Source organism: Camarhynchus parvulus, chromosome 7 (genome assembly GCF_901933205.1).
Source record: "Camarhynchus parvulus chromosome 7, STF_HiC, whole genome shotgun sequence".
Classification (NCBI taxonomy): domain Eukaryota; kingdom Metazoa; phylum Chordata; class Aves; order Passeriformes; family Thraupidae; genus Camarhynchus; species Camarhynchus parvulus.
Window position 1 is genome coordinate 6414722 of NC_044577.1, and position 144179 is coordinate 6558900.

General features: G+C 40.3%; 2 protein-coding genes across 3 annotated transcripts; both read left to right on the top strand.

The window, feature by feature from the left end:
* The first annotated feature begins 7773 nt into the window (after positions 1-7773).
* ITGAV (integrin subunit alpha V) lies at positions 7774-55702 on the top strand. Of its 2 annotated transcripts, XM_030952198.1 has the most exons (31): positions 7774-8038; positions 12052-12179; positions 24298-24389; positions 24920-25034; positions 26281-26342; positions 27891-27936; positions 29401-29526; positions 30345-30389; positions 30573-30616; positions 30705-30761; positions 31154-31206; positions 31602-31804; positions 35166-35357; positions 35469-35514; positions 36069-36170; positions 36878-36936; positions 37930-38084; positions 39480-39617; positions 40107-40174; positions 41342-41489; positions 41815-41907; positions 42924-43003; positions 44819-44899; positions 45776-45881; positions 46491-46649; positions 47649-47762; positions 48079-48192; positions 48286-48393; positions 49402-49524; positions 50063-50172; positions 50945-55702. In XM_030952198.1, the coding sequence occupies exons 1-30, from the start codon at positions 7878-7880 to the stop codon at positions 50156-50158; spliced, it is 3114 nt and encodes a 1037-aa protein (XP_030808058.1). In that variant the 5' UTR covers positions 7774-7877; the 3' UTR covers positions 50159-50172; positions 50945-55702. The 2 variants fall into 2 exon arrangements, with proteins under 2 accessions (XP_030808058.1, XP_030808057.1); XM_030952197.1 differs by having other exon boundaries at positions 50063-55702.
* Positions 55703-59870: 4168 nt separating this feature from the next.
* Positions 59871-98093, top strand: FAM171B (family with sequence similarity 171 member B). Its single transcript, XM_030952343.1, is given in 9 exon segments — positions 59871-60156; positions 81770-82003; positions 82738-82830; positions 83120-83275; positions 85046-85213; positions 88717-88833; positions 89334-89457; positions 89730-90342; positions 90344-98093. Coding segments are annotated over 9 exon segments (2412 nt in total). The 5' UTR covers positions 59871-59972; the 3' UTR covers positions 91067-98093.
* Positions 98094-144179: the final 46086 nt, after the last annotated feature.

Sequence of the window (144179 nt, forward strand, 5' to 3'; positions counted from 1 at the left end):
TATTTCTCAGGCCTCTACAAGACATTTTGACAGGATTGCTCTTCTAGGAGAATTTTTGTCTTCTTGGTGTTCCATCTCCACTTCTGTTTCATTCCCTTGGTTTCTCTTCTTGTGCTCTGAACACAAGAAATGGGATCAAAGAGAATGTGGTAGTTTGGTCACTGTTTTCTATCAGTGATCTCTGACATGACAGGTACTTTAGTTCTTTCATTTGGCAGCAGTAGACTGCTTCAGAAAAAAAATTGACTTCCACTTCAAAAATTCCATAGTTGCAACTTAATGCCTCCTTAAAATCAGATGACAGCCAACTTTATAGGTAAGAAACCTTTAATCTTCATTCTTCATCACTTTCTTTTGCTGTCTTCTCCCTCTGCTGAGTATAAACACAGGGGAAGAGAGGCTCTTCTGATTGGCCTTTCTAATCCATACCAGCTAGCCCAGCAGTCCTGTGGAGGCAACTGCTGCCTTCTCCCTCTGGCTCCCTGCACAGGCCTGGAGCAAGGCATGGTGTCCTCAGCACTGTGTTTCCCTAAGGTGACTCCAAACACTCCAGGGGTTTGTTTATCAGATGGAGACAAGGAGGATTAGGAAAGCTGGTCAGAAGGAATAGAGCAAAAATTATTTCTTCAAATGCCTGACCAACTGAAGTGAAAATTAGAGGGAGCTATAAACTGTAAGGGTCTCACTGTTGTGAGCTATTTCCTTGAATAAGCACCTGGGAGGTGGCAGAGCTGCACTTGGTCAGCACAATCAGCCCTACACCAGGAGCTCTTCAGTCATTTCCTTGTCAATGGAAGTCTGTATTCTGTACATGGCAGTTCCCACACAGTGCCTTCCACACACAAATACCAAGTTCCAGTTCTGCACAGAAGTTGCTGTACATGAATAATTGCCCATTCTTTGTATGTATGGGCAGCCAGGACCAGTGGAATGAGGAATGTTCCCCCAAGAGGGCAAAAAGGGAAAAGCCTAAATGTGCTCTTTATTCAGGGCATGGAAGTGTCTGTAGTTTCCACCACTGATAACTGTTGTCAGCATTAACTTCTGTTTGATAGATGCAAAAATAGTTCTTTGACCAGCAGTGCCCAGCTGGGACTCTACTGGAGTGACCCCTGGCAGGCTGATGGCTTAGAAGCAAATTAGAAAACAAACCAAACACCCCCAGCCCTCACTGCCCTGGCCAAACCCTCTTTTAGAATGGATAAAGGTCTGATTATGTCTTGGTCTATATTTAGTTTTGTTCCTTGAGGGAAGTTTTTGTTATGTTACTCAGCAATGGCATGGTCACCAATGTACAGTGTTATAGATAAGGACCTGCTTTGGTTTAATATTAATGGCAGACAGGACAGTATTCCTTGGACACAGTGGATCAAAATACCATGGCTTCAAGGTGAGGGGGAGTTGGGGTTCTTTGGGGAGAAAGGGGCATTTCTGCTTAGGGAAGAGGGAGGAAGTTTGGGCCATGCTGTAAGGTGGTAAGGCATCTTCTGAAGGCAAGAGGCTGGAGCTGATGGCTGAGCTGGTGTATCAATGTGGAGAATGCCTGGGCTCAAACATTTGAAATGCTTCTTGAGAGACAAGGGGAAGGAAACATCTCTTTCAGTGTCAGTTCATGTTATTACCATCTTTTAGTGCTTTTGTGTTTGAATAAAATAATACTCAGAGTATTGGATACAAAGGAATTTGTCTCTACTTTATTCCTCCACTGCCTTTCAATCCTACTTGCTCTGCATCCTGTTATTATTTTGTTATCTAAGTCTTCTACACGTTTAAAGTCTGAGCTTGTTACTAAGCACAGAGCAGCCTGAAGAATTATTCCTTTCCCAGGGAATTTGAAAGGTTTAAACTTGTTTTTGTTCCAAATCCTTCAGCAGGAATGTGGAAGCATTACTGTAATACAGGAGCACTGGAGGACAGATGCTTCATGGCAGATGTAGCATTATGTGGTTGGAGTGATCAGTTAAAAAACCAACACAACTGCTCTGTGAGTCTGAGCCTTGTTAGATTCCTTTGAAAATGCATGATGAAAAACACCACAGAAAAAATCAGAAAGTTAATAGGAAAAAAATAGCAAAAACGAGAAAGTTTGGGGGAAAGATTCCAAAGTTGTACATAAGAAGCTGTCATTTGTACTAAATAGGAGATGATTTGCACTAAAGACAGGAATAACAATATCTCAGGGATACAACAGGAAGCAGTAGTCTCTGGTATTTCTTCTGGTAACCAGAAGCAGTCAAGAATGTAAGAAACCTAGGAAATGCCTCTTGTCATCTGGAAATTTTCCATAAATGGAAATAAACTAGAAAGTGACCCATCTTCTGTGCCTATAGAGCCTGTGTGAGGGGAAGTGCTCTGTTTCACTCTGTCCCAGCAGAATAGTGCTCCACAAGAATTTCTGCCAGACATAGGCACTTCCACTTTCTAAATAAAACCTGGGTGCACATTTGCCATGGATGATGGACTCAGCAGAAATGACAGCACTTAAAATAGTATGAAAACAGTGGCAGGCAAAAGAAGAAAAAGGTTCTTAGGAAGATACTAAGATGAAAATAGAATAAATAAATCTCTTCTTCACCTTCAGGGAACTGCATAAAAGCAGCATGTTCTAGAGGATCCTTGTGAATGTAAAAAGTTAGAATTAAAATTCATGGCATCCAGCAAGCAATGGACCTTCCTTCATGGAAAGGCACAAAGAAATGGAGGAGAGAGTGATGAAGAGATGGGAGGGATGGTTCTTTGTTAGCACTCCAGTATTCATTGTGACTGTTGTGTGTTTCCAAGCTTTGCTGGATACAGGCAGAAGGGTGGATTAGGAAGAAGTGCAGCTCCAGGTGCAGTTCTCTGTGATGGAATTCACCTGTAAAGGAACAATCACTGCAGGAGTAACTCACATGGGAGCTGGAGCTTTCCATCTCATGGGCTGCACAGCTGCTGTGCCAGGTGAGGCATTTCAATGGGAATGGAGAAGCAGAAGTACAGAATTTCATTCACAATGCACATATTCCATGGGAGACAAGTGCACAGCCTGTTGATCTCAATGCTTCATCTCTTTTCCCACTCTAGGGGCACAAAGCCAGTTCTGTCACACTTTCTAGATTAGCAAATTCTCCCCATCCCCTTCTAAGAAGCTTTCCTGTGACCTTTCCCACCAGAAGACCCAAGAGCTCCATGGCTCTCTCCTGAGAGCTCCATCACTGTGATTACCCAAGTGCACTGCTCTCCTTCTGGGGAATAGGTGTGGTGACTTCCCTCTGGGCTGGTGTGTTCCCACACCCTCTTCCTTAACAGAGCAGGGCTGTATTTAGCTTTTGTCTCTGTTACATCTTCTATATGCGCACGTATTAAGAAAACATTTTCAGAGACATGGTGCCGAGAATATTGTGGAGCTTGTTGTTTGGGTTTTTCCTGATCCATTTCTCCCTTATTGCATTATTTCCTGTCAAAGTGTTTTTTTTTTTTTCCTAGGGGGGAAGTACTCTTTAAAAAGATCTTTTAAAAATATCTGAGTCTTTGGGGGTGTTACTGAGCAGCATCTGGATTTATTTGTTTGGTAATCTGCTGAAGTGCTTTGTGAAGCAAAAACTGAGTCACATGTGATTTATAATGACCAACTTTTTCAGACTGAAGAAATATGAATCCTTGGGTAAATCAAGCAGTGCTGTCTCTGAATTTGGTGCTATGAAATCCTAATGCTACAAAAAAAGGCCTGGTGAGTAATGAGCACTCCATAAAACACAAAAAGGGTATTGCAGAAAGACTTTGACTAACACTGGAGTAATACAGCTATCAGTATTGAGCAAATCAGACAAAAGCCTGGTACAGCTCACTTCCTTTTGATCTGGGAGATCTCAGACTCCGTGCTAGGAGCTGGTTCAACAAATGTAGCCATACCCTTGTTGTGAAAACATTGCCCCATAGCCCCGGGCTAAGGACAGCTTTTGCTAAGAACCGAATGAGATTTGGCTGATGTGAATTGCTCATACAGCAAATCAAGCCTAAACATCTCTAGTGGTTTCCTCGTGTTTCACCACTTAATGCGTCTTCAGTTTTCATATGTAATGTTTGATTTTTCCCAATGGATATCAAAGATAATATTAAACAAAATAGAAATAAAAAGGGACAAACTGACCAAAGCAAACAAATATGTGAAGTCTATCTTTTACTTTGTTTTCTACTCCCTTGTTAGAAACTGAGTTACTTCTTAAAAGGTCTGTACAGAGCAGCTAAGCCTCTTGGAAAGTCCAAATGTCTGGATGGCAGGAGAGCAAAATATTCCTGAAACTCTCACATCAATGAAGGCTTTTCTGGGACACTAATAGTCATCTCCATGAACAAATGAGTGGTGATCCTTTGTTTGCTCCAGATATTCATTCTGTGGGTACTGTAAAGCACTGAATCCACTTAGAGGCCGAAGTTAATTGCTTACGTACAGGACCCCTTGCTGACCCTTTGAAATAGGAGCACAGTGGTTTGCATGTTTGCAGTTTCTACTGAATTGTGGTACTTCGTCCATTTCTTGCTGCTGCCTTTCATGTCATGAGGTGGAGACTCAAAGGAGAAACATTTTGAAATACTCTATTACAGGCTGGAAACTCAGGAGTAAAAAAAAATAATGTCTGCCTACCAAAATTGCTTTGCATCTTGTAAAGTTTATTTCAGCTGTGTTACCAGCTCGGTGTCTGAATGAAAATGAACAAGACCTGTAACTTGTAAGAGAAATATGAGTTTGATCTGTTGGAGTCTTTAGACTCCAATCAATTCCAAAATAATTGCATTCTGTTTTGAATACAGGCAGAAAGTTTGGTGGCTTAGAAGGAATCCGGGTCCTGCCCACATCTCAGTTGTTGGTTTTCACCACTGGATTATCTTAGCCTGAGAACTGAAAGCTACAGGTAACAAGTAAATATGGAAACACATAATTAACTTGTTTACATTCTGCACTATGATCTCATTGGCTGCTCCTTATCTATTTGTTAGTCATGCTGAGAACTGAACCAACTAGGAAAGAAAATCACATCCTCACTGGAAGGGTGTTTGCTGCTCTACATAAAGAGCAAAGTCTGGGTTTGACTTTCACTTTTCTGTCCAGGATTCTGTCAGATAGATACCTCAATGGCTCTGTCAGATACCCTGTCAGCCAGGATAGCTTTATGCAAACAATGGAATCAATCCCTCAGCCTCTCCTGCAACAGAAAGCACTTTCCTTCATTTCCAGTAAGATTGACTTTGATTAGAAGTGCATCCCAAGCCCGTACACTTCATTTTGTTTTCCCACGTGGAGGCTGGGGGCTGTGATGCCTTATAGGGAGCTGTGGCTCGCCTCTGGGGCTGTCTAGACTGCTTGACTCCGATCGTGTTGGGAATTAGGGCCAGACAGCAGCGCCGCCGCCGCTTCCGCCGGCAGCCGTGACTCAGTGCCTGGGAGCGGAGCTGTGCTGGGTCAGGGCAGGGGAGGAGACCTCACCTTGGACAGCCCAAAGGGGCACGGAACAGGCACGGAACAGCTGAGAAACAACAACCCTAATAAAGGGAGGAAAGCCTTTGGGATCAGGGACGAGTGCCCCTGAGTCGCTCCTATGGATTGACTTTGCAATTTCTGACAACAAGAAGTGCTGCACAGCCAGTCCCTAGGAATCCAAAATTGATCATTTGCTTAAAAAAAATTCTGATATCTTAAAGATAACTTATTCTTGACGTTGGGAGATTATACAGTCCATAAAAAAAAAATTGATCATTTGGTAAAAAAAAAATTAGTTTCTTAAAGATAACTTATCCTTGTGAGGTTATACAATCCCTAGGAATTTTTTTGGTAAAAAAATTTTAGTATCTTAAAGATAACTTATCCTTCGCTGCTTGTGTGACGTTATGAGGTTATACAATCCCTAGGAAGCCAAAATACATCACATGGAAAAAAAATTCTAGTATCTTAAAGATAACTTATCCTTCACTACTTGTGTGATGCTGTGAGGTTATACAGTCAGTCCCTAGGAAGCCAAAATTGATCATTTGGTTAAAAAAATTCTAGTATCTTAAAGATAACTTATTCTTCACTGATTGTGTGACGTTGTGAGGTTATACAATCCATAAGAAAAAAAATTGATCATTTGGTAAAAAGAAATTAGTATCTTAAAGATAACTTATGCTTCGCTGCTTGTGTGATGTTTTGAGGTTATACAGTCCCTAGGAAGCCCAAACTGATCATTTGGTTAAAAAAAAAAATCTAGTGTCTTAAAGATAACTTATGCTTCACTGCTTGTGTGATGTTGTGAGGTTATGCAATCAAGTAGAGAAAATCAATCCTCCTTTTCCCTTAGTTAATTACTGATCAAAGTACTCATAAACCACTCTTTTAGTTTATTGCCCTATTTACTAGAGTTTGGAAACTTATTAACTCATCTGCAGTTTTGCTTTGATCAGGTCTGTAGTACAAAAGCTCTGAGATAAGTCAGTAAATAACAATAAAAGTAATGTGGAGTTTGTGTTTGCTTGGTTGGGTGGATTTTTTTTAACCTGTTGAGGAAGCAGCAAAGTTAGAAAAATTAGCAACAAGTATCAATTTTATGTATTGGAACTCCCCTTCTTGATAGAATTTTTAAGAGGCTTCCTGAAGAAATGATAATTAATAGCAAGAACAAGTGCATGGAACAGAGGAGTAGCTGGTGGTTCTTTGGATTTTCCTCTGCTTGTTGTGGAAATGTTTTTCTTTTGGGATTCCTGTTAAACTCAATCAGCTTCTTGATAAATATGTATGGGGTATTTTTAACTTTTATTTAGGGCTTGAAACACCATTATTTGTTCTGTTGCTTTTTATCATGCTCACAATGAGGAAAGCAAAACGTTTAGACTTTTGGTGCTCCAGTCCTGTTATGTTGTACAAATTAATACAAATTATTTGCTCTTTGTAGGTGTTCAGCATGTTTTCTTTTACCTGAGACACTGCTGTACTCCGCAGATATTGAACTCTCATAGAGGCTGAGGAGGACGAGGCAGCAGCTGACTGAGCCAGGATGATAGTGCTAAAGTGTTATTAGTGAGAGATGATACAAGAGCTACAAAGTGCAACTGATGAGATTGGAGCTGCACCGGATGGTTCTTCCTTAAGTGGGCAGTGCAGGGGTGCAACAGTAACAGAGACAGGGAGGATTGGCCGGTTCTCTCTTCCCAGCCTTGCGCCTGCTGCTGGGACCCTGGAATTTAAAATTACTTCATTTCATAGCCTATGTGTTTGAAAATCAGGGTGCTTTATTTTCCTCCATGGCTGTGTCCACATTGACACTCCCTTCACTCTTTGCTTAGCAGCTTTCCTCGAAGACTGGTTCAGAAAGGCTTCACTAAACAGACTTGGTAAGACCAGGCATGGATATGGTTTGGGTTGGAAAGGACCTTAAAGACCATCTCATCCCACCCTCTGCCATGGGCAGGGACACCTTCTACTATCCCAGGTTGCTCCAAGCCCCATCCAACCTGGCCCTGAACACTTCCAGGGAAGGGGCAGCTTCTCCGGGCAACCTGTGCCAGGGCTTCACCACCGTCACAAGAAAGAATTTCCTTGACTTTCCTCCAGCCTCCGGCTCGGGCAGAGATAAGAGCGGGATGCTCGGAGCGAGGGCAGCTCCGGGCCGCAGTTCCGCGGGTGCCGGTGCCGGGCTGTGCCGGGCTGTGCCGGCCGCTGCCGGCGGAAGAGAGCGGCGGCCCGGGCTCGGAGCGGCCAGGGCCCGCCCCCGGCACCACATGATGCCGCCTCTCCTTCCTGCCGCCCCCGTCCCGGCCCGAAAGGGGAAGTGGCTGCGCTCCGCTCCCCGCCCCGCCCCGCCGCGGGAAACGCGGGGCCGGCGCGTCCCGGCAGAGCCGCGCCCGCGGAGCAGCGCGGCCGGGCCATGGCTCGCCTGGCCACGATGCTGCTGCTGCTGCTGCTGGGCGCCGCGCTGGCCCCGGGCAGCGCCTTCAACCTGGACGTGGAGCGCCCGGCCGTCTACTCGGGCCCGGCGGGCAGCTACTTCGGCTTCGCCGTGGACTTCTTCGCTCCCGACCCGCTCTCGTAAGTGCGCGTCCCGTCCTGCCCCGTCCTGCCCCGCCGAGCCCGAGCCCGGATCGGCGCTGTCCCGGCCGGGAGCCGAGAGCCGGGCGGAGGATGCGGAGCTGCCCCCGCTCCCTCGGCAGCCGCTGCCGGGCGGGCCGGGGCGGCTCTCGGAGGGGACGCGGCTCTGCTCAGGCCCCGGAGCGGGGATGGAGCCGGTGCCGGTGCCCAGCAGGGACCGCTCCGCATCCCTGCCCTGCTGGGGCGGCTCTCGGAGGGGACGCGGCTCTGCTCAGGCCCCGGAGCGGGAATGGAGCCGGTGCCGGTACCCGGCAGGGACCGCTCCGTATCCCTGCCCCGCTGCGGCGGCTCTCGGAGGGGACACGGCTCTGCTGAGGCCCCGGAGCGGGATGGAGCCGGTGCCGGTGCCCAGCAGGGACCGCTCCGCATCCCTGCCCTGCTGGGGCGGCTCTGGCGGCCGGGACGCCCCGGCCGGGGAGGCAAAACCGATCCCCCGCTCCGGTGGGACGTGAACCTTGTGCTGCGGGATTCTCTGCATAGCCTGGTCTCATACAAAATGATGGTGGTGATAAATACGGTGTAGAAAGATGTAGTTATGGTATTTTGGTTCCTGAAGCTGCGTCCCGTGGCGTTTCAGAGGATCTGCTGTTCTCTCCTTGAGTGTGCTTTGCGGGAGTGCTGTGTTTGAATTGCGGTGAGTCTGTGCGAGTCACCGAGCTGCTGAGGAGTCTGGAGAAGGAAAAGTTCCATGTAAGCACTCTCCACGTCTGCTTCCTGAATATGTTCCCGTTTCATGTTAAAGATTAGGCAGTGTGTAGTCGCTGTGGCGTTTCAGACCTTTGAATCCTCGCCTCGCTAACTCGGTGTTGCCAGAATGAATCAGGCTCTGGCTCTGAAATGCGGGCTTACAGTAACATCCAGCTTTTGTCACTTTTCCCCCACTCCTCTCCCACCTTAAGGTCTGTAAGACTGGAAAAGCTGCTGGCTTTCATCCTGCTGAAGGGATTTTCTCTCTCCCCCCTTAATCTCTAGCTTGTGAAACTTTATAAGCAAATTGTACAGCTATTGAGCAAGTCTTTCTGCAGTACATCATCTAGCTTTGTTGGCATTTTTTTTATTACCTACATATATTAGAAGCCATCCTGTCTTAACTTGCACATGTTGCACCATCTTTCTCTGCTATCTTAAGTCTTGGTACTAAAAGGAAAAATCTTCTATTTTTGTCCTGCCCTTTATTTTTAAGTCCACGTGTGGCTGCAGAGTTATCAAGAGACTGGTAAATGGATGTAATAAACTTTCTTCCTTGCTTTCTGATAAGGAATTATGTGACACAGCTCTCCATGAAATCACTATTTGGAACCTTTCCATTATTTTTATAAGAACTATTGACCTCCAAGTGCACTGCTGTTAAAGAAAACAGTGTGGTTGTCAGGCAGCATGAAAAGCTTCTGTATATTTCAAAGGGAATACTCTCCTTGTTTGGTTGGGGTTTGTTTTTTGGTTTTTTTTTTTTTTTTGTCAACACTAAAATTATGTTTGTACCTGCTAAGCTAAACACTTTATTTTACACTGAAGTTCGTAATTAACCCAAGTAACTCTGCAACTTTCACAGGAACAGGCTCTCGTGGTGTTCAGTTTTCAGTTTATGCCTATGGACACTGATATTTTGCCTGCTGAAATAGCCAGAAATACTTGTATGCAGCGTCCAGGCATATGGGGTGTCATGTGGTTTCTGTGCCTTTCTTTTTGCTTTAGTGAGCTCTTATTCATCACCTGTTTTATACATCAGTACCAGCGATTAAGTCAGTTTCCTTGGGCTAAAGCTATTTGGACTGCCTAGCCTGACAACAAAGGCATGCTGTTAGTTCCTGAATGCTCAAGCTGCTGTTTCACCGTCTATTTTGACCTGCTGGATGCCAAACTGAAGCATATTTAGAAGTCCAGGATGAAAGTCCCGTTCCAGGAGTGGAAGTGGTGGTGTTGTGTCGGGGCGCCTGACAGTAGGCACAGCGTTCATAGGAGCACAGCTCCTTAACAAATGAAACAGGTTTCTCACCCACCCTCTGCTTCAGAGGAGCTGCACTTGATAGTCCAGGATGCACCTCCAGGGAAGGGCCAGTTTCTTTGTTGCCCATGGAAATCCCTGGAAAGGCAACCAGAGGTGCCAGAACACTCCTAGCGTTGCCCCAGCATTGGGATGGGGTGGATGTTGCAGGATCGTGATTCAGGAAATTGGCAGTATCAAAGCATAGCTGGTGTATTCCCATGGAAATACAATTGTCCCTCTATTCCCTCTTTCCCAAAGTATGTGGATTAGAGACTTCTAAGAATTTGGGTAATTTGCATATTATTATAAGAGCTGTGATGAAATCTGCTTGCTTGGTCTCTGATCATGAAAATGCTTTTTTTTATTTAGGGAAAAGACCTTTGTTGAGCCACATAATGGTTCCTTTATTTGCAATCTTTAATAAACTTCATCACAAATATTAGCTTAAGAAAAATAAAAATATATCATAAATATGGGAATGCATAAATCTTTTGAACAAGTGTGTCATTTGGGGGACTTCTCAAAAGTCAGTGGTACAGCAGTAAAATGGGAGGTAAGCTACCACTTTTTTAATAGATTGTAATGATAATAATTGATATGTTTCTTTACTTGGCATTATAATTTTCATTTTTAAGCATTTCTGTTCTGCCCAGAGAGCTGATTTTAAGTGATTAAAGTGTTTCAAATCCCTGCTCTAAAAATCTAGACAGTCTAAGAATGGCAACTAAGGAAAATAAATGGATTGCCAGCTAGCCTGGATTTTCTATCAGGGTCCATGCCAGGACATTTTTAAGGTTCTGAAAATTCACACAGGTTGAAAACTGGTAGGTCTTCATGCAAACTGAGCTTTGATGAGGTGCTCCATGTTTATACCCATGCTTATCTCTTTACTGAAAAGGAGCCTGGAGATGACTCTGAAAACCAGAGCAAGTTTGATAAGCCTGGGTTTGCCTGCCTGTAGACATTCTCTCCAACCAGTCCTGCAGCTGGTTCAGCTAAGCCAGTTTCCAAAACAGAGAACTGTAGTGCCTGACAAGACTTGCTCCTGCAAGCTGCATTCCCTCTTCAGCAGCGCAAAGGGAAGAGGCAGAGCAGACTCACTCATGAAAGAGAGCACTTGATTTTGTCTCCTGAGCATGACTTCATGCTTCACACTGACTCTCTCAGTCAAGTGCTGATGTGTCAAGTGGGTCTCAGAGGTGCTGGGGCTCCTGGAAGGCACCAAGAGCCTTGTTCAGTCTGTTTGTTCCTTTGGCACTTCTGAATTTTGCCACCTGGGCAGGAACAGTCTGCAGGCAGTTCTGCTCGGGGGGCACCGAGCAAGTGTCTGTAGAGGCAGAGGGGCAGAAAAGCACAGCAGATGCTGATAAGAAAGTGATGAGTGTGCAGTGAGTGTGGGTGAGGATTCATTAACATGCAGATCTGTGGCTCGGAGTGCCTGGCACTTGGAGGCTGTTTTTGCAAGAGCCCTTGCTCAGGCAGGGCTGACTCATCACGTTCAGTACATGCTGAGCTCCCAGCCCTCTGCTGCTTTGTTTATACATTGTTTCCATTTTTGACTGACTTCCCTGAATTACCCTTACAAAATTAACAGAAATTATGCCACCTGATGGCTTTCATAATGTACAGAAGTGTACAATTTCCTCTTCTGCTGTACACGTACATATTTTTGAAAGGAAAAAAGAATAATATGAAAGGTGTTTCTTGCACTTAAAATGCAATCCTAAGGAAGCCTGGATACTTTAAATTTGTCATGTCTTTTTTTCTGTCTTCTTTTGGTATTTATTTTTTTGCATGCAGAAAAGAGAACCTCATATGAATTTCTCTGTAACTGAGAGTAGTTGGAGTTGGATTTAGATTACAGTAGGCAAGACTTCTGCTTTATTAACTCTTCAGATGTCATAAAATTATAACAGCTGTGCCTTAGGTGTTGAAACCTTTGTTCTGCTTCTTCTTTTTCCTGCAGGACATATCTTCTGGTGGGAGCTCCAAAAGCCAACACTAGCCAGCACAACATCATAGAGGGAGGGCAGGTGCTCAAGTGTAACTGGAACTCAAACAGGAACTGCCAGCCCATTGTGTTTGATGCCACAGGTAATGTGTGGGTCACTGTGGGGGAGAGGGGATGCCTCTGCTCTGATGTGGGGAAGCAGAAAGGTTTCAGGTCCCTGTGGGGTTTTTGTCATGCTCAGTGTGAATGTGGCTGGTTTTTGACTGGCAGCTAGTCAAGGCTTGCTTGTGCTCTCCTTTTCCTCTCCTCTCTTTAAAAATGGTTGTCCCTGGTATGTGCTGGAAGCCTGAGTGAGCAAACATTATTCTTCTTGTGTTTTAACCTATTTATATTTCTCCTCTGTACTTTTCAGCAATGCTAAAACATTTGGCAACCTAATTCCCAATGAACCCCGAGGGGTTTTCTTCCTATTAAGAATGTGTCATATGAGGAAAGATGCTTTTCAGTATCAGCAAAGGTGGTTTAGGCAGAAATACCCAGAAACTTCGTCTGAAAACAGGAATATGGCCTAAAAACTGTGGAAAAATGTCTTTTTAATTTTTTTTTCCTTCAGATATAGCTCCACAGTGTTTGTGGCTTCTGTGATAGCAGCACTCAGGTCATAGGCACTCCTTACCCATTGCTGAAGCACAGAGGAGCCGAGCAGCAGCAGTGTGGACATGAAACATTTCAGTCCTTCTCCATGCTCTGGTGCACACAGTGATTTCCACAGGCTGTGGCAGGTCATGAGAAAGCACTGCGTGTGCTTTTCTGCTCCAGCCACTCTGTGCTGAATCCTGTTTTCCACAGCGTGTTTCAGGGCAGCGGAAAAACCTCCCCATGGCACAGGAGGGGATTAGCAAGACCCATGTGGTAAGGCAGAGGAAACACCTGTGCCCTGAAGGTCTGGTTGGTTGTAATTCATTCTTGCCTCTGCCAGTATTTTGACTTGGCAGCCTAAAAGTTGCTAGATTGATGCAGCCTTTTTAAATAGTGTGCAGTAGAGTGGAGAAGCCCTTCTTCCAATTTCACTGTCAAGGTATGCCACAAAAGGTTGTTGCTGTTCGGATTTCTGAAATCTTCATATCTTTTTGTGAAAGCCACTGTGTCACCAGCTTCCTTGCAAAAAAAAAAAGGAAAAAAGTATGAAATGGCACCCACAAACCCCAAGTCATTATCATTCCTTCACTCATTTATCATTCTCTCATATCATTCTATGGGAGCATATCTGTCAGATTACTAAAAATTTCTAATAAGATGCAAAGTCTGACATTTTTTTCTGCATCAGTGTCAAGGCAGCAAAATCAGATTATAACTATCTTCTTTTTGTTGTTGTTCTCTGGGCTTATTGTTTACTAGAATACAAGTGTGCTTTTTGTTACTTTGGGTGCTTTTAAGAAAGAATCTTGATGTCCCTAGCTAATAGTTATCATTAATATCATAGCATGTAGGTTCTAAACACATCTTCTAATGGGAATTACAGTGTATTTATGAGTTTGTACTGTGAACATTTGCAGTAGGCTTTTCCATGTGCCAGGTGGAGTTGATAGAGGCTGCACTGCTTTCCTGCATGTCTGTGCTTAAGGGACATGCTCCTGGACAAACAGACAGTGTTTTGCTTGTCATTTTCCTTTAAGGTACAGCCATGTTAATTGCTTGAAATTTAACAGTAAAAATAGCAGGTCATAAAGGCTTAAGAAGATTTCTTTCAGGCAGGCTTTAACTCACTCCAGCTTTGAGGCAATGAATGGGGGAATAATGGATTTGTCAATTATTATCCTGGTGAAAAGGAGCTTTGTATTTCAGCTTGATAAAATAATGAATGCCCTGAGACAAAAAAAAAGAAAATGTCTTTTTCTTTGTGCATAGCACAATGCTCGATTCCCTGTGTTCTGGTGACAAAGTCAGTGCCAGCACTGGGAGCTGCTGCTCCTGCCTGCCCTGCCTGTTAGGGAACAGGGATTAGGGAAGGTTCCTGGCCCACTTTGGGAAACAGGAAGATCTGACCACTAACTTGTGGTGCTGATGCAAAGAGGCTTTTTGTACATGACTAAATGCAGCCTCTGCAGGAATCCAGGCTCATCCATCTCTGCTTATCACTTGTGCAATACCATCTGTAACTCCAGAGGTGTTGCTTAGCCCTGCCACATGAGGCAGATTTTTCATTCCCTCCCAGATTCACTGGAAAAACCCAGTTCTGCATCATTACTTAGATGTGTTTCTTCAGAATTATTTTCTAATTGCTTACAACCAGTGTGAAATCTGACCTGGGAAAATAATGAGAATGCTTGTCCTTGTGGCTTTCCTCTGTTTGCCTGACGATGCCAAACTCTGCGTGTGGAGCTGGATGCCCTGTAATTAACAGGAGTCATGACCCTATTCCTGCTCCTGCTCCTTCTGCCAGGTAGCACAGCTGGAAATGCCAGAGCTGGCCAGAGGGAATGTGGCAAGGGAAAGGAGGAAAGAGCAAGCCTTGTTCTGACTGTGTAAGGTTGTGTTTTCCCTTTTTTTATCACAAATAAATATGAGAGTAGGAGTTTACAGAGGTCCAGCAAGCAGAGTTTCTTCCTCTAGATGTTGTTCTATTACTATTAATTAGGACAATTTCTTCTTAAACATTCCTTGTTTTTTTATATAAGTTTTTCTACAGCTTTATGGGTCCATTTCTCTTCCCCATCTGTACAAAGGCCATGCTGAGCTCACTGGCTGCACAGGGCTGGGTTTTATTTTCTTGCTCTTGCTTTTGGCTTTAGCATCGTGTTTGTACAGCAGTGTGGTCGTTTATGTGATCAAATGCCACAGCTCTTCTGTAGCCCAGCAGGGAAGGTGCCAGCTGCTGGAGGATAACCTTTGGAAGAGCTGCTCCAGCCCTCAAATTCAGCAGCATTGCTTGCTCACTTGCACTTACCCCAGCTGCTCTGGAGGAAGGTGATAAGTCACTGAGCTGATAGCTCCTGTACTATAGAATTTACTGCTTTGTGTATTCCTTCCTGTGGGTGACCACTCAGCTCTGTCAGGAGCAGGAGTCCATTTGTGCAATGTCATTTATGTAGCTCTCATGCTGATATGACATGTATTTCCCTCTTTTTCATCATTTCTTTTTCACCCTTCCCATCAGCCAGTAACGTAAAAACCAAACTCAAACAAAAGCAGTTGTTATAACTTTTAAACCTCTGGCTAAAAAAGCAAAGTTCTTTCACAGCATATTTTCCCATTTAAAACAGCAATATATTTCATGGAATCACAGAATGGTTTGGGTTGAAAGGGACTTTAAACATGATTTAGTTCCCACCCCTTGCCATGGGCAGGGAGAATTTGTGGAAGGGAATCTCCCCTTGTCCTGGATCTCTCAGCACAGTGGTTTTACTCACTGAAAATTCACTGGAGAATATTCTGTCCCTGTGTGTTCTGTGTGTTTCTGTGCACATGACACTAATTGCTTTTGACATTCTGGTATATATGGTGGCTTTGGAAGGCAAAATGTTTATATGGCACATTAACACTTCCCAAATGCAAAGATGCTTTGCTGTGGGGCTGCTCAGCCTTTCAGCAGTGACATCAGTTGGCTTTGATTTAACACAGTTGTGACTGTGTGAAAGTGGCATAGCAGACGTGTGTGGTGGAGCCTGCCCTGAAGTTCAGGGTGCACGTGGCTGTGCTGCATGTGCTTGTGTCACTGGGCTAGAAATTGAATACTTTTTGTAAAAAAAGACTTTCTAATGTCATCAGGCAAGTGTTTCAGGCTGGCTTCTGCTCTTAGCAGCACATCAGCGTAGTAGGTTAAGAAGGACCCAAGCCCCACAGCAAGCTTCCTCACCTGCACACCCTGTTGGTCCTGTTGCAAAACTGAAATGTGAAGCAGTGCTGCTGTTACTTTAACAGGTTATCCTGCAAGTCTAGATAGAAACAGGTCTGATTTAAATACTTTTTTAACCCTATTCCTGTTTACCTTGTTAATTCAGCAGTGAAGGTGCCTCTGTCACAAAACTAAAATTTCTGGCGTTGGTTTTCTTCTGCATCTTGACTTCTTTCTACAAGTGACAAAGCATGACTACAATTTCAATTCAATTGCTATGTAAAATACTTGGAATTTTTCCCCTCTGTCCCAGTTAACTTTCAGACTTTTAGAATGGGTAGGAGGCCCCATTTTTTCAGGACAAACACTGAAAGGAAATTTATATTCTCAAGATAGCATATTCTTCAAAATTTTCATAAACACAAGCAATGATAATAAATCCTTTCCCCTATGCAAGATGTTTTACATTCAAATTAACCAAAATCACAGGTTGCAGTTCAAGGTAAATATTGATTTTCATTGATTCTTATCTGTTCTCCACACTGGATAATGTTGTGACTGAAAATTTAGTTAATTTTTTGTTTAAATCCATCAAAATAGGGGAATGCTCTGAAGTTTGTGAAGAAGAAAGTATCTGGGAAAGCAAATAGTGGAAAAACTGCTTTTACACCTGGCTGAGCCCTTTCCACCAGACTGACCAGAGACGTGGTTCCTCCCTTAGAAAGTTTAACACTTGGCTTTCTCTGCCAGCTGCTTAGCAGCTTTTTCCAGGAAAAACAAATTTCTTGCGGGTAAACTCTGAAGGGAATGCACTTAATAAGCAGCCCATTTTCTGTTTCTGATCAGTTCTGAGGCCAAGGTCCAAACCCATTTGTTTTAAAGATGTATCAGTCTCCATCTTCTTTTTTCATCTCCACAGCCTTCACAGACTGGCACAGCAAATTTTTTGTGGATAGTACCAGATATTGCCAACAGTGTTTCCATAATCTTCCTCAGGAAAAAGATTCCTGGAAAGTTAAAGGGTATTGCACAAGTTAAATTTACTTTGTGTAGTTGTCCATTTTCTGTGTCTAAAAGTAAACATATTTTTTTCTGTGCAGCAGGAGGCTCACAAGTTCACTGAGCCAGACAACAAAACCAGTGAGCAGAGGGGTGGCCAAATGTGCTTTTTGGGAAAATCAACACATCATCTTCATGTTTTTACTTCTGTGTTTTACAGTTAGGCATGCATGGAATGGCAGGGCTGATACACTTAGCTAACTGTCTAGATAAATACCTCCATTATTTGCCCCTGGAATTTTAGAGGATCATTCTGAGTTTTCATTTCAGCAAACAAAAAATTATTCAGAGACCCATGTAACCAGCTGGAGTTAATCAGGCTACACATGTAGCAAATTAATAGAAGTCAAAAGTTTTCTATGTGCTTGCTTTCCAAAAAGAAACAATCTTCATAATTATTTATATAATTTTATTTTTCTTATTAGGGTTGTAGCTTGCTATCAGTCAAGAATAGTGGGAAATGGTTAGGTAGAAATAGCATTTCCTCATGTGTCTATGGCTTTTCGTAAAAGTTTAACCAAATTATTTTATTACCTGCTGCTATTTTAAAAATTAAAATTAAAAAATATTAATTGAGAATGTATCTGCTGCAGTACAAGATGTTTGAAACTGTAGCTCTTTGTCAGCACCAGAAAGTGCAGTCCTGAGACTGCCCCAAGAGCTGCTGCATTTAGAATCATCTCATGAAATGCAGACAGCTCTACGAACTGCTGCAAAGGAAAATATGCTCATAAAAACCAATTTGAACTTCTATGCTAATGAATTGCAGATTTCTTGAGCAGATTTTGTGTTTAGCCCAGGAAGATTTGCTTGTTCAGACAATGGATTGTTTTGCTTTTCTGAGACCTGTGGTAAACCAGGGATGCGTGGCTGAGTGGTCATTCCTTCTCCTGGGGAAAGCTTTTCCTGCTGCTTTCATTCTCTGCAGCAGAGCTCAAAATTCAAGACTGGGGAGACTTGCAGAAGCTACTGAATACTAGAAACTGGGAGCATCTCAAATGTTTTCAGCTCAGTGTGGTGTGGTTTTGCTGCTTTGGGAAAAGAATTCAGTGTGGCCTCTGCCTTTTATCACAGACCCTCCTACTGTCCCTCCTCTTCCCCCTTCCCGTGTTTTGATGCAACAAAGTAATTTTAGAGAAATTGTTCGTTCTTAAATGCTTCTGGATACAATTCTTTGGAGACTGGATATTTTGTTTTGTTGTTTTGTGCTAAAAGAGGAGAAGGAGACTTTTCAAGGAAATGCCCCTGTAAAGAGCTCTCCTGAGTACTCCTTACGTTTGCAGATTTGTTGTTTTTTTTCTATCCCCCGAGTGGGTGATCCTAGACAATAGGAGGCTTTGTTTGGAAGCCTAAACCACCAGTTTGGCATGGCTGGATCTATCTGTGACCTATTTAGCTTGAAGTGGGTATTTTAACTGCCTCGGGCAGCTTTGAGCTGTAGCACTGCCCCGGTAAGACCTGCTGATGAAGTTATGGCTGCAGTGGGTGCCATGAGGTTACATTTCCCTTCTGCAGATTTTGATCATTTGTGCAAAACAGTCAATTGTTCAAAACTCCATCATTTCCACTTACAAAATAAGGAAGTGTGGGATAGGTCAGTGTTCTTTGAAAATAGCTTGTTCTAACAAAGTGTTGCTTTATTTTTGGCTGATTGCTTTATTGGTATCACCACGGAATCCACAGGGGAATTTCAGTCTCAGAAGCCATTGATTTCATCAGCAATAAAGCAATAAATCTTGTGAAAACCATGCATTGATTGGGAGTGAAATTGATTGATTTTTATCTGGCTAAATCTCTGGTTAGCTCAGTCCCCCTGAAGTTTGGTTGTTATCCTTTTGCTTGTGCTGGATGACTGGGGCGTGCCTTGGGATCCGGGTGCTGCTCTGAATGCAGAAGAGAGAGAGCAGCAGAACCTATGGAAACTCCTCCCCATGCTGTTAGAGCTGACAGCAGAGAGCTGCTCATGCTTTAGTGATTAGGTAGAGTCCTGCCTGAACACTGTTGGCTCTGTCTGGATGTGGCTGGCTCGCAGGGGGATGATGGGTTGGAAAAAAAAAGGCGGCTTACTTCTGTTAGACGAGGGAAAGGATGCTTTTGTTCCAGCACTGCCCGGGGGAAAACGTGGGATTCATACCTCAGGAGAGGGAAGGGGACTAGTGGGAAGGTCTGTATTCCCCTCTGCCTGAGTCACTCCAAAACACTGTGGATCAACCAAGGTTGCTAAACATCAGCTGCCTCCCAGCATGGGGAGTTTCAAGGGAAGATGAGTTGGTGTTCACTTGCTCCTGCTGCCTCAGCTGAGGTTGAAATCGCTCACATTTTGGTTGTAATGATAGGAGAAAGATAATTGACACTGCATAGATTTCCCCTCTTTATGAAAAGAAGACTCTTGCATATTTTATAGCTTTGTCTTTCTTTTGGCTAGCTGCAGTTTCCTTTCACCTAGAAGGGCAACTTCATTTCCATGCAATCAGCGTAGTTACAAAGAGGTTTATTTTAATGAGAGGTCTGTGAATTGGATGGCTATTTACATTTTACAACTTCTTAAGTGTTTTTAGTGTGATGACACTGAACCAGGTTGCATCAGTTCAGTGCCTCCTGACTCATGATCATCTCTGTTAAGTGTGTCTGAAGATGGGGGGAGATGTTTTAGTTCAGTTTGTTCATTACCATAAAAACAGACGGGCTGCAAGTTACAACTGGATCCACTTACTCAACAGCAGGACTTTCCCAGTAACTCCTTTGTTCCTGTAACTGATAATATTCACCTTGGGAAAAGAAGGTGCCAACTATCCAAAGGTGGTAGTTAAAAGAAATCCATCACTAAAAAAAAAAAGTGATCTTTTTATTATATTTGGAAGATGGATTTCTTTTCTTTTTCTGCAATTTCTGCCCAGCATCTCTCCACATTAATTTTCATTTTTCAGTTCAAATCCTATGGAATGTGGTAAAGAGTCAGTGCTCCATTGGTCCACCAGCAACACACCTTTTATTTCTGCTTTTGTTTTAATTTTAATTCTGTTCTTTTTGTTTTAATTTTAATTCTGTTCTTGCCCTGACTACCCCATCCCTCCACCTTGTGAGACACAGCACTGTTGACTTGACATGTCAGCCCTTTTTCCCTATGGAAAGAATCATGTAAAATCATCATGTGATGCCTGCTACAATCAGAAGGAGCAAAGGAAAGACCAGGGCAGAAGCTGCCTTTACAAATAGGAAATAATACCCCATGGCCATATGACATAATCCTGGAATTAGTGACCCATCAAGTACAAGTGCCTGTAGCAGTTGCGTTTTAGTCTGACAAATGGCATTGCATAAAAACTCTGAATGTTTTCTGGAATAAATCTAGTCAGAATATAGTTTGTCCTGCCTAGATATATTTGTTTGAATGGCTTTTTAAAGGCTTTTTCAAGGCAAGGTTGGATGGAGCTCTGAGCAACCTGGTCTAGTTGCCCATGTTGTCCCTGCCCGTGGCAGAGAGGTTGGAATGAGATGACCTTTAAGGTCCCTTCAAACCCAAACCATTCTGTGATTCTTTGATTAAAATGTACATCATTGGCTTAAAGACGTGTGTAGGGTGTTTTTGGAATACTCTGAAATTTCAGAAATGCAAGAAAAGGCTGTAAGAAATACAATAAGGCTACAAGAACCCTTATAGTACTAAGGCTGATTATAATACATCAAAGCATTGGGCTGGATTTATAAATCCCTGGATGCTTAAATCTAACCTGTAATACAGTTTGGTTCCTTTAAGGTAGGTACTGTTTTTTAAAGGGTGGGGGGGAAGGTTTGTTCTTAAAAAAAAAATCAATATATGTATATATAACTACCACTAAAAATTATACAAAGATAAAATAATAATCAAGTCAGGCTCTTTGCAATAAAACACAGAAATGCTGAAGTCAGTCCTGTACCTTCCCATGACACATCTACTTTATGGTATAGCTCAATATTTAACTGTGGTTAAAGCTGCTTCAGTGAGGGCTCACATTTAAGTGTTTTAATGTTTGTTTTTCCCAGTCATGAAGAAAAAACTCAAATGGTTTCTTGTTTAAAGTCAGGGGATTTTTGGTGAGTGGGTGTTTTCCAGAATTCCTCATAAAATTAATTTCTCTTTGGATCTGAGAGAAAGGCTTATAATCTATTTGCACAGTTTTTCCTGGGGAGAATTCTGAGTGAGTATAGGTAAACAAAGGTTTTCTTCTCTAATGGACAGTTAACATCAGATTTGGCCTGTATCAGTTTTTTAGCTGAGACTTCTTTCTGTGTTTCCAATGTACAAATTTTCCACTTGATCTAGATCTTCTGTCCTCACACACTATCCGGTGTTGCAGCCATTGTCAAGCTGAACTCAAGGCCCTCTCCCTAAGAGCCCCTCACTTAAAGCTTTAAAGAACCTAAAGAAGCTTTGAATACAAGAGAAACTCAATCTAAGGCATCTTAGCCTTGTAGCACATCTTGCTTTGTTATGTTTGCACTGACACGGGCAACTTGACTGAGATGTTTGCAGCATGTTTCTGCAATAGAGGTGCTATAAATAACTAAAATCCAGCTTGCCAAATTGCCTCATGGAACACATTTTTCTGTGGGGTGGTGGGGTTTTGTAAGAATTCTTCATTTGTTGTTCAGGCCTTCAGAAATGACGATGCTGGCTTCTGAAGTCATGACATCTGGCACATAAACTCCGTTTGGCACACAATTGTCTTTGTGGTCATGTTCGTTTGCTTTCCGCTTTGGGGATTTGGGGTTTTTATGTGCCAGCTTCTGGTTGTATCTGAAAGATTCATAGAGGTTTCTAATATTAGCCTCAATTTAAAGCTGAATCAGGGCTTTTTAATACTGTAGAAAAATATTTTTGTCCCCTAAACACCAAGGGAGATGAGGTGATAGTGATCCTTCTTGGCAGCTGAAGGGTGAAAAGGCAGAGAGGAGCTCTTTTGGCAACCTGTGCTGGTTGTTCTGCTGGCTCCCCTCTTCTCCAGAGCAGTCAGCATAGACCATGGGCAGGTGGCACCAGTAACCAGTACTTGGCTTTCTTTTTATTCTACTTTTTATTCTTATTATTCAGCCCAGACTTCAAGGAATTAATTTCCTTAACAGCTGAGATAAAATCAGGTTGATAATGCAGAATGGCTGCTCAATCCCTATTACAACACAGCCTTTCCTTCTACTTCTTGCCTGTTGTTCTAAACTTAAGTGGGAGGTTTGCATCCTAGACACCTTTATAGTACCTAGGACAATAGGATTCTGCTTTACACTAGGGAACTGCTATACCAGCTTTCGTTTTTGCCATGCATACCTAGTGCTGTATAAGTATCCAACAGAAAAGTATAAAATGCCACTCTGCAACTATCCCCAAGTTTGCCACTGTTTAAAGCTGTGTTTGGCAAGTAGAGCTGAGACATTTCTTTGTATTCAAGAGTAGCTGGACAAGTAGAGGGCAGAAGCCAAATCTGTCTTTCCAGGCTACGTAACCCTGGGTGTGGTTAAAAGATGAATTAACCACTTTTAAATCCCTGTTGGTGTCACAAAGGATATAGTTCCCAGCCTTGTGTTGCTGTCCTCTCCCCAGCAGCTTAGCACTGCCCCCCTCCCCATGCAGCCAGCTGGGTTGGAACCTCATCCTGCTGAATGCTTTTTTAGGAGGGTTCATTCTTAGGTGGATCATGATGTGAGCAAGGGAGTAGTGCCAAGGGAGACACGGGCAGCAGGAATGAACCTGGGACAGGATAAAATGGGAACTGCTGCCTCTTTGGGTGGCAGCTTCATCTGAAACTCACCCAGTCATGCCTTTGAGCAAAACTATCTGTGGGTGGATATCCATAGTTAAAGACAAGGAACAGAAAAAATGAGTGTGCCAGAGATAGTTGCCAATTTGGAAAACACCCTGATTTGGTTTTGTTTTTCTCTACCATTAAAAGGTGATATGGAGGCCTCCAAACTACATTTTAGCCTGTGCAAGGGTGAGAGTATAAAGGTTCAATGTACATAAATCTGTGGAGATGTGCTGGCCATCAGCAATGATTTATGTTCAATGTACCTAAATCTGTGCAGATGTGCTGACCCTCCAAGCCTTTAGCACCAGCCCAGTAAGAGATGGAGGGGAGGTGACAGAGGGAGGTGGGGATTTGAGTCCCCTTTGATGACATTAGAAAAAACCACAATAGTTCTCTGTGTTGCAATGTGCTTGGCATTGGTTTCTGTGTAGTTCTAATCTGAGAGCAAAAAGAGTCCAGATACTTGCTTGTTTTGGCTGAGTCGGCAGATTAAAATCTCTTTTGTCTTTTCCATGGGACTTTCCTAAAGGAAGTAACACAATCTCTGCAGGCAAAGCATTCTTTACAAGGTGTAAAACAAGCAGGGAAATTGTGGTTCAAGTGGCCACAGTCGCTGATTCATAGCAGGGCTGGGTTTGGGGATCCCCTGGCACTCTGCAAAGTGATGTGTGGCTGCTGCCTCACCCATTCCTGTAGTTTTAGGCTCTCTAAACCAGCCAGTTAGGGAACTTTTAGCAAAGGTATGTTTTTCAAAGTGTTACATAGATTTTCTCATTATGCTGGCAAAGTTTCCCTCATTTTGCCAATGAAAGTACACAAGAAACACCAAATAATTCTATTATTTGCTATAAATATAGTATGTATATATATTTATATATATTACTATATATATATTATATTGTTGTAGTAACTGCTAAATATATATTTGCTATATATTTTCTATCATTATTATTATTATTTTAGCACTCATATCGGCAGAAGTACTGCTTGTTTCTACCAGCCAGCATCATGGAACAGACACCAGTGCAAATTACTCAGTCTTTACCTTGCTCTCTTTCCCCATATCTTTTAAGCTTGCAGATTTCCTGCTTTGTGCATTGCAGTGACACTCAGAATAGAGATGTTACCACTTGGTGGAATTAGGAGAAGGATCTCATTCCTGATTCTAGCCAAAGCTCACATGATTTCATGGAGGCAATATTTCTTTTAGAGGCATCAGTCCTGACAGGGCTTTGGCTCTGCTCCTTGAGCAGTGCTGTAATCTGCTTGGAAGTCAAATATCTCAGCTATGAGGTATTTACTGTGTGGCTGTCAAACATGCTATAAACTTTGAGCTCCTACAACTCATCAGCATTGTACCAATGCTCTGTGTGCAAAAATAGCTGGTTTGGGCCCTTGATATAAAAAAATACTAATAAATAATTTTTAAAGCCTGGTTTCATCCAAGTGTGATATTCTCCAATGTTGCTGTTCCTGGTTTTCTCTGTATGCATCAAAACCAATAGCTTTGTGTGGTTTTTGGGGTTTTTTTTATTTTTACTGTACAAGTTCCTGTGAAATTATACTGCTTTTTTCTTTTCTTTGTAGGTAACAGAGACTTTGCTCCTGATGATCCACTGGAATTTAAGTCTCATCAGTGGTTTGGAGCCTCTGTGAGATCCCAAAATGATAAAATCCTGGTAGGTCTTTGATGCCCTTCAGGTGCGTCAGTGCTGAGATATTGCAGTGGAAGAAAATGTGAAGAGATCCAGAAAACTTAGAATTTAAACATTTTAAATTTAAATCCCACATTTTAAATTTAAAATCCCGCTAATTAGCATGAAATGTCTTTTCTTCAGAATTTCTTAGCTAGGCTTTGCTTAACTCCTTATAAACAAAGCTAGGAGCACTTTTTTCTAGTTTTAAGGAAAGTAGTAAAATTAGTTTAGTTAGAATGTACTATAAATTCTTGATAAACACTTCACAGCTGTTGCTTTAAGAAAATATTATTTCTCAAATTCTTGATATAAATTAGCTATTTATAAAATACAAACTGATGGTAATTCTGCCCCACTGCTGATAGCATAAATCTCCTCTAATAACACAAGATACATCTGCTAGGTTTTTTTGTTGCTTTTCTGTAGAAAATTGGAATTTCATTGTATTATTTGATACCCACCAGTATTTTGAAGAGGAGTTTGTTTCCTCACTGTTGTGTGCTCTTCCCTAGGCCTGTGCCCCGCTGTACCACTGGAGAACTGAAACAAAACAAGAGAGAGAGCCTGTAGGAACTTGTTACCTGCTTGCTGGGTCAAAATTTGTGGAATATGCTCCCTGCAGGTCAAGTAAGTATAGGGCTCTTATGTTGCTTTTCCCTTTGGAATTCCTCTTGTGTCACATTTTGTGTACATTTTGGAGCAGGATGTTTTGCAGCTGTTTCTCTCTTCCATGTATAGCAATTAGAACAAAACTTAAAAACTAGATCCAGACATCTGAACTCTCTTCCAGCTGAGGTCCATGATGCAGACCTTGTTTTCTCTGCTGTAGGCCAGAGGAAAATCTTAAGTCCAAGAATCATTGGGCTTGAGGACTTCTGTTGTTGAAGGGACCAATTCTGTAGTAATCACTCAAGCAAAATTATGTAGCAAGTGCTTTTTCAAAGACCAACTCTGGAATTCTTATGAATCCTCAAGTATTTTATCATTATTCAAGTACATTAAGGTGCAAGCTCATTTTAGAAGACAGGGTTTTGCAAAAATAGATTCTGACGTTCCTGTGTGTATACAGGTGTAGTGATGCATTGTTTAAATTATATTAACTGTTGAACATTTGGAGTCTTATTTTCCAAATGCTTTGCATTCATTTCCTCTAGTTGGGCTCATAGATTATTTAGAAGTTTATAACCTAAAACTTGAAATTAGGATTGACTTTTTATTTGCTGAAAATCATTTGTGAGCAGCAGGAATAAAATCCAGCCTGGTCCAGCATAACAAGAAGTTAAATAATAAGTATTAAATTAAACCATGCTAGTTAAGCAGTCACACTTTCAGATAAGGAGCTCTCAGCATTTCTATTCTGAAGCTGTATAATCCTCAAATTGATTCAGCCATAACATTCTTGCTGGGACGAGTCTCAGTATGGAGATATTTTTTCAGTCGTGTATGTTCTTTTTGTTTTAAGCCAATTCAGCTTTCTTTTCCATACCAAAAGAAAAACTCATCCCCTCTTTTCCAAATGTCTTATTTCCTGAATAGAAATTGCAAATACATTTTCCCCAAGAGTTTTGAAGATTAAACACAAAGGAACATGGGGTTGCTGTTTGCTTTGACTGTGCTAGGCTAGAACATGTGCTAATGTTACATGTCTATTAGGCCAGCCCTAAAATTGTTACAGTATTTGGCTGGGAGTTGTTGATAAAGAGAAAATACTGATTAAGGAGAAAAGTATTCCAAGGTTCAAGTTTAGGAGTGCAAGTTTACATAGGGAGATGCACTAAAAAGTATCTGCAGTACTGTAACAGATGGAGTACTGATAATAACTTATTTATTTATTTTTCTCCTCTTTCTTTTCTATCCTTTTTCCCTTTGGTAGCAACTATTGATGCAGATGGACAGGGATTTTGTCAAGGTGGATTTAGCATTGACTTCACAAAGGTATGTGAGTTTTTTTGTCATTTCTGTGGGTCAGCAGGCAGCTACAAGTTAGCAAATCCCCCTGATACAGAGCACTTAGAATCACAGCCATTATAAAATCAAATGTTACTGTTCCTGGTGGGGAGCTAACCCACAACCTAACAAAATCTATAAATAAAGCAAAAAATAACTTGAAGCCACTCAAAGAGCTTTTATAAACCTGTTTCTCCCTACATCTTCAGAGCAGCACACTTTTACCTCTCGTAGGAACCATGTCCTGAACAAATGATCTGCTTTCCCAGATTCCTGCCATGCCCTCTGCTGCAGCTGGTCCTCAAGTGGATTCAGTGTGATAGTCAGGATTTTTGAGACATGGGATTGGTGTTATAGCTATTGTTTTAGCTATTGTTACTTCTTGAGGAATAACAACCCAGGGAGCTGGTAAACAATGTGTTTGTGAATCATGTTTGATTTTCTCATCAGCCAGCAGTACAGGAGTGTTTTACTGACTTGCGTCTCCTCTGTGCTCTCCCTGCCTGTTCTAGTTCTTTTTATTTTTCTCAAATTCACAATTACTTTTGAAATCCAAGCACAGTAAAACTGTGCACAGATCTGAGAGGGTACTATGGTGTTTTATGTTGTACAGTGAAATGGCTGAGCAGAGTCAGGACGTGTTAAGACCATGCAAGCCCTGTTTGTGATGTGGCTCATTTTTGGGTTCTCACATCTCAGGATGAGGTCATATCCCATCTCTCTTTGCCCAGGGCCACTCTTGGTTTTCCTCCAGAGGAAAGTGCCGAGTGCAGGAGAGGGCTGTGAGTGTTTGGGTTATTTTGCACACACCCTCAGGGTCACTGTGCAGCCTGCAGGCCCAGTTAAAACCAACTTTGGGCTCTAATCCAAAACCTTAGAGTGGGCAAGCCAGGGTGTATCTCCAAATGTCTGACCTAGATTTTTCTGAGTGGTGAATACAGGACTTTTTAGGATTAAAACCTGAATAAGTGGCTTAATTATGCAGCAAAGCCTATGGCCTAATTCAATACTTACAGAGCAAATTCCCAATCCTGGGATAGCTAATGTGGCTAAAGTTTCATAAAATGGTTTTGTGAATTGCAGTTGTGCCAAGAAATACGGAGTGGGGGAATTACATCACAGTTATTCTGAATTAAGCTTTTCTAGTGCTAAGTTACAGAAAATGGCAGAGGCAGAAGATGGCACTATTTTGTGTACTGACCCCAAAATATGATGAAACACTGAGTTTTCTCCTAATTGTGTTCCTGTTGCCATACATTTATGGGGGAAGAAGGGTCTATTGAAATAAAAACAGAATTCTGCCTAGAATTCTAAATGGGTGGAACAGTCACTGAAGGTTTTTGTTAGCATTTTACAAGATGCATTTCTAAATAATCGCTCCTTCAAAAAGGGAAATATGTGGTGGCCAGCAGAGCTACAGCGATGTACATACATGGGATTTCTTCCCACAAACATAGGATGGGCTGTTTGGCTTTAGATGTGCTTCGTGTGTTTTTAATTTTTCTTTCTGTCTTCCTTTTCTTTTTCCCTTCCAAGGGAGACAGGGTGCTGCTGGGAGGACCTGGAAGTTTTTACTGGCAAGGTGAGAGTATCATTTAAGTCACAGAGAAGATGATCTTTATGATTTTTCTCTTTATCCTCTTAATCATTTTGTTCCACAGTCTTCCAGCTGCTGTCAGAGTCTTTGTCAGTAAGGAAACTGGCAGAAATGGTTTTTTGTCCTTTAGAATATCTCCTGAATAATCAAGGCAACCACAGATAATGGTTGTAGTAATAATAGCATAGATGTCCTTTCTGTTTTAAATAATTCCATGATCTTTATAAAGGCATTTTCCTGGGACCTGGGATTTGTTTTCATCAGCAGGAAAAGTTTCCTTTAGCATATATTGTTTTGCTATGTACATGTTTCATAATTTGACACACAAAGAGTGCATTTTCAATGAGAAATATCCCCTCTAAAGAGAATTCCATTGTTTTCCTCTGATGGCAAAGATGTTTTGCATTTGTCTTAATTGGTTTGTGCTGTGGGGCACGTTTTACCTCTACCTGGCATTACCTGTGTACTTTGCTCCTGTGGGATTCAGGATTATTCAGCCTTTAACTGCAGCTCTCTGTTCAAAGGAGGCTGCTGCTGTAATGAGGACACAGCTGCCAAACTCTGCTGCCTGCTTTTTAATGGAGCTTCTAACATTTATTAATAGATTTTCTGTATCATGCCAGCCTACATGTAGGTGCAGCAGCACAGGAGGCTTGCTCCAGTCCTGTATTTTCAATTACAAACAAAATTGAGTTATTAAAGCTAAACTGCAGATGCAGTATCATATAAACCAGGTTTCTGCATTTATTTTATAGCTTTTTTGGCAAAAGTGACACTTCATCTGCCAAAACAACCTCATCCTCTCCTACTACTACCAAAAAAAGCCCACTTGGCTCTGAATAGATGACAATAGTATGCTCTGAAAACAATAATTTTCATCCTAAACTTTTATTCCACGTGTTCTGAGTAGCTGGAGGAGGATTTTTCCCTTCACTTTACACATGTATGAATATGTATGTGAAGTGCCATTCTGAATGGGGTTTTTTGGTGATTCAAGCTTTAGTTTAGACTAGAGAAAAGAATGTAGAGGAGTCACCACCTAGTGGCTGATGCAGTGAAAATGGAGAACATGGCAATACACCATGCTCATCTCATTTTTGTCCATTTTATTTGCTTGTTGTCTGCCAAGATAGGCTCTCCTGTTGTGGTATTTGAGCAAGGAGCACCTAAAGGGCTCAGTTCTGCACAACCATGAGCGTGTGATATCTCAGCCCTGCCTTAGATTGGCCTCTGTTTTCAGTGAGAACTCTGTGTGTGCCTTTGATTCAATATGTGAACAGGTTTTTGCTGGAGTGGGATCCATATTTTCACTTGTGTCCTTCCTGGTGCTGCTGCAGTTGGCTCCTCTCTGGTGGGTGTTGTGGAAGAGCCGCTGCTTTTGAGGGCAGCCTTCTGTGAATGAGCTCACCAATTCTGGTTGTGGTTTTCAGCTCTTTTCTCTCCCTTTAGGCCAGCTGATTTCTGACAGAGTGACAGAGATTGTGGCAAAGTATGACTCCAAGGTCTACAGCACCAAGTATGATGACCAGTTAGCCACCAGGCCTGCCAGCGCTGCTTTTGATGACAGCTACTTGGGTACGTGGTGGGAAACCAGAAACCTCCACCTGCAACACTCCCTGCCTACATCTAAATCACACAACTAACAATTCCACATCTAACAGACAACAAGGCAGTGGATTCCTGAAAATGCACTCTTTTATGTATGGTGGAATTGTAGTTATTTATTGTTTACTCCCTGCCACTGCTGATGCATACATCTAAATTGCACAACTAGCAATTCCACATCTAACAGATAACAAGGGAGTGACATTCCTGAAAATACACTCATTTATGTATGATGTAGTTATTTATTGTAGTTATTTTGCCATGGGCTTGACTCAAAAAGCACCCAATGACAAAATAAGGGGAAGTATTTTCATGATTTTACATGCTCTGTGATTCAGGCTGAATATGGGAATGGCAAATGTATGATGTTTATATGAGAAGTTAGTAACATAGGTGGTTGCTTGTTTGTTTGTTATTTAAAAGCAGCTGTTTCTAAATAACCTACCAAAGCAAAATAAAATGATGTTTTGGAAGAAAAACAATGAGGAGTGAGAATTCATTATTTTGCCTCATGTATGTCTGACCAGGCTCAGGAAAAAAGCAAGGATGTACCAGGACAATTCCCAGGATAATAATTTTTAAATTTTCATCTTCTTATCTCAAATTCCTGGATTCTGATGAGTTACAGCCACTCCTGGAGCTCTTCATAGTCTAAGCTGCTTCAAGGCAATATTTACACCAGTGCATTTTAAGGTGAAGAGAGGACTGTGCACAGAGACACTTGTGAAAAGTGTAAAGAGAGGTGAAACTTTCAATAAGGTTTTTAAAGCCTCGTCTTGTCTCTGCAGGTTATTCAGTGGCTGTTGGAGACTTCAATGGCGATGGCATCGAAGGTAAGCCCCTTGCTTCAGTAAGAACATCATGGTAATAGGCTGGGCAGAGTTTTCAAACCTATGCTACAGTGCACAGGGAAATGCTAGGAAGTGAATGTTCAAGTGCTAGGAATGAGCTGTTCTGTTCAGCAGTCACTGTGCCTTGGGACCTGACTGTTATCTGTTTCTTGCTTTATGTTTCAGACTTTGTGTCAGGAGTCCCACGGGCAGCAAGAACTCTGGGCATGGTAAAAAATTTGAAACATTAAACTTTACAATAAATAAAAAAAGGTGACTATTGCTGGTTTGCTGTAATGTGTATTTCTTCACGTGCAGGTGTCCATTTACAATGGGAAAAACATGTCCTCCATGCACAACTTCACTGGAGAGCAGGTGGGTGGCTCTGCTGACTGTGGTGGGGGGCCAGGAAGCCTTTCCTATGCTGCAGCACTATTTAGAGTACTAGATAATAGTCTGTATATTACTGGCTTGATTGCCAAAGCAACATTTTATGAAGTCTGAGGAAATTCTAATCCTATTTAAATGAAGGAAATGCTGCCTGTTTTGAGAGCTGGGAAAGAGACTGGATCATGAAAGGGGAAATGAGAAAAGTAACCAACAGGTTTACTTTCTAAGAGTATGGAAAAAGAACAAAAAAGAAAGGAAAAAATAAAATTTGTGGCTTATGTTATCATCTCCCTGATGTATTTTGTGTACAGATTTGTGTAAAGTTGTTTGTTTGTATCACTACAACTCATGGGTTTGGTTTGAATTCTGTTTTCCAGATGGCTGCCTATTTTGGGTATTCGGTGGCTGCCACAGATATCAATGGGGACAAGTAAGTGTCCTCTTCTCCCTCTTCTCACCAATGCCACCCAACTTGTTTCTGGAAAGAAAAAATTTATTAAAAGGTCTTTCCCACAATCTAGATTTCTCTCTTCATTGCTGGTTTAACACATCTGCATGACTCTTTTGATAGCACCACACATTTGTTTTAACATTTGTAGGTTTGTTTTTGCATTTATCTGCATAAATACATGTGTATATTCACATGCTTAAGGCCCATTAAATTTTTATGTATTTGTGCTTACTTGGTCAATAAATATTTGCTTTCAGTTGAATTTAAAGATAGTTAGCTTTCATCTGAGTGTTGACTTCAGGGCTGAGCTAACAGTGCTGAAGAGAATGAATTTTCCTGCTGCTGCTGAAGAGCTCTGTCCTGTTTTGGTCCAGTTACACAGATCTGTTTATTGGAGCCCCTCTTTTTATGGATCGAAGCTCAGATGGGAAGCTTCAGGAGGTTGGCCAAGTAACCATCTGCCTTCAGCAAGCCTCGGGAGGGTTTCAGACAGCAAAGCTGAACGGCTTTGAGATCTTTGCGCGGTTCGGCAGCTCCATCGCACCCCTGGGGGACCTGGATCAGGATGGCTTCAACGGTAGGATGCTGATTTGTGGTATTCACATTCTCTGAAAAAAATTCTTTACTAAGGATTTTTCTTCTGGGAAGCTGAGAAGCTTCAGAGGAAAGGAAAACAATTTTTATCTTATTTGCTTCTCCTGCATTTTTCTCATGTGGGATGTGTTTGGAGATTGTTTACCCAAAGGTGGTTGCCTGATTGGATGCTGGTCTGAGCTGTTTTAACTCTTTGGTCAACTGAGGCCAAACTGTGTCAAGATTTTGGAAAGAGTCATGAGTTTTCATTATTATTTTTTTAGCATTCAGTAAGTACCTCTTCTGTATTCTTTAGTATAGTTAGTACAGTATTCTTTAATATACTATAGTATTATAAAGTAATAAATTAGCCTTCTGAGAACATGGAATCAGATGTGTCATTCCTGCCTTCGTCAAGACATTCCCTGCAAATACAATATTGATTCCTGATCAAGATCTCCTGGTTGTGGAGGGTGATGCCTCAGGTTTTAGCTTTTATATTTTTCAGATTCTGTACTGCTTTAGTGTGTAATTCTGAGCTCCATATTAGGGCATGGTAACGATTCCTTCTCTAGCTGGGGACCAAGGACAAATTTCAGGCCCAAGAGCATAAACAATGTGGACTGAAGAGAGAAAAGCAAGAAGGATGGGACTTCATGGGCTAAAGCTATAACTGGACAATTAACTCCAATATGCAAATGGACCAGAACTTATAAATGTGAGAGACCCTGTGACCAGGTGTCCATTTTGTGACCATTTTGAGTTCACCTTGGGTCTAGCCCTGACTGGGCTCTTCTGCAGCCTAAGGTGCATCCATTGAGGCCTTTTAATAAATCCCTGCTTTATTCTTTAGCCCAGTCTAGTCTCTGTTCTAGGTCAGCCTGCACAGGGCACCAGGGGAGCCCAGCCAGCACAGAGAATGTGGATCCTGCACACAAACCCTCAGTGCTGTAGCCATGAGTGAGTGAGGGATGCTGAGATTTAGACTCCCTTCGATGCTTGTGTGCTACTCCCAGGAATGCCAGCAGGAGTTCCACGGATGCATCGAGCAGAGGCTATACCACTGACACAACATGGACTGCTCTAGCTCTTACCCTGACCACCTGATTGCTTCCTAAGCCATGACCACAATAGAAACTTCAGTAAAATACCTGACTCTCCACTGTGACCTGTTACACATCTTCAATATAATTTCTGTTGTTTAAAGATCATTTTCCTCTCTAGAAACACAATGATGACAGAAAAGAAGGTTTGATTTCAGATTGCTGCTTAAAAATGTTCATATAAAAAAGTTCTTCCTGAGAAAAGAGTAGGGTTTGGGTTTTTTTAATTTACTATTCAATATGGAAGAGTTTGGTGGAAATACTGCATAGCAGATGTACCAAGAGCTGAGTGTCTTAAGTAACTGGAAGAGAAGTTTGAATCTGACACAACTGGAGCTGAGACTCTCAAGCCCCTTCCCCCAGCTTCTTGTTAGTTTCTGATAGGAATGAAAAACAATAAAGCAGACAAGAATCACATAGTGTTGGGATGGAGGTTTCCAGGAATCCTAGGGAGAACAATTTTTAATGCCCATTATACTCCAGTGTTGCCTAAAGAGTAGTGAGAATTTGAGTTCCACCAAAAAATCTTCATTTTTTCCCATTGTGCTTGCAAGCTAAGTATTTTCTGTTAGATCAAAAATTACAATAGATCATTACTTCAAATTCCCAGGTAGCTCTAATTTATTTTTGATGAAGTCATAACTTCACAGTGTAGTTGAAATTGGAAGGGACCTTTTTAGTTCCTAACTGGATGTGGAATCAGTGTGAAGATGCACTATCACTGCAGCTATTTACAGAAGCCATTGGAGAACTGACAGCCAAAATTCCAGTCACTTAATGAGATTACCCCAAACATTTTTTGATTCCACCATACTTACATTTGAAATACATTGCAGGAAAGAGAATCATAGCAAAAGCTGCCTCTTTCAAATGGCTTTGCTGTTACTTAGTCTGTTTGTTTTGGGTTTTATTGCTCTGCCTCATTTTGGGTGTGTTAATTAAAATGCCTTCCATCACAGGATGGTGCAAGATAGGAATTTTTGCTGTCTTCATGAAGTTTGTAAATAGGAGTCAAAAATACAAAACTGTAAACTTTTGAGTCCTTATTCTTTTCATCAAACTTTCCCAAATTTCAGAGAAGAGGAAGGAGAAACATAACTATTCCAAGTAGTGCTTTGTGTTTGGTCCTCAAACTGTCTGTGGAAATGTTGAAATTAGATCATAGGTGCACTTCTAAAGCTGTCCTTACAGATAGTCTAATTAGCATTTTGTTTCGTACTATTTATTAATCATTTACAGTGAGTACTTTTAAATTTAAGAGATAGAATAGCTGCACTAACTGTAAATTCTCCATAAAGCATGCTGCCAAGCTATGGGATAGGCTGGATTTTAATATTTACCATTGGTTTAGGATAATTTAAAATTTCCAGAATTATTAATATGTCCCACCCTTTGGAGGAGCATGAGCATGTAATGGAAATGGAAAGAGTCACACTTAGTTTTGTGGTTTGGCGCCCACAGTGACTAACTCTGCTTGTTTTAATAATCTCAAAAGCATTCCAAATCCTTATGATTTTACTGCAAAAAAAGTCACCAAAGTGGAGAAGGTTTTGTAGAACTATTTCTCCCCTTCCTCTCCCCATACACATGTTAACATGTTCTTATTAAACATTTTTACTTTGTAAAAAAACCAGCATCCAATAATATAAGGAAAAACAGAACAAATGAAAAGAGTAATAAACAAACAAATGTTGATGAGCATTTTAAAGGCTGGTTGCACTTCCTCCCTACTGACAAGTAATAGTTGCCTCTTTGAGCTATGTCTTATATGCTTTTGGAAGTCTATTGCTTACTCAAGGTAGCTCAGCTACTTTTGGAGGCATAAAATTAGCAAGATGGCTTCTGTTCCAGGGCTAGAAACAAAAAAGTTTAATAGAAGGCAAAATAACAAATAGAGAAAAACTGAGTTAGGTGCAAGAAGTTTTTGCTCTTGGTAAAACACTTCACAAAAGCAATTAGTTTCTTTGTTCTCTTCTTTTAATAGTGAATTGTTTAGGCAGACTTCTTGGCTTCTGTCTAATTAGCTATCTTCAAGTTTGAGGTGAAGTCCTCAAAGTCTTATGAGGTGTCTTAGAGAGAAACTTCTAAGCTTCTTTCCTTTTTGAGAGGGCAAAAGATAGTTTTGTCACTCCATCAACAAAGAGCACATTCCTATCCTGACACACATTGAAACTGTAATATTAGGAGTTATTGATTGATGTAAGCACAAATATGTTCTAATTTGTGTCTGGAGACATTGATGATTCTTCTTTTGGTTTTCAGACATTGCAGTTGCTGCACCATATGGTGGAGAGGACAAGAGAGGACTGGTGTACATCTACAATGGAGGAGCAAGTGGTTTGAATGTCATCCCATCCCAGGTCCTGGAAGGGCAGTGGGCTGCTCGCACTATGCCCCCCAGCTTTGGGTACTCCCTGAAAGGAGCCACAGATGTGGACAAAAATGGATATCCAGGTCCTCTGCTCCAAATGGCACTTTGCAATAACTCAGTACAGCCCCACCCTTGAGCAACAGCATATTTCACAAAGCAAGGTGTAATGTGTGGGGTGTTTCCTTTCTTTCCAGACTTGATTGTTGGAGCCTTTGGTGTTGACACAGCTGTTCTGTACAGGTAAGGGTCCCTCTGTGCTTGTACCTGAGTGAAAGCTCAGTAGAGTTCTGGAGCTACCAAAGAAAGCAGGATCAGGGAAGTCTGAAAATCTGGCACCCCACCATCCAAACCTCTGGAGGTGAAAAAACACTATACTGCTTTTTTTACTGAGTAAACCTGTCTGCTGCCTAAAATTCATCTTTCTCAATAATATGTGGTCAGGAGAAAACATAAATAAGCTGTCTTCAAGGCTTTCTGAGTGACAGTTTTCTAGATTCTGGTGCAGCAGCTGCAAGCTGTTACACTGGAATCCCAATATTCTCATCCCAGCTTGCTCATTTTGGGAGAACATGTTGGTCTGTGCTATAAGTAGATAGGACTTCCTCTTTACACAGTTGTCCATGTTGTGGCTGATGGAAATGAAAGGGCACAGAAAAGCTTCATCTAGTCAATGGTTGCTTGTTTTTCTTGTGGTTTCAATAAATACTGTGTGTTTGTGTACATTGCACAATTTGATGGGGGGGCAATGTCAAACATGGTGTTGAGTGCTCTTCAAGAGGATGTTTTCTTTGCAGGGCAAGACCAGTTATTAGAGTAAATGCTGCCCTGGAAGTTAATCCAACCATTCTAAACCCAGAAAACAAAGCCTGTTCACTGGAAGATGTAAAAGTGTCTTGGTAAGCAGAGTATCTATGTTTTCATTTGAGGGGAGGGATTTCTTGGGTTCTAATTTTGTAAGTTTCCAATTTTGAAAGGTCTCAGGAAGTCTAGTCAGCTAATTAAAAAAAAAAAAGGACAAACACAGATTTTTCTGAAAGAGCAAGCATTACAAAATAAGAACTCTCTGACAGCAGTTGGAGGAGCAGCACTGTCTTTAGATGCCAGACTGAGTCCCAAAAACTGCAGAGACTGCCAGGGGTCCCTGTTGAGCAGAGTAGGGTCTTCCCAAGACATCAGCACATCCCATGGTATTTGCAGTGTTTTACCCACTAACACACACTGGGGCAATGATCTGCTCTGTAAACTGATTTTGCTTCTGGTTCCCAGGCTATTATCCCAACCCACTTTCCCCTCCTACTGCTAACTTTCTTTTCAGGGTCAGTATGATAGGTTTATAAATCAGACCCATCTGATTACAGAAATAAACATTCCAGTCCACAGGTGATTGTCCCTAGATGAATCAAGACTCCAAAGCTTTGCACTGCCTGCAGTTCTGCCTACTTATTAATAGATTATTGTTTCTCTTCCATCAATAGAAAATAGCTTTTGGGAATAAGCTAGAGTCTCAAAAAGAGGATACATCAGAAAAGAAATAAATAGTGAGGAGTTTTAGAAGAAAATGAGAGAAAAGTGTGGGAAATTATTTTTTTTTCCTCCCAAACAGCTTCAAAGTGAAGTTCTGCTTAAAGGCGGATGGCAAAGGAAAGCTCCCCAACTCACTCAGTAAGTTCTGCTCATTCAAAAATTGGAAGTTGTGTTGCATTGTTTGCAGACAGGAGCACTGGTGGTGTTGTTGTCATGACAAACAGCTGGGTGCCCTTTGCAGCCACTGCTGCCACTTGGGTGGCATGTACATCCATGGGACTCTTCAGCAGGCGTTTTTGGCTGCACTGGTGTAGAAGTCATTTGACCAGATCTGAGACTTTAAACATATGTTCAACTATGTGGTTAACCAGTCTTGGAAAGCCCTTTGTGTTTTACAGAATTTACAGTAACTCTCATTGAGGGGATTTTCAGACAAGAATATTCAAGTATGTGCATTGCTGGGCCTGAGAGATACAAACAAGCCACAGGGAACTTGTCGCATCCTGTTGAGGTCATGACTTTCTGATTGATATCACTGACCTTTTTCATCAGATTCTCAGATCACAATCAGGAAAAGATTAACTTAACAAGTGTTTAAGTTCTCTCCAGGAGATTTTGTAGTGTGGCAAGCAGGTAGTGTCTACTCATTGCAAAATCTTTTCCTTTATTTTCTGTGGCACGTACAGAGGAGGTGTGATCTTGGGAGGCTCATATGAATATCTGTTTTGTATTACAAGTTTTATTATCTATATCAAGTATTTCAAGTAATTAGATTAGCAATAGCATTTAAAAATACAAAGGTTATGTGCAACATTGCTTTAAATTTTTTAGTGGAAAAAATTCTAACTCTAGTTCTTGCTGTTCTACAGCAATTACAAATTATAAATGTATCTGTGTTCTTGGATATTTCCAGTGTTTAAAGAGAAAGCAGAATCCAATTTAGGACAGCAGCAGTGCTTGAGAACTAATGTAGTGACAGATTTTACATGGAAAGAACTGGAGGTTTTAAGAGGGGCAAGCACTAGGTTTGTGTTGTATTTGAAATCAGTGTTCAGCTCAGTTTCTGAGGGAATTCTGCACTGTGTTCAATGGAATGAAACATCCCTAACCCAAACCCTTTGGCTTGGCCAGATTTCCAGGTGGAGCTGCTGCTGGACAAGCTGAAGCAGAAAGGAGCCATCAGGAGAGCTCTGTTTCTGCACAGCAAACAGCCCAGCCACTCTAAGAACATGACAATTACAAAGGGGGGCAAAATGAACTGCGAGGAACTCGATGCCTTCTTGAGGGTAAGCAGCCATTCATGTTCTAAGCAAATAGTTTTTGGTGCTTTGTCTGTTATAAGTTCATTGTGTTAGGTGTTTGAAAAAAAAAAAAAACAAAGCAACAAGAAAAAACTTTGTTTTCAGTGGATGGACCTGAAATTACTAAAGGCATACATCTGTCCTGAATTACTGCTGCTGTCACAGCATGAATGATGAATCTTCTTGTGTCTAAGGTCCTGGTCCCTAAATGCATTGGAAATTCAATTCAGGACTTTGTTCTGGACTTCTTGGATAAGCCATCCAGGCACCAAATTAGCTATAATTTCCAAGAAACATGAAAGTCAATAAGCAGAGGTGTCCCCTCTACTTTGGAGGTTAAAAATGGAAGAAAAATATGAACCTGCAACTGACAAGCCAAAATAAGCAAGTAGCAGAGGAGATGGAGAAAGTTGAAGTACTAAGTTTGTTTTTCTCTTTCTGTTTTCATCCCCACAAATGTGAACAGATGCTAAGACAATTAAAAAGTTTTAATCAGTAGAAGAAACACTGTGTGTAGCTATGTAAGTTCTATGCAGCTCAGATTTATCTCTGAGCACTTATAAATCAAACACAAACAATACTTGCTTCCCACTAAAAAAAACAAATAAAAATGCTGGCAATCATTAAGATTCATGGAGGGTGGGTAATACTTTCTTTGACCTTACTTTTGTCAGTGGGTTTTATATGGAATTAGACATCTCAGATCTCTGGATTAGTAAAGATTTAGCACATTTCCACCTGATATTTTCATAAAGAAAGTAATGACACATCACCTGTGTGAAATGATCATAAATGGGGTGCAAAACTGGTTTAAAACTGTAGGTAATCAATAAGTTTCTGCCCACAGAAGGCATCTTCTGAAATAAGATCCTGAAGTAAGCTGTGCTAGAGTCAGTAGTTTTCATTACTCTCAGAAAGGAAGCAGAGTTTACACTGAGCAGATCTGTGGCTGATGTAAAGCTAAGAGATGTAGGTTTGTAAGTTCTCTGAAAGGCAGGATCAACATTTGATAAGCAGAATGATTTCAAATGAACAGCATGAAAGTCAGCAACTTCCAAGTGCCAAGTAATAATTTTAGGAAGGAAAAATTGGAAGTCCAAAGATGAGTATCTCTGAGGGATCTTAGAAGCAGGCTGAGGTTGGTCTGACAGGAAAGAGCAGAGTTGTGTAGCCTTTAGGCTCCTTGTTACTGGATTTCCATGACTTAATATTGATGTATGCTCCAGTTTTCCATGTTTTAAACAGGCATGTTACTGCTAAAATTGTGCAGGTTTTCTGACAAGAGATTTTCTGCTTTGAAAAGAGCTCAGAAGTTTTCATGTTTTGGCCTCTCCATTTCTACTCCATTTGAATTGTGATTGAAACCTTTGGTTTCCTCAGGATGAATCTGAGTTCAGAGACAAGCTGACTCCCATCACTATTTTCATGGAATATCGTCTGGATTACAGAACAGCTGCAGATGCCACAGGATTGCACCCTATCCTCAACCAGTTCACTCCTGCCAACATGAGCAGACAGGTACCCTGCTCACACAGCCTGGGATCAGAGAACTCAGAGCATTGCTTCATCTTAGGGAGAAAATCAGTTAGAATAGTCCTGCAAGAGTTAATAGTCAAGGCTTTCATCCATTCTCATACCATGCTGCTCTATGTACATTATGTTTTCCCCTGTAGTTCTATTAAGGTAATATAAATAGTTTTTCTGCCCTTTTTTACAAATTTTTTACACTTGTTTGTAAAGAGCATTAATCCCTTAATATGAAGGGATTGTTCAAAGTATGGAGAGATGGTTAAGGTTAAATCCTAGAATTGCAGTAGGGCAGGATGAGGCACAGTGTCCCCCACATATAAAAACTTATTTGTTCTCTTCTGAGATTAATGGCATGAAAACACTTCATAACCAGCTATGTGGAATTTTTTAATGTGCTGGTGAAACAGTATTATTGAAGATGTATGTTAGAACAGATGAAGGAATTACTACAACAGTGTGTGTTGGATTTTTCCATAGGCCCATATCCTGCTGGATTGTGGGGATGATAACATCTGCAAACCAAAGCTGGAGGTGTCAGTAGAAAGGTAAATACATGACAAAAATACAAGGAAAAACAATTTCCCTACCTGAAGTCTAAAATTCAGTAACTGGTAATACTTTTGTTTAAGAGATGTGTTGAACTAAGTAGGACTCCTGATTGCATGCAATCCAAACTCAGGTTTATATGCTTTAAAGAAAACCCATTTTCTGCTTTGGAACCTAATGCCTTTAGCATGTAATGCACCACTCCCACTCCCACCCTAGCCTCCACTCTAAGTAGGCCATATTTATTTATTTATTTGCTAAGCTGGACATATGTAGTGAGAATAAACCACTGCTAGCTGCCATTGTATCTCTGTTGTGTTGTTTAATGTTAGATAGACACATGAAGATGTGATTTTATCCAGCAAGGAGAGGAGTAGGGTTCTCTTCTCATATGTATGAAAAACAAATTGTTGTTATTGGTAGTATCTTTTATCAAACCTGAAACAAAGAAACAATTTGTCAGTGGTAATTCATTCATGAGTCAGCTTTTTTTTTTACTTTGTGTGGCCTAAACCCTCTCTTGCTGGATTATCTCATAATCTGTTTTTTAATGCATTATAGCATATGGATATTGTAGATAGGACACTTCACAAGCACTAATTCATGCAAACACCTCAGTATCACTTGACATCAGTGCAGATACCCTGATGTATGCTTGTAGTTGGTGAAATGAAAACACTTTGTTTGCTAAGATAGTCTCTTTGTGTCTGAACCAAAGGTGTTGCAGAGATCTTGGCTCTATTCTGTGTAGCTGAGCCTTCCCTTGAGTTTTGTTATAAATATGTGCTTGTACCTCTGCAAAGTGGGCCTGCAATTCAAAATGTGCACAGGGATTTAGCTGCCCATAATGGTTTGTTCCTCGTGAGAAAAAGGTCCTTGTGGTTTTTTGTTTTGTGGTACATTTTACAGGCAAGATTCTTACAAAAGAACATGTAATACTTGCTCCATTTGTACTTACTTGATCCATGTAATACTTAATCTATTTGATTGTAGACTTAGGGTTTTTTAAAAATACCTTAGAGCTCTCCTGAAGCAAAGGCACTGCCTCCAGATTTCTCTGGTATTTTCCTGAAATTTCAGAATGTCTCCTATTTCTCTAAGTTCAGCCACTTCCATGCAATCTAAAACCCTAATGCAGAGCTGATTTTCACACTGTTTTCTTGCAGTGACCAGAAGCAGATCTACATTGGTGATGACAACCCCCTGACCCTGATTGTCAGTGCCCAGAACCAGGGGGAGGGAGCCTATGAAGCCGAGCTCTTCGTCGTGGTTCCACCCCAGGCGGATTTCATCGGCGTCGTTCGCAACAACGAGGTGAAATCCCAGCTGCTTCTCAGGAGTCATGCTTCACCTGCTGCTGGGGAAATCTCTAGTGGCTTCTATTATTTCAAAGCACTGAAAAATGATCCATTTTTTCAAAGCCCCTCTCTTTTATAACCTTGAGAACACGTCTGTCTTGTATCAGAAACATTTGTCTCCTTGGAGTCTTCCATACTCAGATTTTATTTCATTTTATTACTTGGCTGAGACATGATATTAAAATTAATACAGCATATCTAGGACTTCTCTCCAGACTTTCATCCAGGTGCTCAAATGTAAAGAATGGCATTCCTTAGTGTTTCTTTCTGGTTTATTGCAGGCTTTGGCCAGACTGTCATGTGCTTTTAAAACAGAGAATCAGACTCGCATGGTCGTTTGTGACCTGGGCAATCCCATGAAAGCAGGAACTAAGGTAAGGCTTGGTCCAACAGGTGTCTGATAGTCACCCAGGGGGCAGGTGGCAGTTTCCTTAATCACAGCAGTGTTTGGGCAGGAAGTTTTCTCCCAGGAATTTAAGATTACACCTGACATTTAGCCGCCCACATTTGGTTAGTACAGCAGTAGTTGGTTTTAACTTTTCAGCTAAATTAAAGGCTGGAAGGAGTGTTCATGAGTTTTGTGATGCAACTCAAAATGAGTCATTCATTAAATAGTGGAATTAATGGACTTTGGTCCCTCATGAATTTTTTATATTTATCTGACATGTATTTTTTAGGATATAATCAAGAGCTAGCTCACAACACTTCTTTCCCGTAGTTCATCTCTTTTCTGCCTACTTTCATGAGGAAGGAGCGAGTTTTGTTTCACTGAAAGCTCTACAATTCTACCAAATGTAGCTGAAACTGGAAGAATTAAAAAAACTGTTAGTGAGACAGATTTTAAGGTGATATGACATAGTAAGTCTTATTTTATGAGGAAATGAAGTGAAAATCAGTCACAGTTATAACAATTTCATGATGCTTTTTTTCTAAGAGCCATCTTGTACAGATAAATAAATGCTATTTCCAAAGTCTTTTGAAGTGTATCAAGCTGAACTTCACAGACATTAAAGCAAATATGAATTCACTTAGACCAAAGCTTGGGAATTAACTTTGAATCATTAATGTGTTCCCTGCTCTTTAGATTACAAAATTTTTTGCAGTACCTGGGAAGGCTCAGGTATGTGTAGAAATGGCTGAAGTAAGTGTGGGGAGCAAGATACAATCCTTATTTTGTATTTTATGGCAGTGATGCTGCCTTGGCTGGACATACAAGAAGGCAGTACATTTCCAGCCTGGATGAACTGGACAACTTGAATTTACCAGTTCTGTGTGTTCTCTCATCACCAGGAGTCTCAAGCCATTTCACTGCAGTCTAATAGCACTGAGAAGCTTTTATGGTGTGTTTTATTGTGCTTCCAACTGAACCACAGTGCTTTTGTTTCCCCAGCTCCTGGCTGGCCTGCGTTTCAGCGTGCACCAGCAGTCTGAGATGGACACCTCTGTCAAGTTTGACTTGCAGATCCGGAGGTATGGAAATCTCTGCGGGTGAACCTCCCCTGGGAGAGGACACACACAGCAAATAGACTGCAAACCAGTACCACTCTGACCTAATTCTCTTGTCTTTGCCTTGTAATGACTTGAAAAATAGCCACATTGAGTTAGGTTTCCTAAAATACAGGAAAAAGTAAGAATATTTGTATGTGCGTATCACTGTGCTCTGCTGACGCTTGTGGTGTCACAGAATGACTTTGGGTTTACATCCCTCTTTTAAAACTGATGCTTGAACTCTGAATTCCTTCTGATGTAAAACCAGAATTTGATGTATTTAGAGGAGGAGAGTCTTTCAGGGCAGGCAGTGTATGGGGCAGTCAGAGCAGAAGCAACCTGCAGTGAACCATCACATCTGGGGTGTCTGCCACCTTCCTTAGGCTGACCGGGGTTTCATCTGAAAACCCCTGACACCAAAGTTGAAGATTCTATGGAATTTAAGTTTGCAATATGTGAACCATCACAGGAGCCAGCCTAAGAGTCTGAAAACTAAATGGAACAAAGCAGTAGTGTTCCTGTTAACTATCAGATGAGCACTGTCATATTAATCTGATATAAAAATCAGAATTTGTAACTTCTGGAGATGATATTTAAGGCTGGAGATGTGATCATTAGGACTATCTTTAGCCAATGCAGTTTTATGTTGTTTTTAATGGACAGTATGAATACACCTGTTTTGTTTCTTCTCCATGGTGGACCAAAAGCACTTTTTTTCCTATTTAGGGGCTTCATTTTTTTAATTTAGTGAATAAATTAATCTCATCCACATATGCATGTGTCATATATGGGAGTTGGGAAAGATTAAAGCTACCATTCTATCTTAATGATGGAGTGTTTTGCCATACCAACCAAAGGCCTTGGCACATGAAATATTTCTTTAATCTCCCACTGCTGTCTGTTGAATTTTCCCTTCTCCATCAGCTGGCAAGGTGTGCCAGTGGCATGGGACTGTTCTTTGCAGAAGTGATCTGCTCTGGGGTGCCTGTCACCTTCCTTAGGCTGCCAGCAGTCACATGCTGCTGTCCCAGGGTCAGGAACAGTCAGGGAGGCTGCTCAAGCCATGCTTGTCTCCTGATGGAAGAGGAGGGAGGTTCCTGTGGTGTTTCAGGCCTTTTGTGGAGGGAAATTCCTTCTGTGACTGGTGGGTGCAGAAGGGTGAGCAGAGGTGCCATGGAACTGAGTAATCACAGTTCACAGTGACAGGCATCACCAGGGATTATGTGGGACAGCTTTTAGGGATCACACTGCTTGTCTTAAACTCACAAAGCTGGATCTGCAGTGCTGGCTCAGTTCCTAGCAGAGCAGGTCTGGTTTCTAAAAGAGTTGAGGTATTTACAGGTCAGGAGGAGAGCACTGCTGCAGGTGTTTGCTGATTACAGCAGCACTGAAGAATGATCAGAAGATTCAGGATTCTTTGTAAAGGAAAGTGTTTGGTTGGGGGGACAGAATAACCAGATGTGTCAAAGGAGATCAAAATTCTGCTCCCAGCACCACTTTGAGGGGGAGTGTCCCCTGTATTTTCTTACATGAGAGTTGTAGGACAGAGTCAGCATTAACTCTGTGTCCTTCACCATCCTCTCCCTGCTGGGGCTCCCCCACACTCTGCAGAGGCTGGGGCTCCATGCATTTAGGTGAGAACTTGCTGGAATCTGGCCCTTACTTTTTAGCAACTGTGCTTTCCTACAGGGGCTCAGGAGTCATTCTATGTTACATACAATTACTTTCAAGTGTGGAGGGGTTTTTTTTAATTATTGCTTATTTCATTTAAGAATTTACCTTTTATTTTCCTTGCAGTTCCAACCTGTATGACAACCTGAGCCCAGTAGCATATTATCAGGCTGACCTTGCTATTTCAGCAGCTGTTGAAATTAGAGGGTAAGCAATACTATTTTAATAAACACTTTTAAGGAACTTTGCACATCTGCTTCTTTATATTCACTGAACTTCCTTTCAGGTCTCAATAAGTTTTCCAGGATGGCTTAGGGAATTTTGAATCATAAAGACAATATGGTTTTCTCTAGCCAGCCTTTGGATTTTTGGATCTTAAATAATTCTAAATAATGACAAAATTTATTCCAAAAAGGAATATTGTGCCTCCATTACTAGAGATATTTTTAGAAGAAGAAAAAATCACCCCTCTTGTTTGTAGTTTTACATTTCTGAAGGTCACTTTTGTCCTGCACAAACTGACTGGGGTTTCATCTGAAAACCTCAGAAACCAAAGTTGAAGTTTCTATGGAATTTAAGTTTGTAATATCCTTCAGTCTTAAGCATAGTATTAATATTGTAATGACTTGGTGACTCCATCACCTCTACTTCCCACCTGAAAGTCCTCTTGCCTAACCAGTTACCTTGGATTCCTGAGTCATAATTCTTTAAATTTTCCACTACATTCATTATTGTGACAAATCTGTTCAGTATCTGAGAGGTGGGGGATGGCACACTGGAAGAGCATGATTGGTACCTTCATTGCTTTCAGGGCTATGCCGCTAAGGCTTTACCAATATTTCTCATTATGACAATATTTCACACTGGTTTTGTTTGGATGATGTGTGTGTCTTTTTTTTTAACATAGAGAACAGAACTGAACATTTAATACTCAAAGCACTTCTGTTCTTTCAGGTTTTATATAGAAGATGAAGGAGTGGATATTGTATTTTAAGCATGTTGATTTTTTCCTTTAGATGTCCTATAGAACCCCATTTATTTTTTCATGCTTGCTAATGACACCTCCTTTGCTCTGCTGTTTAGTGTGTCGTCCCCTGACCACATATTCCTTCCCATTGCAAACTGGCAGCCCAAGGAGAACCCTGAAACAGAGGATGACATTGGGCCTCTAGTTCAGCACATCTATGAGGTGTGGAATTACTGCTAATTTCTGTGACATGGTTCTGTGATAAATGAAAATAAATCTTTTAGTGTAGCTTTTCTCTGGAGTAAATTATGATTTCTTTTCTTTTTTTATTTTACTTTTTTAATGCCAGGCCAATAACTGGCATATCCAGGAAGGGGTGGAATGCCTGAAAATAGTGTAACAGGGCTTGATTACCTGCCTAACTACACATATTTTATTTTCTTGCCCTTTGAAATCTAGATAAAACATTCCAAGTAATGTGAGCACAGGAAATGGCTCATGGCTGTAAATTATTGTACTTATCTGTTCTGAATCACTACTCTGAAGTATTTTGCTGTGAAAAAATTTAAGTATTGAAAATATCCTTTTAAGAATTATAACAGATTTAATCTAGATTGTTTAGTTAAGCAAACTTACCAAGAGAACTGTGTGAATAATAATAGTTAAAAGCACTTTTAGGTAAAGTTTTGATGCTGCTGCCATAAGTGGTTGGGGGTGGGAGTGGTGGCAGCATCAGATTTGTGGTTCAAATATAAAGTAACAATTACATGCACATTAACAGAGAGAATAGCATTATTTATTTACATCTGTAAATTTTATTTTCATAATCAGCTGAGAAACAATGGTCCAAGTGCATTCAGCAAGGTGATGATGACTCTGCAGTGGCCTTACAAATACAAAAACAACACGCTGTTGTACATTGTGCAGTATGAAATTGATGGTCCCATGAACTGCACTTCTGACATGGAAATCAACCCACTGAAAATTAAGGTAAGCAAGACTTTCCCTTTGAGTGGACTGAAGTATGCTTGGTTGTTTTGTGAGTTCTCAAAATAGCCAAATCCCTGAAAATATGACAAACTGAGATAGTTTTTCATCTGTGGCTGATGAATAAGTCTACACTTTTCCACACTACTTGCCAATGTATGTAGCAGGTGAAATAAAATGTGGACAGCAGCTCAAAATTATCGACTCAAAGATCAATTTGTCTTGTTTCTTTTATTATGGGGTTTTCTTCCTTTTTTTTTTTTTTTTATTTTTTAACTTCAAGGCTGTTCTATATGAGTTCTAAGTCCAAAGCAATAGAGTTATAATGAATGTGGTCATGAACTGAAACCTAAAACAAACCAGGTGCTTCTGGACTGTTTGTCTAAATTGTCTGTTGTTCTTTTTTTTTTTTCTTGAAGAGAATAGTATTATTTTTTATATTGCATTTATCTATTCATCCAAAGGTCACAAAGGACAATAGAGTTTACCTACCACCGCCAGCAAAACGTGGGACTTACAGAGCAGAAGAAACTTCTTTTTCCTGGGCTGGGCTGGGCAAAGAAACACCAGATAGAGCCCAGCAAGTTTAACTGAGTGTACGAGATTTGATTTCTAGGGTAGTTTAGAAGAAGCAATAAAAGTCAGAGTGTTAGTTCAAGAAGAAGTCAGAGTGTTAGTTCAAGAAGAAGTCAGTGTGTTAGTTAAGGAAAATGTCAGGATGTTAGTTCAAGTGCAAAAAAAGGACTGAGGGAAGATATTCAGTGTATAGAACAACAAAGAATGCTTGTGAACCTTTGATAACCAAACAGAAACTTCAGTGAATATATAAATACAACGTTCCTGTGCTTCTGCTCTACGATTTGCAGTGATTTATTTTTAGCTAGGGTCTGAAGAATGGCTAGGATAGAAAGAGAGAAAACTGCAGTTTGGTATTTTCTTGGCCTTCAGCTTGAAGTCTGCAGTGTACTGAGTCATTGTTTGTGTTCCCTTGGTGTGTGCTAGATTTCTGCTTCCAAGGAAGATGAGAGGAATGACACCCTTGGCAGGGAGGAGCAGCGCGGGCACCGCGTCAGCCGGAGGGACGTGGCTGCTGTGGAGGGGGACGTGCACACCCTGGTGAGCTCTCAGCACGGGGCTGCTGGCAACACACCTGCACTCCTGGGCTGCCAGGAGTCCTTAAAAACAAATCTAAGGAAGATTTTTCCCTCCCTAAACATGATTGGAAAAAAATCTCTAATAGGAAATTAATATATTACCTTATCACTGCCTTTGTAACTGCAAGCTATGAGTAATTATCCAATACTGGAGGTTATTTAATGTATTTTAATAGTTTATGGTGCTTTGCCAATGTAGATATGTGGGTAAAGTAGTACCATTAAGGAATTTTCAAATATTTTCACACTTGGAACATCCTTCCTATTTTTATACACAGGGCTGTGGAACTGCTGACTGTTTAAAGATTGTCTGCCAAGTTGGCCACCTGGAGAGGGGAAAAAGTGCAATATTGTATTTAAAATCACGCCTTTGGACCCAAACTTTCATGAATGTGAGTGATTGGGAATATTCTGTCGCTGTTTCTGAAACATTTAAAGTTGTTTTTGTACCCACATGCAATACTAATTTTGTTTTTTTTACACAGAAAGAAAATCAGAATCATTCCTACTCTCTCAAATCGTCTGCTTCCTTCAGTGTTATAGAGTTCCCTTATAAGAACCTTTCCTTTGAAGATATTCATAATTCTACAGTTGTAAGTCATTTGCATCCCTATACAATCACTTCAAAATTAGTGCAAAGACATTTATTGTTGAGTAACACTGTTATGACTTGGTATAATTTTAATTTAATCAGCTATTTGTTTCATGTATTTATTTCAGTTGTACACATACAGCTGAAGGTAAAACAGACTGGAGTTGACAATATGTGTGGCTTGAAAGACTTAATTGAAAATGAAAAAAATGATGGTGAACAGTCCTCCTGTTCCTGTTAATGCCAGTGTTGTTAGAGAAATGTTTTACCTGAAATTTGTTTTCAACTGTAGTAGCACTTGCAGCTTGAATAATGAACTTTCATTATATTATATGAAGCACTATATATGAGCTTTATATGTGAGGGTGGAAGTGCCATGGGGGGTTTCAAAGGGAAAGGAGACAGGGTGCAAACAGAAAGGAAGATATATTTGGGCTGGCAAATTGAAAGTTTTTGGTAAGCATTATAGGATTAAGAGATCTTAAGGAAAAGGTAGAAAAAAATTATGATTAACTTATTTTTAAATATGGTTTCTAATGTCTGTTATTAGCTGGGTTTTTTTTGTCTCAAGCCTTGTGGACTTGATTTTTTTGTTTCAAAATATACTGCCTTTTAAGAAAAAAAAAAAAAAAAAAAAAAATGAAAAGCCCTTAATTATCTTTCTCTAATTCCAAAATATTTCCAGATTCCTAAGTTTTACTGAAAATCATCAAGAGTTACAGAAGACATGTTGCCATGTTACCACTGATTGCAAGAAAGCAAACCCAGGCAAAACAACCCCCAACCCCCTACTATAATTTAACTTTAAAATCCTATTAAATTTGGGTCAGTGAAGTCTTTATGTCACCAAGAATCTATGGCTTTTCATTCATTCTGGAGGAAAAAAGTAATTTATACTGGCTTGAGATTATAATCACGATAGGATAAAGGTATACAAGATTGAAAATGCATGGATGAACTGAGCATGTCACTGTGATGCAAAATGTGATTTATTGTGTTTTTCTGTCAGGTTGCTACAAATATTACATGGGGCATTCAGCCCCAGCCCATGCCTGTGCCAGTGTGGGTTATCATTTTGGCTGTGCTAGCAGGGTTACTGCTCCTGGCTGTTCTAGTGTTTGTCATGTACAGGGTAAGTTCTGTGTCTGGGGGGTTTTGGTATCATTTGCTTTTCCCTACTAGTGATGTATTATTTCATATAGTACAGGCACTTTGCAGAAATGCCTTGCTCCCCATATCATCTGAATCAGTTAAGTTTTTGGAATAACTGTAAAAGCTTTTCAGCTTTGTCAGGAAGAAGCTGAATAAAAGAGCATGTCTGTGATGGTGCTGAACTCAGTTTAAGTTTTTAATATATTAAAAATATTTACTGTGGACATTACCACATTTACTCAGGACATTACCCAGTCCAACACCCCTGCCAGGACAGGGTCACCTGCAGCAGGTGACACAGGGACACATCCAGGTGGGTTAGGAATGTGTCAGAGAGACAGACTCCGTGCCCTCCCTGGGCAGCTGTTCCAGTGACCTCACTGTGTGAGGTCAAAAATGAGGGAAGAGAGTGAAAACACAGCTTAATCAGTTAAGATCTGACCATGAAGGAAAGAGAAAGGATGTGTGTGTGTTCTGCAAGTCACAATGTAATTTCTTCCTTGTTCTCTGAATCACAGATGGGCTTTTTCAAACGTGTGAGGCCACCTCAGGAAGAGCAAGAAAGAGAGCAGCTGCAACCGCATGAGAACGGGGAGGGAACATCAGAAGCTTAAGCAGAGTTTTATCTGTAAGACATTCTGAAGTGTACACTTGCCTACATCTTGGTTACAAATATTGGCTTCCCCCTCCATGAGCAAACACTCACCGCTGCAGAGTTGCTGGTCTCAGAAGGCATCAGCACTGTGTGCAAAACAAGGGCAAAACACTTAAAGCCCCCTCCTGCATTAATGCTGTTCCTGCCTGCCACTAACACACCTGCACTGACCCCAGGGGCAAACTCCAGTGACAGCAGTGCTGGGATTCTGCTTGCTGGGACACAGGACACGTCATCTTTTCTGGTTCATGCACTGACTCTCCATGAATTGCTACCCAGATTCTGCATTTGCCTTGGAGCCAACAGCCTCCAGAGGTGCTGGCTGGATTCCGTGGCTGGATTTGGTTGGTTTTGGTTGGAGTACACTACATTTCATGGCCTAGCTCTTGAAAGTCAGTTGCACAAAAAAAAAAAAAAAAAGATGAATGTAGCTTGTTTTAACAGTACTGAAGAATGTTCTTTACCCATTAGCTCTGATGATGATTTTTTTTCTCCTGCTCAAGAAATAGGAAATATTCAGTGGAATCATTCACAACTGATACCTGTTCTGCACACCAGTCATCTGTCTTGGGGTTTCCCTCTAGACCTTACAAATACTGTTCTCCAGGTCCTGGGTCTCCTAATGTAGGGATTGAGCCTGCAAGCATCAAGTGAGGGATAGAAATCTGGGGCTGATGTACTTTCTGTGGGACTTGGGGAAAAGATTCAGGGCAAGATCCCAAGACTCTGCTCTGTATTTCCACAGTGCAGGATCCACGTGTTCCACAGAGTTCTTGGCTCCATGGATGCATTCATGCCCTGCCAGGGACCAAATGCTGGGCTGTGGCTGCCAACAGATGTGTCTGAGAAAACCCTTGATGTCCACAAGTCACACCTGTGCAGGGTTTGAGGTGAAGGCTGTAAATTACTTGGATGGTATTTTGGTTTCTGGCAGAGCACTGGGGGGACACTGTGGCACAGGTTACCTGGTGCACTGCAGGGAAGCTGTCAATCCTCACTTTCCCTGCTTGACCATGCCCAGGGTGCAGGATGGAGTGACACAGGGGCTGTTCCCACCAGGCTCCCTGCCAGCCACGTCCATGGATCCAGATTACACCTGCACTTCAGCCACTCCCACACCTCCCTCACCTCCTGCCCTCAGAGAACAGTGAGTCCAATGAAGCAGGGAAGAGCTGGCAGTGCACAAGGGTTCAAAATGAAAAGCTGATTTGGCTTGTTTCATTTCACTCATTCATTGTTTCATGGGCTTGTTTCATTGGATTCATTCATTGTTTCAGTCCCTGCATGTTTCATTGCACAAGACATTTCATTGCACAAGACATTTCATTATGTTCAATGCATTTCATTACCAGAAAAGACACTAAATATTCTGATTCATTGATGGTTTTTTAAACATACCAAAAGGTCAGTGGTTAAAAGCCATGGGTTTGCATCACTCTCAGCTTATTTCCCTCACCACTGGTGTAGTAAAAGGTAACTTTTTACACTGATTGACACTAGAACATTGTCCATGCATTTCAGTAGACAAGGAACTGCAGAGCAGGAGGTTGTTCAGCTTACAACCACAAGTTGCACACATCCTACAGTGGACATACCTGAACCATTACTAAGATGCCTTCTATGAGATGTGTTTATTCTCTTTCCCAAAAAGAGAATAAATTACACTATAAACTCCCTGTGTGCAGCCAGGCACACAAAGGAAGACTTCTACTGTTCTTACACCAGTGAGATTTCTATGCAGACAAGCTCTTGAAAGGGCAAAAACTCTGGTTTGGTTTTGTACCTTGGGGTTTTTGTTCACAGCTGCATCTCTCCCATAAATACAGCAGTGCCCACTAAACCCAGAATTTTCTGAAATAAGCAGTTTGTTTCAACTCTGATTTCTGCATCCTTTCAGGGATTTAAAATCCACCAGTGGCTTTTGTTGTGAAGTCCATTCTTAGTTGCTGATCCATGATGGCATCTGAATCCTTAAGGGAAAGAGCACGGAGTCTGGGGGGGCCAGTATGTTCACCAGGTATAGGCTTGCATATTTATCCATGTACATGGGTTGGGTTTAGACAGTTTGTTTAGATAAAATTAGTTTACATGAAAGGGTGTAGGGCATGATTCTGCTTTCACTGAACTTTCAAGGTCTTCAGTGTGGCCAACGTCTTATTTTTGTCTTTATTTTTAGTATTGTTACTAGTAATGTAGTAGAGAACCAGGAGTCAGGCTTTGATCCTGGCCTCAAAATGTGACTTTGGTAGAGCAGCATTTTCAGTTTCTTACATGGGCTTGTGGTTCTCATGCTTTGTCAGCTGATTATCTGTGTGCAAGGAGCTTGGTTTTACTCAGCCTTAATCTCAGTAGGGTAAGAGGTTTAAGAGACTGCCAGACAGATTATAGCTCTAATTCCTCCATGTGTGCTTTCATTACATGTACACTCCATGGTGACTTGAAATTTATTAGACTACTTGCATGTGTAGGCTTTATTAGGAGGTGAAAAAGAGTATTTAAAGAAAAATCATGGTCAAGATCCCTCCTGCTCACATGGATGGGATACCATAGCATTGCTAATATCAGTGCTAATTGCATCCTAATTTTACTGGAAAATCTCTTTTTGCTGATTTTCAGGATAAGAAGGTACATTTTATTGGTACAACTACTGTAGCTATAGAAAGTATCTTCCATTTTTGAAGTTACATAAAGTAAGACTTATTTAAGTGATTTTTATTTCTTGCCTTCTGCTGAAGGATGAAAACAAATAGTTGCTTCTTTCATGTCCATCGATTTCCAGTTAGGTTAAAAAGACCACAGTCGCATATGTAAATGGAGTATACAGGTTATTTAGTGAGCATAGATGTAACACCTCAAATTCAATTTAAAGTAGCATTTGTGTTTCAGGGAGATTCCAAACTGGAAATTTTCCTGAATGGGGGTGCAGGAAACTTCTACTAGTGTGTTCTAGATTCAGCAATAAGAGTCCAGGTTATGTTTGTACTTGTGTCAATATAAATTCTATACTGACTTACAGGCATTGATGTATTCTTACAGCAAGTACTGTAGAAGGATGTTAAAGCTTTTAAAGAAACGCTAGAAAAGGTATTTTAGAATGAAATTAATGCCTTTGAGTCAAAATTGGTATGCACATGGCGCATACTGGAAGCATTTAAAAATACAGTAACAGAGAATTAGCCTTCTTTTGAGAGCTATGTTTCAGGAGCAGATTTTTTATGAATATAAAATCAACAGCTATGTAATTATTTAGACAATAAAAACATTTTAAAAGAGCTATATCTTTTATAATGAAATATGAAATTATGTAAGTACGCCAGTTTGCAATTAATGCAGCATCTCATGATCAATACTGAAAAGTGATTTATATTACAGAATGCATATTATCTATTACTATATTTGACAATATTTAGAAAATGTAAAACAAGGAACCTAATTTATAGGTTTACATTTCTTTCAAGAAACTATGAAATTGTGGAAATAGCTTTTGTTTAAGCATGGCTGTAAAGTCAAATATGGGCTACATTTATCAACGTAATTTGAAATCTTTGAATAGTTTGCCAACATTGTTTGCCAAGTTATCAGAGGTTTTTTTCTGTTTTAAATCTTCATCTACACATTGATCTCCAATTCAGATAATGCTTGTGGAAACTTTCTAAAGTTTACTATGTGTGCTCTTTCTTTATAAAACATTTATTCCAAGCAAAGGTATTAAATATTTAGTTACTTCTAAACTTGAGTCCATGCTTAAATAGTCTTAAAGGATATTTTGAAAATACTTCAGCTATAGACAGCATGCTCTTGGTGATTTGAAGGAATCATGCTGCAGTTAGATTTTTGCAGCATTTGGGTTTGTTGTTGGTTACCCTGACAGAACCCTGCAGTATTTTTTCCTCCACCCACCCAAACAGTCTCAGAGCAGCACTACACTGGTGAAAACCAGTTTTGATCTTTGGTCCAGCCTAACATGACCCTTTGAATGTGATTCTTTGTGTCCAGGGCTGCTGGCTGTTAATGAGCTGGGGAGAAAAAAAAGTATTTTATTACAGAAAAACAGGACTCTAAAAAATAAAAAGGGTAATGGCAGGGCCCAGAGGAGATGATTTTGGTTTGTTCCTGAGGTGTGCAGAGCTCTGTTGGCAGTGGCCCTGTCGCAGCCAGGTGTCACATCTGGGATCATGGCTGGTGCTGAGCTCTGTAGGATCTGAACTCTTTGGATGGGATCATGGCTGCTGCTGAGCTCTGTGACTCCTGGGGGATCTGAGCTCCTTGGGTGGGATCATGGCTGCTGCTGAGCTCTGTGACTCCTGGGGGATCTGAGCTCCTTGGGTGGGATCATGGCTGTTGCTGAGCTCTGTGACTCCTGGGGGATCTGAGCTCCTTGGTACTGAGTTTTCAGCCCCCAGCCCCCAGGTGCAATATGCCATGGTCTGGCCTGGTTCACTGCCAATCCTCTGCCCACTTTTGCTGGCCTCAGAAGGGCCGTGGTGTTTCCTTTTTTTGTGAGGACCTTGCAGAGGCAGCGTGCTCACTGGAGGTGATGGATTAATTAATTAATTAATAATGCTATTGGAAGTCTTTGATCACCCACATTGGGTGAAGCTTGGTGTATATTCTAAAGTGTGTCCACTACTAACTCGTGAGTGCTTCAGAACTGGGACCACCTTCTTTAAGGCCATGGTGGAAAATTTGAGTAGAGGCTATAGGATAATGGGGTTGAGTCTGTAGTACTACTGCTACTAGATGTGGTTGTGGTATTTAGGTCTGTTTTTTTCCCAATGGGTAGAATTTTAACAGGAAATCTAACTTTTCATGCAATGACTTTCTCCAGATATACTGCATTAAAGGTGAATAACCTGACCCTTGGCTTTTGCAAAATAATGGAAGATTTCATGTAGCATTTGCATCTTAAAAAATCCTTGTACAGGTTTTGCTTTTCTAGTCCATGAAGGAAACCTGTATTTCCTATGATACAAATATGCTGAAAATGTAACATTTTATTTCTTCATAATGGATTTTTTTCCTTTCTTTTGTGTTTGCTCATGCATTAAATCAGTGGAGCATTATTTGCACAAGCAGAAAATTAACATACTAACGAGAGTGCTGCATTTTATGTTTCTTTGTCATGCAGTAAATACTTGCAGCATAAATGGGAATATTTTCAGTTACTATGAACCTGTTTCAAAGGTCTTCGGTACATTTAAGGAGAGCAATATACATTTGAAGTCACCTTATTTTGTATTAAATTATAAATTGTGCAAAGGAGTGGGTGTTGTGGCACAGTAATTTTGTACTGATATGAAATATATAGCTATTAAAGCTATGGTTTGCTTTTTAACTCATTCTTTTCATCCTAATGCAAATTTGAGTGTTTTTATTAGGTTGTATTTTTCTATGTATATATACAATTTCAAAATCCTATGATTGGGTAAACTGAAAAATGTAATTATTGATTTGATTCTGATATTTAGAATTTTGGAATAAAATACCTCTTAATCAACAGAAATTCTGCTGTAGGCTTGTTTTTGTTTGGGTCTTCTTAGGTGTATTTTTTAAATGCATTTAATTCACCAGAAATATTTCATAATATATGTTTGTACTCCACAATTATGTGCTAAATTCAAAACTTACACTTTTAGGTTCGCACCTCAAGTGGCACCTTGAGTCAAAAAATCTTGTAATCACAAGCAAGAAAAATGATCTAGTCACAGACAATATTCTATCACCATAAAACTGATTTCCAACAGAAATTCCTACACACTAGAAATAAATATTTTAGACTTTATAGGTGCCAAATTGCTGTAGAAAATGGTAACATCTTGTCCTCAGGTTAGGAAAATTCTCAGAGAGCTGGAGTTTCTTTCTTTGTTGTATTTTTACTCTCATTTTATCTCAGTGTTACATTTTTTTCTGAGTACCAGCCTTACTCACCTGTGAGAGTGGGGTGACAGCAATATTTTGTGTCACAATAAAGGCACACATGAGTGTGTTTTATTGATAAAACAAACAGTGAGAAGTAAATGTGATTGTGAACACTTCACAAAAACTCCAAACTAGTGAGTTCCCTGCTTGCTAGTAGGGAATTTGTTAACCTAAAAAGAGTAATAAAGGAGACAGAAAAGATGAAAATCTGATATTTGTGGTTTAATTAACAACTTCCACCGATGTCACAGTATCTGCACCTGATGTAAGAAACACAACAGCAGCAAATGTGTTTGTTAAAAGCCAAACACGGCTTTTAGCCTTTGTTCAACACACCCTGCAGCCAACACAGGACTGGTTCCTGTTAAATAAGATACCTGCACTTGGGTAGCAGCACAGGGATCACTGCATCTGCCTAGCAGCTCCAAATTAATACATTATTATTGAGAAATTGGTGACAACAGCCGTGTCATTACAGGAACAAGGCAACAGAGTGGTTTTGCAAATTCCCACCTTATGGTGTAGGTAAGATGGTGGCCCATGTCTAGAGATAATTTGGATTTGCACCACTCCACTGGAGCTCTGCTGCTGTGCTTCCACTCTTTGCACGCCTGAATGATGCTTCACTGCGTGCTTTGATCATTAGTTGGTTTGTAAATTAATTGCTAATACATTAATTCTTTACTGCATATCAGTACATTAATATTTCTAAATCCCTGGTTCAGGCATTCTCAAGAACATTGTGAACAATTGGAAATATTTTGAAAAAATATTTATAGGAACTTCTCATCAATAGATTGTCTGATCTGGATAAAAAAATTAAGGTTAGTGCTGTCAGCTGCCCATCTTCTCACCAGGTATTCCACTAGAATCAATCTGTTCTACTGCATCTTGCTGATAAACCTCCTGAAAGTCTGGTGCTGAATTACTACCCCTCGTGACAAACCCACAGGATGTGCCAAGACGAGGTTTGCAGAACACGAAAGCACAGAACAGACCTTGAAAATGTGAGAAGAATATTGACACTAAAATACCCCACTGTAATTGACATTATTTGTAATTTTACGTGCAGACCAGGCCTGTGTGGTACTGCTTTTGAGAGTTTTGCAGAGTTCACATAGATTGACATTTCTGTGTAATTTCTGCACACATTTTCAGCCCGGCAGAAGAGCAGATGCCAAGTTCAGTGGTTGATGGCAATGGTTGTAATTTGTTTGCAGTTTAAGGAGTGTGTAGCAACCTTTAAAGACTGCAGGAGTTACTGCTGGACACAATTCCTCAAGAGAATACTCAGGTAGTTGAAATAAATTACTACAAACCTTCATTTCTTCAAAGAAAATTTATTTTAGAAGAAAATTTTGATTGTGATTGTATTTTTGCCTAAATGAATGTTATTGTGTACCCTAATTTTTCCTAGTAATTTTTCTAAATGTAGTACAGACAATTAATTTCCACATGTTATGCCCCATTTGGAGCCATTTTCAAGAAAGCTTTTATCACACACTTAACAGATTTCTTTCCCCCCAGAACTTTATAAATGAATAATTGTGCATATTCATACCATCACCATTAATTTAAAATGTTCCAGCTGCCAAGTTGGTTCAACTATTCCTCTGCAAATAATTTATATCTCGTTAAAAGCTCACGTCTGCAAACATTTGGGAATGAATTTGTGATCTGCCACACCCTCAATCACCAGACAAATTCCCGAACAAAGGAAGCTCAGAGCAGCAGCAGCAAGTTTTCTGCAGGTCCCTTTCCTCCACCTGGGACCTCACAAGTTGCAGAGAATCCAAAATTAATTCAGCTCTAAGAGTGGCTGTGCAGGAACAGCGACTTTTCCTTCACAGTGCCCACATAAAAGGTTGAAATAGGAAGCTGGGAGAGAGCATGTTAATTAAGCAAATAGGCACTGAACATGTGTGCTAAACTAAAAAAAGATTTTTTTTTTCTTTATGAGCTCCTGGAGGAGTTTCCCATCAAATAAATGATTATTTGTCTGGTTTTTGTGGTTCTTTGCTTTTTTTTTTCAAGAAAGGTCCTACAAAATGAAATCAGGTTTTCATGGCAAAGGTCTTTTTTGGTGCTGATTAAGAAAAAGAGATTGACAGATTGACAACAAAGAATAGTATTGAGAAGTACCTGCTGAGGAGGATGTGCATTTCCCACCACCTGCAAGCAGTGACTGCTCCAAAATGGTGCCAATGGACTACCAGCAACTGCAATAAAAGCAAATTGTATTTTCTATGTTAATCCCAAATCTATTTCAAGTCATTGTTAATGGCAGTGAAATAATTACATTGTACTGTACAGAATGACATGGGGGCGTAAGGAAGTTTTTTTTTCAGATTTTATAAGAGATATGTTGAAAATATGCACAGCAACCTATCAGTTCTTCCTTTCAGTATGGGCAAATTTATACCCTGCTATAGTTTGTTACTTTATTCCTCTGTTTCTCTTTCAATGAAGAAATTTTCTGCAATCTGAAAATGACAGGATTTGGCCTAGTATGTTATAGTGTCTAAAACAAACTTTTTATTTGACTGATCTTTGTTTTGTTAAAAGGCAATTTGAGTAATCTTATACTTTCCAAAGAAGTTTCTATTCACCATTTCAACATCCACTGAGGATTTAGTGTTAGCCTGTTCTGTAAGTGCTTACAGAGAATGGGATGTTGGATCCCTGCAATCCTGGCACGGGCTCGCTCATCCCCACCAGTGTGAGACCCTTGTGGGGTGATCCCAGTGTGTGCTCAGCTCCCAGGCATGCGGGTTGGGGTTGCCCCTCTGCTCTGGGGCACTTTGGTTTGTCTGGATGTGCTCCCTTTCCTCGGGTTTGGGTTTTTTTCCAGCTTTATCTGCTGTGACTGCAGTGGTTTTCCATTACTGCACCCTTGGCTGTGTGGATACACCCAGCTGGATGCACCCAGCTCCCTCACCAGGTGTGTGTTCCAGTCACTGTGACAGCCTTGGAAATGACATCACACCTCCTAAAGCCCCGATCCCGCACACAGCCATCGCTCTGCCTCGTGTGCATGCTTATTCCTATCAGCAGTTCCTGATATCCAGCATTGCACCGATCAGCAGTATAGGGAATAAACACTTTTAGCTCTCCTGAATGCATTTTTTGCAATTAAGGATGCACATAAGTAAAATTGGAACGTGTGTACACGTGTTTGTGAGGCCAGAGAAGGGAAAGGCTCTGGAGCACAAGTGAGATGAGGAGAAGCTGAGGGAGCCGGCCGTGTTTATTCTGGAGAAACGCGGCCCAGGGGAGACCTCGCCGCTCCTAGAGCTCCCTGAAAGCAGCAGCAGCAGCCAGATGGGCTCAGGAGGAGAAGACACAGCCTTAAGCTGTGCCAGGGCAGCTTTAGGCCGGACATTAGGCGGAGTTCTTCACAGAAAGGGTGATCAGACATCGGAACGGGCTGCCCGGAGTGGTGGCCGAGTCACCATCCCTGCGGGTGTTTCAGGACAGCCTGGAGGTGACACTCAGCGCTTGTCACGGTACTTCTGGGTCACAGGGTGGACTCGGTGACCTCGAAGGCCTTTCCCAGCCCAGTGGATTGTGTGGTTCTGTGGGTCACTGACATCGCGGCTGCCCCCGGCAACAAGTGCGGGGGGCGATGCGAGCGGGGCCGCCTCGGAGCGGCGACATCCCGGGCACCTGGGCGAGGGGGCGGCGACATCCCGGGCACCTGGGGGAGGTGGCCCCGCTCGGCCCCGCCCCGGCACGTCGGTGGGCGGGCGGGCAGCGCCGCTGCTGCAGCAGAGCCGGGCCCGGGGCCGCGGGTGCGGAGCGCTGCGCCGGCCGCGCTCACGCAATATGCCTCCGCTGCCCGCGGGCTGCTCGCCATGCCGGGCACCTGCGGGCGCCTCTCCGCGCTGCTCCCGGGGCTGGCGGCCGCGCTGCTGATGGTGATGATGATGATGGGGCGGCCGCCCCCCGCCGCCGCCACCCGCCCGCAGCAGCAGCGAGCGGCGCTGCCCGGGGGCGCCCCCGCCGCGGCAGCAGGTACCGAACCCTCCTCTGTATCAGGTACCGACCCCATCCCTGCATGCGGCACCGAACCCTTCCCTTCATCTGGTACCGACTCCATCCCTTCATCTGGTGCCGAGTCCTCCTCTGCATCCGGTACCGAACCCTCTCCCGTATCCGGTACCGAGCCCTTCCCTGCGTCCGGTACCGACCCCATCTCTGCATCAGTTACTGAACCCTTCTCCGCATCCGGTACCGACCCCATCCCTGCATCCGGTACCGAGCCCTTCCCCTGCATCCCCCTTCCTCCCCTGCGGGATGGCTGCTCCCCGCCGGGAGCGGGCTCTGACCCGCACCTCGGGCCACCCAAGCCTGGCCTTGGCTGGCGGGGCTCCAGGGATTCCTGCTGGCTGGCAGGAATGGCCCCAGGGAGACAGCCGAGCGTCCGTGGAATAGAAAGATATACGTGTGTCTCATGGACGGGTGTTTCTTTCCGTGTATATTTCTGTGTATATTTCTGCGTCGCTTTAAAAATAACCCAGCTGATACGTGTGCGAGCATCTTGAGCCTGTCAAATGAGTGATGGGGCTGCTGAGCTCGTTAGTTTTTGCAGCCCCGCTGCAGATGCTTACCCAAGACCACGAAAATAATGTGCATCTTTCAGCTTCAGGCCTTGGTTTTGCAATCAGATATTTGGGGGTACCCCTTTGCAGAACCAGAGCGAATGATGAGGTGTCTGTTCTGTCATCTGGTTTAAAAAATATATGTATAGTCTGAAGTTTAGTGGCTCAAATGAGGATAAACCCAGTGTTTTTCTTGCCATACTGCCTTTCACCAAAGAATTTCAAGATGGTTTCAAGCATGAATTAGGACCTTTTAACACCAAGGCTCCATTTCAGCATATCACTGGAGCATATGTTTAATTTTTAGCATATAGGCATGCATGCTTCTCTTTCCAGCTGACTTCAGGAAGGTATAAAATGTGCTTAGTTTCAGGCAGATGGTTAATATTTTCCTGAATTGAAGCCAATTTGCAAATCTGCCGAATTATATTTGTTAATTAGGAAATACAAGCGAAGGTATTAAATTGCAGTATTTGCTTGCAACTTCTTTAAGATGTAGGACAAGTAACTAGACTTGATGGAAAATGAACAGTCTTAAATTTTCTTTATACACTCAAAATGCCTTGATTTGCTCTTCAGGTCTTTTCTGTGTGGGTTTGGGTTTGTTTTTATTATTATTTGCCAAACATTAAAACTGTAGCATTTTGAAGAAGGGCATTTGATGAACATCTTGGTCCTTGTTTTTGTTTTTTTTTCATTTCCACTGATGATTTTTCATTAGTTTGCTTCTTATCATACTTTTAGTAGAATATACCATCAATCACCAGCAAACACCACTTAAAAGGCATTGGCAGCATATCTGGCTTGGGCAGTGAACATTTTGCTCATTAAAAATTGAGTGCCAAAAAAAAAAAAAGGACAGTTTTTCTAATTCAATGATCCTCTTTGGTTTCAGGTATTGATTTCTTTTCAAGAAGCTCTGTTACCTTATCTCCTTCAGCCCTGGCCAAGGTCTTTGTTGGTATCTAACATTTTGATGCCTGTTCTCTTGGTTTGCTGTTGTTATTGCAGGCCCACGTGCCCAGCTCTTGCTGCTTTCTTTTATTTGCTTTTTTGGCATCACAGGTTCTGAGGTATGAGAGTCCAGAAAGTGTCTTCTAGTCCACAGCTTTCATGTGCACTCTCAATTTATGAATGTTAAAAATTATCATTTGAGTTGTCAGCATTTGTTTATGTTAGGCTTAAATAAAGGTTTATTTCACTTGTTGGCTGGATTTCTAAATGATCTTGATTCATTTTTTTTCTTTTATAAAAGCTGAAAAAAGCCCATGGTAGACTTTGAAAAAGATAAGCTAATTGCTGCTCTGAAACTTCTATTGCTCTGAAGAAGCTACTAAGCACCTTTGGATTTTTTTTGTGTGGCATTTCAGCAAAGCATGTAAGCAATTTTTGCTTTATTGACATTTTGGACATTTTTAGAAGGAGAAGGGGACTCCAGACGTATCTATAATGGATACCAATGTCTTTTTGTGTTAAATGATCATCGGAGGGTTCACAGCTGCCAGGTAGGAGGGATAAATGGCTGCTACCTTTCCAGCATGAGCCATCCCTCAGGGCAAGGGGCCACTCCTGCAGCTGCAGGGGCTGGAGGCAGCTCTGCCTTCTGCCAGCCACGAGCAGCCTGCTGAATTTGGGGCTGTGCAGGGTGATGGGGACTGAGGAGGTTTATCCTGCCTGAATTTGGGTGTGTGCAGGGTGATGGTGATCCCAGAGCAAGGAGGAGCCTGCCTGGATTTGAGTTTTTGCAGGGTGATGGGGACCGAGGAGGAAGGAGGAGCCTGCCTGAATTTGGGTTTGTTCAGGGTGATGGGGACCAAAGAGGAGCCTGCTTGAATTTGGGTTTGGGCAGGGTGATGGTGACCCCAGAGTGAGGAGGAGCCTGCCTGAATTTGGGGTTGTGCAGGGTGATGGGGACCCCAGAGCTGCCCAGCAGAGGAGGCTGATCCTGCCTGGATTTGGGGTTGTGCAGGGTGATGGGGACCCCAGAGCTGCCCAGCAGAGGAGGCTGATCCTGCCTGGATTTGGGGTTGTGCAGGGTGATGGGGACCCCAGAGCTGCCCAGCAGAGGAGGCTGATCCTGCCTGGCCGGCAGGGCACAGGGCAGGGCTGGAGCTCTCAGCCTGCTGCCCTTTGACGTGTGTCCCCTATCGATGGCCCTGTTCTGTCGAAGCTCATTACAGCGTTTTACAGATCAATTCCCTCCCGGATTAAGCGGCTCCTGCCGCTGGGATTGCTGTGCTGGCTGAGGAGGGATGCTGAAGTCAGCACAGCTGTGTGCAGAGTCTGGGGTGCACACTCTGTGCTGACAGGGAGGTGCAGCAGGGAGAAGGTAGGCACATCATGAGTGAGGAGGGTTTTTTGTTCATCTCTTTCTTGTCCCCTAAAAACAACAGCCAGCTTGCCACTGCCAAGGGAAATAAGTAAATTCTGTAACAAGGCAGAGAGCACATCCGAGAGGGACCCAGTCCATGGAGTTATTCTGACTTGTCTCGTCTCACAGATGCAGGCATGCTTCCAAATTAAAGAAGAAAATTTAAAAACTTGCAGAGTGAGAGAAACAGGTCTCTTTGGTTAGGGTGGTGATTGCTGGAGTAGAGAACCTGCCTTGGCTCTTCCTTATTCTTAGTGATTTTTTGCATTTTCCTTGTGGCAGTTTGGAAATCCGGGCTCTGGTGTGCAGGAGCAATTGAAGAGAAGCCTCTGGGAGCTTCAGATATTCATCATTGTGGTCAGCAGGCTTGAGCACAGAATTCAGTGAATTATAGTCCTGGCTCTGATCCAGGCCAATCTGGTTTTGTTTTCCATGTTCCCTTTTCTTTATCTTTATTGAGGTGCATTCTTCACAGGAGCTGAGGGTTACATGCTTTAATGTTCATGAGGCTTGGGCTATCCTGATGTGGGGCATTATTATTCCCTTTCTAATGCAGATATTGCTCTATAAATAGAGCAGAGACCACTAATTGAATAAGTGATAGTTATCTGTATCAGCTCTGGGGCAGGTCTGACAGGCACTGAATGAGCAGCTGCAGAAAAAGCAGCTGTGTCAGTGGCAAGTGACATTTTACACAGGGTGACATACAGCATCTTCATCTTGGAGGTTTTTTTACCATGTTGAGACATTAAATTAGACTTGAACAATGTTTTAAAATAGGGTTGTTTTTTTTTTTTTCCCAGGTGTGGGTAGTCCTTGTACCTTTTGTTATCCCAACATGGACAAGAAAAACCTTGACCTGTTATTTGTTATAGACCATGCCCAATCTGCCTCTTGGTCCAGAATTCAGGGGGAAAGGAGTTTATTTTGGTTTGGTTTTTTTTTGTTGGTTTTTTTTTTTTTTTTTTAAGCAGATGGCTTTGCATGCAATAGGGAGATTAACTTGGTTCTGTGGGGTGAAATTCTGTAGCAGCTAGCAGCGGTGCTGAACAAAGGAGAGGGGGGATTTGGAATTGCTCTGTGTATTTATTTCTTAATTTCTTAAACCCCTGTTTGTGGAGACAGATGAGATAAATATGTGATTGTTGACAAACCCAGAAGAAAATGAGAGATGATTTTTTTTTACCTGCTGGAGACAAGTGCACTGCCTGGATGCTGCCTGTGGAATTTGGTTCTGAGCCCATGTCTCAGCACTGTCTGCCTGCATGTGGTGATCAGTGGCTGCCTGATGTGAACCTGTGCTGTAGACAAGTAATTTCTGGCTCAGAGTTTTCTAAACTCTTTTCTGTGTTGTCTTATTCTTCCTGATCATTCCAGTAGGAGGAAACTTTCTCATGCTTCCTTTTTATTTGAGACAACAAAGGAGAAACGTTTCTCCAAAACAACATGTTTGTGTGACTTACTGCTTTTTTAATCCTGGTGTTCCGTGTTTCTTGCTGTAGAATATTTTTCCTAATGACTTGTATATTGGTGTGTAGCTGATACTAATACTTGGGTATTTAGAGGAGCATTTGGTTCTGATATCCTGTTAGGTTTGTCTGGGTTTGAATTTGAGCAATAACACATAATAATGCACTTAACCCCATGGTGTGGTGTGACTGTCTTCTTTGTCACTTGATGGAATAATCTGTATGGTTTGCTGTCCCCAAAGTCACTGGATTGGGGATTAGTAGGGCAGCAATAAATCCAGTTTTGTTTTAGAGCTTTTGTGGCAGTCAGATACCACAGGAAAATGAGAGAGGAATTAAAAGCTGTGTGGGAGTTTCTTCAGCATTCCAGTAAGGAAGGAAATTCAGTCATTTTCATGGCTCAGCAGTTATGTGGGATACAGTTCCTGCTCAAGGAGCCAGGGCTGTCTGAATAGAGGCTTCTGATCAGAGCTGGCATTATTTTTGTTTTATACAAGCAGCAACACAACCCTCTTATCCTGTGGATGCTGGAACGTAGCTGGTGTCAGGGAAAAGGTTTATTTTCAAGTTAGAAGTGTTACATGCACACCCAGCCAAATGGTTTAGTGATTTAAGATAACTCCACTTTTAGAAATCAGCTCAGAAAGTGGCCTTCAATCTGCTGTTCATTTTTCTCAGGAATTCCCAGCCTCTGGTATTTTCAATGATGGCTTCTCAGCCAGGTGAGACAGAATGCAAGACTTGGACATGTCCTGATTTGTTGGAGATGATGTTCTTAAGTGTCTGAGCTTTCTGGGCTGTTCTAGGACTTGGTAATTAAACAAAACATCAGGGAGGGCATTAGGACACTGAGAGGGGATAAAGAAAGCATCTGCAGCTGGAAATGGGAATGAATAAGGAAAAAGAAATATTCATAGATGCACGTGCTCCAGGATGTAGGTCACTCAGTTGCTAACACAAGAAAAAGAGGGATTTAGGGTTTTTCATGGTGAAGCGCATATGAAAAAAATATGTACTAGATTTTTTTGGGTTTTTTTTTAAGGAAAAGAATCTGCATAAACACAGGGGTACTGAGGAGCTCTGAGGAGTGAGACATCTCTCCTGAGCTTGCTTTCACTGAACCCTGTAATACATTATACAGCATCATGCTCTATGCCTCAGAAAGCTTGATTTCAGGAAACTTGCCTTGATAGCAGCTTTCATTGTAGAGAACTGAGAGAGACAATGTCTTTTTGAGAATTGTTGAGAGAGACAGTGTCTTTTAGCATTCATGGAATCAGGGCCCTTGGATACAGGGTCAGAAATGGCAGGAAACAAGGGATTAATGATGGCAGGAAGGTGCCTATTGCAAGGTGGTAGTTTTTGCAGCTCTTGTTTGTTTTGCTAAAGTTTGCTTCTCGTCAATCTGTTGGCAGAAAGTGCACCATCAAAGGGCAATTGCTATGTAAAAACATGCACAGAATTCCTGTCAGGCTGAAAATTTGGAATGCAGCTGCTATCTGGGTCACTGGGGATCTGTAGCAAGCTTTCTCTGTGAACTAGCTCAGTAGATGAAGTCTTTGAAGGCACAGGCGAAGATCTGAGAGGAAAGTTTATTCAAAATAAACTCGATTCTTGGTGTGTCAAACTTTGCAAAACAGCACAGGTTACTTTGTTGTCTTGAAAGTTGCATATTTTTACATCACTGTATCCATCTGTAATGAGTGGGGACTAGAGGCACAATGTGACAGAGCAAATGTGTCCTCTTCATTACTCCTGAGCCTGTTTCATTCCTAATTCACGGGTTTTACATCTGGGGTGCTGCAGGAGCACCCAGGTTCTGTGATCAACCATTTCCCCTGAACCATCAGAGTTATTTTATTGTCAAATAACTCTCCTGTGTCCAGCAGGCTGAAACCACCAGGTCTGGCTCCTCCTGCTTAATCCTGGCTCGCCAGGGGTGTTGAAACCATCAGGTCTGGTTCCTCCTGCCTAGTCCTGGCCTTGCCAGGGCTGTTCCAGCACAGCTCCTGCATGAACTGCCACCTTCCACACATGGCTGCAAGGAGCTGCATTCAGCAGGCTGCAAAGCAGCTGCTGCATTTCCTGCCTTGCTTCTCTGGCGCTGCTTGTGGCAGAAAACACGAGCTTTGAGAACACTTTTCCTGCTGGCACAGGTCTGAGGGGAGGATGTGAGTGTGCCCAGCTTTACAGCCAGCACTAGGGAAGGGTATGTGCTGGGAGAAGCTGTGCTAGGGAATTTGGGGTTGGAAAAGTTGAAGAGAATGTGTTCATCGTGCAGAGCTCCCTTAGCCTGGTGTTTAGTAGGGCAGGTTTCACTCAGGGTGTGCTCAGCTGGGAGAGGCATTCCAGATCCCTGCAGCAGAGCTGGGTTCCTGGGAAAGGGAAAGGGCAGTCCTTCCAAAATCTGAGCCTACAGCACAGAGCACTTGTCCCTTTCACATGTACACCAGGCTACAGAGGGCAACCTTTGGGCAGCTTGCTGCCCTGGAATCTGGGGGGATTTAGGTCAGGAAGGGATGACTCTTAGATCTTCCATACAGGAGAGCACTGATGGACTGTAGTGTGAGCAGGTTCTTGCTCTAGACCCGTGCTGTGAGTGGAGAACCCTCCAAAGCCCCACCTGCCTTAGCACAGCTCCTCAGCCGGAGTGCACGGCTTTGTGTGCCACCAGCACTTCTGGCCAGTACAAAACCACGTGCTGTGAGCTTCACAAGCAGCTGTGAGCTGTGTGTAGAGGATGTGGATAAAGTCTCCCCCAGTCTCAGCTGGACCAGCTGCCCTAACTTTCCAAGGGACCCTGGCTGTAAGCACGTTGTGCATTCTTGTAAACGCTGCAGTGACAGGTCTGCAGCTCGTGGCACTTGCATGGCATCACCCTGCTGATGTGTGGCTGTGCCTGATGCAGCTCCTGGCAGCCATCTGTGTGCCCTGCTGGGGTGGACAGGCCTGGCAGTGATGTTCTTGCCTGTCTGTGTGTGCACAATTCCCCTAAGTCTCACTAAGGGCAGGCATGGACCCTTCTTCTTTCCCCTCAATTTCTTGTCCTTCTTTCTCTTCCCTGTTTATGCTTTATCCTGTGGACTCAAAGAGAGTCTCTGCTGTCTGAAAGCAGTCAGGCTTCAGGGCACAATTGTCACAATGTGGAAATGAGGCAGTTGTAGGGTCAGTTCCTCCTGCTGGACTTCCACACAACCCTCTCTCCAGCACTCTGCATTTACTGTTGACAGTGCCAGGTACATAAGAAACTGCAGTTCTGCCAAGGGAAGAGGCAAGAGGTGGCCTCTCCTTGAGATTACATGAAATAAATTGCGCCTTGTGGTGGGTTGGAGAGCAAAAACCAGTTTTGTCCCTCTACCTTGTGATTTTTCCTTGCCCCATTTTGAAAAATGTGCTGGTTTTGGTGTGGGCCTTACCTGAACCACTGGCAGCTGTACAAGTTAAGCTGCATGCCAGCTGTGGGGGGGATGTTGGGGGCTTTTTGTGTGTGTTGAACACGATGCAGTGCTTGTAGGTATGGGTGTGAGGCATGCACTGAGCCATGTGCATGAGGAGCTCATGAGTGGAGATTTTATTGATGTGAGCACTGCGCCCCAAAAGTGCTCTGGGGTCTGTGCAGTGTTGTGAGGTGGATGAGGGCTCCAGCCTGTGCCTCTTAATGTTGGCTTGGGTGCTTTTACTAAACACAGTGTGGCTGTAGGCAGATCAGGCAGAGCACTGACTCATTGTGGTGCAGCTTATTGTGGAGGAAAGAGCTGAATTCAGGTGGGTTTTGTTTGTTTGCTTCAGTGTGAACCTTAATAGTACCTCTGCCTCTTCTGAAATGTTTTCTTGTATCTCACATACTTTTACTTTCTTTATTTCTCATTAATCTTTTACCTGTATTTAATGCTTGAATTTTCCCACTGGTGTGTGCATGTAGCTTTCAAGGTTTGTGTTGTAGGTTAGTTTAGTTTCAGGTCTGAGCAAGCTTTTCACTACTGAAGCTGATTTTACTTTCAGAATCATTGGTATTACTGTTTTCACTTACTGCAAGAGTTATTGAGTAAGGCCATGCAAGATATACTTTATCTTTTCACCCCATTTTCCATGATGAAACAAGGAATTTGCATCCAGTTGTGAGCCCCAAATTATCATAGGATGGTGTACTCCAGGTAAAACTTGCAGACAGATTTGCTAAATGTATTAAAATTAGCAGCTGAAATAGGTGAAGGTGATACTGGTTGGTTTTATTTTCTATGCTTTGAGAGTAACTGAGGATCTGGGTGGGTGTTTAGGCTGGAGGAGCCATCAGGGGCATTTTAAAGCAGGGCTGGCACTGAACTCACACCTGGGAGCTCTTTCCTGTCAGGCCATGGAAGGCTGCAGGATTGGGGAACCTCTCTGGACAACCTATTCCCATGGCTGTTTGTCCTTAGAGAGAGCAGCAAATCCCTTGTCCAGTCAGATCCTTGCCTGCAGCTGGGGACTGTTGCCCTGCCATGCATCTCATCTTTATCTCTGATACATGCCTGGGAGAGGGAAGGCTCTTGTTTAGGGCCCCCCAAACCTTCCCTGTGCAAGGTTAACCGAGGCTCATGTCCTTCATGTGCCTTCCCCCAGTGCTAAAACTGGGACAAGGTGGAGTTACACCCTCTGCTGCAGATTTGGGGCTGTTTCATAAATATGATGCATGCAGTTGGCTCAGTCTGCTGAAATGGATGCTGGTTATGAATCTTGGCAAAACACCAAATCTGTTTATTATTAATGACTCTGCATGAGCAAGGCTCCCAAATGAAACTGGTTGGAACATTCTCAGGGAAGTCATTTTCTCTGAGGTAGCAAATCTGGTTGGGAATTTCTATGTGCTAATCTGAGCTACACTGGAGAGAAGGTCAATGATGTCAAGATATTTGAAAATATTGTCTGTTTTGCTGGGGTGAAGAAGGATGTGCTTGCCCTCTCCACCTATTATAGGCTCTAATGGAATTAAGAAAAGCTTTTTCATGCAATTGTGGAAAATAATTGTCCTCTGTTTTGAAGCATTTCATTAAGTGACTGAACAGGAGAAATTAGTAGTTTTATGTTGGGTAAATGCAGGATTTTGGTAGATTGTGTGTTTAGAACAATAAAAACTGTTAATAACATGAATTATGGCTTGTGATAAATATCACAGAAGCTTATTCCATTGTTTCTGGGAGCAAAGGAGAAAACTTACTCTCACTGGGCTGCAGTAGAGAGTTTCTTTGGATTACAGACCACTGAGGTTGAGAAAATCCTCTAATTAAATTCAGCATGAGACCCAGTGAAACATTTGTGAGACCCTGCATAGTTTGGGTGCAGTGCTGGGCAAAAGAATCTGTCATGGCTGTTTGCCTCTTAATTAGTTGCCAGCTTCCTTCTCCCTCTCTTGTGGGTTTTTTTTGGGCATTTTTTCTTTAGCACAGTGGAGAAAACCTGTCCCTTGACAAGTCTGTCTGCTGGATTCTTCAGTGCTCCATGGCACAGATTGTCCCAGAGGTACTAAAGTGGCTTTGTTTCCCCCCAGTCCAGCTGGCACAATCTCAGAGGTGCTGAATGAATCTTGAGGAAAAGATTGGGGGGGAAAAAAGAAATTGCTTACTGCCCCGTTCTTAGCCTGGGTGTCAACAAAACCATTTCCATCCTCCTGGAAAGGTTTCCATGGTGCTAAGTCGTTTTCCCATTGCTCCCTACAGGAACTGGGGCACCTGCTGGGAAGGGAGAACTTGTGTTTGTGCAGGAGAGAGCACAGCTGGGGCCTTCAGCTGGCTCTGGGGCACCTGATGTGGGGATGAGCTGCAGGCAGGCAGTGATGGCTCCGAGCAGCAGTGCCCGAGTCACGAGTGCTCCCAGCTCTGCCACTCTCCTGCACGGCACCCTTGGCCCTGAGCAGTTCTGCTCTTGTGCTGCAGTCCTGCTGCCATTGTTTTCCTCTGGCCTGTGACCTGATGTGACAGAACTTTCTCTTTTTTTAAACCTTTTTAAGCTCTCAGCAGTAATACTTATTTAAAATGAGTAGGGATCTGCAGTCATTTTTCTAATACCCGGTGCTCTGTATTCTTTGTTTTGTGTTTTTTCATCATTCACGTTATGAAACTCAACTTTAATGAAAATTTCTATATAAAAGAGACTGTAGCTTGTTGGGTGCTCTTGCTTTGTTGCTGCAATATGGATTTCCTAACTCTTGCAATAAAAAATCCCCATTCCACGTGTACAGAGCTACCCTTAGGGAATGTTGTCCTGCAAACTTTAAATTCTATTTTCTCCATATATGTCTTTATACACTGGCCTTCTTCCAAGGGATTAGAGGATCTTCTCTTGCAGGTGAAAGACAGACATTGCAGCAGCATTAGAAATATCTTTCTTGAAGGAGAGGTATGAGATTTTACAGCTTTAGGGGAAGCAAAGTATTCTCAGACAAGGGTAGTGAGCAGGTTGTTATTGAAAAATATCTCTGAATGCAACAGTGGTTGTCCTTTGCAATTAGTGAATAATGTGCACTGATGTTTGAATTTCTGGTTTGTGGGCTGTGTTATGCCACAGAGTCTGTGGATGCATGTCTGTCCTAGGGTTTCACAGCATTAAATGCCATGTTTGAACAGGTGCTGCTTTGTTTTCCTGTGATTTTTTTTTTCCTCCTTCTGTCAAATTGAGGGTATGTTTAAAATTGTACAGGGTTTTTTTTCTGCCAATTCCACTCACAAGCCACCACTAGGAATTCCTCAAGACAAATCCTTTACCTGACCCATTAGGATTAAAAAAAAAAATATTCATGTTGCAAGTGTACTGGACTATTCTTTCTGTCCAAGTATATTGACTGTTAGAGGGTAGGTTTGACAAATCATTAGAAATTCTCTATAAGAAATGGTCACAATTTATTAAGATGCTGCTGCTCACAGATTTATTTTTGCTGTGTAAATGCTGAAGGTTTAATTGTGAAGTTCATCAGTGGGAAATCCACATTGTGTGCTCACCCTCTAACAGACACTTGCCCATTTTTCTTGAAGATGTATAATGTATTGTGGGATTTATATAAAAACCCCATATTTAAAATAGAGTATTAAGAAGATTTTATAATATTCCCCTTTGTACTTCCCCCCCCCCCCCAATATTCTGTAACAAACTGAATTTTTAATATTTTCATTCCCTCAGCTCTGGTGCAAGGTAAAATGCTACTGGCAGTGATTAAAAAAAAAAAAAGAAAGAGCAGCATTACAGGTTTAATATTAGCCAGTGAGTAAACTGATATGAAAAAAAATAACCTTATAAAGGCCTCTGAAATGCCTGGGCAAAGCTGTTTTATTTTGTAGGTTTTGGGAGCTCTTTCCAGTATTTGCTTGCTCATTTCAATCACTTTCACTTGCAAATTTATCTCAATTTGAAAGGTAAATTTTATTTAAGATTTTATTCTTGTAATATTAATAATTTATCTCACTTATATCAAATTACAGAAGATGATATTTAGAATAAATGACTCCTAAGTAAGTGAAGCTGTGCAGACTGCAGCATTTCATCTTGTCTGCTGTCTGTCTCCCTTGCCCCAGGAAGGTGAATTTCTGCTTCAGTCTTCCATAGTAACCACAGCTCTGAGAGCCAGGCTGGCTGATTCAACAAAATAGCAGCAAATCAAAATGCAGAGTTGCTATGGTAATTTTAATTCTCATAGGTTTATTGTGTCCTGTAAGTTCCCATGTTCTGGCTCAGGTGGTGACACAGTCTGATTTTAATTTGTGAAGGAGGCACAAATGGTGAGAAAAACATCTTGCAACTCCTCACCAAATGAGTACCTTGCAGCAGTACATGCTGTGCACTTAAAATTATCCCAGTGAATGTTTTAAATGACATAAATGCCATGCAGTGTTGAAGGAATACAGAGGGAAGAAAGAAATCCCATCTAACCTTCATGGCTGCTTTGCTGTCTGAATTTCATGGCTCTTGCTTAGGTAGCCCATAAAAATATATCAAGGGGAATTTTCCTTCTATTTTCTATTTCTGACCAGGAGCACTTCAAAGTGCTTGGGGGTGTGTTCCCACTGGATGGGAGGAGAGTGAATGGTTAGCAGCTTTATGGATTAGCCTGCTGGCTTTCTGCTGCACTTCTTACAAGCAGGGTCCTTCCAGGAATGTGTTCATTGATTATGCAGCAGTAATCATCAGGGATGCTGCCTATGATCATCTGGCTTATTTTATTGATTTGGCAGGACCTTAATTTCATCCATATTTGGTTCCCGTCAACATTTGTGGAATGATTATTGTGCTTATGCAGCTTTTTCTGCATCTGGTCTGAGACCTTGGGTGGAAGTGTAACCACTTATAAAGGCAGAACACATCTGGTTGTAGAAAATGGCTATTTTTGTTTATTTATTCAAATAAGTCATCAGATCAGTCCTCATATATACAGCAGATCTTCAAATTGAAAAAGCTATATATGCCTATGCAATCACACAGATTTTGAAAACTGAGGCCATCCAGATTATAAAGTAATCCAAATCCATTAAAATAATTGCAAGCATTAAAAGTGCATTTTTTAAATTTTTTTTGTCTTTTTTTTTTTTAGTGTGAACTGAAGGTAGTGCTGCAATCAGTACCTGCACAAGGGTGTCATGGAATGAGATGGATGGGAATTTAATGTCTGTTGGGAAGTACAGACATCATTATACTGGGCAAATATCACATCAAAATATGGCAGTTCAAGAGTTGCCAGAGTTGAATATTGGCCATATTTAGTCCTGACTCAATTTCTTCTTGCCTTTCAGTTGCTTCTGAATTTGGAGGAACTGATAGCAAAAGTTGTAGGGAAAGCAGTTTATTGGTTTACCCTGACCTAATGCTTATTGGCTACTTTGGAAATCCTTTCGGTGCCTAGGTACTAATGAGGCAGAAATTAATATTTTTCAACAAGTATTCAAGGACAAGCTTTCCAGTAAGAATATTTTGCAGTTTTCTTTACCTCTCTCTTCAAAAAGCAAACCTCCTTTTCCTCTTTTTGTTTGCTTAAGGTTTGTATTTACGTATGCACGCAACCCTGTACAAAATATAAACCCCTGAATATAAAAGGAAAATAGTTCTGTTAAAGTGAAAAAAAATTATTCTGCTGAAGTGAAACAAAATCGTTGTCAGTAAATAAATGCATCCAACAACTTTTTTGTGAAAACATCAGTAAAATGCAGTGGTAATTCCATGTAAAAGTGGTGCCATGTCTGTGAATACTTTTGCTGGGAAAAAATGGACAAGGTATGACTCAGATAAACATTCTGTTTCACTGGTGTGTTGGGTTTTTTTCTTTGTTTATTTACTTTTGTTTCCCATCAAAATCCCTTTAAGAAGGGGAAAAGGCTTTGTTCTTTTCTCTAAAATATATAACACTTGCTCCAGTGTGTTAGTAGGCAGTCAGCTGCTTTATACTGTCTGATATAGTTTTATTATCATATGAAGCTGCATTTGGGGTCTGTTTTGAACTAAATAAATAGCTAGTCTTACACCTACTAATTAACTTAGAACCTTGAAGTTTTCTCTGGATCATGCTAATTTCCCAGAGGCAAATCCCTGGCAGTTTTTCAGTCTGCTAGATTAGAAGTGTCCCTTTCAAGTGCTCACCCTGATGGGTTTGATTCAATGCATTTAATTTCATGTAATAAATTCACCACTCTTTTGCTTGCAGAAAACCTCATCTTTAGAAAAGTCTTTTCTCATAACCAGTGATCTCACTGGCTAAAATATTACAGGGACTCCTCATCACAGAGATGGCTCCAGGATGGATTGAATTGTGGAGGAAGGAGACTGAGCTGAGCTCTGCAAAGGAAGGAGGACATGATCAAAGGCAAGGGGAAACAGGAGGTGGGAAAGGGATTTTTCAGAGCACAAAGAGCAGAAAGCAGGTGTATTTCTGTTTGAGATGACAGCAGGCTGTTGGGTTTACATCTCTGCCTGCATTGTTTTGTTCAGCTCTCAAGAGCAAAAGCATCCAGTTGTTTCAGGAGATGCAGCCCCTTCTTGGTGTGGCACTGAGGAGTCAGAACAGTGTGTGAAAGGTGTTCCTATGCTCTGTTTTTAATTTTCCCAATAAGGTGGGAGGAAGGGCCACCTGAATACTGCAGTTGTGTGCTGAAATGATGCATGCATTGACATGAATGAGCTTCTAGTAAATAATTTCCATTTCCTCCTAACCCATATACAGATGCCTGACAATTCTGGCACTGTGGTCTGCACATGCCTATCACAGCTATGCTGTGATATTCTCATCAGAGAAATAAGGTGAAATAAGGAAATGTTTCTCTGTATCTGAAATAAAGCATTATTTGAAGCAAATATAACAGAATTTGTTCAAAAAACTCTCAGAGTTAGAATATAATTGGCTTTTTTTTCCAGCAGAAGCTCACTTGAGTAGCCTGATGTGTGGCAAAGCTTAGCCAACAGTGTGCTAAATTTCTTTTTTCTTTTTTTTTAATTTCTAATCTGTTACACTTTTTCTTGACTGTGAAGCAAGAGCTTGGTGGAGGCAGCTAGATCTGACAAGATTGGGTTAAACTGCCTCCTACAATAAAAATGACTGTAACAGCCTTTCTCTGTGTAAAAGGGACTGCCTGTTCCCCCCAGGATCCACCTTTTGCTCCCTCGTAATTGAGATTTTGTAGATGCCTTCTGTGGAAATTGGTTGACCAGAAATAGGGCAGTGGGAATACTGTGGTGTCCTACTTTCCCAGACCCTGTTTTGCTGCTTTGTCCTTGGAAATTGGCAATGTGCTCTGTGTCCCTGCAAAGATGTTTGCCAAAGCTTCTCTTAAATATACATCCTAGAGTTTGATTTTGCATTAAAGTATTTTAAGGGAGTGCAGAGCTACAGAACTGTGCTGTACAGATAATGTGGATTGGCTGTTCATATTCAAATGCAGCAAATGCTGATCACCTCTGTGCTTCACTTTGTTTAAAAATATCTTTTATGGTATCTGTATTGTTTAAAAGCAGTTAAACATCAATATCTTTTCTCCAAAGGGCATTTCAAGGAGCAGCCTCTACTTGCTTTAAAATTAGAGCCATAATGCTGCCATTTTGCTTAAAGATCAACCTAAATAAGGCAATTTTTAGCAATTGTTGCAGTCTGTGTCTGCCTTTATGTAGCCCTGTTCTTCACCCATCACTTTGGGGTTAGTGTTGAGTCCCTGGCTGGAAAGTTTTAACTGCCAGAGTGATTCTGGAGAGGGGTGGTGCAAACTGAACCTCCTGCTAAGTGCAGAGTGAGCCTGTCAGTAGTTGTCAACATACAAGTATTTTCTTTTTGCAGCCAGGTGGAATAATTATATTTGTTGTCCTAACCATGTGTTGTTTTAATCTAAATCTAAGGTTCTCTTTTCCTGATTTTTACATCTGGTTAGGTATTTGCTGAATTTTCTCAGACCTTTTGTGAACAGCGTGAGCTTCTTTGCTTCTCAGTTCAGTCATAAGTTGTAGAAAATGAAATATGCAGATTGTACTTACAACTAATTAATAAAGACAAAGTGAAAATTCCACAGGCCAAAACACTTGCAATGTATTTTTGATTTTAGCAGTGTTCCATTTTAGGGAGGACAAATAATGTTCTGCTATTTATTTTCTGCTCCTGTCTTAAATCAGAGGAGCAGCACATAAAACATCCTTCTAAAGAATCACGTAATTAGTTTCTAAATGAGATCTTCTGATACCAATTTGGAACAGATAGAATGATTTGTGCAGAGTTAGAGGGATCTTTATACATGTACATGCCCATTTGTACTAGGGTCTATAAATTATTGCATGGAGTATGACGGGATAAAAGAGCCCTGATAGCACACAAATGAAGCCCACATTTGGCTGGAGTGGTTATTAATTAGATTTGCAGCTTATTTGATAGCTAGGAGAGGCATAATTGAAAACCAGGCAGAGAGCTCACCCCAGCCTGACAATAACTCTCACAAGGCACCCATAAAATAGTTATGGGAGTTTAGGGGTCACCTATTATGTCATTTCCATGCACTGTGCAAGGCAGCAAGCTCAGTCCTGTGCCAGTGACTCCAGGACAAAGGCACCCACAGATGGATGGTGCCTGTGGGGAGGGGGCTTGGCCCTGCACTGTCACCTCCAGCCCTCAGGGGCTGCACAACTGCCCCTCATCTACATGGATTTTTCATGAACTGAAGAGGGCTTCTACTTTCCCCACCATCTTTCGTTCTTTTTTGCCCACCATCTTTCTTTCTTTTCTCCCCACCATCTTTCTTTCTTTTTTCCCCACCATCTTTCTTTCTTTTTTCCCAGTCATCTTCTTTATTTTTCCCCCACCTTTATTTTTCCCCCACCTTTATTTTTCCCCCATTGTTTTTTTTCCCTATTCCCCCCCCCCTTTTTTTATTCTCTCATATTTTTCCCCTTTTCCCCCCCATCTTTTTCGCCTATCTTTTGTAGCTTCTCACTGCTATTACTTTTAGCCATTGTAAGGGAAGTAGTTTAGTAGTTTTAAGGAAAGTAGTTTACTAGTTTTAAGGGAATTTTAAGAAGTAGCAATTGGTATTTGTGGGCAGGAGGATGGCTTTGGCATGACCTTTTTTTACTGAAGCCAGATGTGTGTTGGCAGTCTAGATTGTGTGTTCATTGATTTCCACCCCCCATGGCAATGCCCACTGCAATATTGGATGTGTAGTAAACCCCTTTGTTCTTATTACACATTGTTCCTTTACAGATCAGTGCACCTTTCTTATCCCTAATTGTGCTAAGCCAAAAAATATGGTGTGCTATGGATGTAAAAGATGGAAAAGGGGTTGCTCAGTCAGCTAAGACCAAGGAAATGGCACAGCCTGGGATTTCTCTGCCTGGTTAGGAGGGAGCCACAGAGCTCACATCAGCTCATATTTTCTGCCATGGGTTTAAACACCTCTGGGCAAGGGTGAGAGGAGTCCCCTCTGAAGGAAGGAACTAAGGAATAACTTGATTATAATTACTTTTCATGCCATAAGATAATTGTTATCTGGGTAGCTGTCTGTGAGTTTGAGAAGAGTAGCTGCCTCCTTCCAGGTGCAGAACCTCTGTGGCTGTAGGAACTTGGTGATTAATAGAGGGAAAAAAAGGGTAATAGAGGAAAAAAAGGGCTTAGACCTGGCAGAATGTGTAGGAATCCCCCCTGGGCAGTGGCCTGTGTGTGTTTTCACCCCCATACCTCAGTTATGTGGAGTTTGGAACATATTGGTGCCTGTGAGGGCTCTGGCCTTGACCATGGTAATTAAATCTCACATAAATGGTAACCACATGACATGCTTGTCTGCAGAATTAAGAACAAATTACATGGACCATAATTAAGATTTTTTTTTTTTTTTTTGCAGTGTTACATTTGTACCCAGCTTGCAATTCCAAGCAGTTCTTTGGCTTAATTCTGTGATAGGATTTCTGAGTTAGGACAGTGATATGAAGCCAAATTCCAGGCATTAGCTATTTCTTCTCAAAGAAATCAGGTGTAAATTCAGTAAAATCAGTTTTACTGACCAGGACTGAAGCAGCTCAATGTGGTAGAAGGCCTTTTTTTCTCTCTGTCTGAATAACTGCTGCATTTGTATGAAGGTTTATCAGAAACATTTTAATGCTGTAGGAGCTGGCATTTCCAGTGGACCTGCCAAGAGAAGAATCCCTTCCTCTGAGGCAGCACAAATCAAATTAGCAAGGACTGAGTTCTTTCTTCTAATTGTAGGAGTTCTGTCAAATCTGTTTAATACTGAGATACAGCTGACCCACTTGTGGTTGGCACATGTCAGTGACCAGAAAAAAGCACAAGGTTCATCCGTTGTTTAAGTTTTCAGCTTTGGTTTTGTTAAAAAGCTAGCCAAGTGTTCATTATTTTTATGTGAACTGGTTTTTCAGTGTATTTTATATATACTGAAAGGATACATAAAGGGGTTGAATCCTATATGAAAGGAAAGGGGTTGAGTCTTCTTTTATATATTTATATGTGATTAAAATATCCTACTGCAGTTTCCATCAGAGTGGAGACTTAAAATTGTTGTTCAAGGCTTGTAAATTAAGGTATTTACAAAAAGAAAAGCAGTATTTTCTTTGCCAATTAGGTGTCTTGGATGTTACTGTGACATTGTTAATAACTGAAAGCCATTAAATTTGTGATAAATTTGCACATTAAATGGATGTGGGGTTTGTGAGGAGGGAGCTGGCCAGGGGATGTGAAGGTTGGAAAGCAATGATCAGTGCTGTAGGACCAGAACTGCACACAAAGTCTGAGCTCTGAGCCCTGGGAATGTCCTGCTTTTCACTGGGCTGCAACAACTGGCCTGAAAAACTGTGCTGAATGTGGCTTTGTGAGTGGAAAATCGTCACTGTTGGATCCTGGCTTTTTTTCACATGTTATCATTTCACAAGCATTTGGGTAGAGGCACAGTGAGGTGTCCTCATGTCTCCTGTGCTGTTACTCTTCAGGAGTGCAAAGAATAATTCTTTTTATTAAAAAGTGTCTCCCAAACCATTGTGTGGGAGTTTAAAGTGACTTGTTGGCAGAGTTGATATTTGCAAATCCAAGTGCAGGCAGGACACAACTCCCTCTTGTCAGGGAGATCCTTTGGTAGCACAAAAGAAAAGGCCAAAGGCACTGAGAGCAGGGGTTGGGTCACCTCTAATCTGTGTCTGGATGCTCAGGGGCACAAAGTGAGCACTGCTGTGTGTGACACTCACATAGCTGGGGACTCTTCAGAGCTGCCACTGGAGAGCTTTGTCTCAGCAACCCCCAGGATTTCCGTCCCTGGGATTTCAATCTGCATTTCCAGCCTGATGTCTGCATCTCCTCAATGCCCCTCCAGGCAGAGCATCACTTTGGGGAAATGCTGTGGCAATTTCTATGCCCATGGGAGAAAGAAGTAATCAAAGTTCAGCATGGCCAAAAACAGGCAATGATATTCTTCAGCTCACCATCAGAGAGTGAAAAAACAGTACAGCTTTCTACAGTTTTACAGCCTTTTTTTTTTCTTTTTTTTTTTTTTTTGGAACCCCAAGATTCTAAGAAATTCTAAGGAATTGGGGTTTAATCTGGCTGTAACTGAAGGAGATGAGAGGAAGAAATAGTTTTGCACACAGAACAACCTCTGAATTTACCAACAGCTGCAGGAGGGCTGTGGCATTTGCCCTCTCTCCTGTGTTTTCTTGTTAGGCTTTCTGTCAGCAGGAAATTGAAAATACTCATTAAAAGTATGAAATGATTGAAAGAATGTATCTTTCTAAGTACATTTTAGGTTTTAATTTTTTATGACTGATTTCAGCTGTTAAAACTAGGCTCTTTTTTCCTAAGTTGACTCCAGCTGTTAAAATACCAGTTTATAACAGGCATTTCTGGTGTTCCTTCTTACTGGCATGAGCTTGACTTTTGTACCACTGTATTTCTTACTTTTAAATACCATTTCATGATGGACTCCTGACTTCCAAATGATTATTGGATAATAATATTGTACACAGCCTGTTTCCTCTCCTCTGTAGCCTTTTAACTAGTCATTGGCCAGGGGCAAATGACCTGTTTTTCAAGTTTTGGCAGCCACTGGAATGATGCTGGTATCTGTGGAACTGGATCAATGCCTGGAGGAGCTGTTTGGAGCCTGTAATTTGCTGACATGGCATAATTTTTTCCCCCATTATCACATGATTTAAAACCCCTCTAGCACAGCAATTTAAAGCAGTTTTATTCCCGAAATATCTTACATATGGGAAAGAAAAAAAACAGATTACATTGTTCCAAGATTATTGTGCATTTTTTGATTAATTTTGTCAAATGCATTCGAATGCCACTGGGTTTTTAAAATTTTTTTTCTGAAAATATGTATCAATTTGCTAAAAGAGATGTAGATTTTTGTATAACATTGCAGAAAATCAATCTAGCAACTTATAGCTGGTAAGTTTTTGCTGTGTATGTGGTAAACATAAATTAGGCCAATGTAGCTTTTGTTATTTGCGGGTCATTTTTTTTCATGAATATACAATATGCTCCATGCATACAATCTATTTAAATAAATACTTATTTCAGAGAGGCCCACCTTGGAGGGCATCTCCACCACATACTGGGTTTTTTTTTGATGGATTGCACTGGGTTCCTCAAGACCTATTCATTTCAGTCAAGGTCAGTGGCAGTAATCTCTTGGTGCAATGTCAATCTCAATTATAGTGGGGATAACACAGTGAAATTGAAGTATGATTTTGGGTAGATACATGTCAAATAACTTAACTTGACATTTGACCTAAATAGAAATACATATTCATGATGAATGGATTGGAAAGTGTTAGGATACAAAGTAGTGCAGTGATATTGAACAGTAGTAGATCTGTAACCAAAATACTGGAAAATCTGTTACTGAAACTATTTTTAATAGTAATATTTTAGGTATTTTAATTTCTAAAATCAAATTATTCTGGAAATCATGTGGAATTCTGTCCCTTTTCACATACTGTGAAAAGACTCCCTAACAGTTTATTTGCCATCAGGGTGAGAGAGAAATTGTGATTCAGAGCACCTTGAGACTGTTGTTCAAGTGGATTGATTATTTTCAACATACTTTTTAGTCACTGTAATTATGATCTCTGCAAGACAGTAGGTATGGTATGAACTATCAGATCCTCTAATTAGAGAAATATTGTTGAGAAGTTGCAATGTAGGAAGGTGAAAAGTAGCCAGTAAAAGTCTGGTGGGAGATGGTAGCTTAAAATAATGCCTGGATGCATTTATAATAATGTTACACATGTAAATGAAAATGTGTTGTCTCACTGTAGACATCAGGTTCTCTGCCTTTACAAACTCAAGGTGCACGTTGAAATGTGTGTCCCAAGCCAAGGGTTGGATAAGAAGACCATCTGTATTACCAGTGTGATATTGCAGAGCACAGTAAATCTCACCTTGTCACAGATGCATTCTCCAAGCCTAAACAAAAAGGGGAAGATTGCTTTGTAATTTGGTTTCAAATGTTGGTGGTTTTTTTTTAACTGGTTAGTTATTATATTTGCTGAGTTTGATAAACTTTTTGACACCTTTGTGCCTCATCTTAAGGTTTTTTTGTTTCCCCCTTCTCTGGGGTATAAATTGCATGGTTACCCCTGCCTTTGGCCAGAAACAAGGATCCACTGTGCAGTGCATGAACAGCAAAGACCTGAGCTCCAGGACTTCTTTACAAAACCATGGTCCTTAGCTGTGATGTATCACCGTGACCTCCTGTTTTTCTTTTTGTCAACAGGATCTGTTTTTACCCTAAAAGTTCAAGTAAATGACATCATCAGCCATCAGTACCTGCGCCAAGCGGTGGTCGAGGTGTTTGTTAACTACACCCTGACAAATTCTACTCTCACTGGGAACAATGGAGCAGTGTTGATAAAAGTCCCCTACAAGCAGGGATTAAGCTTAACTATTGTCTCATACAAGGATGGCTACCTGCTGACACCTTTGCCTTGGAAGACTGCGAGGATGCCAAGTACGTAAGCATCTTACAGTCCTATTATTAAACTCTCTCTGGCAGTAATTAAATTTCTCTCCTAAGATGTTGGGTGGTTGCTGTCAGCTGAACACAACTCAGAGAAGTCAGTCAAGGGAGATGGTGCCTGTCAATGCAGATCTAGGGGTGAACGGTCTGTTAAACTTGTCAAAATTCTGATTACTCTAAAGCAGAAAATAGCCCTTTGAAAATCTAAGTGGGTTATGTTTTGACACACAGTGAATTCTTAGATTTTTTTTTTGCCTAGAGTTAGCAAAGAGCTGTTAATGTGTCCTGACAAAAATCCTGTTGACCTGAGTAAAAAAAAATCCGGAGTAATTCTTAGAATGCCAATGCTTTTTGTCCTCTAAGCAGATATCACCTGTTACAGCTCTGCTTCAGCAGTATTTCCTCACAGGTTTTCTTGTTTAACTACTGCATGATCCTGAAAAGCCACATGATTTTTTTCTTTAAAAACAGATTTTTGACACTTTCTAGTGACTTTCTAGTCACTTGTTTATCCATAGAAGGTATAAAACAGTAGCAAACATTCAACAGAGGTCTTTCTGCCTAAACACTAAAATATCTGCTCTGGATAACAGGAGTAATTTATTTAGTCTTCATATGCTCTCTGGTTTATTAACTGCTCTGTTCAATAGATCTTTAGATTTGGAGGCCTTGGAGGATTTTTTTTGGTTGCACAGTGTAATAACAGATTTTATCATTTTCCACAGTCTACTCATCCGTGACGCTCTCATTATTCCCACAAAGTCAAGCTAATATATGGCTGTTTGAAGATACTGTCTTAATTACTGGAAAACTGTCTGGTAAGTTCTGTGCATGCAGACTGTAACTAAACACTTTGTGATAGCCATCTGCACCCACGTGGAAAAAAAATTAAACATCATTTTATATAATACCTATCTACTTAAAGCCAGATTTTCTGTTAATTATGTAGCTGTACGAGGGGCTGTGACAAGTGCTAGACTGGAAATAGAGAAATCATGGAGAAAATTGGGGAAAACAGGTTGTTGTGCTAAGTGGATTGCTGAAGAGTAATAAAAACACTGTTTGGCTGTTTTACTGTGGCTAAGACAAAATACTACTCTTTTACAGATGCCAAATCTCAACCGAGTGTCCAGTTTCCAAAATCTTTAATGAAGCTTCCAACAAATCACATTGCAAATGTTACAGCCTATCTGACAGTGCCAGAGCAATTTTTGAAAGTGGACAGCTTTCTCTATACAACAGGAATTATTCTAAATAAATCAGGTATGTGAATATGATGGTTGGGAATTCGTATCAAGAAATATTATTATGCATATGAGTGCACAGTGTTTCAGAAAAACATATGCTTAATTTAAGGGGGCCTGAAGCTGCTTCCATTGTATTAGATGACAAAGCTTTGTTGCCCAGGAGTGAGCTATGAACACATCAGGTCAGTAAATCAGTGTTACTCTGTGAACAGAACATGTTCACAGAACATATCTTGCTGCGCTGAAATACAACTTCAGAACCTGCTTTTTACATTTATATGTATGTATATGTATTTATGCTCAGGATTTCATGAGACTGTGGAACTGGTTTACTAACACTTTAAAAATGCAATTACAGCCAGACTGTAGAGTAGGTGAAGCTAAAGAAATCAGTGAAACAGCAGCAATGAGCTTCAGCTGTGGAGTTCCTGCATTTTCACTGGGGTGATTGGTTCTAGGGGTTACCCCCAGAACAGAGATTGCATGGAAGCCCCTCTTGGCTCAGGTAGTCAGGCTGGGACCAAGTGGTCCCTGTGTGTACAGAGCACAGCTGGAATATGTTTTCTGTGCATGTGTTTCACTGGAGAAGCACCAAGTGCTTTTATGAGTTGTAACTCTGCTCTTATATCATTGGATTTTGTTAGTATTTGTCATTCTATCAGATAGTTTTTAAATTTGCATAGGTACAATAATCTCTGGTAGGTTGCACTGTGTGCAGTTACATCTTTCTTTTGTTCTTTTCTTTCTATTCCCAGTGGATCTGAAGCCATGAGGCTCTTAAATTCATCGTGGTGCAGGGAGAGGGCAACACATGGCTTATATAAAGTCATCATATCCTATTTTTTAATTTTCATTCCATTAAAGGCAGCATGTATACTGATATTTTGACAAAGATATTTTAAAATATCTTTCTTATCTGTGTTTCACCTCTTTAAATGGAAGGCAGAAGGAAAGAAGCATAGGAGAATAAGCAGTGTTTATCCTCTTTGAGTTTTCCCTTCAGTCTGTCTGGCATGTGCTTTAAATTATTCATATACCCCTGAAGGAATAGGCTTCCTTTTAGGGCAGGTGGAAGCTAATTGATATCTGATGTGCCAGGAGTTCTCTCACAACCAGCTTCTAACAGCCTGCATAGATTTAACATTATTCTGCTACTTAGTAATTCTGTTTCAGCTTCTCTCACCATCCTGTCAAACTGGGCATTCTGGAGCATTTGCAAACTGGTGAAAGGAAAACAAAGGAAAGAAACTTCCAGGCTGCCTTGTAAATGCAACATTTCCTCTGAGTGCTTTGACAAGCCTCATGATTAACTACTCAGTTAATTCTGGCTGCCAAATTAGGAAATAATTCCTTACAGGAGGGGTTCCATATGCTTTCAGTTTAATTCAATGTTTTGTACATTGAGATTGTACCAAAATTCTTGTATGATCTGTATTTAACATCAGTTAGGGGCTTTGCAATCTGATCATCTGAGGGGAAAAACCCTTCCTCCCCCACCCCAAACGAAGTTTTGTCTCATGGTTAGTTCTATGGGCAGCACAGAACCCAGATGTTGCAAATGTGTTTCTCTTACAGCATTGGTATAGAAATGACTCTGTTTTCTTTTAATCATAAGTTGTTAAAAGCTCAGAAGAAAAGTAATGTTGATTTTTATTTCACCAAGTTGGTAACAGCTGACTGTGTAGCTGGATGTGGATGAGGACTTGCCTTTAGTAGTTTAATTCTTCATGTATTTCTTTTAAAATAAACTGTGAAAGGAGAATTACAAGATATTTCTTGCCCTCAGGTTTCAAAAGCATGGAATTAACTCCTCTTACTGCCATATGTGTAAATGTTCTGGTGGCTGGGAAAGAAGTGAACATAAAGGGTCCCATTCAGGTTACCCTTCCTCTTCCCACAACTGCTGTAAAGTCGGGGGATGCTGTACCTGCCTGGACATTTGATATGAAAATTGGTAAGTGAGTTATTTGTTATTTTGCCTTCTAGCACATGCCTGTAGGTTTGGGCACATGGCACCGTGGGTCATGGAACAGTGATGGCATTTTTCTATGAGGTGATGGTCTATAGGTGGTCATTTATTTCAATGCACTAGCTTGAATTGTTCAAAGGTATTTTCCTGCTTTCATTAGTTCAAAAAGCTTTGGTAAAATTCATTAGCATTCCTCTTACCTGCATTTAGTGTATTGGATTTTTATTTTCATGGGATGCTGAGTGTTCACAGAACATATATTTTAGGTGATGTTAAATTTCAAGCCTAGTAATTTTGTGAATTCCTTCTTAAAAGAAAGCAAACCAGAACTGAAGGTTTGGATGTTTTGTCTCCTAGAGTGTAGCTCTAAAGATCCTTTGATGGTAGAACCAGAATAGATATTGCTTCAGTTAACAAAAACAATTCAGAAAGTGAAATGAAGGGGAAATAAGAGTTTTCCAAGGGAACAACATAGTTCTTCCAGTATGCAAAGAGGAGGCTGGGGATTAGTCATTCTAAACCTTTTGTCATCCCTTCACATCTAATTTTAGTCAGGAGTGAGTAATGAGCTATGTCCATGTAACCCATTTAGCTGACCTGTATTAGGTGTGGGTGCATTAGTGTCCTGATTGTCCTGCATTGCACCTCACAGTCACCACCCCCCTTGAAATATGAATTTATATTGAATATACAGGCTTGAAATATGCAACTGAGTGAGGTCACACCTTGTCCTTATCAAGGCAAAAAGCTTGTGTTCAGTGTTTGGAAGAACAGGAGAGGAACAGCAGCTCTAACAAAGTGTTGTTTACACATTCAAGAAAGAAACTGATCACCTTAATGAAAAAAACCTGAAGAACGTGGATTTGAATTAAGGACGTGCTAATAAAATTTGGCTAGGCTGTCTTGTGGGGAAAAAGTAAATAGGATAAGTTTTGGCAGACAAGATTAAGTCTGTCTATACACCTAGAAGAGTTTAGAGGGGTAAGTGGTGGAAAGAAATGACATTTTAGAGGGTTTTACTCTGAGGTGGTAAAATATCTCCCAGGTTTAAATTTCTTATTGCCACAGCCACTTGTGCAAGCTCCTGTGCTGAGCTTTTTTACCTCCCTAAACAAAGCTAAATCAACACTGTTGTTAAACAAGGAGTTGACAGAACTGGAGCAGCACAGGATGGGGTTAGAATACAAACCAGTGTGAGGTGTTTATGTGGGAGTCCTACTCAGCATCCCTGTATAGGATTGTCATCCTTGGGAGTAAAACAGGAGCCAGGAGCATGGCCTGCTGATCCAAACCCCAATAAAACCAGCTGCTTCTTCCTCTCCAGTGGGATGTACTTCACAGAGATTCCATAAAGGCAAGCTGTTTGTAATGGATGCTTTCTGAGGTGTACTGTTCACTGCTGCTTGCTGAGGAGAGGGACAGAAGGATGGTGAAAAAGGACAGCAACTTTTGGAGCACAAATTAACTTGTACTTTTTCTCCCATTTCTTTCTCTCTAACAATAAAAATTTGCAACTGTATATTTTTTTTCTGGGTGTTTATACTTAAGTATGCTACTTTTATTTTTTTACCTTTGATCTGACACCTGCAAAATGACTTTTTCCCAAGGTAACTGAGTAATAGCAAGGTGTGTTTTAGTGAAGGTTCTGCTGAGTGAGGGCAGCTGAACACCTCAGCTCTGCAGCAGGCATTGCAGAGCATCCATAAGGAGCAGCAGGCCCCCATCTGAGCTGAGTGCAGAGCTCCTGCTGCCCTCAGTAATGAGGCTCTGGCCTCCAAGGTGCTGCATGTGGGATGTCCCCAGCAAGACACTGACACAATTTTTAACTCTGAAGTCCTTGGATAATGTGTTATGATGGTAATCAGAGCTCCCATGTCAGCAGTAATAGTGGCAAGGGAACAGGTCTGTGTGGGCTGACCCATATGCAGCAGGAAAAAGATAGAAACTGCTTTCACAGGTCTGCCTGAGCAGTGCTCCTGGGGCTTACTCCAAGTGGAGTAGTACTGAGATTTCCTGGAAAATGAGCTTTGGTAATGGTACGCAGCTGCTGTAAATGCAGAGTTTGTTCATTCGTATTGAGTGTGGCTTCCTTCTTATGAAATATTTTGCTGCATTAGTGCTAAAAGTACTTTGTGGATTTTAATAGAATTACAAAAGCCAGAAAGCTTGTATTCAACATTAAATTGAGAATTATATCCTTCTGCTTGAATGGCAATAAACCATAGAGAAAATGGGCTTACTCATGAATCACATTTTAATATTTTTTCTTAATACCAAGTATTTTCTATGTAGTATATTGGGGGAAGATGTAATTTGCTGAAAAGGACAGCAGACATTGTATAGCTTCTTATGGATTTTTTCAGTCAAGATAGAACTTCTGGAGACCTAGAAATCATTTTTGCCATTTATACAAGGTTTGCTGGTTACTCCTGATTCTGGACAAGATTTCTCAGGTGGCTGAGAAAGCATGTTCAGAGCTCTAGGTAGTTGCTGCTGCCTTTCCCCTCTGCCAGCCATCACAAGAACCAGGAGAAGGCTGATGCTTTATTTCCTCTGCATCTGTAGCACGTGTCCATCCTTATCATTACCTCCTGGCCGGGAGATATTTACTTTTCCTTTGCTGAAAGAAGATTCCTGGAAGAAAATCAAATTGAAATTCATAAAAGCTCCAGCTTACATGAGTTATACTGTTTTTATGCTTTGATTATTGGTGTTTTAAAAAAGCTGATGGTTCTCTCTACCTCTCAGTATTTGCAGGTTGAATATGGAAGGTTGGTTACATGAGGCTGTTTTCTGTCCTTAGAATTTCAAAAATGGCCCACAATAAACATATTTAAGTGAGTTAAGTATAGTTCCCTGTCTTCTCATGGATGCTTTATTAATTGTAGAAGCTGGCATACCAGAATACCTTTCCTTTGCATCGCCAAACAGATGGTGTGGAAATCTGTGTCCTAAGAATAGCACTTCCTTGGGCTAACTGAACTGTTAGAGCCTCGGGGCAGGGAGGAGGAGAGAGACATTCAAAACAAACATTGTTTATCCTATTGTGGCTTAATAAGATTAAAATATTTTCCCACTAAGTTCTGCTAGCTGATGTTCAACTTGTGTCCCTATGCATCAGTTACCTGCTCCCTCATTTTTTAGTCTTGACCTTCATGCATGCTGAAGGTCTTATAATAGGTTTTTTCAAATTATTTATGTGCATATCTGTGAAAGACAGTTACTAATAGAAAATGAGTCATATTAAGTTTACTTGTGGTGAGTAATGTTGATGCTTTGTTTCAAAGTAAATGGCTACAGATGGAAGTTTGAAATGAAATTGTCAGGAGAGGAAATTTGCCTGTTTAACTAAAGCCGAGTAATAAACAGAAGTTTCAGTTTTTCCTGTCACCTTGTGTGTTTTTGATAGTGGCCTAATTGCTGGTGGTTTGAGGTACAGAAGAACCCTGCATGACATGTGCAATGTTTTGTCCTTTTTTTTCCCCCAGGTGCTTGGGTGAACCGTGGGCTAGGAGTGGTGAAGGAGGTGGATGGCCAGTTAGTGTGGACATACACTGCTCAGCACTTGGGCTACTGGATTGCAGCTCCACTGCCTGGAGCAAGAGGTATGGCAACCACTGGCCAAGCAGATCCTGAATGCCCCATGAGGCTGTCAGTTTGATTGCTTCATTTAACAGCAGGAAGGGAGGGGCGACATGCAACTTCACCACTCAAACTTTTGTTCAAGTCCTTACAGCGATTTTTTTTGCACGTTTTGTAAATTCATACAAAGGGATCTATCAGAGAAACAGTGTGACTAATTGTAAAAACAGCACTCTCTGGCAGAGTGCTAAGTAGAAAATGTAGACCACTTTTCTGAGTTAGTTTGGACAATTAATACAAATATAATTTGTCTGGAATGAAGTAGATGTCATGGCAAGCCTTTAGTATTTGAGATGACCTGTCATTTTCACTGCTCCTGCTGAAACAGCAAGGTGAAAAGGGAAGGATGAACATGATGCCATTGAAACACAAAATCATTGGAAAAGTTCTGTTCAGTTTATTAGCTCTGCACTTCATTTGGTTTTAAGAACTAATGCTTGTCTGGTTTTGTTTGATAATCTAGAATCCATCATTAGTGCTGTTTCCAAGGACATAACAGCCTATCACACCGTGTTCCTTACGGCCATACTGGGAGGAACTGTTGTCATTATCATTGGATTTTTTGCTGTTCTTCTTTGTTACTGCAGGTAAGCAAAAGAAGTTCCAGGGAGCTCATTATGAGTAGAATTTGAGGTTGATAAAATAGTCTTTTGAGGTTAAGACTTGTTTTCTTAGCTAAACTGTTATGTATAGCCTGATATTTTTTTTTTAATTACAGTTGTTACAGAACTTAACATTAAGTTTGTGATGTCAAATTGCACCACAACTTCTTAACCAAAGTCTGACTTCCAGCTTTGGTAGTCAACAGTCCAATATTTCCTAATAGGCTCTGCAGTCACCTTGTTTCTCTTTTGCATAGGGATAAATGTCATCGTACACAGAAGAAGGAAAAAAACTCAACCAAGCTGGAGGTCATAAAAAAAGACCAGACAACATCAACAACTCACATAAATCACATCAGTGCTGTCAAAGGGACTTTAAAGCTGGAGGATAAGTCACAGTTATATACACCGAAGATTTCTTCGTACAGCCCTCAAAGGAGGCTGTCCATGGACACAGAAGATGGAAAATCACAGGACAATTTTAAAATCTACTCAGAGGATGCTTCTTATCAGTCATCCTGTCAGACTGGTCAGGCAGGAAATTCAGCCCATTCAGTAGACCCTAGTGCTGGAGTGAGGCTCTTACAGCAGCCAAAGCACACTAACAGTACTATTTCCCAGGCTCCTAGGGACATTCCAGACCAAAACAGGTACCTTTCACTAAAAGAGGAGATGTATGGGCTTTCCCATATCCCAGAACATCTAATGCATATTTACAATCAGCCTATTGCTATTCTTCAAACCTCAGACCTTTTCCACTCCCCAGAACAACTGCATCCTGCTAAATCAGCAACTTTGCCAAGGAAAGGGCAGCTGGTGTACGGCCCCATGATGGAGCCCATGAATCGGGACAGTTACATGCAAACACTTCCCCAAAATGCCAGTGCACTCTCATCCCCAGCCTTCTGCCTGCAGAGATGAGAACAGTGCCCTGGATGGTGAAGAGGGCTTGCCTTCCCAAGCATCCAACTGGGGCAGGTACACCAACAGCTTGCTGGAATCTGTCTCTGTTCCTGGGACACTGAATGAAGCAGTTGTAATGACTCCCTTTTCATCTGAACTTCAAGGGATTTCAGAGCAAACACTGCTGGAGCTCTCTAAAGGAAAACCATCTCCGCATCCTCGAGCATGGTTTGTGTCCTTGGATGGAAAGCCAATTGCTCAAGTGAGGCATTCTTTCATAGATCTGAAAAAGGGCAAAAAAACTGAGAGTAATGATACCAGTCTGGACTCTGGTGTGGACATGAATGAGCATCATCCTAGCAGGAAACTGGAGAGAGAGAAAACTTTCATTAAAAGTATGCCACATTCTAAGATTCTTTACTTGGAAGATCTGGATCTGAGTAGCAGTGAAAGTGGGACCACTGTTTGCACTCCAGAGGACCAGGCTGTGAGACACATTATGGAAGGAGGGAACGGGCCAGTCCTAGAACAACATAATGAGGAAGGTCTAAGGAAAAAATCTCTGCCAGGAAGTCATGAATCTGGTATCCCTTCTGCTAAAAAAAGGGATAGACCACCTCTCATGAAAAGAGATAGCAAAACCAATATCTGGAAGAAAAGAGAGGAGAGGCCACTTATTCCTATAAATTAAAACACAATGTGCTTTGTGCTGTTGCTCTCCCTGCTGGTTGTTGATCTCTTGCCTGCTTCTGTAATTCTGCAGTGTTGGGTTTACAAGGGAAATGTTGTTTTCTAGTATCAAGAAAAGTTTCATTTTTTTAACATAAAGATTGAGTTACCAAACTTCAGCTGGGCAACTGATATTCCATGTGATTTGAAAACAGGGAAATGCTACTATTAAACTTTTCCAGTTCTTAATTTTACTGGCAGTTTGAGGAAGGCCCACATTTTACTTAGCCTGTCATTCTTGGACACACCTTTGGGAATGCACAGTGAGAAATGTAGGCACATGATTTAATTTTTTTGTACTTGTTGCTAATGCAATGGTAGCCTAGTTAAAGCCATTCCTAGCCTTGTTCCTAATCAACGTGACCATCTGTACAGTATTTTATATGTGAACTTTTCTAGCTGTCTGTTACTACTCCTTTGTACAATGTGAAATGTTTCATCCGTTGGTCCCACGACACCAGCAGATGAGCTCTGCTGGATTTATCAGCAGAGCTCTATAGCATTACTGCCCTCCCTGTGTGCCCATCCATGTGCAATTCCATACAACACTGGGGGAAGGGGAAGTGTACAAGTGTGGCCACTGCAGTTCATGGTCCCCACTACCTTAAGGTGTTGCCCATCTGCTTTGTTAAGATCTGCTTTGTTATGGCCTGTGGATGTTCATGGGCTATGAAGGGTCCATGTCCAGCAGAAAAGGACTGGTTCTGGTAGCATTTGGAGCTGCAGCTACTCCTGATCCCAGTGTCTTGTTTTGGCTGCTTTGTCAGTGAACATCTTCTCTTGTCTATGCTGTTGGGCCAGCTGTGCTCCAGAATATAGCCTTGAATCTCTGCCTATTTATAAGTGAGAGTTTGGCCCATGGTGAAGAATTGTACAGGATTAGACAAATTATGCCTTGGAAAGTGTTTCTTGAGCAGGAAAGCTTGGCACCGTTGCTTTTTATTTTATGTTTAAAACAATGGGAGATCATTTGGGGTTTATGTGCCTACATTTTGCCAGCCTGAGCTGCTTTTGTCTAGGTTTGCAGAGGAATTAAACAGGCTTTAAAAGTTGGGGGGGAGGGTTATGAGCATGAGACAGCAGATTGCAAAAATTTGGTCTATAATGCAATATAAATACTATTTATGACTCATCTTAGAGTTAAATTTACCAAAAGTCATGAATGCATGAATTGTAACTAAGATGTGTATAGAGGAAGGAAAGGCCATCAGAATATTCTTTAATTTTAATGTTCATCTTGTCAAAGTGATCATTTCAACTTTGGCTAACAGAAAAATGAATGCATCCCTTAATGTGCTTCATATAGTGAACAGAATGTATTTCTGTGGCTTTGAGGCTGTTTCCCTGGTGAAATAAGTTCCAGCATTTTGGCTTTGGCAGTTTGATTACAAATCATCCTAAAAAGGCTTTATAAGTATTTCCCTTAGAGCTTGGTTAAGGCTCTCTACCAAGACCCAAACATACAATGCCTATATTTGAATTGTGAGGTGAGTGGTGCTTGGTTGTCTGCCCTGTAGTGCACTCAAGAGTTGGGAAGTATCCTATGCAGCTGGGCTTCTGGGAATATTTACTCAGGAAATATTACTGTGAAATATGTCTGTGGTGTTGGGATTGTCAGTTGTCTGTTGCTGTTTTTAGAAGAATTTGGAAGGCAACCAGGATGGTACCAGCAATGCATCAGTCCAAAGTGAGCATTTGCTTCATGAACAAAATGTTCCTATTGAATTCATGAGTATGAAAGTGCAAATTAAGTTTGAGATAGGTGTGTGTGTGGTGGGTTGACCTTGGCTGGATGCCAGGTGCCCATCAATCTGCTCTATTGCTCCCTTGTTCCCAGCTGTGCAGGGGAGAGAAAAGAAGATGGAAAACAACTCCTGGATTGAGGTAAAGCAGTTTGCAAAGGCAAAAGCAAAAATTTGCACGTGCACAGAGAGGAAGAAAAAAAGGTTTGTTCTCTATTTCTCATCAGCAAGCAATGTGTGGCTGCTTCTTGGGAATCAGGGCTTCAAGACTTGTAATGGTTGCTCCAGAAGGCAAACTTTGTAAATAACAAATACCCCCACTTCCTCCTCCTTTCCTTAGCTTTTATACCTGAGCTGATGTCACATGGTATGGAATATCTGTTTGGTTAATTTGGGTCAGTTTTGTGCCCTGCCAGGATCTTGTCCACCCCCAGCCTGCTCGTTGGCAGGGAATGTTGAGAGTCAGCACCGATGCTGTGCCAGCCCTGCCCAGCAGTGGCCAAAACACTGGTGTGTTATCAGCACCTTTCCAGCTCCCAGGGCAAAGCACAGTGCTGGGGAGGCTGCTGTGGGGTATGAACTCCAGCTCAGCCACACCCAGTATCCATGGGCATCACCATCACAGGTGGGAATCTCAGCTCCTATGCCTGGAGCACCTCCTCCTCCTTCAGCATTGACCTTGGTGTCTGCAGAGTTGTTCCTCTCACATGTTCTCACCCTGCTCTTCTCTGGCCACAATTACATCTGCACAATAACTCCCTTTTCCTTCTCAAATCTGTTACCACAGAGGTGTCACCCTCATTTCTGACTGGCCCAGCCTTGGTCAGCAGCAGCTCTGTCCTGGAGCTGCTGGCATTGGCTCTGCTAGACATCAGGGAAGCTTCTGGCAGCTTCTTACAGAAGCCACCCCAGTAGACTCCCCTGGCCACCCAAACCCAATACATATGGTGAAGCACCTGTCCCCCTGCAACCCCATGGAGTGCAGATACCTACCTGCAGCCTATGGAGGATGCCTGAACAAGGCTGTGAACCCATGGGGAAGCTGTGCTGCAGCAGCTCCTGGCAGGAGCTGTGGAGAAAAGAGCCCCTGCTGCAGCAGGTATCCTGGAATTACCTGTGGGCCTGTGGGGGACTCGCACTGGAGGCAGGCTGTGCCTGAAGGAAGAGTGAGTGAGCCATGTTAGAGCAGTTTGTGGAGAACTGTTGCCCTTGAGAAGGACTCAAGTTGGAGAAGTTCATGGAGAGCAGCCTCCTGTGGGAGGGACCCTGTGCTGGAGCAGGGGAAGGACTTCTGTCCTTGAGCAGTGGCAGAAACCAGAAGTGATGGACTGACCCATTCCTGTCTCAGAAACCAGATGTGATGGACTGACCCATTCCTGTCTCAGAAACCAGAAGCCATGGACTGACCCATTCCTGTCTCAAACCACACAGATGGACTGACCCATTCCTGTCTCAGAAACCAGATGTGATGGACTGACCCATTCCTGTCTCAGAAACCAGATGTGATGGACTGACCCATTCCTGTCTCAGAAACCACACGGATGGACTGACCCATTCCTGTCTCGGAAACCACACAGACGGACTGACCCATTCCTGTCTCCCTGTGTCACTGAGGGGAGGAAGTTGAGCTGGAAAAGAGGGATGGGTGGGCAGAAGGTGTTTCTAAGATTTATTTCCCTTGTCATTATCCTGCTCTGGTTTTGTCAGTAATAAATTCAGTTAATATCCCCAAGGTGAGTAAGTCTGTTCTGCCTGTGACGGTATTCAGTGAGTGATCTGTCCCAGTCCTTACCTCAGTTCAGGAGCCTTTCACTGGATTTTCTCTCCTCTGTCCACTGTGTGCAAGGGATTGGTAAGAGTGGCTTTGGTGGGTGCCTGGCATCAAGCCAGGGCCAAACCACTACAGTGTGTAAATAAGTCTCTAATTAAATTGGTCTCAAGAACCTAAAAGAGGTTTAATTCATCTATTTCAGACATGAAGATGGCTTGTCATATGAGCATGCCTTTGGTTCTCTTTCTAGGTAACAGGAATTTTGTTGTCCAATACTAAATACTTTTTCACAAGAACTTTTTGTTTTTTAATGTACAGCTGTACTGGATTTTTTAACATGACTTTCTAGGCACTAGATATTGATCACTTCATCCTTTATTTTGTTGTACACATTAGTAGGAGTCAATTTAAATGTGCACATTTCTTCTGAAAGCTGCCCTTGAGGTTCAATATTTGCCTGTTTGCAGAGTTGCATTGGTTCTGATGGCTCCCTTTTCAAAAAGAGATTATTATACATTCTGTTGAACATAACAGAAAATCCCTGACAAGCTAATGGTTTTGAGGAATTCATATTAAGTTCATATGTCTTTACTTGAAATTTTGTTCACCAACAGTAACATTTCAGATTTTTTAAATGCATTTTTCGTTGTGTTTACCAAAAAGACCTAATTTCTCAAAACTTACTTGTAACATCAAAAAATACGGACTACTATAAATGGCTTTATTTACGTGAGTTCAAAGGAAACAAGTTTGGCACTCCATTGTTCTCATTCTCTGGCAGAGTAGGTATCTGATTGTTAAAGAAAAGGATTAGAAATCCAACTCTATAAATTATTATGGTTTATATTCATACAGAATATTTCCAAATATATTATATCAGTCTTCACATTCCAGCTGTAAGTTGGAATTTATGCACTGGAAAAACCTGTATTGCCAGCTAGAGATTAGAATTATTTTTGGCTTTAGATCATTTAAAGAAGGAGTTTGACTGTGCTGAGCTCTAAAAATTTTAATTCCACAGAACATTCTACGGGATGTGTAACATGTGGAGAAGACAGAATGTCACAGTGAAGTGTCACAAACTTATGGTTTTCTATATTTCTCTATATTATTTCAACATATGAATTTATAGGAATCACTGAATTTATTTTTAAGTTTTTCTTCTGTTGGCTCTTTGTGGCATTAACAGACTGTTAAAATGCTGCTGCCAGAATTAGGCCTATAGAAAAATTAGCAAGGATTTGAGGCACACAGCTCTTGGAAGGGCTGGGGAAACATTCAGAGGTTTCCACTTCTTTGAATCTGGAGGTTGCTTACCTTGAGAATAAGAAGGGAGAAATGTCTGTGAGCCCCTTATAAGGAGAGGGGAATGAATAAGGAAAGATTATTCATTCATTTAATATGGGAAAGGATACAACTTCTTTCTGATGCTAGTTTGCAAACTGGTATGTGTTTGTGCTTTGGTGGAATCAATTCTTTCTGAAGAGCACAAATGTTTGCAACACTTGTCTCAGTTCTTCACAAGGCACTTCTTGAGCTGTCAGCTTTTGCAAGAAAAGCCCTTATTTATGTACATATAGTTTTAAGTGCAAGCTCATTGGCAGTAATTTTTAGATTGTTACCAAATGCTAGATATTATAGATAAAAAGGTGGGGGAATCACTTGAAAATCACATTTGATTAAGAGAAAAAAGTCCTCATAGTGCAATCAGAAAATAGAGCTCTGGTATTACAACCCTGAAAGTAAAAATTATGTGTTGATTAGGGACATTATTTATCACCATAAAGATAGAGGTGACACACCAAAAATAATCCAGGATGTTGGAATGTTTAGTTGTCTCCTTTGTTTTTTATGCAGTAATTTGTACCAAAGAGGATGAAATGAACTGGCACCAGTATAAATTCTTAGTTAAAAAGTGACAAAGTTTCACAACACTACTGATCAAACACTGTGCAAATGAAAAGGCAGTGCACTACATCTGTTGTCTAGTGCTTTACATTAGGAAAATCTGGAGATAAATTAGCTGCTGAAGTGCCTTTCTCTTTCATCAGACTTATTTTATCAGTGGGACACCTGACTATCTGAAAAGCACATTATGGTTTTATTTTCTGTTAGCCAAAACCCCCTGAATTCATACAATTATGTAGCTTTTATAATATTTTAAGAGGCAGATCTAGTGCTTTTTATGTTGGAATATTGACTTCTGCATGTTGATGATGATGGTAGTTGTTGTAAAACCTAGTTTTGATATTTTACGTTTGAAAAGAAATTTAAAAAATATATCTTTAGCAATCTGAACAGTAGTGTCTTTTAAAAATGCTCATATGGGATCTGATTCAACTTTGTGTGTCAAGTGCAAACATCTTGAAGTCACTGGATTTACAGGTATCAAACTGACTGGGATATTAACTTCAAAAATGGAATTAACATATGTTTATATATAAACTATTATAACAATAAAAGTCCTCTTTTCAGCTGCTAACTTTGCTTGTCAGTAGCAGCAGAAATTGTATGGAGATTGGTACGTAATTCTTATTTTCTAGAACCAATTTTTATCTCATTTTGGAGCCTAACCTGCATTGGTTTTTAATAGCTTTTAAATTTTTTTAAAAATTTAGTGGTATTATGAAAACACAGTGGTATTATGAAAACACAGTGGTATTATGAAAACACTATGCCTACAGAGCTAAAGATGAGCATTCTTTTATAGTAATTTGTACTAATTTGTGCCACACTTCTAACAGTAGGCAGCTACATTTGTGTTAAAGAGTTTATATGAAAGGTGACTTAAATGACTTGAATCTGAGCTTCGTTTCCTTTTAAAAGCAGTATTCATTGTGTTCTGAAAAAATAAATAGCTTCAGGTTTTTTTAAGACTGGCAGGGCCAAACTCTGTCATTTCTTGTTTTGCTAGCACTCTCAGCCTGAAAACTGGTTTACCAAATGAATTTTTTCAGTCAGTTTTAGGACTTACTGAACATTCCTATATTCCCCCTCCCCACAACATCCTGGTACTTTATTCCCCAGGTAATGGATTTAGTTCCTTTGAAGCACTCGTTGCACTTCAGTCCACATTAGAACAGTACTATTTTTACATGTCACTGTGTAGAAAGGCAGTTTTTAGTGCTCATTAGAGCATGTTACTCGTGCAAAGCCTGGCTCTGGGTGTTGCAAGGCAGGTGAACTCATGGCCCTGACTGTGCTCACCACCTTGAATTCTGGAGCCTCATAGTCAACAAACGCTTCATGACCTCAGCAATTATTTTCAAAAACTCTCTAGTATGGATATTGTTTATGTAAAACATTCTTGATATTTGGCATCCTGGTTTTAAGTATTTCTACCTTTTTATATTTTGTCAGAGGTGTCTTTTCATCTCTGTATTTACTACAGTATCAGTGTATCTGTTGCTGAAAATGTAACTAAGGTTTGTAAAATGTTACAGCTTATGCAATATAATAAAAATTTGAAAAAGTTATCGATGCCTGAAATTTTATTTGTTTACCTTTGAAGCCATATGTTGTTTAGGGACATCTCTCAATACTTTCTTTCCAAATATCATTAAAGGTATTTCTGTCATCACCATAATCCCATGACAAAGGAATGTCATCCTCCTTCAGGTTACCAGTTCCAATAGAGTCACATTCTCTATTCTGTTTCTTGTGAAAAAAAACTTCTTGTAGTCTTCAGCTGCACCTTGGAGATAATTTCCTTGCAAACAAACAAAAGCACATCAGGGCTATCTTAAAAAGTTTTCAACCCTTCATGATAAAGTCATAGTTAAATTATTTATTTGGACAAGGACAATCCAAATGCCTACTACAGAATCATTTGGAGATGTACTGCACTAAAAGCAAGTTTAAAAACATCTGGTTTGATTGCCATGGATGTTTGTTTACAAAGCATATGTTGTCTGCTCTCTAGGTGAAGTTGATGCCAAGAAGATTTTTATTTTTTATACATTTTTCATAAATTTGTAGCTCTATAGATTACTATTATATAGTTATATAACTCCTTAACTAACTCAAGTACTTTTCCTACCTTTTCTCTTAGATTTTAGAACAGCAAGCTAACCTTCCTGGAATCCTAATTAGTCTTTCCTCTAGAGTGAACCAAGGACGTTTTGGTTTTTTTTCCAGATACTGTAGGCATAATAAATGTGGGGCTAGAAGCTGGGAGGGCCTTCAGAGGGGGGAAGAACCAAAAGAGGGGGGGGTTACTTAATTAACTGTTCCTCTAATTGCATGATTTCTGTTAAGTATGCTAATTTGTTCCACCTTTAAAATTGTCAGTCTTGTATTGTGTGCATTGTGCCACACTTGCACCTGAGGGACCTTCATTGAAGGTAACCCCTTCTTGTCATTTAATATAGTTTGGCTTGTGATTTTTGGCATCACCGTCAGTTACTTACAACAAGGCAGAGAAGTAAGTGACAAGCTATAAGATTTGGTTAAAGACTGTCAAAATATTGGTTTAAAAATATTTATTGTAGTGCTTTCCTATGCTGGAAATGCTCTGCAGTTATTACAAGGGTTTCTAAGGTGGCGTTCAGTCTTGATTTTTCTGTTGCATTCACATGTTGTTTAGTTTCTAAATTCTATTAGAATAAGTGCACATTTTTCTCTGTGAAGTGGACACTTCACTGCAGAGCCATTCTCCAGTTCATCTTGGTGGTTTGCCCAAAGTTTTGGGTACTTAATGTGAACATTATCTACAGAAAATGAATTCCAATTTCTGTTATCTCTCCAAAATTAAGAAAAATCACATACCAATACTAAATAGTCTTCCCTTTTTTTCCCCCCTCCTTCCTCTCCACCCACATTTTAGCTCCTAAGATTGCCACATTTTCCCAGATTGCAAAAGGGCTGTAACAATTGTCAGGTGTTTTTTGTTGTGAATTTATTCTGTCATTAGAAGTGTAGCAAGTCGGGGAACAAATTTTATGCCTAACCTGTACTAAGGGAACTGAAACACTTTCCTTAATAACAGCTCCTGACATATGGGACAAACATCCTCTTCATCAGTTTCTCCCTGATCAATGCATTTGACATTCTCTGCCTTGTAAGAGTCTTAAACTGTTTTACAGAGAAAGCATTAATTGTGTGATTATATGAGAGGAGCTGAGTAATCTTAATGTAGCAAATTCAGTTTAATAAATTTAAATTTTAGTGTTTAAACTAAAATTGAGGGCTTAGTCCCCCTCACAGTTTATATTCCTGTCACTGATTCCTCCAGTGACCTAATCCAGCTCTCCAGACTGCCAAAAGAACAAACCTAGCCAAACCCACCAATTTTCTGTTGAAGTGGTGGCTTTTAATTGAATTCTGAGGTAGGTAATACATCCTTATTACTTCAACAGAGATGGTGCAGGGGCAGGAGCCACCAGTGTGATGAGGAGCAGCTGAGGGACTTGGGGTTATTTACCCACAGATTTTATCCAGAGATTTTATCACTCTCTACAACTCCCTGAAAGGACAGTGGACGGATGTCAGGCTCTTCTCCCAGGTAACAAGTGTCGGGACGAGAGGGCACAGCCTTAAGCTGTGCTGGGGGACGTTCAGCTTGGACATGAGGAAGAATTTAATCACATAAAGACTGGTTAGACATCGGAACGGGCTGCCCAGAGAGGTGTTGAAGGAAAGATGGGACATGGCGCTGGGGCGGGGTCCCAGGCCGGACTCGCTGGCCTTGGAGGTGTTTGGCCCAGGTTGGACAGGCTGGCCTCGGAGGTGTTTGTTTGGCCCAGGTTGGACAGGCTGCCCTCCGAGGTGTTTGGCACAGGTTGGACAGGATGGCCTCAGAGGTGTTTGTTTGGCACAGGTTGGACTGGCTGGCCTCAGAGGTGTTTGTTTGGCACAGGTTGAATGGGCTGCCCTCAGAGGTGTTTGGCCCAAGTTGGACGGGCTTGCCTAGGAGTCGTTCGGCACAGGTTGGACAGATTGGCCTAGGAGGTGTTTGTTTGGCACAGGTTGGACAGGCTGGCCTCAGAGGTGTTTGGCCCAGGTTGGACGGGCTGGCCTCGGAGGTCTTTGGCCCAGGTTGGACGGGCTGCCCTTGAAGGTGTTTGGCCCAGGTTGGATGGGCTGCCCTCAGAGGTGTTTGTTTGGCACAGGTTGGATGGGCTGCCCTTGAAGGTGTTTGGCCCAGGTTGGATGGGCTGCCCTCAGAGGTGTTTGTTTGGCACAGGTTGGATGGGCTGCCCTTGAAGGTCTTTGGCCCAGGTTGGATGGGCTGCCCTCAGAGGTGTTTGTTTGGCCCAGGTTGGATGGGCTGCCCTCAGAGGTGTTTGTTTGGCACAGGTTGGATGGGCTGCCCTTGAAGGTGTTTGGCCCAGGTTGGATGGGCTGCCCTCGGAGGTGTTTCCCAGCCAGTGGAAGCCGTGACTCAGTGACGGAGCGCACACGGAGCCCCCGTTCCCGCTGGCCATACGCAGAGTCCCGGCATGCCGGGCCCCGCGCGGCCCCTCAGGGGCGGCCGCCATGGCGGGGCCGGGCCTCAGCCGTGCCGCTGAGGGGGCTCCGCCTCAGCCCGCCCTGCCCTCGGCCCCCGCCACTAGGAACGCGCTGGAAACGCTTCGTGGTTTTTTGTGCGCCTTCTAAAGGCTGAACAGCCCTGAGAGCCTGCGCCAGCCGGGTTCCTGCTCTGCGCGGCCGTCGCTAGGGGGAGGTGTTGCACTCCCTCCCGCCTGCAAAAATGCGTTTATTTACCGTCTCTCTTAAATATTTGCAACAATTCTTCAACCAGTTGATAGTTACGAGTCTTTTGGTAATAAAGAGTAATTAATGTAGTTTTTACACATATACACACCAGTAAATAATAGTATATATAGCATATATAGAATATATATGTATACACTATATACTATATATACTATATACCAGTATAAATAATTGGAATGGTTTTTACTAGTGTGTGTATATATATACACACACACATATATAACCTATATTATAATATATGACAGCATATAATATAATATAATATAATAATAATAATATAATATAATATAATATAATATAATATAATATAATATAATATAATATAATATAATATAATATAATATAATAGTATTATAACATATATTATAATATCTATAATATTGTGGAAATTATATATTATCGATATAATATTAGGAAAAAGTTCTTCCCTGTGTGGGTGCCGAGGCCCTGGCACAGGTTGCCCAGAGAAGCTGGAGCTGCCCCATCCCTGGGAGTGTCCAAGGCCGGGACGGACAAGACTTGGACCAACCTGGGATAGTGGAAGGTGTCCCTGGCCATGGCCTTTAAGGTTCCTCCCAACACAAACCATTCTGTAATAATGTGGTAATGGAGGTTTTAGTCCCATGTATGTTTTTTTAAGGCATAAGAAATTCTTCCTGCCCTGTTCTCGGCTTCTCTGAAATGCCTTTTTGTTTCAGAAGTGACTGAATCCAGCTGGAATGTGACAGAGATGGAGCCGAGCTCCCAGGCAGGCAGGAACGGTCAGCAGAGGGGATGCCAGAGGAGGCGGGATGAGCCAGAATGGATGAACCCTCCCTGTGCCAGGTGGTGAAGGAAAAGTGTTGATGAAGAAAAGCTGATTGAGCTGCAGAATCCAGATCAGTGCAGAGGTGAGAACAAGGTTAGACAGAAAGGTTTTTGAATGCTTGACTCATGAAAGAAAGAGGGGCCTGAGTGAGAGAGAACTGTGAAAGGCACCGACTGCACAGGGACTTGACTCAGGTGAGCTGGTCACAGCTGTCACCTGAGTCAGCTCAAGTGGGCACAACAAACTGGAGCAGCTGAAGTGGCTGTTTCTGACTAAGTTGTGTATTGAATAGTCCTCAGAGTTAATTATTTTGTCTAATTTTAAATAATATTTAACCTAACCCTACCAGCCGAAATGAGGATAAAGGAAAGGGAACAGGAAAAGCATCAGTAGACAATATCCCTAGGTGCAAAGTTCTTAAGCAAAGCCCTCAAGATACCATTTTTAGCTAAGTATCCCAGACTTCTTGTAAATTCTCATGGATCAGCCTGTTCATTTTGTCTTCCTTGTCTCCACCATGTCATCATCTCTCCTGAATCATGTTTTAGAAATAAAAAGTTATTTTTCATTTTTCTTTCCTCGCTAGGCATGAAATGTTATAGAGTTAACAGCCATGATTGCACCTGCTGTGTGGGAAGAGGGATCCTAAGAGTGGATAAAATCAATCCATGATCTTGTGATTTATATAATCCTAGGTTTGAGAATGGTACCTAACAACGCTTGCACCTTGCAAAACTTTTGAAGCATGGAATTACAAATACATTTAAAGGCTTAAGTTACAGATTATTTCGGACTTCTTCACAGAAAGAGCTTCAGAAAAGAAGCTGTGAATTTTACAGATTAACAGCTGCATTGAGCATATTTTGGACATGTTTTTCCTAGGTCGTTGTATAGGGACCCCTTTTACTGAGAACCCAGGGAATGTTGTTTTATTTGTTATATATAACACATAACAAACAGTTCCCTTTTGCAGTTACAAAATTACATGACACAGCACAAGATGCATCAATTTGCTCTTACAAACTTTTTGCCTCTTGAGCTATTCCTGTTCCAGAACTGGTCTGATATTTATTCACTTTTTATTCTGTCTGGCTTTACTGGCCTTGGAGTGCAAGTGTTCTTAACCCTCAGTCCCTTATAACATTACAGAATTTGAAATGACTCTGGTTTATTCCCCATTAGAACAGATCAGCCTGTATGATTTTTGCCAGCAGAGCTTGACTAGCATATTCTGAGTATGGGCACTCTCATGGTTTGTCTCACTTGCATTAATGATCTTTAGAAATAATTGTGTGTAAAAGTAATAACTCTTGTAGGTTTTGTCCTTATGTTTTTTTGAGATGGCACCTGCCTTTAATTTGTTTTAGTGCATTTTAAGGCAATGCCAGCTTCATCTTTAGTGTCACTGCACAAAATCTCCCTGAGCCCCTAGGGTTTGTTTGCTGTGTAAAAGTACAGCTGAGTGGCATCTGCTGAGTTCATCTCTCTGAATTGTTACTGTGAAGTGTCCAGGTAACAGTGGACTATTTTGCCCTCATGGGGTGCAATTTTGAATACTGTGGGATCCCAGTTCTGAATTTCATTTTGAAATAGAAAGTAGAAAAAAAAATTGAGTTCCCTCCTCTGCAGAAGGTCAAACTTCTATTTTCTTTGTCCTTGGGAAGTCTCTGATTTCCAGAATTTAAGCTATGTGAAATAATACAGGAAAGGGAACTTTGCTCCTCTCTTGTCACCTTCTCAAGATTCATTGGGTCAAAGAGCAGAAAGTTTACTTTTTTTACCTTGCTACTTTATATATTGGTCTGTGAACACTTGGACTTTTTTTGAGAAAGTCTCTCTAGTAAATAAAATAAAACAAAATACAAGCAAGTAAAAACCAGATATGTAATCCTAATATTTCTGAAATCTCCTGCAAATAATGAAAACAGAATATATAACTCCTGTCAGAGATAATGGTGAAAAAAGCTAAGTATTGTGAGACTTAAAAACTAAGATGACCTTGTGGTAGACCAGGACTAAGGAGAAGCTCATCTTGGTTCTTTCATAGGCTTCCTGAGGGGCCTTGAGCAAAATAGTTCAGTTTTATCTCAGGAGTGTTTGCTTGCTCCTCTTCCCTGCATGGTCTGGTAGACTGATCTCCCCTTTCAAGGAGGGGGTTTCAGGGCTCTCAGTGTGCATTGGCAGCGACACAGGGCAGTTCTGATCAGATCCTTCCTGCTTTACCAACAATCACTAAGCAGTGGTCCTTAGATACTTGGAATTTGGATTTGTCCAATAGAACACTGAGCTCCTGAAACTGGGCAGTAGTTTCTGAGGAAAGCCACATGGGTACAGGTCTCTGGCTGACATCAGCCAGCTGCATTTTTTCCACATAATTTCAAGAGCTATAAATATAAGGGGAAAAAGCCAACAAAGACCCCATATCAGAAAAACTGACTTGTCCTTTTCCTCTCTACCAGAAACGTAAGCTTGCATTGTGACAGAGAGCTGGAACAGAGAACAGCATTGATAAATTGGGGCAGATTTGCAATGTTGTCCTGCCAATAAACTAGCCTGGGTGGTATTTTTAAATAATATGGAGAATAATATTTACTCTTGCATACATTCTTATATAGACACCATCAGAATGATCTCCATTGGGATTTCATGACTCCTAAATTATTTAATCATTGCTAAAGAGGAGGGTTGTCCTGAGTGTGAAATATGAGGTTTTCTTATATACCGTGCATTAATACTGCTATAGCGGCATTAAAAAACCCACAGCAAATGAAAATCTTTTTTAAGAAGAGATTGTGAAGCACTTCTGTTGCTGATGCTTCACCTGACATCGGCAGATTTGGTTGTTTTTTCTTGCAGTTACCTAAACTGAGCAATGAGGATTATACTTTTGAATTTTTTCCCCCTACTGTTCATTTCCAGTTGTATTAACTAGAAATGTTCCCCAGTTATGTCAGTGAAGATACTGAAAAATTGCTTTTCAGGTGGTGTTATCATAAACACAAAGTGAGCACATCAAAAGGAAGAATTGAGTTTCCTGTATCTCTGTTCATAATCTTTTCAACCTTGTGATTGTTATTAGTATTTTGTTTGGATTTTTTTATTTTTCAAATATCATATAAAAATGTCCGAGTGATTTTTCTTTTTTTCTTCTACAACTTCTGTGTTTGTGCTGTTTAACTGTTTTTGTGACTATATAGTACAAGGTAAGTCACGTAGGTGTTTTATCATTATAAAACTGCATGATTCATATTAAAGTTTTATATACTAATGCTACCTACAGTATCTGGCAGGTCAGTAAGGACATAACACTAACAGTAACCTGAAAATACATTTTTTATTATGTGTGGGGGTTTTTGTGGGGGTCATTCCATGATTTTTGCTGCAGTTCATCTAGAAGACTGCAGATAAACAAAACCCCTGAATGAACTGTTCAGTGGGAAAAGTTGTGTATAATTTATACAGCACATGACCTTTAAAGCTTGACTTCAGAAAATGACCAGAGAGAAATAATCACTAAGAAGAGTTTATTTTGGCACTGTAAAATGAAGCAGTCTTGGTACTACTGACTGCTGAGTGATATGTACTTAAGTTTAATGTGTGCTGTACAGTTCTTCCTCACCACTTTTGCTTCAGTTCATTTTGTACAAATGACATTGTCTAGCAGGGACTCAGATTTGCAAAATTATGTTTTTAATGACATTTCAGAAAGATTAGTACTGACAGGTTTTTATATATATTTCCTATGTGGGGCCAACTCTTCCAGCCCATTTCCTTCAGTGATATCTGGAGAGGATCTGATAAGCTTTATACTGCTTTTCACAGTTCAAAGGGCATTGTCTTCCCCTTCACTCCAGCTGACAATAACAAAGTCAGACATATGTTATCACCATCACACAGGAAGCTGTGAGCCTGCTTGTGTTCAGCAAAGTACAAATGCAGGAAGAGCGTCAGGTTGGTTAAAAGCTGAGGGAGCTGTGCTAAGGTAGTAGAGAGCTGATAGTACTATAACCAGCAGTCTGTGTGCTGGGGATGTTTCAGTTCCAGGGAGGGTAGTTATCTATTGCTGATGGGTTTAATATTGTTATAACATAACTACAGGCATCCATTTAAAACCTTTTACAGGTGAGATCTCCAGTGGTGGGGCTGCATTGCATTAGGAGAATAATTGCTTAGGTAATAAAGAGCAAAGCTGCAGTGGGATTAAGTGGTAAAGAATTGAACATGAAGTTCACCTGATCAGACGCAATCTCACTCTGTCAATTAATAAACAGGATGTAAGGTGCCCTCCATTAGTTCTGGATTCCCTCATTTTAACATACAGTGTTTTGTGTATCAACATTAAAATCATGCACAATATATTAGCAAGTTCATCTAGGGAAATGCTGCGAGTCATGACAGCCTAGTTCTGGGAAAAGTGTATTTTTCTTCTCTCTGTAATTTTGGAATGGGAAAGGTGGCTTAAAAGAACCTTTGTATATCAGCACTGATATCCAGTATTTTGGAACCTCAGCCATGAGTGCTAAATTTGGGTCTATTTGCAGCTTCTCTTCTGCTTCCGGTACATTGTTTACTGCTTCCCAATAGGAAAGTCTTCCCAATACATTATATTAGCTCCTATCCTCTGGCTTTTGCTCAGCACAGAGCAAATCAGTTCAGCACACTGAGTTCCAGCTTCTGTCTCTGAGGGCCACTTCAAGCTCTGCTGTGATGTACTGCCTCTACCTGAAATTTCTAGGCCACACCACAAATAACATACACAGTTATCTGTGGGAATAGAGTTATGTATGAAAGAACCAGAGTTAGTGTAAAAGAACTTAAGTTATATTGACTGCTTGTCCATGCTTTCAGGGGAGTCAGGAATGGGCTCTTTGGTGTGATGACAGTGCCAGTGAAGGCCTTACTGCAATTAGTCCCATCTCTCTACTTGTTGTATCTGTTTTCACACCCTCAGTGGCTATGCTAAGAGCTTAATATACTTTCAGAAGGGCCTTAAAATGGTTTGCATCCTCTGTTGAGGTCACTAGATTACTTTAAAAGAGAAACCAGCACTTGAGCTTTTGCCATTCAGAAGTACAGATCCTGCTTCCAGTGCCTGTGTTCTGCCACTTGGGAGTACTGTGTGGATGGAAATAGCAAGCGCTGTGAAATTCTGGTGAAGAGGTGTGAGAGATGAGTAAACAGGATCATGCTGTGACTCAAACACACCTCCTGCACTCCTAAGCTGCCTGTGTATCTGGCAGGGGGCACCAAGAGCAAGAAATGGTTGTATTCACAGCAACAGAAGCTCAGAGACACTGCTGGTAAAGCTCTTCATCTCACACAAGGGATGGCAGCAGCTGGGCTCAGAGGCTGTCCCTAAAGACTGCTGGCATTAAACACTGCTTTAGGACACTGCTCTGAGGTGGAGGATGAGGGTAACAATAATACTTGAGCTTTCAGTCCTGAAATAGACCATTATGGCAAGTAACTCTTGCTGTTCCACTATAGAGTTACTGCTATGAATATAAACTAGCCATTGTCACATCCTGCTATTATCCTGTCAATCTCTTCTGTTTTGCTTGAAAGGGAAAGTTCTTGAATGATTACATATTATTTTATATTAAGGTCTGTATCAGTACTGCAGACTTTGTGTATGTGTAAATGTCTGGGTTTGCATCACATCAGAAAGGTTTGTCAGGATTTTGCTGGGAGAAAAGAAGTGGAAGTGGACTGTTAATAGATAAAATATTTTCTACCAGCTGGAAAAGAGATGTGACCACATGACATTGCAGAGCTCTAGGCTGTGTACACATAATGAGTAGCTATTCACCTATACCAGTGACAGTCACAGCTAGAGGGAGGAGCAAGGACAGGCTCCAGAACTGAAGATAGGGTATTGCATGAAAAATTAAATGGCACTTATAGCTTTAGCCAAGCCTATTGCCATGTCATTACATATCTGCTTTAAACTTAAACCAATACCTTTTTCATTACTTCAAACTGAATTATCCATCGCTACAACAATCTGTAAGTTGTGCTTGGCATCCCTTTGCGTTAGCTGCAGTCCAAGTGCTGAAAAATCTGTGCTCACTGACAGAGTAAAAGATAGAAGGTGTCAGTGAGGAAATGACCAGAATTAAACAGATGGTGAAACTAGAGAAACAAGAGATCAGGGTGAGGGAAACCTTTTAGTGAATTGGCATTTAAACTGCCTATTCAGAGCAGATGGCTCACTCAGAGAAGAAGTACTTGGATAACTATGCTTGTGGTTCTATAAGAAACATGAGTGATATTATTTTTCTTCTGCCATCTTTGAATTTTTTTGTGTGCTCAGTCCTTGAGCAAAGCCAGTCAATGGAGTAATTTGAGTTGAACTGCTGAAATCTGGTACTTTAGTTTTGATATGGTCTTAGGTGAGTAGGTCACCTCTTTGTATCTACAACTGATCATCTTAATTAATCTGAAGCTTTTGATCTTTCTCTATCTGCAGTTCACAGAAATGGCATTAAACAATCCCAGTTCTGATATTCTAGAAGACTGATTCTTAGCAATTCTCTTCAAAGCTTCGTGCAGCTTAATACAGATTTCTGTTCCCTCCAGTGAAACTCTGCATCGTATGTGCATGCAAGCTGGAGCTACTGAGATGCTCTGAACTACAAAAGTTTCCAAACACATCTGATGACTACACTTTCCTGACTGTACATTTTGGAAATAACTAAGAGGGCTGTTCTGTCTTAATGGATGTGTCTTTTTTATGAAGGGTTATATTGATTACTTTGTAATACCATCCGTGTTGGAGGGGGTGGTTAAGAGCATTTTTATTTGGAAAGTTTTTAGAAAGTGGTTTGCACTTTAAACATTGCTGTGCATTTGGATGCAATGGACTCTTTCCCAGTTATGCTCAGTAGAAGGTCTGTTAGCTTGGACCAGTATGTTGTCAGCTCATTACAGCTCTGAACATTGGTCATGTTCAGGACCCCAAATGCTTCTTCAAGTCTGCATAGCAGAGACAAACCCCTTCTTTACATCTGCAGAACATCTGCAATGTGTTTTACCTACCTGTGAGTAAAATCCTGGACTAGAAATTGTATTATCCAGGAAGGGTCAATCCAATCCTTTGGAACCATGATAATTAACCCTATGTTTGGGATCCTGCCTGAGTACTGCAAGTTATTAGCTTTTTCGTACTCTAATAGGTCTCTGACAAATTTCCTTTACAGCAGTGAAAATGGCTGCTGCTGGTTTCCCAATACTCCATTTGTTGAGTCAGTCAGTGTAGTGCAGGCTGGTATTGTCTTCACTGCTGAACTCTAATTTCTGACATACAAATTCTATGAGTAGTTATATGTATATATATCTAGACAGATGTATATCTAGTCAGACCAGGTCAAAAATTAATGGGCATTTTGCCACTTGTTCCCTCTTTTCTTAGTCCTTTGCCCTTTTGCCAACCATATTAATGAAGAATTTATGCTACAAGTGCCCTGATTAAAGAGAATTTGGTAATGTTGTGGTCCCAAAAGCTGTGTTCATTATGCACCACTGGAACAAGATGTTATACCAAAACTACTTTTTATATCCAGTAGGCTTAACAGCTCTTAAGCGACAGAGATGGAAGGAATTAATGCTGGTTGGTAAAAAAAGCCTTCTTGTTCTTAGTTGGTGCAATTTTATCTGAATGTTACCTTTCTATATAAGTTAAGAAATAGAGGATTGTGACTACAGGAAGCCAAGTTATCTCCTTCCAGCCTCACAATCTTTCAAAAGGAATTTCATTGGGGTGGGAACAGTTTCAAATTGTGCAATGTCGCACTGTGAAACTGTGCTTGTCTTCTGATGGTTTGTCACAAGAGGGGGCTGGAGTTCTTTGCAATGACTAAAAGCTAATCTGTTTCAACTGAACGTGTTCTAGTTGTTTGGTTGATCTTATTTTTTGTGAGGATAAAGGAAGTCCTTCTCTTATGGGTTTTTTGTTGGATTCTACTGTTTGTCAAGAATAGGCTCAAAAGTTATTGAAAAGGTTAAATAATAAAGAGGCACTTGCTAAGAAAACAGTTTTTCTATTCTGGTTTTTATTTTGTACCTTGATACCAGATACATAATTGCAAAAATAATGATGTTAAAAGGATTCTTGGGCATGGTCATACTGTCTGGCAGTGAAGTTCATAGAATAGGAGCTGTGAAAAAAATCTGTGAGAAACTGTATTTCTTTAGGGAACCATCATAAGGTAAACCCAAGCCATGAGCTGTCCTAGCTAAAGTAAATGATGCTTTGCCCATTTACTAGTACTTGAGACACTATCACTGTTTTTACTGGTATTTTTAGCATGCCAGGATCCTTTTTAAAGGCTCTGTCCTTGCTTTGCAATGGACTGACAAATATCATTGCCCTATTTTGGAATGCTAACTTTGAGCAGGTTTTGGAAAAAGTAATAGTAGACTCTAGATCCAATTTTATTTGGTAGCTAATCTCTGAAAGATCTGGAAGTTTGGAGGATTCTATAAATCCTTGCCTCATTCATTCACCTTTTAGCGTGCAGACCCAGAAGGAGGTGTGGATTTCATGGCACACAGTGCTGGGAGAATGGCTGAGTCCCCACCTTTCTCAGTGCAGGAGGATGATGTGACTGAGGAGGCAATGTCTTTCATGTCTAATGAATAAAATGTCTGGAAGGGTCTGATCTCCAGCTTTACAGCAGAAAAATCTAGTCTGAAATGGTAAATGATTGCAAAGTGTTTGTTTGGTCAGTAGTGAATTATCATGATGCAAGAAAGGTAATGTAGAAGTTGTGTTACTGACTGTGAGGAGATCTAAACCTTCTTGTTCTTTCCAGTTCTGGGAAGAACTTAGTAATTTCTCTTTGAAATATTGGTTTATGTGCCTTAATTCTTAGAAAACCTTTCTCATTCATATCTACATTAGCCACATTCTGAGTTTCTATTGTGTAGTACGAAGTGCCTGTAAACATCATGAGGGTTGGACCTTTCTCTAGAAAATCTCACTCTGCAGCAATAAACTGATTTCATATGTTGCACATCTGGCAGCAATTCAAGTGTTTTAAAACACTAACAATGCTCCTGGAAGATCTCTGTACACAGCTGAGTGGCTTTGCAGGGCGGGGGCAGTGGCTTTTTCATTTTATGCCTTATTGTTTTCAGTGTCTGAGAATATTTATTGTGTGAGTTTTCTTAGAACTAAAATAATAGAATACAAAAAATGCAGAATTTTTAGGAGAGAAATGGTTTTCAAGGTAGCAGCGCATGTACTTTGAGAAACACTACTTAAAATGAATGCAAAATGAGGAAGAATAATTTTTAAACACTGTTATTAACACATGTGCATATAGGCAGCAGACTGTATGCATCTCTTGCATACAGCATAATAGAGGCCTATTTTTTGTTCCTGATAAAGAGCACTACTTTTCTTTTTCAACTTTTTTTTTTCATTTTGATATTCTGTTGAGAATTGCAACCAAAGAAGGGAAAAAAGAGAGAGAAAAAATAACAAAGTAAAAGAAATTAGAGAAAAAGAAAAGAATACAGAAAAAAAATCCCTTGGGCATTGCAAGGGTAAATAAAATAGCTCATACTTAAGTGGGTTTTGTTTTAGAATTACTGAAGAATTGAAGAGGGATTATATCCTCACTCTTTTCTGCTGTTGTTATTGAGAACAGCAGAGTTCACAAATCAAATGTAGGGCACCATAAATGGTTGCCACAATGCAAGCTGTGATTTGCTTTGTATTTACTCTTGGGAACTTTGAACAAAGGTCAGCACTGGTTTCATTACCCCTCCCATTTGTATTTTCCCACACTTTTCTTTTTCCCACAACTGAAGGAATCTATCTGGGGCTCGCTTATGTCCGTGGTGTTGTTTCATGCTTGAAATGTGACATGTAATATTCATAAACTGGAGTTTTATGAGATACTGTCATTAATTCTGTCATGTTTCTGTCAGTGAAATGAGGACTCTTTCCTCCTGTTGTTTTCAAACCAGAAATACTTTTTCTTTCATTTGCAATCAATTCTCCTTTGCAGAATTCTTTTATTTTTTCCCAACGGTGTTTTTTTTAATTTAGAACAGAGCCTGGACATGAAGATTCTTTTCAGCCCTACTTCATTGTGACCAAGAATTCAAACTCTAAGGGTAGGCACTGGCTGTCCACCAGGAATTGTAGCTTCTCTTAGCTTACTGGTTGTGCTGACCTTGATCCCTAGCTGAAAGATGTGAAGAAGGCTTTTTATTTTTGTGGGGATTATTGCTGCTAAGAATAGGCTTCATGGGGACAAAAAGACAAATAAAAATATTTTGTAAATTTTTGTTTTTAATTTCTCTTCAAAGCATCAGGTAGAGCCTTTGTATCTTTCACTTCACTAAGTAAGAAAATCCTAGTTCTTTGTTATTTGTGATAGAGTTTCAAATTGATGCGGGTTTTAAAAACAGCTGGCAATAGAGAAGATTTTGTAGGTCATGGTCTTCCCATCATAAAGTCTTTGCACTGCTCTTCAGCTGTTCAAATAAACATACCTCTGCTTCTTGCCTTCCTGCTGAGAAATTAGTACATGAGCCCAAAGAAACAGGTGTCATGCTACACTACCAAGCAGAATAGCATTTTGTTTGGAAGACCTTTCTACTGATGCTGTTAGTTCACTTACTGACTTCAATATTAAAGACATCAAGTTTTAAAGAGCCTCAAAGTGTAAAAGTTACCAGGGAAACTTACTAGGCTTGTGTGTCTTTTAAGACAAATATATATTTTGCTGACATGGTTATTTCTGTTGACCTTGCTTTGAGCAGGAGGTTTGCCTACAAAACAACCATAAGTTCCTTCCAGTTTAGTGACTTCATTATTTGATGCTGGTGACATTACTGCATGGTATGAGTAATCCATTTATCCTAGACAGGTAAACCTGATAAACACCAAATGGGCCTATCAGCTGTTGCTCCTGTTGTGTAGTTCTTGTTTTCATGCTGCCTTTTTGTGGTCTGCAGACAGGAAAGCTCTTGCATTGGGAAATCCTGTTTTTCTCAGATGAAATTCATCCACTGTCTGAGCAATGAACCAGCTAGAGTGATAGTGGCACAATTAAGTGTTCAGCTCTGGAATACCAGAATGTCATTGACAACAAAGCAATTTTACCCTGTGGTCTTGAATATCCTGTGGGAACAACAAGCTGCTCTGGAATATAATACAAACAGCGCTTAAAATATGAATTGAGGAGTCAAGAGTGTGTATTTGAGAAATCCCATTAAAAGAGTGCACAGAAAAAGGCTGAGCATTCTGAGATGTGCAGAGTTAGCTGCTAACTCAGTTTATAGCTGAACTCATTGTTGGCTCTTGGTCAGTAATGGATATCCTCTCATATGCAAGAGATCAGACAAAAAAAAGCAAGTTTTATTGTGTCCTGTTCTGTTATATAAACTTCTTTGCTCATTCTCAGCACAGCTGAGATGCCATTATAATAGCTCTAATATTTTCCTAAGTAAAAATACATTCAGAAGGAAGGGTAAAAATAATCTCTGAAATATATTTTAGTTCTAAAATGAAAAAAGAAAAATCAGCAAGCAAAGCTGTCTATTGTTATCCTGAAGTTTTTTAGATCACTACTCTTCTGACAGCCAAAAATAATGAAAAGAAATGGGTTAATTTTCTCTGTGAAAAACTTAATAGAAATTGGACACTAGGTTTGGGGATTTTTTGGGGGGGAGTAGGGGAATCCATCAAGTCTTCTCTGCCGAAATCTCCAATGTTAATGATAAAAAAAATGATACTTTCTGAAGAAGAGCATTTAATAAAAATTTCCTGACCAGCTTTAGTTCATTATTTTATTTGATGCTTTTAATATTGCAGAAGAGTTCTCTAGGAAAAGAACAGGACATTCATGACTGATTTATCTGCTGACATTAGCTGTGGGAAAGTCACCTTTTGGCAATTATATTTTGCAAATGTAATTCTGGTAGCATAAAGATTGTAAGCACTGAGGTTTCTATAATTAAGGTTACCTTCACTTGCTCTTTATTGAATTAGTTATATTTTTCTATTATAAGGGCAGTATTTCCAGTACTCTGTTCCCATGGGAAATTTTATTTATCAAGCCTCATCAGCTGCCTTGTTATGAAAATGTATACCCAACTCTTTGCTAAGTTAGCTGATTAGTTTGTATCAAATATCACCATCTGTTCTTATTATCTGACAGAAAAGCAGATGATCAGGCTAGAGGTGCCTTAGGGCTGGTGTGAGTTGAAAGTTCAGATGTTAGATACACTGGCATAAACTGTATCTTCCTTCCTACCATAGAATTGGAGTGAGAAAAGGATTAGAGGTGCTGCTTCTGTGGTTTGTTCCTGTTTCTTTGGGAAGGCACACCCTCAGAATGTGGGAAAGCAGTGTCTTTCTCCTGAGTGCTGTGATTATCTTTATTCCATCTCTAGGCTGCTCTTCTGGCTGCAAACATGTGCTGCATGTCCACTGTGGGCCACAGTGAGAATGGAGTTAAAATCTGGGAGAGGAGCCTCTGCTGCTGCTCAGATTCCCTTTTACTTGGCAGCTGAGCTCTGTATGGTGCTATAAATCAGGTAGCCATAAAAAGAAAAAAATGTCACAGAAGGAAGTGGAATATGATAAACTTCTGTTTACAGCCCAAGTGACTTCCTTTTGAGCTCTCCTTTTAGGAAACAGAAATATCACCCTAAGCTATTTGGTGAATTAATGCCCATTGAATATATTCAATACACATTCATTCCTCTTGTGATGGAGAATAGACACTTTAATTGGAGACTTGGGCTCTATGTGCTGGGCACTGTCCAAGAGCATATTGAAAAGACTGAGCTGGCTCTAAAGGCTTTACATTTTAATATACCAGACAGAGAAAGGAAAGGGCTTTCTTTTTCCTCCCTTCTCATCCAACTGTAGGATATTTGATGTATATTTGTAATTCTGGCTAGATGCTTTTCTTGATGGAGAACCACGCAATTTCAGTATGGCTATTCTGACTGTAAATGGACTTTTACTAAAACTTGTATGTAGTTGCTGTGCTTCATTAAAATACTACAACCCAACACAGCTTTTCAATCAAGGCACAAAGCACTACATTGAAGATGGGCTGTGCTCTTCAGAATGACCTTGTTCTGTCATTCATTCAAAGCTACACTGATGCAGTGTGTTCCTCAGGGAGATACAGTTCTACCAATGACTGTCAGTGGTATTTCATGGTGTTATTGCAGTGTTTAGGAACTTGGCTCTTGGGCCCTGCATGCATTGTGCCGTGCAGGAGAGCATAAACTAAGTGATTGGTCCTGCTTTAATAAGTTTAATCTACAGGTGAGGGAAAAAAAACCCAAAAGGAGACACTGACATATAAGGAATTATATAACTGTTCATGATGACAGGTGAAAAATATCCTATAAAAGCACATTTGCTCCTGAATCCTAGAGTGCCTTTTATTCCATTTTCCCAGAAACAGAAAACTGGTAAACTTTAGCATTTCAGTAAAACAAATGACCTAAAACCACTGAATCAGTGATTTAAAATCCAATCTTTGGAACAGTTTCTTATGGCCAGCCACCAGTAAGCTTGATGATTCCATGTGATTTCTTACAGGTCTGGGAATCTCTGTGTAACTACAGTATTAGGGAAGATGAAGGAATGAGTGGAGTTTTTATTGAGTTTGCTGCTTAATCTTCAAATAATAGTTAGATCCCTGCCAAACAATATGAAAAGATGTGAGAAGTGTTCAGTGTTTTAATCATGTTCTGTCTACAGAGAATACAGGTTTTTTCAGTCCTCCTGAGCTGCTGTGTCTGCCCCTGTAAATTTTGTGATTCTGACTAATATAAACACATCACATTTTCCTTTATTAATAGTGCCCAGTGTTAGATGTGATAATAAAATACATGTCTTCATTTGTAGCTTGGATTTTGGAAATCCCCACAGACCAACTGAGGAAGTGCAAAGAGACCAACACGAAATGTCCTGGGAGAATTTCCAAAAAAAGCAAAGCAGCAAGAAATAGAAATCAAAATAATGTCTTTAATTTTCTGTGCCCTAAATTCTTAGAGCACAACTACTGTTTCACCTCTCTGGCAAAATCACAGTGTTATGATTTTGATATTTTGCAGCTACTGTAGACTGAAAATATTTAAAGCTGTAGTTAGTGACTCTGTTCCTGCTCCTGTCCCTCAGCTCTTTAATATTGAATACCTGTGTTAAGCTCACCTGCAGAATAGGTCTGAAAACTGAGAAATTAAATATATGCAGCCAACTGGAGTCTCCTTACTTTCCTTCCCAGTTCAGTGGAGGACTGTGACCTGTGCAGACTGGTTTGGATAGGGCTTAGTGGTTTTTTCTCTCTGCTGCTACCCTAAATTTTGCTCTTGCCTGTTCATGGCCTGCTTTTACTTCAAATCAGTTTGTGATGCTGGCTCTACTTAGGGCAAGACACTGTTCCAAAAGTTAAGTTTCAAGAGATAATATAAGATGAAAAAGCATTCCCCAGGGATTGTGCAGAAAGCATGCTTATAATTTTTGGGAATGTGTTCCTTAATTCTTATCTTGTGTTTTTGAATAAATCTTCTACAGTTATGAGGCTTCAGAGACACCAGAGTATAAACTCACAGATCATGGTAACTTGAGATATCCAGAATAATACAATTAATAGATCCTGTAGTTGCTTTCTCTACTGGGCAGATTTGTTTTTCCTGTGGGAAGGTGTGTCCATGGTGGGAGTTTACTATGTTTACTATGATTCTGTGGTCCTAGTGGGTGGTTTTTGTTTTTTTTTTTATTATTCAAAGACAGAATTTTAGGATTGAAGATCTGATGTCAAAACTTCCCATGATAAGCAAAACTTCTTCATGCTACACCTGCTAAAATAAATAATTGTATTGCATTTAGTGGGACTAGATGTGCTGGCAACTTGTGCACTGAAATGCTTTACTGGAGACCAGCCAATGCATTCCATAGTTCACCTAGTGCATCTTTATTATAATGCTGTTGCTGGTGGATAAAGAAAAAAAGAATTACAGGTTGCTGTAATGAGTATTTAGAAGATTAACCTTAAGAAGATAATTCATCAACAAAACACATTTCTTGTCACTGATTAATCCTTATGCTTTACTCATTTTACCAATTGTTGGTTTATAGCAAACTATCCTGAGCACACAATACTTCAGAGCTGGGGCTATATAGTTAGGACTATTGATGAAATCCTTTGTGGTTCTTAGCATCTGAGACCAAGATGATAATTTCTTCCTTCTCTGATTTTCCTTGACTGTGTGTGATGTTTTTGTGCTAATGCCCTCTCCCTTCCCAAAGGGATATCACAGGGCTCATCTTGGTTTTGGATTTCTGGTTAACCTTCATGAGTAGTAAGGAGATGGTCGTGCTTCTCTTGTCTGACAGCTTTGGTGATGTGAATGCCTGCTTCATGCACTCACACTCCTGTCCTTGCCTGTTCGGAGATCAACATATTGATCGCATATTTGTATAACATGTTTTTATTTTCTATAACAGATGAGAACCATATGAATGAATTATTATTAGATTCTGTTTAATCTCTCTCTCCTGGCAACATTTTTTTTAATGCCTGGCATAAAACTGACATCTGGGTAACATTCATGAGAGACACTTCAGAAGTTCTTTTCAGACTAAACATTTCTATGACCAATCTCTGCAACCATTTAGATAAATGTGCTTGAATCTCACACAGTGAAAGGCAAATCTAAATGTTGCTCCATCTCCCTGGGACACATTTTCCTTCCTTCCACACATTTTTCTGGAGGACTTTACATCTGACTCTAATACCAGCACCTGCTTCTTTCAGTGGTTGTTTCCTTGCCCCAGCAACTCTAGCTGGCAGCAACTGTGTTAAGCTACAGCACACACAAGAGAAGGCTTTTGAGTTCGAAAGAGCTTTCATTGCTCCAGCAGCTGTTCCTGATGTTCCATCAGAAATCTGGATGGAAGTCAGTTGGACCACATGGAATTAGGTGTCTTTTTTGTGAAGTTATTGCATTATAACTTCTAAGAGGTGCAAGGATCTTTTAAAGGTGATTTAAGAACAGGCTATTTGTTGTCACATACGGTAATGTCTAAACTGCATTTTTTTCATCAATTCTATGTGGGTATCTTTTTTTTAAAGTAATTTTTATTCAAAACTGCAAAATATTGGTCTAAACAGATTTTGTTCATTAAGCCTTTCCTTCATAATACCACATTTCAATTATAATACTAGATCTGGAAATCTGTAATATTCTCATTTGTAGCAGCTCTTCTTTTTAATATTTTGTTTCATAAGAGCAGTAGCAGAAAGAACAGCACACAAAGAGTATAAAGTGGTATAAAAATGCATCAATATCCCATAATAAGGAAAAAAAGGCAAAATTCCACTCGCTATTTTTGTTCAAGAGCAGCCTAAAAGCGGCCTCACAGTCAGGCAGGCAATGGTTCAGTTAATTGATTTGTAATGTATATGATAAAATTCTTTTCCACTGGGTTGTATGATTTTCCTCAAGGCTAGCTAATTCTAAAAGACAGGGAATTTTTCCAGATTTTTTTATTTTTTGCTGTAAATAATACAGTTCCATAATTTTTCACCATTGTATATAATGATTACTTTAGATCTTAGACACAATTAGGTTTTGGAACCATTGCATTATCTCCAATGTGTACAGGCAAGTTTAGTATCCATGCTGCTGGAAAGTCACTTGTGCCTGTCAGCACATCTGTCCTGGACAGAACAGAGGTGCTGACAGGCAATTGCCTGCTCTTTTGTTCTCCCCAGGCTGGTGCCTTTTTCTTTATTGGTCTTCAGCACATTGAAGTAGAAATGTTGCAGATGGCTGAAGAGGTAGTAGAAGGGTTTTCAGTGCACATCTTCCATAGTCTCAAACGAGCTTCTCTCTTTAAAACAATGAGCAGTCTATCTTGGTTGGGGATACAAAATAATTGCAGAAACCACCAAAAAGCCCCACACAGCTTATATTAAAGTCTGGTTTTGCATGAAAACAATGAGTAAGGCAGAGGAAACAACAGTGTCAGAGGATTAACTTGTGTTGAGTTGCATTGTGAGTTTTGGTATGAATGGAGCTTATTATGCCTGGACTTGTGCAGTGACCTGTACACATGCCAAGCTGCCTCTCTGACCCCTTCCCCCTACACATGTTTACTGTTGCTGGCTTAGAACTGTACTCAGGGTTTATTTTGAGAGCTGTCCAGAGTCTTGAGCCAGCTGTTCATGCCTTCTGCAGGTCTGTGGGAGTCCCTTGGAGTAGAAATGCTCTGGACTGCTCACCAGGAGCCAGTAATGCTCTGAGAAAGTGCTGGCTTCTGAGGAGAATTCTTTTGCTTTAGAAAGGAGCAGAAAGTGTCTATGCTGTGTTTAAAATGTTCTATTTATCATGAGCAGCAGAGTCCACCTGCTCCTGAGTCACATACAATGCATATGTATGTAGGGTAGATGTAGCTCAAAGACATTACTTCTGGTAGATTGGTTTCCTTGACAATTTAGCTGCTAATATTTCAAGTTCTTTGCTTAATGAACCATGCACATGGTTATATCATCTATGTGCAATAACTTGCTCTACCAATGTAAAGTTCAAACATTAATATCATTATCATTTATGTTTATTTAAACATAAATATCACTAGGTACCAAAAAGGGTCCTTTTACTTCCCTAAAGTGCCCTAGGAAATGCATCTCTGTAATACCTTAAAGGACAGCATACCTGTAACAGTTCCTTCACTTCAGATGGGATCTACTTTCTCTTCAGCCTGCTTAGTACCTTCTCTTAAACTAGAGAGAAAATATAAACTTTGTGACATTTCCAAGAAGCTGTTCACTATTTATGATAAGATAATTCTTAGCATGTAGAGTAGGCAGTAAGTAATAAGTATAGTTTTTCAGAACCAATACATAAGGAATAATTTCTTCCTGTGTTCTAATTTATAAGTTTGATAAGCTTTATAAATGGAATCAAAATGTTTTCATGAGCCATTGGTGGTTTTTAATAGCATCCACTAAAGCCTTTGTCTTATTTTTGTAAGGAATCTGAAAATATACCCCCAGGAGATTCAAGTTTGGTTAATTAGATTTTGAAATGATCTAGATGCATGCACTGTTTTCTAAGGTTCATTATTTTTTAATATTTCAGGTTCAATAAAGGGCATAGTTTATTTTTGCCACTCTTTTCTACTCTACAGATATATGCACATCTGGAGCATTTGAAAAAATCTGTTACAATATGAAGTTAAGCACTTGTCTAACATTAATACTAGAAATCTTTGTAGTGGGGTTTGGCCTGCGGTTTGTCAAGATACCTTATGATGTTTGTATCAAAAATCATTGCTATGGATCATCACACAACCTTTAGGTTCTCTTTCCTGGGGATTTTTCTTTTTCTAAATTAGAGATTGAAAATGTCACTAGTGGTCTTCCATGGTTTAAACCAGCTGTTCAGAAAAATGCAATTGGCACAGTAAGTTTGAACCACAATAAAAGGATTTTCCATGTCTTTTCATTCAGAGAATTCTGAGAGGTGTGGCACATTCAGAGTGCAGTGCTGCAAATGGAAACTGACACTCTTTGAAGAGTTTGAGGATTCAAAATCCCTTGGTGGCCTCTGGGTACATCCCATGTTCTATATTCCAAGAATTTGGTGTGCATGGCTGCCCAGATCAGACTGAAGCTCCCTGTCAGTCTCTTCTCCTGACACCCTTCTTTGATTGTGTATCCAGGGTGCTCCTTCCTGGGATGCCTTGTGGATGTGTGCAGGGCATTGTGCTGCCATTGTCACCAAGGCATTGACAGGCAGCCACGGAGAGTGTGGGATTTTCTGTTGTAGCTGTTGTGAGACTACAGGCGTGTTGTCTGCACTCTCCTGGAAGACAGAGAAATAGAATCAGCACTTGTGAAATGACTGAGGGGCAGAGACAGGAGTACATGGAGAACTGACCCACAGCTGATCCAAAGAGAATCCCTGCAGCTGCATGTGCAATAATTACAGATAGAAAAGGTTATAGTCCACTTCTGATACTGCTCTTTGCTTGCTCTATGGTCACTACTTACTTCCATGTGTTTATGTTTGTCATTGAAATGGTTTGTTCTGTTAACACTAAATGCCAGGTAGCTTCCCCATATCCTTCTATTCCTTTTTTGAGGCCCATTTGTGTTTTAAAATCAAAGACACACATGCAAAACCATCAACAAAGACAACAGGGTTATAGTCAGCCAATTTTAAATGTCACTCATAGAGAACAATTAATATTGTTTACCTGTATAAGTTCATATTGCTTGTGGAAGCCAATCAGTGAAGAATTATCTTTGACCTAAATGACAGCCATCTACATTTTGCTTTTTCACCAGTAAGTTCTCCACTGCCTTATTCTTATTGCACTGAAGATAATGACTATCAGTTAAGAGAATCAGAATATTCTAAAGGTTTTTTCCCTAATTTCCCCAATTATCTTAATTTCTCCAATAGCATCATGCTTTTCAAATGTGGCTGTCAGTGTATTTCATTGTGTAAAATTTTAGATGTCATTGTATGTAATTATTTGAAATATGAAACCCTGTGCAGATTCCTTACACAGCAGATCAGCTTTTTCTATAAAAGACAAGAATACAAGTTTTTTTAAGACAGGCTTTGTCCTGAGGACCTCTATTGTGAAGTTAGCATATATGCTAATGAAAGACATGCAATTAGATTGCTCAGCAAAGCCTCAACATTTTCAAGCCACTTTTATCTTAAAACATACCACAAAAAATGGGCTGTGCTCTTTGTTGCTCAACTAGATATTAAGCCAGACAATTTCTTTCTGATTAGGTTTCCTAATTAAATAATGCATCTTTGCAAAATACTTGTGACCACAAACAAAACTGGCTGAGTTATGCTTTGGTTTGGCTTGTGGTGGTTTTTTTGGGTTTTGTTTGTTTGTTTGTTTGTTTGTTTTTAGAAAAGCACAAAATTCAAAAGCAGATACCTGGGAATATGAGAAGTCTTTTGAGTAATCCTTGAATAATTAAAGATTCTGCATCAAACTCCAGCAGTAAAAAACTTTTAATTATGATAACATACTGGTATTTTGAATCTGAGCAACTATTCAGAGAATCTCTAGTAAAGTCATAAAAAAAAAAACCATCTTGAAGTGCATATTAAATTTCTGTTTGACCCATTTCTCTGTCTGAGACAGCCGTCTTTCAAATTAGTCACTTAAATTTAGGAAAGTCTAAACTAGTGAATTAATAGAGTCTACCTTCCAACAAATGTTAGGTTATTTAAAAGGAAATCTATTAATTATGTATAGGAAAAAGACAGTTATTAAATTTTGGAATACAAATTTAGGCATAAATATTAAAGGAAAAGATTGAGCAAGCACATAAAAAGACATCTCTATTATCCCCAGAGGAGCTCTTAGATTTACAATTCCACTTTTTATGTTCATTGAAATACAGATTTTTAAGTGTAAGCTATGAGTTTCTCCTGTCAAAGTTTATGGCTTACAGTAGATGTTTATATGAGTATCAGCACAATAAAACTTTCACAATTGAGTAGTTTAGTAATCACACGCCTCCATGAGCTGCAATAGCTTGCAATGCATTCCTTTGACGTGCCATAGTGCTGTTCTGAAGGAGAAATGCTCATTTTTTTTTGTTTTTTTTCCATCTGCCTTGAGGATGTGCTGATATTTTGAAAGCTCAAAATGATTTGCCAAACAATGAGGTGCCAAGGACACACTTTACATACTTTTGGCTGCGCTGTGTGGAGGGATTTCTTTGTGTGACTAGGTTTTACAGTAGATTTCTATAATTGTGGTGGTCTAAGAGATTACTAGAAATTCTGTTTATGATCAGCTTCTGATTTAATATCCTAACCATATCCTGTACTATATTCTGTTCTAAGCCTTCTAGACTTACCTTGCTGCTGCTGTTCCTTGTTGTACAGCATCAGTAACTGATCACTGATTGTGAATGATGATGATTTAGGATTACCATGGTGGCTCAAATGCTGCTTTGGAAATAGGTCACTTACCAGTGTAATTTGTGAGATTAGCATTGCTGGCAATTGATTCAAAACTAAGTAATTTTAAAAGGATGAACATTTTTCCCTTAGTTTGTGCATATATTCTATTCAACCCCTGGGTAAGATGTTCAGTGCACAGTGGATAGATTTATTGATGTCATTTTCTTTGTGGTTTGCCTACAAAACTAGGAGCTAAAACTCATATAGAGTCAGTAGACCCAGAACAATTATAATTTAGGACAGGGAAAAAATATTTTTTATAAAAAGGAGTATTTGCTCAATCTAGTCAACACAAGCCTTTTCTGTTTTTAAAGATGATTTCCTTTACTATTGCACAATGGAGCCTGGAGATACTGTAACAACCTTCTAATTAAAAACAACCTGAAGTGCCATGGAGACCAAAAAATAGAAGTTCTTGCCGTAGACCAAGTAAGGAATAAGGCAGGCTGGGAATGTCAAGATACCACTTCTGGAATTTTTATGTATGTAAACATAGTTACATGTAGTTAAGTCTCTGGTGTACACATCCACACATTCATGGCCTGGGCTGTGTCAGCAGATGTGTAACCAAGGTATTAAGGGATGTGATTTTAATGCTCTACTCAATCACTTGTTAGGCCACACACGGAAGGAGCACTGTCCGGTTTTGGTCTCCCCATTCCAAGAGGCATTATAAAGCTGGAAAGGACCCAGCAGGGAATTAACAGGATGATTAGAGGGTTCTAGAACTTGAAAAATGAAGAAAAATTGAAGGAAATAGGTTTGTTGAACCTAGAGAAAAGTATGCTCAGGGGAGGGAATCTTATTACAGTGTTGCAATACTGGAGGATACTTATAGACAAGACTGAGGTTCTTTTGTCACTCTTCTCATGAGAACAATTAACAGGTTACCCAGAGAACTGGTGGAGTGTCTCTCACAGGAAATATTTAAGACCTGTCTGCATAGAGCCATGGATAAAATAACCTAAAGCCCTATTTGCAACAGATTAAACCAGGTGATTTCCAGACTCCCTCCCACCCTAGGCTTTTCTGTGGCTCTGTGCTCAGGAGGGTAGATCAGTCATTGACAAAACAGAGAGGATGGTCAAGTCCTGAAATAATAGGCTGAAATAATTCAGTCTCTGAGATGATGCTTCTCATCCTTTCTCTTCATTTGTCTGTGTGCAGATCCATGCATTTTGAGGTCACTGATGTTACCCACAGCACCCATTCCAGCTGCCACATTGTGATCGTGCACCCTCAGTGGACTACTTATGTGGCTTCATGGAAACTTTGTCAGGCTTCACCAAAAGACACCAAAAGATGCATTTTATTTTTTTTCTTCTTCTCCTCAATATGTCCAATGTTCTCAATGGGAAGACATGAACCTTCTTTCTAAGATACACCAGGGTTGTTTGCAAAGTTTAGATGTCTGAATACTTTGTATGAGAGGCATCATACTCCTTCCACTGGGGAGGTGTATTTTACAAGCTTGAACCTCCTAAACCTGTGACTGTTTTTTATTATTATTATCATTGTTATTGTTATTAGTATGTTGTTTTTTCTCATGTCCTTGCTGAGAGTGGTGAACTGCTTTACAGCATAAAATCTCAGACCCTGTCAGGGTAAATGATGAGGAGTATATGAAATTGTGCCCTTTTTGAAAATCTCAGTTATCTCTTCTTAAATTATTCTGGTAACAGTCATGCAATGTGGCCAAGTATTTCTCATTCAGAAGGTATTTCCTATGCAGCTGCAGTCAGACACCTCTGCAGGAGGTGTTTACAAACAGAAGTATAGATTATCCCTGGAATTGCTGTAAGTGGAAGTTTTATTTAAAATTTTTAATGTTAAAAATTTAATGCAACACTTTTGCAGCCAAAATTTGTATAATAAATATCAAAAATAGAAAAGAATACTGAAGAAATGTCCTCATTTCTTTTATCCTAAGGAAATTTTTATGGGGGCTAATACACTGAGTAAGCATTCTGAGATTCCTGTTCAGCTTGTCCATCAGATTGGGTCTTGTCTTACCTAGGAAAGGATTTTTGAGCCTTATATTATCTTAAGGAAAATATTAGGCCTAAATATCACTTGAATCTCTTGGTATTGCCTTCCAGCATGCATTCTGGAGGAACTATTTTATAAACAAAGGATTTGCTTGCAGGGGTTGTGACTACAGCCTGGGCAGTAAGGTGATACAAACACACATGCGTGGTTTACATCTCCCATCTCTATTCTTGCTCAGCTGAAGCAGATAGACAATGTGAAAACCTTGTGACTAGCAGATATGAAAATTGTCTTTCCTCCTTTTCTAAATTTAGTGGTCAGCTGTCACCTGGAAAACTTCAAACCTGAACATTTATAAGTTTTTCATCTTTCACTGTTGCCTCAATATTTGATTTAAAAGGCTTGTTTTGGTGTAAGATGATCTACAATATACAGAGCAAGAGAAGAACAATAGGTAAAGGCATGTAAATGCTATAGTATTAGCTCATTTATTGATTCAATTTATCCAAGTGAAAGCAATGAAGGGCATTATGAATTATGAAGTCTGCCTACATTCAGAAGGTCATCTTATATTATTTTAAAATATTGCACTGGTAATCTTACAGTTCAAACTTACCTAAGAAGAGCAGACAGCTGAATTTCTTATGAGCTTGGAATGCAGAAGGCCTACACATCATCAGAGGCAGGCTTCATGTCACTGTCATTTATTGGGACACACTGTTCCATGAAGAATGTATTTGTTATACAGCTGCACAATAGTCTGATTTTATTGATTTCTTTGTGATACATAGAAGGATTGAAGGCAAAGAGAATGCAAGGAAGCATTCTGTTCTCAACACACCAGTTATGTCTCAAGAAGAATTTGGACTATCATGAAACAGCAAGTAGGAAGGTAGCAATAGAAATCATGGTTAGTAGAGAAATACATAATAAATCATCAGGCTGAGCATCAGCAAAATTTATGGCTGAAATGAAAAAAGTAGAAAGGGTATAACAATTTTTCACTCTCATGTTAATGAACTTTCAATTTAATACATACACCATAAGATGTCTTTGGTGCATGTAGTGCAATGGTAGGGGAGAGACAAGGAACAGGTATGCATAGATGGGAAGGTAAGGAAATACAACAAAATTGAGGAAAACAATAATCCTGTATATTATTTTATTTTATTGGAAGGAGAAAATATTATATTCACACTGAATTCCTTGCCAACAGGTTGGGACAAATCTCATTCTTGCCGTCTAATCTGACTTGTTTTGCATTTGAAACAGATCATTTTCAAATTCCTTACAAAAAATAGGAATAAATATTTCTTGGTTTGTAAAGCGTTGCTTGTTAACTCTGGTGAAATTGTTAATTCAGAGCTGGTTTAACTCAAAATGGTGTAATTTACAAAAGACTTACTGTGATTCCTCATTAAAAAGGAATGTAATTTCACAAGTGTCCTGGAAGCTGGGCTGTACCTCTTGTGTGGTGAGACAGACCCACATAAAGTAAGCAGAAGCAGATTTGTGACAGAAAGCTGAGGGCTTTGTTACATGACTGTCTTGCTAAAAACCTATCTTAGGGTCATATTGTTACTGACAACCATCTCACATTTCTGGTATCTCCCATGGAGATGTCAGTTCAAATAATTAGTTCCTTTCTAGTCCTCTCTTCCCCATTTTGGTTCTAAATCTGTTTTCCTCCATATGTCTTACCTGGGCGCCTACTGGCCTTTCCTTAAAGTTTATCTTTTCTTTCTCACTACTTTTATAAAATGCTTGATGGATCATTGCTTATATGAACCCTTGTAATAATTTCAGAATTTACTGTAATTTATGTGATCTGTAACAAACTGGTTCTTTAACTCATTTTTCCAATTTCTGCCCTTTCAAAGTAAGCTTTAATCTTCTTATTTTTTATAATAGTAAAGCTATTCTCAACATGTTGACTTTTGAAGAGAAATTAATTCCTTTCTTTTTGCTACTAACATCAAAAAGAAAAACAAAAAAAAAATCCACTTGAAATCTGAAGAAAAAGCCATAAAACATAGATAGATTCTCATTTGAGAAGCAGTAAAGATAAGGAAGTGAGCTGGCTTCCCACTGGAAGAAGAAGGAATTTTAATGCTTACTGACACAATCCTTCTTACACCTAACAGCTTGGACACTTTTGTGAAATCTTTCAAAACAGCAATTGCCATAGAAGGAAAAAGCCAGCTTGCAGACAATACCTTCTGTGGCCTCAACACCCAAATCCTAGCCCAGAAAACAAATGTTTCTTTACTCCTCAGATGTTCTCAGCAGAATCACAGAAGTTAGGCAGGAACTTATGCTGACGGCCAATGTCCTTTGGGGGAACAACTCTTGTATTTCAGAAACCTGAGAAGTGTTCTGCCTACAAAATTAATGATGTTACAAAACATTATTATAATTACTCATGCAGAACTTGATTGATGCAGTATGTTCTGAAAGTTCCCATCATATTATTCATAACTGTCTTCTTTCGAAGAGCAATGAGATGTTCTGACTATACAGTTTCCCTTCTGGGAAGGAGTATTTTGTGTTTTGCAAGTTTTTTTTTAAAAAGTCATTTATGCACATACCAGTTACACAAAAGGATAATTGTGGTTTAGAATTGCTGAAGTATGTCAGCTGGGATGGGCTGCTTTACTTATTAGGGCTGTCTACACTGCAGAGAAACACATTTTGAAGTGCAAAGAGATTCTGATTTATTTCAGTGTATTTACATGCTGAAAGCAATCCCAGCAGAGCTTTATCAATCTGTTCACAACACTACAGTTTTAATATTGCATTATGAAGTCTCAGAAATCAGAGGTGGGTGTTCTGTCTCATCTTAGAGGTGTATGCATTCATATAAAACACCATCCCCTTCTTTCATCCCTCTTTTGTTCTTAGTTGTTTTTTTAAGATTCATGTGGCTTTAGCTGTGGTTAGAGAGAGCCTAGTTTGATCAAAATGTTGCATTTTCTAGATTTGCTCAGCTTTAGAAACTTTGCATTGTTTTCTTGCCTAGAGGTAAAACATAAGCCTGGAATGAACACGTCACCTGTTTTTTCCAGAGTCTGAGGAAGAGGTATACTAAAGAGAGCTTCAGATGTGAACATTCTTTATGATGCACTAAACCAGCAATAATTGGCTAACCAGTCTCCCCTCTGTGATAATTTGATCTTCTGTTGATAAAGGCATTCTTAATACTTTTTTTGGAGAACCTGTCTCTCTCTTATCTAGAGCTGTGGAGTTGCTGTGGTTTTGGTTTGTTTTGTGGACACATATCTATCCGACTCAAAATCATGGGTTTTTTTTAATGACAGTATCCCAGTTACCTCATTCTAGTGTATTTCTCTTCACTCCCAATAATTTAGTATCTGGGTGTCGCAAAATTTTTTGTGAATGTTTCTTGTAGTTACATTTTTATAAAGAAGGGAATACTGGTGCTGTGTTAGATGGAGAACTAGACTATAAAAGGATCTGGTTACATTACACAGTACAGAACAGTCCTGAGATCCCCAGACAGCTCTACTAAATTGTCTTATGGAAATATGCAGCATGAAGCTATTAGAAATATCACCTGGGGTCTTGGAAATGATACAGTTGTCTTGTTCTAGCCCTTGTGCAGGACTCATTAGCACTATTTCTCAAGTGAAGATATCTATTACAGCTTCAGGTTTGGAGTTTGAATGTCTCAGCCCAGGCCTGTCCTGAAAGAATGAGCAGTGAGGATACTCCTGGTGGCTGTGGTTCCATGGAAGATCAAGGTATAGAGGTATGGGCTCTTCTTTGGGATGGTTTGGAACATGGAGAAGGAAAGCAAATTGACTAAGAGCACAGAACCACTCCAAAATAACAGATTAGCATTCTAGGCTCAGCTTGAATAATTTGCCCAAAATTATCCCAGGAGTTTCAGGAGTTTAGTTCCCTCTCCTCTGTCCAAACCCCAAGGACACATGTACTAGGACAGTGCTTTTACTGCATTCTGTGTTCCTAACTCTCTGCGCAGTGTACAAAGTATCTTACTAATCATATTGCTGTGTGGTTCTTTGGACTTTTGTGGCTTCCTGATGTTAACAGGATTGTCTGAAAAGAGAAACAATGCCAGGATTTTCAAGAATTCCAGCAAGGGCACAGGGGAGTTGGATGGAACATTTCCTCTGTTGTATGTCATGGAGTTTAATGCTCAGCTTTGATGGTCTGGTGTTCAGGCTCCACATTTGCCATTAGGGGTAGTGAAGCAATACTCTGGTTCAGATTCCAGCTACAGTATGAAAATTTTAGCATCTTTCCAAAATTACAGGAATGTAGAAAAATAGGGTTGGAAGGAGCCTGAAGGAGCCATTTAGGCTATCCCCCTGACAAAATCTGTTTGTTCCATAATCTTTCTGACAGCATTAGAAATTATTAGGTAATAGTCTGAAACAAAATGAATCTTATAAAAAACCTGATTTACATTCTGGATGAAATTTGAAGAAGCCAGTAGAAAACATCCAATTTTCTCTTTTAACGTTACATTAAGATTTAGGCTGACACAATCCTTTATAATCAATGTGGGTGGGCAGTTGCTGACAAAGGGTTAGATCCAGAAAGGAATGAATCTCTAGTGGGAATGAGCCTTTTACCTCTTAATCCACAATGTGGTGTGCTTGACTTAGTAGTTTTCTTCTAATGGATTAAACTTGCTTTACCTCATAAATCACATATTTCCACATTGCTGTCAGTAAAACAAGTCAAACTGAGGTTAATGTATGAATTATTAGCCCATAGCTGGCGATAGGATGGAGAACTGTGATTCAGAGCTGCTCAGGCTCCTGGATTTTAAAGTCAAATACCAATATGCCAAAGTTTCCTAGCTTCATCTAATGAGAATTCTCTAGAAGAGCTAAGAACATATAATTCCAGAAAGTGTATGCTGCAAATGAGCCTGAGCTATTTTTTAAAAGATGAAGCACTGTTCATTTTAATGCCTGTTTGGCTCTGTGCTTTCTTATTTTAAGGACTATATCTGGGGGTTGCAGGTATGATATGATATTCATTGAACATAAACTTTAAAGAGTACTGATAACTTTATAATTAAAAACCTGTATTAAGAATTTTAAAGGGACAGGAATAGAGGCTGATATGAACAGTTATAATAGTCACTCCTATTCCTTTGAAAAGTCAATTCGTACCAGCTGAGGATCTGCACATTTCCCTTGTTCTGAAGAGCATGAGGATAAACTGGGAGAAAAATTGCGGTGTCACTGGTAATCTTTGTGTGCCAAGAACATGCAGAGATGGAAGATGTTCTTCTTCACCATGAATATACATTTACATTTATATCAGAGATAAGGTATAATATTTAGGTGGTGAAGTACAGCAACTGTACTGTTTATTTAAAGTCATACCAGGCTTGGAGTATACAAAATACCAAATTTTATAGTAGTGTAAACAAATCCCAACAGGATTTTAAATAACTACATTTCATTCTTTGGAGGCAGAAAGAGCATCCTTCCTGATGATTTGGAAGTCTGAGAAAGGATATAAATTTTTTTACTTAACCCCTTAGAGATCTCTCTCAACTGGATTACTAATATAAAAAATTTTTTTTAGAGTAGTACACACAAATGATGAAATGCAGTTGTCACGATGGAGCAATTTAGTCATAGAACCCCCTGCTTGTTTTGGAATAGTAATGTTGTACCTTTCCCAAAAATAAGTTACTTTAATGCTATAGGTATGGTGAGTTAGGGAGGTTCCCCTAAAGGCATGTCACAGGCATAATTATGTTTCAGTGTGAAGTGGATGGAAGGCAGCTGTGCTAAATAGCAGTAAATTAGTGTTATTATTTCTATCAAATATTTTTACAGTGAAGCCTTCTCTAATATGCTTGGAGAAATGCAAGCAAGAGGCTTCTTGATTTCTTTGTGGCACAGAGTTACCTCAAGGGAAAAGGAACAAGTCCAGTTACTGCAACACCTGTTCCATTTTATAAGCTCAGGAAGGGCTGGAAAGAAAAGTTGTCTAGAGTTTCAAGCAGTCATTTCAGCCTAGATTTCTATTCAGAATTACATATAAATTTTGACAATACTGATGAGAATGATTTCACCAATGTGAAATCATTACCACTTGGTTAAATAATTCTTCTGAAATAGATTAAGATGTTCCACACACTGGATGCTTTGCCTTTTTAAGGCTTGTGTTTTATTATTTGTTGAAGCTCCTGCACTATAGCAAAGTGACTATAGAGTTTCCTGACACTGTGATCCCTGCTTGCCAGAGTATAAGACCCTGCATACTTTTCCTGTGATATAAAGAGTGGAGCTATAAATACTCAAAAGCTAACATTATGGTGAGGCTTGTAAGGTATTGCTATGATGTGAATTTAGCCCATTATAGAACTGGTTTGAAAATAACCAGTAGTATAATAGTAATATACAGTAGTATAATAATATTAATAACAGACTATTTTTAATAATAGTCTGATGAGATTTTATTTTGGAAAACAATACAGCCAGTTAAAAACTGACCTTTATTCTTTATTTTTGCTCACTTCACTGAATTGTAAGATTAGACACATATCCCCAAGTCACACTCCAACTCCCATATTAGGTAACCTCTGGATTTTGCCCACCAACAACCTCCAGAAGCAGAATCTTTCCTGGGAATCCTCAGGGGAGTCAAAATGGGAAGTTTGGTAGTTGGGTTTTGTTTTAATGTAAGAGGTTGTATTACCTGGCCTGTAAGTGTAGGAGGCTGTTGCTAAAACAGTGAAGTGTGGTGGGGCAATGTGGGGTAAGGTGCACTTTGGCACTGAAAATGTTGGGAAATGATTGGCAGCAGGGATAGTGCTTCTCTGTAAAGAAAAAAGCACATATGCAAGGATTCATTTACAGATTAACTTGCTAAATCTCTTCTGATTAAATATTTCCTCACTAAACCTTTTATCCATCTGTTTCTCTGGAAGTCTTTAAATATGACCAGTTTCACTTTAAAATAGCTAGTGAGCTGGTTTCTTTTCCATATGCAAGTTTCTAGAAGGAAGAGAACATACTGATCATTTACAAGTGCTCAATCCGATCTGTTCTAAGAACATTTTATATGTAAATCATTAATGAAAAGAAATAAAGAGTAGCAAGAAATTAGATAGCCAATTGGAATGTCTGATTTCCTTTTATTCATAAGGAAGATAAAAGTACTTTTGGCACTTTAACATGGAATAGGCATAAAATGTGATGGAATTCCTTTGATTCTTTTTTCTGAAGTAGGGCAGTAATGCAGGTTTCTTAGATTCACATTTAGCTTCAGGAAGTGAAAATCTAACCACTCCAGGTGGAATAAATGCAATATCAAGAAAAGAAATTGTTTCTGGCATGCTAAGATTATATTTAGTTTTGGATTGACAGTTAGTTTTGGCTTCTAGTCATATTTTATCACTTTTTTTAAATCTTCATATTTGCAGCTAATTTAAATTTATAAAGCATGGTACAGATGTGACAAAAGAATGCAGAAAAATACTTATAATATGGTGCTTATTAATACATTAAAATAAAATATAGACATCTGTGCAAAGTAATTTAATTAGTAAAGTAATTTATTTAGACTCTTTTTGCATTGTATTTAGATTGCTTTCTAGTTTTAATTTGTGAGGGGACGAAAATAGATTATCAGAATTTTTAAATCAGCATCATGAGCCAGTATCAGCTCCTTCATCATTGACATTATTTAAATTTTCCAGGTTACCTGTAGTGCCTGTGTTGGATTAGTGCACATTTTGTCTGAGCCACGTGCAGGAGAAGTGAATGTGATTTTTGTTGTGAACCTTCCCAAAATAAACTGAATAAACTTGAAAAAGCAGAGAATGTAATATTACACTGCTGAGGTCAGGAGAGGTTGTCTGTACATTTTTCCAAAGCAGAATTCCAATTTTTTCTTTTTTATTCTCCAATATGGTTCTTATAACTGAGGTCCTGAGTTTCCGGTTTTCTCCTGAACCCATTGAATCATTTGCCTCAGTCCCTAAATACCAGTTTTTCACCCAAGAGATAAATCACACCTGAAAAGAGTAGAGTGGGAAGAAAAGTGGAAGAGGGCACCTGGCTGTGCTGGCTACAGGGGTTTCCGCCTGCTGGGACTCTCTTTGCTCTTCTCACCCTCTTTCAATAGAGAAGAGGCTTGGCTCTAACAAGGTGAGAGAGCACCAGGAGACATTTAGTCCTGCCTCACATAAGCATTTTAAATTTCCAAGGTAGTGCAGAGCACTTAGGACTTTGTCATTTAAGCCCTGAGTATGTGGGAACAAGTGTCTGTTCTGCCAGCAGCCCCACAGCTGTTCCTCCCACTCAGGTGTTTTCAATCTCTCTAAAAACGACCCCTCACAGCCAATTAATTACCTGCTGGGAGGACCCCGTTCTTTCCACTCACACAGGGGAGGTTGCAGTTGGAGTAGGAGCTGGGGAATGGCTGAGCACACCAGAAAAAGAAAGAAGGAAAAAAATGTATTTTATAACAGATATTACTGGTAAGGAGATTAAAAAAAAGTTATCTAAATGCTTGGGATGGGATGCTACAGTATATTTTCAAGTATTCATATGTCACCAAAATAAGATATTTGTTTGTTTTATGAGTGTGCACTGATATAAATAGACTTATTGTAAAATAGCATTGTTTGAAAAGCTGATGTAATTATTTTACTTATTTTTCAGAATTTGGGTTGGAGGGTTTCAGTGTGTTCTCCATATGTTATCAAAACTTGAAAAATTCTTTCCTATATGCTCCCTTCCCCTTCAAATTTTGCAGAAGCAAAAATAACTAAGATGAATCCTTGGAAATAATTAAATGCGTAATTTTGCCCACTTTCCCTTAAAAAGAAAGCCTTCCTTTTTGAGAAGGAAACATGAAGTGTCTAAAGGTAAATTCTTGCTTAATGCTCAGGCCCAAAATTTTAGATAAAGAAGCAGCTATGTTTGCTTTTCTGCTTAAATGACTATGTATGGGTCCCTAAGCATGCTATTATGGTTAGTAAGTCACAGAATTCTGGAGGCACAGTGGTGAACAGATGAAGAGGAGCTCAGAAACAGTAAATTGATCTCATTTTTTAGCATATTCAACTCATGCTCTTTGTATGAAGATACACTGATCCTGAGAGACGTGATTAAAAATGAAAAACATACCATTCTTTTTTTCTTAAACAATATCAGAATCTCTTGTGTTGTCTGTCACAATGGCTTACATTTCTAGCCAAATTAAATATGCTTAAGCTTTGAAGTTCCCTTGTTACCTCTATTTCTTTATATTTTTTGTTTGCTGGCATGTGTGGAGATTTTTGCAGGGTGTTTTTCGCAGGCCTTAACTTACAAAAACAAAGCAGACAAACAGAAATCAGTAAAGATAAAACAAATGGTGGTAAGAGCACACCCTGCAGTACCTCTGGTTCTATTCTTGTACATTCTGTTTACCCTGCATTTTTCAGAGTGGGGTGCTAAGATGAGTGTATAGCTGTGAGAAGTGTGCAGGTGCTCATTCCTCTGATCTCTGCCTGTAGGTAATGAAGCTGACTCATTAAGGACTTATTAAGAACTCCTGTGTCAGGCCAGTCTCTCTAGGAGGGGCAAATAGTGGTGCACCTTGCCCCAGCTGCAAATCGTTCCCCTTTGTGCTGCTGAATCCATTGGATTAAGAGGTAACTGTTCTACTTTTTGACTTTGTAGCAGTTTTGCAGCTCAGCTTTTGGGAAAGATTTCTTTTGCTAGTTTTCCTAAGCAGAACCAAAGGTAAATCTTGTTTGATATGGCAGGAATTGGATCCACTGTATGTTTTACATGTTTAAGGAGTTGCCTGCTGAGCTACATCTTTCTGTGTGTAGCCTGACATGATTTTTATTGTGGCTTTAGAGGACTGCAAATAGTAGTTCTACATGGAAACCACACTTTATTGCCAACACACACATGTTTTCTGAATCCCTTGAAAGTTTTATGCAAAACTGTATGTTCCACTTGTCAAGCTGCAGACATTTTCATGTCTACTTGTGTTAATCAGTTTAAATGAGGAATGGTAGTCAAGCTGGTTGTGAATCAGACCTAAGCTGCCAAGCTGGTCATTCTTGCCAGCGTTTAACCAGGAAAGTTTTCAGGGCCAAATTGATTACCAGCTCTATATGCTTAACCCAGTTCCATCAGAGGCAGGAATTTGTTAGTTTTGTCTGAGTTTATGAGTTCTTAATTAATTTTTAATATCTGTAACTGAATCAGTCAATGTTATCGCTAACAAAAATCTGGAGCTGAAGAAATCTGAATTCTCTGTAATTAATGTTTATGCATGCTCAGCTTGTTCCATTTCTTACTTTTTGCTCCATGAACTTCTTTTATCTCCTTTATAGTTTATTTCTTTTGCATTCTGTTTCCTAATCACTTGAATATTCCCACCCTTCTATTTTTCACTTTATTTTTGTCCATATTTGGTTACTTATCCTCTTTTCTGTCTTGCTGCAGAACTGAGCATCTATAGAAGAATTTCTTCTTTTTTTGCCATTTTTTAACCCCCTGTTTTGGTTTCTCCTGCTGTATCTTGGTGTGGATGCTTGTGTACATCAGAACCCTGCTAATGCGATAACATGTGCTGACTCCCTGCAAAAGCTCAGGATCAGCATTCCATGATCCCAGTTGGTTTTAATGGAAGAACAAGTTACAGCTGTGGCATTGCTTTCCTATGATTCCTGCTGGTGTAGGGATCCAGCACCATTAGCTGCCAGTGTAATTTACAAGAAAAGCTCCTTTTGTCAGAAAACTGGCACAACAGAAGTTGTTTGGAACAGTTCTGTTCTAATCCCATGTCTCTGGTTACCCAGTAATTATTAGATCCAGCAGATAGCCTGGCCTTGGGGATGTGTAATTCCTTCTGAGGTGAAGAGAGATCAGACTTTTCCCAGATTAGGGATATGCATAAAATGATACTAATTGGAAAATTAATTTCTCATTAATTGCAAATATGGCCTTCTTTCCTTCTCCCTGCCTCTAGCAGCAGTTGCTGTTTTTGGAAGGATTATGTCAGGCCAAGTACTGGGTTGTTACTTTGCACTTTGTCTTGTCTTTGAGAAGCTCTTAGTTAAAGAACTTGATTCCTTCTAGCACAAGTAACTATTGATGGAAAAATGATATTGCAATTTGGAGAACTGTATGAAATGGACTGTGTCCCTGATGGCAAGCAACTTTAAAGAAATGTAATATGTTAAAAATAACCTGATAGCAGAACAAAGATTCTCTGGAATATAATTCCATAGAGTATCTTAATTTTTCATTTCTAACAGATGGAACTGCATCTGGTAGTGTAATATAAGTGGTCCCATTCTAAAGAATGGGAAATTGAGATAGTGAGTGCAGGCCTGTCACTTAACAGAATATCTTGGGGAAGAGCTATGTGACTTGAATAAATTTAAACAATTTATGATTAGAACTACCAAAACACTACCTTTCCCTTGAAGGCTGTTCAGATTAGTCTACTACTCATCCTAGAGTTTTAAATCTTAACCATTTTCAAGTTATGTTTATAAAGTTTATGAAAAAATCTGTTCCCTTTAAGCGTCAATGTTTTAGTTGATATCCTCTTGTTTCATCACAGCTGATTTTAACCATATACAAGGATTGCCAGCCAGTTATTTAAATTCCTAGTCAAAAATCAAGTTTTCTTGTCATGTCAGTGGTGACAGACACCATCCTTTCCATATTCATCTTGAAATCATGTGACCAGAGTCTAATTTTCATAAGGAATATTTGCCTGCAACAAACATTAGACAGACCTAATAATGTTTTTATTCTATATTTTCCTCTCAGCTTCATTTTGTCAAGCTAGCTGGATAAGAGTTATTTCAGTTGTAATCAGACCAGTATAAATCATGTCCTGTCATTTTTGTTCCCTCATGAATACGAGAGCAAAAGAACATGAGGCAGACATGGAGCGGTGAGGGCTGGCTGCTCCCTGAGAGAGGCTGAGCCAGGAGATGAGGGTGATGGAGCAGACAGCAGCACCCAAGTGAGGGGAGCAGAGGGCAAGCACAGCCTTGCATGGCCAGGCAGGGCCGCTGAGCCCAGGCCAGGCTGTTGGGCATGGTGGGCTGGATAAACAAGACCCAGGATGAGCAGGAGGGCTGATGGTAGAGGCTCAGCTGAAAAGCAGCTCCCACGGGAAGGGGCTTTGGCCCAGGCTGTGCAGGGAAGGGAGGGGGACAGCCTGGACAGGCTGCAGCTGCACTCCCTGCCTTGGCCCCCAGCCCAGGCAGACATGCCTCCAGGACAGACCCTCTTAGGGCCCTTGCAGGCTCTTGGCAGTCTTTAAACTTGTAAGAGCTGTTGAATGCTGATATATTTGCTTATGCTATTCTCTGGTAAGGTTTCTAAATCCATATTTAGAATCTTGATTTTTTTTTTCTTTAGACTACTGGAAGCTGAAAATCCTTGACAAAATCCTGTAGATTGTTATGTGTGTTCATGGGATTTAGAATTTTCTTCTCTTTTATATCTCTTCCAAGTTCATTGCTATTATTTTCTTGTTGCACTGATTCTTGAAGCATTGTCACCTGGGGTATGACCCATGCCAAATCTCATATGTAATTTATCTTTTGTTTTTTTCTATGCTGTTCCATTTTATTGATGTTTAGTAGGGACATCTGTGGCAAATGTCACCAGCTGTGCAGAGCAACAAAGCTGTAATGCAGGACTTGTTTTCTCCCTTGTGGTCTGTTTAGTTCCATGAGATGCCTTTCTTGTAGCAAAGCTGTCTTTAAAATGTGATCACAGCTCTCCTTGCTCCAGGTCTGACGGAGAAAGCGTTTCTGTAGAACTTTGTAAATTGAATGTCTGAATTATTTCAGGGTGCAAGCAGCACATAAAGAAAGAAGAATTTACATTTTTTAACCCTGTACATTTTAGGCTTTTAATTATACTAGTTACTCTGGCATATATAAGTGGGAGTAAGAAAATGGGTGCATGTGGGAAGGCTGTGAGCACCAGGGAAAGCTGCTGAAGCTAACTATCAACTATCTACCTGCTGGGTGCCTGAGTTGTTAATTTTGAAGCATTTAGTGCTAGTAATAGTTTAGAGTACTCTTTCCACCTAGCAACTCTGCCCTTGCTGCTTCCCCTGTGACACGGTGTTCCAACGTTTCTGTCTAAATCAACTGGCCTAAGAGGATCAAGGGCTGTGTGTGGAGAGCAGGAGCACCCTGTGATGATTTCCCTACTGTTTCCTCTTGTGAAACCATGTGTCTGGAATGCACCAAATTAACCATGGAAGCACTTACTATATGCTCTGCATGGGAAGACCATATCAGAGGCCAGTTATGGATTCTTAATATTTCTGATGTGAGAAAAAACTGTTTAGGAGAAATGTGAAGAATCAATCAGAAATTCCTCCAACTTAGCCTTCTAAATCCTTTTGCTTTTACTTAGTCTGATGCTTTAAATGTGACTACTCTCATATTGCTTACAAAATAGTGCAGCAATTAAAACATATTTCTATTCCCTGCTTGTTTTAGCCTTCTCCACAGCAGTTGGTGTAGCTACAGAACTTGTGTTAAAACAATTTTGAGTCTGCCACCTGTCATTCTTATTTTTTCCTTCCACATTGCATGCATAATTTCTTCTTTTCTTGATACAAACACTGTGAATATTCTGGATTATATTTCTGCTTGTGTAATATAAGGCTGGTAATTCTCAGAGATTGTATTTCTTGTGCAAAGTAAAACAGAATCATACCCTGCTACAGAACAACAAATCCACCATATTTTACTGATATTTTACTTGTGGCAAAAATTCTCCCGCTGTCTGTTAAGAAGCTGATTATTTAAGTATATAAGTTTCTTTAAGAAAGGGTGTTTGGAAGCGTTCAGTAATTCAGTGCACAGCACTTGATACGATTGTCAGTCCTTTTATCTGCATGAACAGTTTTATGACTACGAGGGTGAGACAAATGGGGATTTAGTCCTGCAGTTCCAAGTTCCTTTGCTATTGTTGGCTCCATGCCAGAGCAGCATGGAGTAAACATGAAGGAGTTCACTCCTTATTCCTGGCATTTGATAAAAGTGGCTCCAAACTGATTTTTGGAGCAAGCATTCAATGACCCACTGGAATTCCTAAATTTGTATGCGGTGGCCTATGGAATTCTTAATGGAGAAGCAGTATGGATTTACTTAGGCTTGGAGAAGGTGATTACTGCCTGTTAATTTTACTCTGACCTTATCTAAACATTTTAAAAGGTCAAAATAAAACAACAAAGTCTTTTACAGTAAAGCAAATCTATTTCACGTTTCTACCACATGCATAAATCTTTTTATTGGTGTATGGCAAAAATAACTTGTCGTGCCAAAAAGATTAGCTAGCTTTTTATGCTTTTCAGCTTTTTTGGAGTATTTTTAGAGCCTATGCATTATACAAAAACATTAGGGAAAATGAATCTAGGAATGAGTTGTACAGCTCTGTCATGAGTTGAAGCTGGTAAAGTTTTGAAGAAGTTTGCTTAACAATTGAGTCCTGATCCCAGGGCTGTGAGCATGAAAAGGGCATAAGAAAGTTTCTGTGCCTAGCTGGAGCCCTGACTATATTTGAAAACAATTAACTGTTTCTCTGTCTCTCTGCATGGATGGTACTTTAATTATAGCATTTTCAAAACATGTGAACTTCAAAAAATGCCTTAAGGTACCATTGGTGATCTATTAGATTGCTTTATCCTGGATTTTAAAGAATGTATGGCATTGAGAGGGTTATTCTGATGTAGATTTCCAGTAAGTGTGAGCTCCTCTTTTCTAGTCATTGCTTACTGGAATTAGGTGAAATAAATATAAGTATTCCAAATGCTTTTCCTAGACCAATGTTTTGGATGGTGACAGAGACAGATTTGAAAATGAGTAATTTTGTGTTTCAGAAAGCACCTTAACTGAAACAGGACTGCAAATGTTATAGTGCAGAATTTTTTTATTCTGGCTACATTTGTATGACCAAATCTAGCAGAATTCCCCCTCATGGCCTCCTGTCACACTGTTCTTAGAAGAGCTAAATCCTACATACCCGGTATTTTTAATCCTTAGGGTTATATTAGTCCTGATTTCCCAATTAGATTTATGCCCAGAAGGTAAGTTGTTTCTGTACCACCAACTTCTAAGATTCCTAGTCCAAGCTATCATTGAGAAGTGGGTACTTCTCCAAGTATCAATGTGCCTTCTGCAAAAATGAGGTTGCAGAGAAGTGATAAATATGTTGGTTTGGATTTCATTTGAAGACCAAAGCTTTAATAGTGCAAGTAGTTAGAATGACTGTCAGAGAAAAATTATCAAGTCTTTACCCTCCTTCCCTTCCCTTAAATCAAGTAACATCTGCTACTAGGTTTGTACTGTCACTCCTAAGCTCTATCTTGGGGTGAAAATGATAAGTAAAATGGTAAAACACATCCACGAGTTAATCCTTGACAAAGTCACCAATTGCAGGATGATTGAGAAACTGTCACCTCCAAAATAGTATCAATATTTCCCCCTTTTTATACCACTGATAGTGTTAAAGCAATTGATCTTTTTTTTTAATGATTCTTTTTACTGACATGAAAACTTGGGAAATTTTTGCACCTGTGGAATTTCAGTACTTGAATTGCCTGTGCATGAATTGGGAACTGGTTTTCCCTCTGTGTGTTCTTGATATCTAGGCAAGTCAGGCTAATAAGCATGCAAGACCTACCCTGTTTCTGTGTTAATTATCCAATCTTTTGTCAATTTGTTATTCATCTTTGGGAGTGTGTTTCTCTGTGTAAACCTCCCCTGCATTGATACAGGAGTTCAGTCACAGTTTCAAAAAATCAGATAATACAAGCATCTATTCCATCTCCTCAACAATTGAAATTTTGTATTTTTGCTCTCTTGTAAGTTGAGATCACTTCCTAAGTTGGCATTGCCTCATTCATTGAACCTTGGGTAACCTTCCTTCTTAATTAACTTTGAGAAAGCATGTAAGGGTAAGCCTACAGATTAATTTTTATTTCTGTGTGTACTTTGCTGTCTGCCAGAAGAAACATTTAATTTCCTGGTGACAGGAAGTGCTCTTTGAGCAAAGAATCCCATTCTTTCTGCTGTTATTTTGAGGTCCAATATTTAATTACTTTCTGAAACGTGAACAAACAAGGAATCTCTGTGAATTTGAATGAAATAAATGCATAGAGGAAATATACTGTCAACCACCAGCTTGTATTCTTTGCACAAAGGCAATAATCTAGACTGAAAAGCAAGTAGCATTGCTAGAATTTGTAAAATACTGTCTCAAAGAGCCATAAATGTCTCTTACACTTCCAAAAGAGATAAACCATCTCAGAAGCATTTGTGAGTTTAAGTGTATTAAAGCTCTCAAAGAGTTGCTGTTTGTCAGTAGGTATCTGATGTCTCTTGACTTCTGGCAAAGTGTAAAATTGGAGGCTGGCTCTGTGTCAACTTCTGCTGGTGGAATCTGCCATAGCTTCCTATAGATAGTAGTCAGTAAAGCCTCTGTAATATAAGCTGTTGCCCAATAAAAAGTGGAATCCCTTCCTGCCAGTGCCAGCTATGACAATCTAGTGATATGAGCCAGCTCTGAGCTTTGCCTTTTGCTCTTAATAGAGGCTCAAGTCTCACCCTTCATTTGTTTGGGGCTCCCAGATCTTGCCTTGCTGCTTTTACTCTGCTTGTCTGCTTTGTTCGGGCTTGGATGACACATGCAGGAGTTTTTAGGCCAACAGCTTCTAAGAAACACAAGGTTTTTAATAGTTTGAAGCAGAATGTTAAGTTTTTCAGTATGAGGTGGCAACTTAGTTATTGGTCTGTCTTTCTTCTAGAGAGAAATCCTATTTCTCAGTCAAAAGTGATTTTTTTTCTTTTTTTTCCCACCTAATTGTGCTTTTATGCAGAATTTATATGAAATAACAATGATGAATTCAAGCAAAACATGAAAATAATTGTGTTGTACTCTTAGAACAACTAGACTCCTACTTAGAGACAAATGCTAATTGAATTAGTGTTATATTTTAAGCCACTGTTCTTTTCCTTTGAAAATTTTTCCCTTTTTATCTCTCTATGCCTAAACATGGGTGACTAAAGACTAAGTTTTTATTCTTTGGCCTGAATATAGAACTATTTTTAACATATTGTTTCTCTGAAAAGCAGTGCAAACAAAATTAAAGAAAACAGTGCCTCAGCTGGAGTAATCTGAAGTAACTGCACTAATGGCTGAGGAACTGACTTAGTGGGGTGATCTTTGTGAATATCAGTGGGAGCTTCTCTTGAATGCCACAAAGGGGCTGCAGTGCCGTGGGGAATAAACAGCATGCAGAGGAAAAGGCTGCTGATGGCAGAAGGTCCATGGAAACATGGAAATTATGGTAATGACTGGTAATTAATCAGATCTTGAGAATAAGTGCCTTTTTGTTAGCATCAGGAATTTGTCTTAAGCTGTTTGGCATTGATAGGTAATGTCTACTCTGGCACTTTTTTGGCATGACAAAAAAACAAAGCAGAAAATTCTAGGTTCAGTATTAGCAAATTGTTGCTTTATTCATGATGTGTCATTGAGCATCTGCTTCATAACTGTCCACTGTGAGTGGGCAGAATTTGATTTTAAATTGAAAAACCAAAAAAAATATGCTCCCATCTAGCTTTTTGCTGCCCCTGTTGGGAGTAGATAGGCCAACTATTCATGGCCATGACACACTGCCCTCTCTGATTCAAGACAACAGCTTTTTATTGCTCATGTGGATCCAAGTGAATTACTGAAATACTGAATATGAATTATTTACTCATGGCGGGTTAATAAGAAGTTGATGTTAAGGGACTAATTGATTTGGAAAAAATGCGGGATTTTAAAGGTAAGGCTTCAAAGGTAGAATTGATGGGATTATATAAATGGTAAATATTGGTCCAAAAAGTGAATCCTGTGGAATTTATATTCTGTGATATAAGCTATATATCAATCACACACATATATATATGTGTGATATATAAAGTGAATCCTGTGTCTGATGAAAAAGATGTTGCCTAAATTGCTTCATATAGAGAGGCAAATTACACATTACCTAGGAGAGAATTCCTGTGCAAAACTGTAACATTAGTTCCTGAAATTCACTTGAATAGTATAAAGCAAAATCCACATGATTTCAGTAGATTTTAAACAGCTGTTTTAAGCATTTCTTCACTTGAGCATGTTTGTATTAGCCATTCCTTTGGATGCATTCAAAAAGAGGTATTGTTCACCCTTGTGCTTCTGAAGTACAGTGTGACTTTAAATTCTGCATTGAATCAGTGGAGAAACACACATTCTTTGTTTCAATGATGCACAGTGAAAGAAATCAAAGAATCAAAGCTTTTTATGTGGTGGTTGGGTTTTTTTATTGTTTTTGTTGTTGTTGTTTTTGTTTTGTTGTGTTTTTGTTGTTTGTTTGTTTTTGTGGTGGCGTTTGGTTTGGTTTTGGTTTTTTTTTGTGGAAAGGGAACAATGCAGGGGACCTATCTGTGCATGTCCAGTCTTGAATAGCCAATGAAAAACATGTTCTCAGTCATGAAAGCAGCTGGTAATTGATAATCATTGTGTTGCAAATTTCTGGTTTTGAAGCACAGAATTATTCTTCTACAGTTCACCATAGTCAAACGAAATATTTCTGGAGTGAGGAGTTGAGGCTGATTGCAGTTTGAGATATAGAATATTCATTGTTATTCCTTCGCTATTTAAGTAAGTTGTAAAAACTGAAAGATGCCCAACTTCCTGGTGGGCCAAGATAAAGATAGATTAGCCTGAAATGGCTTTACTGAAAAGAGAAATCAAATCAGTACCATCTCATTTTGATTTCCTATTATTTTATAAGTTCTGGTCGCATTTCCAGTGTTTCACTGAAAAATCAACTTATATATTTGCTGTTCAGAAGTAGGCAATAAAATTTTAGAGATGTTGTAGGAATTACGGATATCATAATGATCTGGAAATCAGATTATTGCACAGCAGAGTCTGAATGTCTGTTTCTAGGTTCAACTAAAAATTCAGGTTTCTATCATAGGTCTCCTTCAGCCAGTAAAGAGAATATA

What these genes read in the sequence shown, in the direction of transcription:
- ITGAV (XM_030952197.1), top strand. Translation starts at nt 7,878, where the DNA reads ATGGCTCGCCTGGCCACGATGCTGCTGCTGCTGCTGCTGGGCGCCGCG. An exon ending in CAGCAAGAACTCTGGGCATG is followed by an intron (nt 30,617 to 30,704) that starts GTAAAAAATTTG and finishes CTTCACGTGCAG; the next exon opens with GTGTCCATTTACAATGGGAA. An exon ending in GGACAAAAATGGATATCCAG is followed by an intron (nt 35,358 to 35,468) that starts GTCCTCTGCTCC and finishes CTTTCTTTCCAG; the next exon opens with ACTTGATTGTTGGAGCCTTT.